At 40.0% G+C, this 144,179-nt stretch overlaps 1 protein-coding gene across 4 annotated transcripts; it reads left to right on the top strand.

The window, feature by feature from the left end:
- The first annotated feature begins 44,334 nt into the window (after nucleotides 1-44,334).
- TNRC6A (trinucleotide repeat containing adaptor 6A) lies at nucleotides 44,335-140,417 on the top strand. 4 transcript variants are annotated; one of them, XM_082857513.1, is made up of 25 exons: nucleotides 44,336-44,588; nucleotides 44,959-45,006; nucleotides 66,708-66,795; nucleotides 74,000-74,021; nucleotides 90,857-91,240; nucleotides 101,021-103,594; nucleotides 104,933-105,109; nucleotides 105,988-106,163; nucleotides 107,291-107,323; nucleotides 108,910-108,990; nucleotides 109,365-109,416; nucleotides 114,275-114,417; nucleotides 114,812-114,958; nucleotides 115,122-115,259; nucleotides 115,729-115,857; nucleotides 116,309-116,386; nucleotides 116,650-116,860; nucleotides 120,329-120,460; nucleotides 131,391-131,549; nucleotides 132,193-132,333; nucleotides 133,757-133,864; nucleotides 135,092-135,313; nucleotides 137,445-137,515; nucleotides 138,303-138,442; nucleotides 138,958-140,417. In XM_082857513.1, the coding sequence occupies exons 1-25, from the start codon at nucleotides 44,584-44,586 to the stop codon at nucleotides 139,331-139,333; spliced, it is 5,835 nt and encodes a 1,944-aa protein (XP_082713639.1). In that variant the 5' UTR covers nucleotides 44,336-44,583; the 3' UTR covers nucleotides 139,334-140,417. The 4 variants fall into 4 exon arrangements, with proteins under 4 accessions (XP_082713638.1, XP_082713639.1, XP_082713636.1 ...); XM_082857510.1 differs by lacking the exon at nucleotides 114,812-114,958 and having other exon boundaries at nucleotides 44,337-44,588; XM_082857512.1 differs by lacking the exons at nucleotides 90,857-91,240; nucleotides 114,812-114,958 and having other exon boundaries at nucleotides 44,335-44,588.
- The last annotated feature ends 3,762 nt before the right edge of the window (nucleotides 140,418-144,179 follow it).

Raw genomic sequence — 144,179 nt, 5'->3', positions numbered from 1 at the left:
TGGGCTGGACCTAGTGAATCATTTCTAATGAATAGAATGTGGCAAAAGTGATAGGACGTCACTTCTAAGGTTCAGTGACAAAGAAACTCTGGCTTTCATTTTTCATGCCTTCTCTTGCTGTCTCTGAGGGAAGACTGCTACTATGTTGTGAACTAGCCTCTGGAAAGACCCATGTGGCAAGGAACTGAGGAAGAACTTCTAGCCAACAGACAGCAAGGAGGCCTGACAACAACCATGTGAGTGAGCTTGGAAGTGGATTCTCTCTCACCTGAGCCATCAGATGAGACCACAGTCCTTGTCAACACATTGAGTGCAGGCTTGTGAAAGACCCTGATTCACAGAATCTGTGAGATAGTAAATATTTGTTGTTTTAAGATACTAAATTGTGGGGTAATTTATTGTGTAAAAATAACCTAAGGGGCTTCCCTGGTGGTGCAGTGGTTGAGAGTCCGCCTGCCGATGCAGGGAACACGAGTTAGTGCCCCGGTCTGGGAAGATCCCACATGCCGCAGAGCGGCTGCGCCCGTGAGCCATGGCCGCTGAGCCTGCACGTCCAGAGCCTGTGCTCCGCAATGGGAGAGGCCACAACAGTGAGAGGCCCGCGTACTGCAAAAAATAAAAAATAAAAAAAAATAACCTAAGGCTTAATTTTAAATTACAAGCGCTAAACCTTCTAAGGGCCTAAATTAACTTGGTGTACCCATACTGTGAATACAATGGAGTGGTTAAGAGAAGCGAAGCCAATCTTTTGGTACTAATGTAAGGCGTTTACAACACTGGATTTTAGAAAGCAAGGTGAAGAACAATACTTATTGTAGGATATCATTCATGTAAAAGAAAAAAACCTCAATACACAATATATTTTCTGTAGCTACAAGTAAATGTATGTATGGAAATAAATCTGGAGGTAAACATAACTCACAGCCGTGGTTACCATGGAGTAGTCAAGGAGAGCTTAAACTTTGTCTATATTTTTTGAAACTTTAACACAAAGAATGTATTTATGTATAATTTTTAAAATTAAAAAGGTAAAAAAATTAAAAAGGTAAATACTACTTTAAATGGAAAAACGCAGGCTTAGAGATTTTATTGTTCAAAGTGAAAATATCTTTTTTAATTGGCAAAGCTTATTCCAATAAAACTCAAATAATATAGACTGTATAAAATACAAAATGAAAGTCCATAATTACCTCATTGCCCCAATTAATAATCATCACGTTTGTTTTATATTCATCCATAGTTTCTTCTAAATTTAACAAATAAAAATGGAATCCTATTTTACTTACTGTTCTGTAGCCACATCTTTTTTCTGTTAATGATCTATCACGGACATCTTTATACACTCATACATTTGGAACTACTAATTTTTTTTGTCTTTTTGCATGTCATTCATTATATACATGTGCTGTAATTAATTCAACTGCTAAAATGTAAGCTCCACAAAAATAAGACTTCATCAAACTTGTTTACTGCTAGATCCTTAGGGGCTAGAACAGTGCTTGAAGCTCCGTAGGTACTCAAAAAACTCCACTGGGTGAATTAATTTATCTAGTCAACTACTGATAGACAATTTGTTTGACTATAATAGAACATCTTTTCACACTTGTACGATTATTTTCTTGAGATAAATTCCTGAGGATGAAATTACTGGGTCAAAGGGATTTCTTTTTTTTTTTGTTGTTTTTTCCGGTACGCAGGCCTCCCACCGCTGTGGCCTCTCCCGTTGCAGAGCACAGGCTCCGGACGTGCAGGCCCAGCGGCTATAGCTCACGGGCCCCACCGCTCCGTGGCATGCGGGATCCTCCCGGACCGGGGCACGAACCCGTGTCCCCCACATCTGCAGGCGGACTCCCAACCACTGTGCCACCAGGGAAGCCCCAAAGGGATTTCTTAACATTTTGAAACATGTTGCCAAATTCCCGTGTGTTTAGTCTTTACTGTATTGCATTCCTACCCATCAGTATATAAAAATACCTACAGCCCCTACACCCTCACCAGTATGGGATATAATTCATCTCTGACATAACGTTGTGATGGGATTCACAACTACAAATATTGTGTTGGGGAATTGAAGAGCAGATCCTTTGTGAGACCAGGCAGAATATACTGAGCCTACCATGCTTGGGAAATTAATTTAAATGAAGAGTGTGCCAGTCGGGGTCCCAGCAGGAAAGGGCACACTCAGATTAGGTACTTTAAAGGGCGTTTAATAAAGAAACTCTTTCCAAAGGAGGGCAGGGTGTCAGAAAACCATAAATATCCCCAGGGACTAATTACATTGGGCTCTGTTATCACCCCTAGACCTGAAGGGGCCAAGGGGAAGAGTGACTACTGTAACCTGGAGACTGAGAAGCCCGTGTGAAAAGGGCCACCAGGCAGGAGCTGTGACCCTAAGGAGGTCACACCCACCCAGCAGGGAGGAAGCTGGAGGTTAAATCCTTCCAGCTTTCTCCTCCCCCGCTCACCTTCTCTAGCTCCCTATTGGTCAAAACCAATGGGAAGCCACAGGGCAAGGGAGCCCTGTGAATCGTCCATGTTTTTGGCAACCCAAAGGCACAGGGCGTACAGTATACAGTAACTGCCCAATAAGTGTGTCCCTGAATTCAACCCTCACAACAATCCTTCAAGGTAGGCATTTACATTCCAATGGGAAAACCGAGGCTCAGAGAGGTTAATTAATTGCCCAAGGTTGCACAGCTAGTTTTGGAGGGCTCCCAAGCCCTGTGCTCTGAAGTGCTGTGGAACTTGGATCTGAGGGCAAGTAGGCGGTTGTCACCACAAACACTCTGTCAAGTAATGAAGTCCCCCAACATGGGGCGGGATCCAAGGAGTTGTGGTGGTCTCGAAAGACTCTCCTGCAGCTTCTGGGACAGGTGAGGTGGTAGCTCAGGTGAGGTGCGGCGAGGAATCGCGCTCTCAGCTGTACGTCCAGCGCGGCGTCTCCGGGGACACCGGCCTCATCACTGACGCCACCTGGGAGAGGTGGCAGGGCGCAAACTGCCCGCGTTCAAATCCTGAGCCTGTCACCCACCAGCTGTGTAATCTTGGGCAGGTCCCAAGGACATCTGTCCTGTTTCTTCGTGTGTTAAGTGAGGATCATCTTTGTACCTACCGTGGTGAGGACCTCAGAAGTCAACACGCGTGGTACACAGCACCTTGTTACGCGCGTCACCGGTAACTCGCAGGGAACTGCCGCTTCCCGGCGTCGCTGCCCTTCAAAGGTCCAGATGCACGATTTCTCCCTAATTACACTCTGCTCTGCAAAGCCAGAGGCGTCTTGTCCAGGGCTTGGCCACTTCCTTCCATCAGGGGTCAAACATTCAGTATTATCGGCTCTGTAGGTGGTGCATCTCTGTCTCAAGTACTCAACCCGCTGGCACGGTGCCAAAGTGGCCAGAACCCACTGGCCTACGTGGGTGTGGCTGTGTTCCAATAAAACTTTACTTATGGACACGGAAATCTGAATTTCATATAATTTTCACATGTCACAAAATATTTTTTCAAATTCTTTTTCAATGACTTAAAAACATAAACGCCATTTTTAGTTGGCAGGCGCATACAGAAACACGCAGCTGGCCAGACTTAGCTCTCAGTCTGGCATTGGCTAGCGAACCCCTAGCGTAGGCCCCTTCAGGTAGGACTGACCCCTGACAGTGACCGTGAAACCTGACTTTCTTCCGTAATCTCACAGCATCAGGACTGGGAAGGAACCCCACCTCTTCCCATTAGAGAGAAATCTACCGTGGGTACTATGTGATCCAGCTTCCGGCACTCTCCGTGCTGCTCGGAACTGCCCCTCTGGCTTCCAGTTCTTCCAAGGGGCCAACTCCTTCCTGCCTCGGGGCTCCCAGGGGGGCACTTCCCTCTGTCCTGAATGTACCTCTGTCCATCTATAAGCTGCTTGATCTTGGGACTGTATTTGTCTTCCATCCTGCTGTACTTTCAAGGCCCAACATAGTGCCCAGCGTGCAGCAAGTGCTCAATAAACGTGCATTGCATTTAACCCTAAAACAATCCTTCAAGGCAGGTGCTCTATACCACTGGGGAAACTGAGGCTCAGAGACACTAATTAACTTGCTCAAGGTCACACAGCTAGTTTTGGAGGCTCCAGAGTCCTGTCTTTCTTTGTTTGGCCACGCTGCGAGGCTTGTGGGATTTTAGTTCCCCGACCAGGGATTGAACCCTGGGCCCTTGGCAGTGAAAGCAACGGAGTCCTAACCACTGGACCACCAGGGAATTCCCAAAGTCCTGTCTTAAGTGCTGTACTCTGTTGACCAAGAAGTGTCCAAGCACCTCAAATTCTGATGCCACCATCAACAATCTGGTGACCTTGGGTGAGTCACAAGGACTCTGTGCTTCAGCTTCCTCATCAGTAAAATGGGTATGACAATAACACAATGCCTTCCTCACTGAGTTGTCGCGAGGACAGGGGGAGATAATAGATCTTGCCTGGCGCCCAGCAAGCACCATATAAATGTCAGTCCTTGTCAGCAGGGAGCCTCCAGCCGTGAAGGAGACTGAGGTCTTAGGTCCAGGCAGAAAAATGGCTTCCTCCTTCAGCCCTGGGGTGACACTGCCCTTGGGGACCCAGAGCAGGCTGGAGTTGTCATTCAGCCCTCGGTGCTAAGGGCCCTTGGAGGAGAGGCCACTGGACATTTCTAAAGAAAACCAGCACCTCTCAGACTAGGAGGTGAGGCTACCCTGGCTTCGTGGGGGTTAAGTCCAACCAGAATGTGTTTATTTTCCCCTGTGTCTGGAAGGGCCTCTCTGGTCTCCATGGCAACGTGATTTCCTGTCCTGGTTTTCCCTTGGATGAGATACCTGCTGAATGCAGAGGCGCCTGGGCTAAAGCTTGGGGTGGAGGCCAGCACTGAGGCAGGCTGCTTTCCCTGCCTCTCCCACACGGCCGAGTGACCAGCCAGGGCCCCTGTCACAAGAGCCTTTGTTTACCAGTCCAGACATCCAACTTCAGGGTGACGTCATGGAATCCAGCCCGGAATCCTTGTTACGCCCCATTTTCTTTCTTTTCACCATTTTTTTTTTTCCTCCTGAGGCCAAGGAAACAGGCCAGTTTGCAGAGAATATTTCAAAACCCTCTCGATCACAGGCCATACCCTGGGTATGGGAACTTCACTAACAATCATTCATTCATTCAGCAAACATTTGCGTACTGGGTCAAATGCCAAAACTGTGCTAGAGCTGAAGAAACAGAGGGAAATAGATCAGGTCTTCAGTCTTGAGGAGCCTCTACTGGAGAATGGAGAAAGGCGTGGAAATAGACATATACAGTATGGTGTCTCCACAAAGCCCTCTTCAGGGGTGGTGGGGAGTTGTGACGGGGAAGAAACTCAGTCTCTGCCACCTGCCTGCTTTCAGGTTCAGCTCCTAAACTCCATGGCCTTAGGCAAATCCTAGCCTGAACCTCAGTCTTCTCATCTATAAAATGGGGATAATGCTGGTACCCACTTGAGGGCATTACTTAGCGTGGTGTTTAGGAGTCTGCCTCCTGGAGTGGGACTGACGGGCGGGTTCAGGTCTCAGCTCTACCACTTACTAGCTCTGTGTCTCGGGGCAAGTCACTTACACTCACTGTTAAATGGGGACGGTCCTGGTGCCCATCACATAGAGCTGTGTGAGGTCTACGTAAGTGAGTGCATGTACATAGGACAGGGCTCTTAGACCTGTTGTGTTACTCCCACTACCTCAGGGGACCCTGGGAGCCCAGAGGAGGGAGAGACGGGTCCCCCTGGAGAACTGGGTGCTGAGCAGTGAGAGGGACCTTCCCAGAGGAGGCAGCAGGTAGATAATTAGCTACCCAATTAGCTATCCAGTTGGCCCTCCATATCTGGTTTGCACGTATGTGGATTCAACCAACTTCAGATCGAAAGTATTTGAAAAAAAAAAAAATCCAGAAACTTCCAGAAAGCAACACTTGAATTTGCCACCTGCTGAGCACTGTACTGAATCCACATGAATGCGGTGATGGGCAGGCGCGCCCTTCTGTGGCCTCGGGCCCGCACAGGTCCTCGGTGTCTCTCCAGCGCTCCTCACTTGAGCATCGTTTGCCTCCCCTCTCGTTCCCCTGCTCCTCGTGTTGTGTGCAACCCTTTGTTTCTGTGGGAAAAAAAAATAGCTTCTAAAGAGCAATTAAGTGGTCAAAGCATCGTCAAATGGTAAGAGGGAGCCTGAAGGGCCACCCCAACAAGAAAACAAAAATCTTAACCTTGTGAAAAGCAGCACGTGGCTTGCGGAAGTGGGAATAAGGTCGCTAAGAACGAATCAGGCATTTACACAGGGAAGCAGAAAGAAGCTGAAATTCGTGGAAGGGTCAGTGCTGGCCCTACAGTAGCAAAAATGGTCTCTCTGGTTCGTGATAGAGTACCTGCAAAGCCTGAGAAAGCATTAAGTGCGTGGCCAGAAGACATGTCACAGAAGGATGTCCCTGATGGTGGCAAAATTATGTGTGAAAAAGCACCCAGTCTCTGTGAGCGCTACCGTGAGGGGCTTGAGAGAGGAAGGAGATGCAGGCTGGTAGGGGTTGGCTGGCTGGCTTTGTAAAGCTGCAGCCTCAAGAACTTAAACATCAGGGGGGAATCAGCATTGGCCGATGCTGAGGCAGCATCAGTGTTCCCAGGAGAGTTCAAGGAACTCATAGATGAGATGCCCAATGGTACCGACATGCATAAGCGCGCCAAGCATCTAGAGATGATTTGAAGTATACAGGAGGATATGCATAGGCTATATGCAAATACAATGGCATTTTATATAAGGGACTTGAGCATCCATGAGTTTTGGTATCTGCGGGGGGTCCTGGAACCAAACCTCTGCAGATACCTGGGGATCGAATGTATCTCCCAATACTTCCTTGAGGTCAGGGAGTATATCTGCATTATTTCATCGTCTTATCCCTACCTCCTTGCACAGTTCATGGAGTAGGGAATCAAAGAATGTATGGGGGGCTTCCCTGGTGGCACAGTGGTTGAGAGTCCGCCTGCCGATGCAGGGGACATGGGTTCGTGCCCCGGTCCGGGAAGATCCCACATGCCGCGGAGCGGCTGGGCCCGTGAGCCATGGTCGCTGAGCCTGCGCGTCCGGAGCCTGTGCTCCGCAACGGGAGAGGCCGCGACAGTGAGAGGCCCACGTACCGCAAAAAAAAAAAAAAAAAGAAAAAAAAAATGTGTGAATGGTAGAATGACTAAAGAATAAATCTAACCTGTTTATCATGGCATTCAAGACCTTCTACAATTTGACTAAGACCCACTGTGATGGTTAATTTTATGTGTCAACTTGACTGGGCTGAAGGGTGGCCAGATATTTGATTAAACATATTTATGGGTGAGGTGTGTCTGTGAGGGTGTTTCTGGTTGGAAAGATTCACATTTGAATCAGTAGATTGAGTAAAGCACAGCCCCCCCCAGTGTGGGTGGGCCTCATCTAATCTGTTGAAGGCCTGACTGGCATAAAAGGCTGAGTAAGAAAGAATTCTTTCTCTCTGACTGTTTTTGAGCTGGGACATCAGTCTTCTGCCTTCAGACTCAGACTTAGGCCAGAACTTACACCATTAGCTCTCCTGGTTTTCAGGCTTTGGACTCAGATTGAAACAATACCATTGGCTCTCCTAGGTCTGGACTTCTCAGTCTCCATAATCCTGTGAACCAATTCCTTATAATAAATCTCTTTCTATATACAACCTATTAGTTCTGTTTTTCTGGAGAACTCTGAAACACTCACTTGATCTAATTCCTGGAAATTCTCCCCAGCCCTATCGTCCTAGGCTCTCGTTGTAACAAACCTTAAGAAGTCTTGGCTTTATGGGCTGTTCCAACGTTCTTGAACATCTTTCATCTCTAGCAGATGAAACCCTACTCATTCATTGATTCATTTACTCGCATTTATTCAAAATAATAATTGTGATAATTGAAGGAATAGTATACGGGGTGCTGTGAGATATATTGTGAAGCAAATTGTGTTATTCCTTCAACACCCTTCCCATCTCCTCTCCACCATTCAGAAGCCACTAGAGGTATTGACCCTCAGCACCATGGAAGCAGAAAAAGGGAGGAGCCTGACTGATAAAAACCAATTATGATATTACATCCTCCAAGTCAGTGATTGATTCAGAAATCCAGACCTAGGTCAACCAGAGCATGGCTTTCTCCTAGAGGCAGGGACTGATTTAAGAAGGGGAAATGACCCAACCTAGTCCAGAGGGAAGTGAGGCAAGGGCTCATGACATTTGAGAGAGAGCCTTAAGATGCATTGGTCTCTCCATGGAAACAACCTAAATGTCTATCAACAGATGAATGGATAAAGAAGTTGTGGCATATATATATATATATACACACACAATGAAACATTACTCAGCCATATAAAAGAATGAAATAACACCATTTGTAGCAATATGGATGGACCTAGAGATTATCATACTAAGCGAAGTAAGTCAGACAGAGACAGACAAATACCATGTGCTGTCACTTATATGTGGAATCCAAAATACAACACAAGTGAACATACCTACAAAACAGAAACAGACTCACACATATAGAGAACAGACTTGTGGTTGCCAAAGGGGAGAAAGAGTAGGGGAGGGAAGGATTGGAAGTTTGGGATTAGCAGATGCAAAGTGTTATACATAGAATGGATGGACAAGTTCCTACTGTATAGCCCAGGAAATACATTCAATATCCTGCAATAAACCATAATGGAAAAGAAGATGTATAACTGAATCACTTTGCTGTATAGCAGAAATTAACACAACATTGTAAATCGACTATACTTCAATAAAAATGTTTTAGAAAGGTATATTGATCTCTCCTCTTCTGGACGTTGCTGAGTTAGGAAGCGAGGCCAAGCACTGAAGCTGTTTTCTCTCTACGAGCCCATGAATGAAACCTCCGTAGGACTGAGCCAAGGCCAATGGAGCAGGACCCATGGGGTCAAATCAGACTCTTTATTGGATTCAATTCATGTCCACATTGTTTCAGTTGAAGGTATGTTTTCTGGTTTAAAAAAAAATCCAGGAGCTTCCTAACTGGTATAAACATGTAACATGGGGATCTAGACATCAAGAGGCAACATAGATTCTTCCAGAGAAGAGCTACATGACCAGATCCAGTGCTTTAAAAAGAGCCCTCTGGTGGCAGTGAGGAAAGTGAGCTGGATTTGAGACTGAAGCAGGACCATGTTGTTAGATGCCTGGTGTGGACATGGGTCAAGGACAAACTGAAGGAGACTCCTCAGACTGGAGGCTAAAATATACACCTTGACAAGAATCCTTCCTCAGACTCCAAACGTTCTGAGATGGTGGCACTGTATGCAGACCTGGAGAAAATTTAGGAATATTCATTCATGCATCCAACACAATTTTTGGAGCTTTTATGTGCCAGCACTAGGCTAGCTGCCAGAGACTCAGCAGAGAACAAGACGGACATAAATCATTGCCCCTATAGAGCTGACATCTCAGTGGAGGGACAGCCAATAAACAAAAAGAATAAATACACGGATAAAGTTGGTTAGGTGGTGATACGTGCTATGAAGAAAAATAATTTTTAAGGGAAGAGAAATAGGGAGTGCCAGAAAGGGAAATCATTCCGCCAGAAGTTCTCATTCTATGGTCTTCAAAAGTGAGGTTTTTCTCAACAAAAACCCTCAAGGAATGGTAACTTTCTGTATTATTTTGTGGCTGATAAGGTACAGAAACATCTTTCCTAGATAAAGTAACCCTAACGTTGATTGGGTGCCTACTATATGAAAACCAAAAGCTTTGTTCCAATCGGTTCACAAATACTACTTTACTTAAGCTCCATTTTATAGATAAGGGAACAAAAAGTGAGTGATGTAAAGTATGCCACCCAAGATGGCACGGTGGCAAGAGCTCTGAACCTGTGTTCGTTCAACACTGAGTCCCTTGTTTTGCTTTTTGACTGCATGATGGTAACTTAGGGAGTAACTCCGCTTAATCCCAAATTCATGTTTCTCAGCAGCTACAATTAGTAGTAGTAGATAAGACAACCAAAGAGAAAATAAATTTGTTATGAAAGCTATGTTTGATTAGATAAATGCGGTCTTTCAAATGTGTTCCGTGAGAGGAAATATAAAAGTCTCTGGAGAGTAAAGATAGGTCAGCCTGACCTCCAGACCTGGCTAGTCTTTTCACCAATATTCTGATTCCCGCTTGCTCCACTGCCTACATATCTCCTCCTTTTTGCTTCCAAATTTATAATCTCCAGGGGCTGCCTGGGGTTTTTGGAGGTCTGGAACAGACCCAGAAATGTGAAGATCTTTGATATTTGGAGCAATGAGTCAACCAGATTTCAGATAATGGGTTCCTTGTCCCTTTCTCAAACAAACAAATAAAACTCCATGTAGTTATGGAGACCCCATGTTAGAGACCCAAGGGCCAAAAAGCAAAGCCAAGGGTGCTCTGTGCATACCCTTCCTCGGGGCTGCTTGGCTCCCCTCCGGCCCACGTGTTTTTCAATCATAAGTTAACTTGTTAGAAAATGATTTTAATTGTACACAAAATATATGAATATCTTCTTAAAACAATTAAAATGTAACAGGTAAGGATAAGTCCCCTCCAGTTGCCATTGCCAATCCTGGGCTCCCCTCCCCTGCCTCGGTTCAGTGTGCTTGGAGTCTATCCCTCTGGACGTTTTTCTAAACGTTTCTTTTTTTCTATAGAATTCACATACTGTTGCTGTCTATGCGCTTTTTAAAAAAACTGAAGTGTCATACTGTACATGTAATTCTGTAATTTTCACTCTTTATTTAAAAGATAGTCAGCCCTAAAGATATGCGGACCCCAATGTTCATAGCAGCACTGTTTACAATAGCCAAGACATGGAAACAATCTAAGTGTCCATTGACAGATGAATGGATAAAGAAGATGTGGTACATATATACAATGGAGTATTACTCAGCCATATAAAAGAATGAAATAATGCCATTTGAAGCAACATGGATGGACCTAGAGATTATCATATTAAGGGAAGTAAGTCAGAAAGAGAAAGACAAACACCATGTAATATCACTTATATGTGGAATCTAAGGAAATGATACAAATGAACTTATTTACAAAACAGAAATAGACTCACAGACATAGAAAACAATGTTATGTATAGCTGACTCACTTCATTGTACAGCAGAAACTAACACAACATTGTAAAGCAATTATACACCAATAAAATTATTTTTAATTAAAAAATAAATAAAATAAACTTTAAAAATAAAAAAACAATGTTATGGTTACCAAAGAGGAGGGGGAGAGGGATAAATTAGGAGTTTGGGATTAACATATACATACTACCATATATAAAATGGATAATCAACAAGGACCTACTGTATAGCACAGGAACCTATACTCAGTATCTTGTAATAACCTATAATGGAAAAGAATCTGAAAAAGAATAGATATATATAGAATCACTTTGCTGTATACCAGAAACTAACACAACATTGTAAATGAACTACACTTCCAGTAAAAAAAAAAAAGAAATAATATATTGCCAGCCAGCACCTTAAAAAAAAAAAGAAAAAAAGATAGTGAACCCTTAATATCTAACACCTCACCCAGAACTGTTCTTCGTGAACCTTCTGGGAGGAAAACTAATATTTATCATGGTTCCAGTAGGTGCCAGACACCGCACTAAACGATTTATGACAAATCCTTGAGGTCTCAGATTTGAGCCAAAGCTGTATTTATTCTGAATATATTGGCAAATATTTTCCCAACTGAAGTATATTTAAAATAATAATAGTAGTATTATGAAAAATAATGATATACACATTCTCATACTATGGCAAGATAATTTAGCCAGCTATTAATTCATAGTGTGGTCCCAGTGGATTTTTCCCTCCCTTGCCCCAAGAAGGAGACCAGACTTTGTGTTCTCTCACCTGAAAGGGATTGGTTGATATGGAGGAAAGCAGAAGGAACCTCAAAACAGCCCCCATCTCTGGCTTTGTTCTTCGAAATATTATTTGTTGCAGGACTTACGTTGGGTCATCGCTGAGGATGAGGGGGAAAGGCAAGTATCTTAGATGGAGGGGAGACAGAGCAATGAACACCAAGTGGAGCAGAACTGTCCCCAGGATTAGACATGGACCCACCATGTCCTACCTCTTACAACACCCTGGGGAGGTGGCATTACCTCGGAGGGAAATGATTTCACGTGGCCATTTGGACTGTGGCCTGGGGCTCCCATCTTAGCCAAGGACCCTCTGTCCAAGCTCCACACAACAGAAGCCAAGACACTTATCTTTAAAAGCCCAACACATGGACTCAGACAATGGGCTAAATGCACTGATCCAAGAGCAAGGCCCGAGAGCTCTCCCACGACCATCACCCACCAGCGCGGGCCGCTGAGCAGGTCCAGTGAGCTGATGAAGCTCCCAGGGTTTTAATTTGGCTTATTTGTTTATTTATTTATTCATTCATTTAAAATTTTTATTTTATATTGGCGCATAGTTGATTAACAATGTTGTGTTAGTGTCAGGTGTACAGCAAAGTGATTCAGTTATACATACACATGTATCTATTCTTTTTCAAATTCTTTTCCCATTTAGGTTATTACAGAATATTGAGCAGCGTTCCCTGTGGTTTAGATAAAAGCCGTGAAGCACTGTGATATTCCTTGCACTTGTGTGCTGGGCCCTCTCAATGAATCCCACCATGAGGGTGTTTCTTTTTTCCACTCTTGAGGCTGAAGAAACTGAAGCTTTTGGAAGTGAGGTCAAGCAGTTAGCAAGTGACAGGAGGGGAATTCGACTCGAGTTTGTCTGCTGCTGGAGCCCATGCCTGTAACCATCCTAAGTTACAATGCCTGACGGTATTAGCCACATGCTTTCAGCTGCCAGTGACCGAAGCCCAGTGCAAACTAGCTTAATTGAAGGAAGGAATGAAAACACTAATTTGAAAAGATATATGCACCTCAATGTTCGTAGCAGCGCTATTTACTATAGACAAGCTATGGAAGCAGCCTAAGTGTCCAGCAACAGATGAATGGATAAAGAAGCTGTGATATTATATATATGTGTGTATATATATATATACACACATACATATATAATGGAATATTACTCAGCCATAAAAATGAATAAACTCTTGCCATTTGTGACAACATGGATGAATACAGAGGGTATTACGCTAAGTGAAATATCACATATTGTATAATCCCATTTGTGTGAAATATCCACAATAGGCAAATCTATTGAAACAAAAAATAGATTAGTGGTTGCCAGAGGCTGGGGGTGGGGGGGAAGTGAGGAGGGACTGCTAGTGGATATGACGTTTCTTTTGCGGGTGATGAAAATGTTCTAAAGTTGATAGTGGTGATGGTTGTACAAGTCTGTCACTATACTGAAAACCGTCGAATTATACACTTTAAAAGGATGGACTTTATAGTATGTGAATTATATCTCAATAAAGTTGTTATTTAAAAAATAAAAATAATAGAAGAAGGGAAACAATTGATAGCAAGAGTGGGCAGAATTTCAATATTTCACTGCCCTCCTTATGTGTATGACAGTTTGAGAAGCTTCCTGGGAAAGGCTTCGTGCTAAAGGTTGAAAGGCTTGTTCAGCTCCGAGATTATGCACCATCCCTGAACCACAGAGGCTGAGAAAAATTATTTTACTAATCCCATAATTTTCTGAGAGTGACAAGAAGTGGTGTGTACATGAATCTGGGCATATGCACAGACTGGCTGGTATTGCCAGTTGCTTATCTCTTATCCATTCCTCTCATTCTTTCCCATTTTGTTTTAGGCAGGACTGTGCCCAAACCTTCCCATCCTTCCTTGAAGCTAGTGGTAGCCGTGGGAAAGCATTCTTGCCAATGAGATGTAAGCAGAGCTTTGTTAGAGTTGTGGGGGATAGCTTTTGCTTTTGTATTAAAAAGGCATGCTCAGAACTGGCCTTCCTGTTGACCCATCCCCCTTCTTTCTGCCTGGGTCTTGGACTTGATGGCTGGAGCTGAAGCAGCCATTTTGTGGCCAAGAGAATCACAGACCCTGACAACATTAAAATGCTAAAACAACGGTAGCAACTACCTATGCCGGGGTACCTTTTGATTTCTTTCTTTCTAATCCTCTTTCTAATATTAACTTATAGGCCTGTTTCTCACTTATTTGTGAGAAAAACCAATCCTTATTGTTTAGGTCCTTGTTAAGTCGAATGTGGTCTGTGGACCTACAACATCAGCATCAGCTGGGAGCTTGTTAGAAATGCATCATCTTAGGCCTGCCCCAGCTTCCAAATCAGAATCTACAAGATCCTCAGTTGATTCAGAGGCACATTAAAGTGGGAGAAGCCACGGTTTCAGTAATCACAGGAGTGTGGCTGATTGCAACCTAACCGAGACAGAGGTTGCCTAGACTCCACAAGATTGGATTAGATGTCCCGCCATCTTTGTTAGCAACAACAGTGGGAGATCATCACAGGCAGCTGAAGTGGGAGAGAAGGAGCATGGAGGGACAGCCAGGGGGACTGGTGTGGGGCATTTTCCAGATGTTTATTAAATACTTTCATGGTATTTACTACATTCCAGGCACTGTTACAAGCGTTATGCCAATAGTAACTTATTTAATCTCCATGGCAACCTTATGACTCATTTCATGGGTGAGGAAACTGAGGCACAGATAGGGTCAATCATAGAGCTGGTGAGTGGCAGAGGCAGGATAGGAACCCATGCATTCTGTTTCCGGAGTCTGTGCTTTCTTCCCTGGAGTCTCCCCACAGGATTTGGGGAGAATTTTAAGGGAGCCAAAACACCTACAGAGAGGATACAAAGTGGGTAAGTATTCTTTCGTGTTCCTAGTGTGTTTCGGGAGGCGTGGGCTAAACCTGCATGATCTCACTTCATCTTCAGAACTTCATTTCATCAACATTTATCTTTTGAGTGCCCAGTGTGTGCCTTGAACTGGGGGTACAATGGTGGCAAGATCCTGCTCCTGCCTCCGCAGACCTGGCAGGGAGATGGACAGGTAAAGAGTTCTGATGTGGTGCAGTTAGTCCTGGGAAGGGGGTAAGCGAAGCAGGCAGGAGAGGGACACCTAATCAAGAAGGGCTTGCAGGAGACAGAAGAGAGCCAGATGAGATGCAAAGGGTGACCAGGAGATATTCAGGCAAATCTGGCTTGTGTAAAATGTGCTTCTGAGGGAACAACCAAAACAAAGGCCCAGAAATGAACAGGAAAGTAGCACTGGACGACCACTGACATCATCTCCTCAACAGCCAGCCCTGAAGAGAAGAGATATTAATTAATTTCCATTTTACAGATGTGGAAGCTTAGGCTACAAGAGGCTAAGCAGTGTGTCAAATTCCAGTGTTACACGGCAAATAAGTAGCAGAGACAGGCTTGAAGTCTACATCTGACACCAAAGGCTACGTTCCTTCAACCACACTTTATATGGTCCCTTCTAGAATCAGGAATCCTATGCCTCCTGGTGCCCAGAGACTTTTTTTTACATCTTTATTAGAGTATAATTGCTTTACAACGGTGTGTTAGTTTCTGCTTTATAACAAAGTGAATCAGTTATACATATACATATGTTCCTATATCTCTTCCCTCTTGCATATCCCTCCCTCCCACCCTCCCTATCCCACCCCTCCAGGCGGTCACAAAGCACCGAGCTGATCTCCCTGTGCTATGCGGCTGCTTCCCACTAGCTATCTACCTTACATTTGGTAGTGTATATATGTCCATGCCTCTCTCTCACTTTGTCACATCTTACCCTTCCCCCTCCCCATATCCTCAAGTCCATTCTCTAGTAGGTCTGCGGCTTTATTCCTATCTTACCCCTAGGTTCTTCATGACATTTTTTCCTTAAATTCCATATATATGTGTTAGCATATGGTATTTGTCTTTGTCTTTCTGACTTACTTCACTCTGTATGACAGACTCTAGGTCTATCCACCTCATTACAAATAGCTCAATTTCGTTTCTTTTTATGGCTGAGTAATATTCCATTGTATATATGTGCCACATCTTCTTTGCCCAGAGACTTAGACCAGCAGTAACTCCAGTATAATTCCAATAGCTGGGGTCAAAAGATATTTCTTAGGGTTCCCTGGCACCCTCCCCTTTCTCTTGTGATACTCCTGAACCCTAATGGGCTGAGGATCTCCAGGGTAAAGGTGCTTGATTGGCTATGCTCAGTAATTAGGTTCAAGGTGATGTGCCAGTCTGGCTGGCCTTACCCACCCCTGGGGAACGTCCCACCTATGTGTCTCCACCCTGTTCCCTGATCCCACACATTTAGACATTCGCCAACATGTTAAATATCTTTCTAGCTTCTTTGACAAACCGCTGGTCTCCTTCCACCCCACATTTTCCCGTGCCTAACAAGGGGGGCTGATGTATTATCAGACAGATTTCTGTCTGCTCTTTGGATTTGTTTGTCACTAACCCAATGCCATGAGGCTGCCGAGGGGAATCTAGTCATCTTAGGTTGAATTAATGAAAGCACAGGGCTCAGAACCAGGGAGGTCGACTTGGATCAGCGCTCACCACCAAAGAACACTCAGTTCTGGGAGGAAGGTTGCCAAAGGCAGCCAGTTCAGAGGAGACTATCCAGAGAGTAAGAGGCTCAAGGCCAAAATGTATGAGTAATATTGAAAGAATTGGGTTGTCTGGCCCGAAGCAGGAATGACTCAGGAGGCGATGGCTCCTGAACGAGGCTGCAGGAAAGAACTGCAGGGGTCTTGTCTCGGCATCACTTCAGAATCGATTCCTCTGCTGGCAGCCGGGTCTTCAGGCTCCCAAGCCCCCCTGGGTTCCTCGCTCACTCCCCTTACTAAATTCTAACTTTCCCCTCTCCTCAAACCCACGACCTTGATCTCTCTTCTCTTATTTTTACAAATGATTTTGCCTTCTTTCCAGAGAAAATTGAGGCCAGTAAGAAAAAAAATTCTCTGCACCATCAACTAATTAGTATCCGAACTCATCCTCTCCCCCTTCCTTCTGGTCTTACGGGAGAGAGACTGGACTCCTTCCCAGGTGATTGCTTCCGCCCCGACTCTGGAGGTCATCCATCAACCTTGTTCCTATTTCTTCAACACCTTCCACTCTGCTGGTTCTTTCTCCTCCTCCTATATGGGAAGTCTAAGTCTCTCCCATCCTCAACAAGCAAACAAACCTCCCCCTGCCCCCACTGGTTGCCTCCTTTCCTATCTTCTCATGCAGGTAGTCTTTTTACTCCCTCTTCTCTTCCCAGATTCACACATAAACTCTATCACATCTTCAAGCCATACCATATAAGCCAGTGCTATTTAAGATACTGGACAATTGGGTTGAACCCTATGAAATTGACATGTTTCCGGCAACAGCTCTCTTGAGATATAATTCACGTACTCTACATTCACACATTTAAAGTGTACAATTCAATGGGTTTTAGTATATTCACAGAGTTGTGCAACCATCGCCATAACCAATTTTAGAACATTTCAGTCACCCCAAGAAGAAACCTCAGTACCCTTTATCTCCCACCCCATTCCCCCAACTCCCCACCCCAGCCCTAGGCAACCACTAATCTGCTTTGTGACTCTGTGGATTTCCCTCTTTTGGACATTTCATGTAAATGGAATCATATAATATGTGATCTTTCCCACATGACTTCTTTCACTTAGGGTAATGTGTTCAGGATTCATTCCTGTCATAGCTGGTATCAGTACTTCATTCCTTTCTATGGCCAAATCATATTCCATTGAATGGATATACGACATTTCTTTATGCATTCATCAGTCGATAGACATTTATTTCTACGTTTTCACTATTATGAATAAAACTGTTAAAAACTTCTGTGTGCAAGTTTTTGGGTGGACACATGTTTTTATTTCTCTTAGGTGTATACTTAGAAGTGGAGTTGATGGGTCAATATATATGGTAACTATATGTTTGATTTTTTGAGGAACTGATAGACTGCTTTCCAAAGTGGCTGCACCATTGTACATTCTCACCAGCAGTGTATGAGGGTGCCAGTTTCTCCACATCCTTGCCAACACTTGTTATTGTCTTTTTGATTATAGCCATCCTAGTGCGTGTGAAGTGATATCTCACTGAGGATTTTTTGGTTTTGGTTTTGGTTTTTTTGCATTTCCAACATAACTAATGATGTTGAGCATATTTTCATGTGCTTATTGGCCATTTGTCTTGGAGAAATGTCATATAGATCCTTTGCACATTTCTTATTTGTGTTATGTGCCTTTTTTAAAAATTGAAGTATAGATGATTTACAATGTGTTAAAGGTGTACAGCAAAGTGAATCAGTTATATATATATATATATATATATATATAAACTATATATACATATACACACACACACGTACTTATATATTCTTTTTCAGATCCTTTTCCATTATCGGTTATTACAAGATATTAAATATAATTCCCTGTGCTATACAGTAGGTCCTTGTTGTTTCTCTATTTTATATATAGTAGTTTGTATCTGTTAATCCCATACTTCTGATTTATCCCTCCTCCCCTTCCCCTTTGGTAACCATAAGATTGTTTTCTATGTCTGTGACTCTGTTCCTGTTTTGTAAATGACTTCATTTGTATCATTATTTTTAGATTCCACATATAAGTGATATCATATGATATTTGTCTTTCTCTGACTTACTTCGCTTAGTATGATAATCTCTAGGTCCATCCCTTTGCTACAAATGGCATTATTTCATTCTTTTTTAGGCTAATATTCCATTGTGTATGTTTTTATATATATATATATATTCACATATATATATGAAACATCTTCTTTATCCATTCATCTGTCAATGGATACTTAGGTTACTTTCATGTCTTGGCTATTGTAAATAGGGCTGCTATGAGCATTGGGGTGCATGTATCTGCTCTAATTAGAGTTTCTGTCTTTTCCAGCTATATGCCCAGAAGTGGGATTGCTGGATCATCTGGTAATTCTATTTTTAGTTTTTCAGGGAACTTCCACACTGTTCTCCATCGCGGCGGCACCAATTTACATTCCCACCAACAGTGTAGGAGGGTTCCCTTTTCTCCACACCCTCTCCAGCATTTATTATTTGTAGACTTTTTGTTTATGGCCATTCTGGTATGAGGTGATACCTCATGGTAGTTTTGATTTGCATTTCTCTAGTAATTAGCGATGTTGAGCATCTTTTCATTTAACTGTTGGTCATCCTTGGAGAAATGTCTATTTAGGTCTTCTGCCCATTTTTTGACTGGGTTGTTTTATTTGTTTTGTTTTGTTTTTTGCGGCACGCGGGCCTCTCACTGTTGTGGCCTCTCCCGTTGTGGAGCACAGGCTCCGGACGCGCAGGCTCAGCGGCCATGGCTCACGGGCCCAGCCGCTCCACGGCATGTGGGATCTTCCCGGACCGGGGCACGAACCCGTGTCCCCTGCATCGGCAGGCAGACTCTCAACCACTGCGCCACCAGGGAAGCCCCTTCTAAGAGTTTTACAGTTTTAGTTCTTACATTTAGGCCTTTGATCCATCTTGAGTTAATGTTTTTATGTGCATAAGTTAGGGGTCAAACTTCATTCTTTTGCATTTGACTATCCTGTTGTCCCAGCACCATTTGTTGAAAAACGACTCTTTCTCTCATTGAATTGTTTTAATAGCCTTGTTGAAAATCAATTGATCATAAACGTGAGGGTTTATTTCCAGATTCTCAATTCTATTCCATTTATCTATATGTCTATCTTTATGTCAGTATCAAACTGTTAATTTACTATGTTTTGTAGTAAATATTGAAATCAAGAAATATGAGTCCTCAGGCTTCCCTGGTGGCGCAGTGGTTGAGAGCCCGCCTGCCAATGCAGGGGACACAGATTCGTGCCCCGGTCCGGGAAGATCCCACATGCCGCGGAGCGGCTGGGCCCGTGAGCCATGGCCGCTGAGCCTGCGTGTCCAGAGCCTGTGCTCCTCAACGGGAGAGGCCACAACGGTGAGAGGCCCGCGTCCCGGGAAAAAAAAAAAAAAAAAGAAGAAATGTGAGTCCTCCAAATTTGTTCTTTTTTTTAGATGGCTCTGGCTGTTCTGGGTCCCTTATACTTCCATATAAATTTTAGGACTGGCTTGGCAATTTCTATAAAGAATCCAGCTAGTATTCCGATGCAGATTGTGTTAAATCTCTCAATTTGAGGAGTGCTGCCATCTTAACAATATTAAGCATTCTGGATGTCCTTTAATTTGTTTAAATCTTCTCCAATGCAGTTGTTGTTTCTGTAGTTCCAAAACAGTTGAATATTGGCAATTTAGTAATTTTCAACCTACTATATAAAGAAAGTCAACTTTTTCCACAAAGCCAGCATATTGTTGATAAGCAAACCAGAATCCAGTAGCATCTCAAAACCATAATGCACCACAACCGGTTTGCTGTAACAAGGGTGGTGGTTTCCTGGAGGGAGGGGTGTTGGGGTGGAAACTGGGAGGGGGATGTGTGGAGTTACATGTGTGTGTTCACTTTTGTAGTTCATTCAGTTTTTTTTTTTCACTAATTGAAATTTTTGTTTTATCAATCATAAAAGCATCTCAGTAAACTTTTTAATAAATTTTTTACTGGAGTATAGTTGATTTACGTTGTTGTGTTAGTTTCCGGCATACAGTAAAGTGAATCAGTTATACATATACATATATCCACTCTTTTTTAGATTCTTTTCCCATATAGGTCATTACAGAGTATTGAGTATCATTCAGCTTTTTTTTTTTTAAACAACTATTTTTAAACATTGTTCTAGATGTACCAAGATTTAAAGGTAAGAAGTTTAAGAATTCCGAAGTGGAGACAATATAATGATTATTCGCAGCTAATATAATTACATATCTAGACAATCCAAGAGTACTATTGAAAAATCTCTTTAAAAAAGTTAAGAAAATCTCTTATACACAATGAATTAATTCTGAAAAGTAGTTGGTTACAAAACAAATATCCAAAATCAACAGCATTTTTATGTTTCAGAAAAAAAGCTATTAAAAAAAAGGAAGAAAAATATTGTACTTAAAAGAGCACCAACACCCACTTTTACAATGCTGGCAAAACAAAAATGAAGGAAAATGAAAGAAGAAGCAAATGAAAATACATACCCTGTTCATCTATAAGAAGATTTAATGGTGTAAAGATGCATATTCTCCCTAAATTAACCTTTGTTTTTAACTTTATATCAATAAAAATACATTATGAGTTTTTTTTGGAAGTAGACTCACTGAGTCTAAAGTTCAAATGGAAAAATAAACAAGTGAGGCTAGCCAGGAAAATTCTGAAGAAGAAAACTAATAAAGGAGGATTAACCCTAGTATGCATTGAAGCATATTATAAAGCTGCTTTTATGAAAAAAGTTTGGTACTGGTACATGAAAAGAAAGGCAGATTAACGAAACAGGTTAGAATTCAGAAATAGACCTAAGTACGTTTGAGAAGCTAGTATACGGTAAAGCTGTATTTCAAATCAGGGAGAAAAGAAAGAAAATCATACGATGGAGTAATCAGTACTGGGGTAATTGGCTAGCCATTTGAGAAAATATAACTAAAGCTCGGTGCTTATCTGATTTCTTACACCAAATAAATTCCAGACGAATAAACAATTTAAATGTAAATAAGTGACACAAAAAATAAGAAAACATGAGCATGTGTACACACACATATAATTTTGAACTGAAGAAAATCTTTCTAAGCAAGCCACAAAACTCAGAAGCTGAACAGGAATAAATGGCAACATAAAAATTAAAATAGCTGCATAGTATAAAAACAGCATAGACTAAGTTAAAAGATAACATGCTAGAAAAAAGTGTTTACAATTCAGACTACAAAAAAACAATTTCTTTAATATACAAAGAGCTCATAAATAAAAAGGTAAATATGAATAGCTTTAAAATTGGACAAAGGATATGAAGATGTAGTTCACAAAAAAGAAGTCCAAATTGCTTTTAAACACATAAAAAGTTTCTCAACCTTGCTAGTGACTAAAGAAATATAAATTAAAATGAGATAACAGATTGGCAAAGATAAAAGTGTTTAATAGTGTCCAAAAGGAGTGAGAGGAAATAAATGCTTTCATAAACTGTTGGCCAGGTTATAAATTGGCACAATCTCTTTGAAAGGCAATTTGGTGATACTTATCGCATTTAAAGATGTTCATAACCCAGTTAGTCCACTTTTATGAATCTGTTCCACAGATATCTCAAGCACATTAACAAAGTTGTAAATAGAAGAATTTTTTTTTTAACAATCACAAATTAACAGAAAAGTTGGAAGTACAGAAAAAGAACTTTTTTCTCCCTGAACCATTTGAGAGTAAATTGCTGACACAACCTGAAAATAGACCCAAATCCATGCCACATCACCCTGGAATAAATTAGTGTATATTTCCTAGGAGCTAAGAAACTCTCTTGCATAACCTTAATACAATGATTGAAATCCAGAAATTAACATTAATATCATCCAATCCTCAAACCCTTTTCAGGTCCATAATTATCTGAATGATGTCTTTGTAGGGAAAGGATCCAGTTCAGAATCAAGCATTGTTTTTGTTTGCCATATCTCTTTAAACTCCTTCAGCCAGTCTTCCCCTGATTTTCATAACCTTAACACTTAAAAAAATGACAAGCCATTTATTTTGAAGAATGCCCCACAATTTAGTTGGTCTGAGGTTTCCTCATGATCAGGTTCGAGTAATGCATCTTTGACAGGAACAGCACAAAATGATGCTGTGTTCTTCTCATTGCATCCTACCAGGTGGTGCTAGATTTAGAAGTATCCGTCTCTTGATGATGTTCACTTTGATCATTCGACTAAGCGGGTGTCTGTCAGGCTTCTCCAATGTAAAGTTACTCGTTTTCCTTTTACATTTTTGAGTATTTTGTGGGAGGTGTTTTGAAATTATGTAAATATCATGTTCCTTGCCAAACTTTTTTTTTGGGGGGGGGACAGCTTTATTGATTCACATATTTAAAGTGTATAATTTGATAAGTTTTGACATATGTATACAGCTGTGAAACCATCACCACGATCAAAATAGTAAACATATCCATCACCCCCCAAAGTTTTCTCTTGACTTTTTGTAATCTTTCCCTCTCGTCTTTCCCTGAATCTTCCCCATCCCCTGGCAAGCACTGATCTACCTTCTATTACTATAAAATAAGTTGTACTTTCTAGAATTTTATATAAACTGAACCATACAATTTGTACTAATTTTGGTCTGAGTTCATCCATGTTGTATATATCAATAGCTCATTCCTTGTAAGTGCGGAAGAATATTCCACCATATAGATTTATACCAGTTTGTTTATCCATTCTTCTGTTGATGGACAATTGGGTTGTTTCTAGTTTTGAAGTGTTACAAATGAAGCTTCTATGAACATTCATGCACAAGTCTTTGTATGGACAAATGCACTCGTATCACTTGGGTAAGAATCTGGGAATGTAATCACAAGGTTAAAAGGTAGGTGTGTGCTTATCTTTTTCAAAAAAACTATCAAAATGGTTTTCCAAAATAATCGAGTAATTTTACATTCCCACCAGCAGTGTATGAGAACTACAGTTGCTTCACATCCTTACCAACAATAGTATAATGAGTCTTTTTAATTTTGGACATTTTTTATAGGTGAGTAGTGGTATCTTATTGTGGTTTTAATTTGCATTTCTCTAATTGCTGAAGCTTTCGAGCATGTATATATCTTATTTACTGAAGGTCTGTTCAAATCTTTGGCCCATTTAAAAAAAATAGGTTGCTTTCTTATTATTGAGTTTTGTGACGCCTTTTTGTATTCCGGATATAAATTCTTTATGTGATTTGCAAATATTTTCTCCCAGTCTGTGGCTTTTCATTCTCTGAACAGCATCTTTTAAAGAGTGGAAATGTTTAATTCTGATATCTTATGGGCTGTGTTTTTGGTGACTATGAAATCATTGCCTAACCCAAGATCACAAAATTTCTCCTATATTTACTTCCAAAAGTAGTTGAGTTTTTTTTTTTCAAAGTTTTTTAGTTTTTGTTTTCATGTTTAGGTATATTATCTATTTTGAGTTAATTTTTGTATATGATATGAGGTAAGGGTTGAGGTACTATTTTTTGCATATAAATATCCAGCAAAATTTATTGAAAAGATTATCTTCACTCCACTGAATTGTCTTTGCACCCTTTGCTGAAAATAGATTGACCATATGTGTATAGGTTTATTTCTGGACTCTCTGTTCTGTTACATTGATCCATTTGTCTATCTTGATAACTGCTGCTTTCTAGTAAGTCTTGAAGCTGGGTTGTCTACATCCACCAGTTGTTTGGTCTTTTTCAAGGTTATTTTTGCTATTATATGTCCTCTACAATTCTAGATGAGATTTAGAATCAACTTGTCAATTTTTACCAAACCGCCCCCCCAAAAAAAAACCTGATGGGATTTTGATTATCATTACATTAAATCTATACATCAAATTGGAAGAACTGACATCCTAATAATACTGAGTCTTCCGATTCATAAACACCATATATCTCTGTTTATTTAGGTACACTTTACTTTCTCTCAGTGATATTTTGTAGGTATCAAGGTATAGGTTTTGCACATGTTCTGTCAGATTTATCCCTAAGCATTTCATATTTTTGATGCTATTGAAAATGGTTGTGATCTTTAATTCCAAATTCCTATTGATCATTGCTATTGTATAGAAATATAAGTGATTTTTGTATGTTGATTTTGTATCCTACAGCCTTACTAAACCTACTTATTAATTCTAGTAGCATTTTTGTAGATTCCATTGAACCCTCAGCATAGAAAGTGAATAAAGACAGTTGTACTTCTTCATTTGCACTTTTTTGCATTGACTGGAACTTCCAGAACAATGTTGAATACAAGACGTTCGAGCAGGCATCTTTGTCTTATTCCTGATATTAGAGGAAAAATATTCAGTATTCCATCATTAAGTACAATGTTAGTTGTAGAATTTTTATAGATACCCTTTATCATGTTGAGGAAATTCCCTTCTATTCCTAGTTTGCTATGAGGTTTTTTTTGTTTAAATAAGGAATAAATATTGTATTTTGTCCAAAGCTTTCTCTGCATCTATTGAGATGACTATGTGGTTTTTCTTTTATAGTTTTATAATATGATGAATTACATCGATTTCATTTCTGGGATAAACACCACTTGGTTGTGGAATATTTATATGTCTTTCTATATATGGTTGGGTTTGTTTTGCAAAAAAATTTTAAATTCATGCATTTGTGTTCATTAGAGATGTTGGTCTGTAGTTTTCTTTTCTTGTAATATCTTAGCCTTTGTTACTGGAGTAATTTTGACTTCCTAGAAGGAATTGGGAAATAGTTCCTCCTCTTTGATTTTATGGAAGAGTTTGGTAGATTTTTACATTATTTATTTCTTAAATATTTGCTAGAATAAATGAAGAAACCTTAACCTGGAGTTTTCTTCATGGGACAGTTTTTAAATATAAAGTTAAAATTTTAAATAGATAAAGGACCATGCAAGTCATTTCTTTCTTCTTGAGTGAGATTTTTAGTTTGTCTTTCAAGGAATTTGACCATTTTACGTAAGTTGCTGAATTTTTGGCATAAGCTGGTTCACAATATTCCCTTATTATCATTTTAATGTCTATTGAATTTGTAGTGTTATCACCTCACTCATTTCTGGTATTACTGCTTTGTGTTTTCTGTCTTTTTTCATGGCTAAACATTTATGAATTTTATTGATAAAACTAGTTTATCAAAGAACTAGTTTTTTGCTTCATTGATATTTCTCTCTCTCTCTCTCTCTCTTTTTTTTCTCCTTCACTTATTACCATCCTGATCTTTATTATTTCCTTTCTTATTATTTTGGGTTTCATTTGCTTTTCTTTTTCTAATGTCTTAAGGTAGAAACTGAGGTCATTGATTTGAGACCTTATTTTCTAATATAGATATTTAGTGTGCTATAAATGTCCCTCTAAGTACTGCATTAGGTACATTCTACAAATTTTGGTATATTTTCATTTTTCATACTTTATAACTTCCTTTTTGATCTCTCCTTTGACCCTTGGGTTATTTAGAAGTGTGTTATTTTGTTTCAAAATATTTGGGGATTTCTCAGATCTTTTTCTGTTATCAATTTCTAATTTTATTCTGTTGAGTATGATAATATGCCGTGTATGATTGGAATTCTCTTTAATTTATTGAGACTTTTTATGGCTAAGGATATTGTTTATCTTCATAAGCATTCTGCATGCAATTGAAAAGGATGTGTATTCTGCTGTTATTGTGTGGAGTAATCTGTATATGTGAATTAAGTCAAGTGGTTGATAATATTGTTCATGTGTTCTATGTTCTTACTGATTTTCTGTCTACTTGTTCTATCAATTATTGAGCGAGAGGTGTTGAAATCTTTGGCTACAATTGTGGATTTGTCTTTTTCTCCTTTCAGTTATGTCAATTTTTGCTGTTTTGAAGCCCTCCTAGCAGCTGCATAAACTTAGGATTGTCGTGCCCTCCTGATGAAGTGACCCATTATCATTACAAAAGAATCATCTTTTTCCCTGGTAATAGTCATTGCTTTAAAATCTACTTTGTCTGGTATTAATATAACCACTTCAGCTTTCTTTGGATTGGTGTTAGCCTAGTTTATTTTTTCCCTCCTTTTGCATTTAACTTGTTTGTGTCTTAGTATTTAAAGGGGTTTCTTGTATGCAGCATGCAGTTGGATCCTTCATTTTTATCCGTTCTATTTCTGCCTTTAATTGAGATGCTTAGACAACTTATATCTGATGTGACCTGGTAGATTGAAATTTTAGATTTTGGCTATTTGTTTTCTGTTTGTTCTTTCTTTCCATTTTCCTTTTTATTTTTCCTGTATACTTTTAGTTCTGTAATTTTTATGACTTCATTTTACTACTTTGTAGGATGCCAAGAACTTTTAATGGTTGGAGGACAGTGTTTTAACAAATGGCGATGGGAAAACTGGATATCCACCTGCAAAAGAATAAAGTTGAACCCTTACTTTACACCTTTTTACTCCTCTGTTGGCTTATTAGCCATAACTATTTATTGTATTATTTTAGCAGTTGCTGCAGGGTTTACATTTACAGTCTTATCATAGTCTACCTTTAAGCAATAGTATACACCTTAGTAAACAGACATTACAACAATACATCCACTTCTCCCCTCCCAGATTTTGTGTTACTTTGTCTTACATTTTATTTCAGCATATGTTGTCAACCCCACAATATGTTTTTCTCATTTTTGTTTTAAACAATTATCTTTTAATGATATTTAAATAATAAGAAAAATATTTTTCATAGTTATCTATGATTTACCTATGTAGGTACCATTTGCAGTGCGCTTTATTCATTTATATAATCTGGATTTCTATCTCGCTCATTTTCCCTCTGTCTGAGGACTTCATTTTACCACTTTTTTTTTTTTTTTTTGTAGTACAGATCTGCTGGTGACAATTATTTCAGATTTTCTAAGCTTGAAAAGTCTGTCTTTATTTCATCTTTAATTTTAAAAGTATTTTTGAAGGTAATAGGATTCTAGATTGACTAATATTTTTTTCTTTTAATGCTTGAAATATGTTGTTCCATGTCTTCTTGCTTGCATTGTTTCTAACAAGAAGCCTGTTGTTATCTGACTCTATTCCTCTAATCCTTCCAATATTTCCCAATCTTGAATTATTTCATGACATGAAGGCACTATTCAGTTCTCAGCTAAAGACCCAAACATGACCCTCTGCAGATCTCCAGAGCTCTCCATGTGTGTGGTTCTCTGCTTTCTGGGCCTCTGACCTGTCAATCTAGCCACCTTGAATGCTCCAGACTCTCAGCTACATTGTCTCAATTCAGGGAGTCCTCTCTGCTTGGGTTCCCCCTCCCTGTACCACTGTACCATAGCCTGGAAACTATCCTCAAACAGTAATCTAGGGCAATCATAGGGCTCGCCTCATTTGTTTCCCCTCTCTCAGGGATCACTCTCTTTCACTCCTTGATGTTCAATATCTTAAAAACTGTTGTTTCATAAATTTTGTTTGTATTTTTAGCTTTTTCAGAAGGGAGGGTAAATAGAGTTTTGGTTGCTCCACCTTGGTTGGAAGTGGATGAGGAAGCCCCTATTCCTCACCTAATGTTGAATGAATGAATGAATGATATACATTTGTGTCTATGCAGATGTATAGTTTCCTATTTTATTCAGAGGGTTATAATCCCTTACTATATTTATTTTAGTGTTAAAATTACCCTAAATTTGGTCAGTGGGTATAAAAAAATTTAAATATAAAAATGCTCAATGCAGCATTTCTTCATCAAAGTTAACGGACTGAGAGTAAAGGAGATTTGCCCTCAAGGCAAAGCAGGTGCCATTATCACTTGTTCAATTCAGAGAAAAAGGGAAACAATAACTGATTACTTTAGCAGTAAATGTTGAGGAACCTAGTAAGAGGTAGATATACCTACTTTATCCTCAACAAAACAATGAAGGTGCCTGGTGGATCTGGTGGGAAAACAAAAGCATTATGAAAGAATGTTGCTTGCATCTGTAAGATAAAGCAAAACCCAGCAGATCTAAAAAAGTAAGCAGATGTCTAAGAGAATCTATTTCTTGCTGGTAGTCAAGATGGTCACAAGCAGGTACCTGGGAGAACAATGATGCTCCTTGACACACCTGGTGGGACTGCTTGGAAGAAAGACAACATTCATTCTTCATCATTCAACAAATATTAATTCAATGTTTGATACTCCTGGGCACCACTCTAGGTACTGGAAATACAACTCTGAACATCACAGACAAGTCCCCACTCTTATGGACCTTACATGGCAGCAGTGACTGGATAAAATGAATTATCTCATGAGAACATGTAAGATTCCAGCCCTAAATGCTCAAGGGGTCCTTTCTAGGGGGGCTGTTTCCACCTGAATAGGAGGGGAAAACAATCAGTGAAGTCTAGGTTAGTTTTGATACATGAATCCCATCTATATTAGTATGAGGTCCAGAGAACCTCAGCGAAGGTTTATTAAAGTAGGAAGCATTTGAGCTGGGCTTTGAAGTAGAAGTTTATGTTAAGTAGACATAATAGGAGAGATGTTCCACCCAGAAGAAATAACATGTTTAAGTCGGAGAGGCTTTGGAAAACATGAGAAAGTAGCAATAACTCAGTGTCACTGGAACACAAAATAGGAATTCTAAGAAATAGGGTAGGTTATGTAGTAAGAGTTCTTGAAGAAGGGTTCTTTTATGCTAAGCAAGGGGTTTCAGTTAATATTCTATAGAGTACAGAGATCTCTTTAAGAATTTTTAGGTCCTTCAGCTCCAGTACACTACCCTTCTGCTCTGTTGGAACCTGTGCTCAAGATCCTTAATTACAGCCACTGGGTTCTGGGAGAAATTGTGGAAAACTAGACAAGTAAAGTCAAAGTGAGTTTCAGATACATTAGAAGGGTGGTTCAGCCGTGTAGCTGACAGGGTCTTGGTGAATCAGCCAGGTGTCAGGCCTGAGCCTCTGAAGTGGGAGAGCCAAGTTCAGGACATTGGTCCACCAGAGACCTCCCAGTCCCACATAATATCAAACAGCGAAAGCTCTCCCAGAGATCTCCATCTCAACGCTAAGACCCAGCTCCACTCAATGAACAGGAAGCTACAGTGCTGGACACCCTATGCCAAACAATGAGCAAGACAGGAACACAACCCCATGCATTAGCAGAGAGGCTGCCTAAAATCATAATAAGTTCACAGACACCCCAAAACACACCACCGGATGTGGTCCTGCCCACCAGAAAGACAGGATCCAGCCTCATCCACCAGAACACAGGCACCAGTCCCCTCCACCAGGAAGCCTACACAATCCACTGAACCAAACTTACCCACTGGGAGCAGACACCATAAACAACAGGAACTACAAACCTGCAGCCTGCAAAAAGCAGACCCCAAACACAGTAAGTTAAGCAAAATGAGAAGACAAAGAAATACACAGCAGATGAAGGAGCAAGGTAAAAACCCACCAGACCAAACAAATGAAGAGGAAATAGGCAGTCTACCTGAAAAAGAATACAGAGTAATGATAGTAAAGTTGACCCAAAATCTTGGAAATAGAGAAAATACAAGAAACATTTAATGAGGACCTAGAAGAGCTAAAGAGCAAACAGGACTTCCCTAGTGGCACAGTGGTTAAGAATCTGCCTGCCAATGCAGGGGACACGAGTTCGAGCCCTGGTCCAGGAAGATCCCACATGCCACGGAGCAACTAAGCCCATGCGCCACAGCTACTGAGCCTGTGCTCTAGAGCCCACGAGCCACAACTCCTGAGCCCATGTGCTGCAACTATTGAAGCCCATGCTCCTAGAGCCTGTGCTCCACAACAAGGGAAGCCACCGCAATAAGAAGCCCATGCACCACAAGAAAGAGTAGTCCCCACTCGCCGCAACTAGAGAAAGCCCACATGCAGCAACGAAGGCCCAACACAGCCAAAATAAATGAATAAATAAAATTAATAAAGAGAAAAAAAATTAAGAGCAAACAAACAATGATGAACAACACAATAAATGAAATTAAAAATTCTCTAGAAGGAATCAATAGCAGAATAACTGAGGCAGAAGAATGGATAAGGGACCTGGAAGATAAAATAGTGGAAATAACTACTGCAGAGCAGAATAAAGAAAAAAAGAATGAAAAGAATTGAGGACAGTCTCAGAGAACTCTGGGACAACATTAAACGCACCAACATTCGAATTATAGGGATCCCAGAAGAAGAAGAGGAAAAGGGACTGAGAAAATATTTGAAGCGATTATAGTTGAAAACTTCCCTAATATGGGAAAGGAAATAGTCAAGTCCAGAAAGCGCAGAGAGTCCCATACAGGATAAACCCAAGGAGAAACACACCAAGAAACATATTAATCAAACTATCAAAAATTAAATACAAAGAAAAAATATTAAAAGCAGCAAGGGAAAAACAACAAATAACATACAAGGGAATCCCCATAAGGTTAACAGCTGCTCTTTCAGCAGAAACTCTGCAAGCCAGAAGGGAGTGACAGGACATATTTAAAGTGATGAAAGGGAAAAACCTACAACCAAGATTACTCTACCCAGCAAGGATCTCATTCAGATTTGATGGAGAAATTAAAACCCTTACAGACAAGCAAAAGCTAAGAGAATTCAGCACCACCAAACCAGCTTACAACAAATGCTAAAGGAATTTCTCTTGGCAGGAAACACAAGAGAAGGAAAAGACCTACAATAACAAACCAAAAACAATTAAGAAAATGGTAATAGGAACATACATATAGATAATTACCTTAAATGTAACTGGATTAAATGCTCCAACCAAAAGACAGAGACTGGCTGAATGGATACAAAAACAAGACCCATATATATGCTGTCTACAAGAGACCCACTTCAGACCTAGGGACACATACAGACTGAAAGTGAGAGGATGGAAAAAGATGTTCCATGCAAATGGAAATCAAAAGAAAGCTGGAGTAGCAAGTCTCATATCAGACAAAATCGACTTTAAAATAAAGACTATTACAAGAGACGAAGAAGGACACTACATAATGATCAAGGGATCAATCCAAGAAGAAGATATAACAATTGTAAATATTTATGCACCCAACATAGGAGCACCTCAATATATAAGGCAAATGCTAACAGCCATAAAAGGGGAAATCGACAGTAACACAATCATAGTAGGGGACTCTCAACACCCCACTTTCACCAATGGACAGATCATCCAAAATGAAAATAAAGAAGGAAACACAAGCTTTAAATGATACATTAAACAAGATGGACTAATTGATACTTACAGGACATTCCATCCAAAAACAACAGAATACACTTTCTTCTCAAGTGCTCATGGAACATTCTCTAGGATAGATCATATCTTGGGTCACAAATCGAGCCTTGGTAAATTTAAGAAAATTGAAATCATATCAAGCATCTTTTCGGACCACAACGCTATGAGACTAGTTATCAATTACAGGAAAAAAAAATATGTAAAAAATACAAACGCATGGAGGATAAACAATACACTACTAAATAACCAAGAGATCACTGAAGAACTAAAAGAGGAAATCAAAAAGTACCTAGAAACAAATGATAATGAAAACATGATGACCCAAAACCTACGGGATGCAGCAAAAGCAGTTCTAAGAGGGAAGTTTATAGCAATACAATCCTACCTCAAGAAACAAGAAACATCTCAAATAAACAACCTAACCTTACACCTACTGCAATTAGAGAAAGAAGAACAGAAGACCCCCAAAGTTAGCAGAAGGAAAGAAATCATAAAGATTATATCAGAAATAAATGAAAAAGAATGGAAGGAAATGATAGTAAAGATCAGTAAAACTAAAAGCTGGTTCTTTGAGAAGATAAAATTGGTAAACCATTAGCCAGACTCATCAAATCAATCGAATTAGAAATGAAAAAGGAGAAGTAACAACTGACACTGCAGAAATACCAAGGATCATGAGAGATTACTACAAGCAACTCCATGACAATAAAATGGACAACCTGGAAGAAATGGACAAATTCTTAGAAAAGCACAACCTTCTGAGACTGAACTGGGAAGAAATAGAAAATATAAACAGACCAATCACAAGCACTGAAGTTGAAACTGTGATTAAAAATCTTCCAACAAACAAAAGTCCAGGACCAGATGGCTTCACAGGTGAATTCTATCAAACATTTAGAGAACAGCTAACGCCTTTCCTTCTCAAACTCTTCCAAAACATAGCAGAGGGAGGAACACTCCCAAACTCATTCTACAAGGCCACCATCAACCTGATACCAAAACCAAAGATGTCACAAAAAAAGAAAACTACAGACCAATATCACTGATGAACATAGTTACAAAAATCCTCAACAAAATAGTAGCAAACAGAATCCAACAGCACATTAAAAGGATCATACACCATGATCAAGTGGGGTTTATTCCGGGAATGCAACAATTCTTCAATATAAGCAAATCAATCAATGTGATACACCACATTAACAAATTGAAGAATAAAAACCATATGATCATCTCAATAGATGCAGAAAAAACTTTTGACAAAATTCAACACCCATTTATGATAAAATCCCTCCAGAAAGTAGGCATAGAGGGAACTTACCTCAACATAATAAAGGCCATGTATGACAAACCCACAGCCAACATCATTCTCAATGGTGAAAAGCTGAAAGCATTTCCACTAAGATCAGGAACAAGACAAGGTTGCCCATTCTCACCACTATTATTCAACATAGTTTTGGAAGTTTTAGCCACAGCAATCAGAAAAACAAAAGAAATACAAGGAATCCAAATCGGAAAAGAAGAAGTAAAACTGTCACTGTTTGCAGATGACATGATACTATATATAGAGAATCCTAAAGATGCTACCAGAAAACTACTAGAGCTAATCAATGAATTTGGTAAAGTAGCGGGATAAAAAATTAATGCACAGAAATCTCTTGCATTCCTATACACTAACAATGAAAAATCTGAAAGAGAAGTTAAGGAAACACTCGCATTTACCATTGCAACAAAAAGATTAAAATACTTAGGAATAAACCTACATAAGGAGACAAAAGACCTGTATGCAGAAAACTATAAGACACTGATGAAAGAAATTAAAGATGATACAAGCAGATGGAGAGATATACCATGTTCTTGGAAGGATCAACATTGTGAAAATGACTGTACTACTGAAAGCCATGTACAGATTCAGTGCAATCCCTATCAAACTACCAATGGCATTTTTCACAGAACTAGAACAAAAAATTTCACAATTTGTATGGAAACACAAAAGACCCCGAATAGCCAAAGCAATCTTGAGAAAGAAAAATGGAGCTGGAGGAATCAGGATCCTGGACTTCAGACTATACTACAAAGCTACAGTCATCAAGACAGTATGGTACTGGCACAGAAACAGAAATATAGATCAATGGGACAGGATAGAAAGCCCAAAGGTAAACCCATGCACATATGGTCACCTTATCTTTGATAAAGGAGGCAAGAATATACAGTGGAGAAAAGGCAGCCTCTTCAATAAGTGGTGCTGGGAAAACTGGACAGCTACATGTAAAAGAATGAAATTAGAACACTCCCTAACACCATACACAAAAATAAACTCAAACTGGATTAAAGACCTAAATGTAAGGCCAGACACCATCAAACTCTTAGAGGAAAACATAGGCAGAACACTCTATGACATAAATCACAGCAAGATCCTTTTTGACCCACCTCCTACAGAAATGGAAATAAAAACAAAAATAAACAAATGAGACCTAATGAAACTTAAAAGCTTTTGCACAGCAAAGAAAACCATAGACAAGACGAAAAGACAACCCTCGGAATGGGAGAAAATACTCGCAAACGAAGCAACTGACAAAGGATTCATTTCCAAAATATATAAACAGCTCATGCAGCTCAATATCAAAAACAACAAACAACCCAATCGAAAAATGGGCAGAAGACCTAAATAGACACTTCTCCAAAGAAGATATACAGATTGCCAAAAGAAACATGAAAGGATGCTCGATGTAGCTAATCATTAGAAAATTGCAAATCAAAACTACAATTAGGTATTACCTCACACCAGTCAGAATGGCCATCATGAAAAAATCTACAAACAATAAATGCTGGAGAGGGTGTGGAGAAAAGGGAACCCTCTTGCACTGTTGGTGGGAATGTAAATTGATACAGCCACTGTGGAGAACAGTATGGAGGTTCCTTAATAAAACTAAAAATAGAACTACCATACGACCCAGCAATCCCACTACTGGGCATATACCCTGAGAAAACCATAATTCAAAAAGAGTCATGTACCACAATGTTCACTGCAGCTCTATTTACAATAGCCAGGACATGGAAGCAACCTAAGTGTCCATCGACAGATGAATGGATAAAGAAGATGTGGCACATATATACAATGGAATATTACTCAGCCATAAAAAGAAACGAACTTGGGTTATTTGTAATGAGGTGGATGGACCTAGAGACTGTCATACAGATTGAAGTAAGTCAGAAAGAGAAACAAATACAGTATGCTAACACATATATATGGAATCTAAAAAAAAAAAAAAGGTTATGCAGAACCTAGAGGCAGGACAGGAATAAAGATGCAGACGTAGAGAATGGATTTGAGGACATGGGGAGGGGGAAGGGTAAGCTGGGACGAAGTGAGAGAGTGACACGGACATATATACACTACCAAATGTAAACTAAATAGCTAGTGGGACGCAGCTGCATCGCACGGGGAGATCAGCTCAGTGCTTTGTGTCCACCTAGAGGGGTGGGAGGGAGGCACAAGAGGGAGGGGATATGGGGATATATATATACACATAGCTGATTCACTTTGTTTTAAAGGAGCAACTAACACACCATTGTAAAGCAATTATACTCCAATAAAGGTGTTAAAAAAAAGAAATTTTAGCAGCAGCAGCAGCACCTGATGAGACTTACTTGTTAGGAAACCAGTTTGGCAGCAGTGTGGATATTTGGATAGAGGGAGGTTAGCAAGCATGGAAGAATCATTCCTTCATCCAATAAATTTTATTAAGGGCCTAATATGTACTAGGCAACATGCTAGATGCGAAAGATATAGTGAGAACAAGGCAGTTATTGTCCTTGCTCTCTTGGAGCTTACAAAGAATCTGGAGAATCAAAAATTAAACAAATAGTGATAGAAGTACTACATTACAGATGTGATCATGCCCGAATGCAGGAGTAGAGGATGCCTTTAGAATATGTAATTGGGAGACCTAATAAAGTCAAGGCAGGTGGTGGTCAAAAAGTCTATCCTGAGGAAGTGACATGTGGTTGAGAGCTGAAGGATGGTAAGGCTGGGTGAAGAACCGGACACGTTTTAGAAAACGAAAGAAAAGCCCTTTGGAGAGTTCTCTGGTGGTCCAGGGGTTAGGACTTTGCACTTTCATGGCTGCGTACCCGGTTCAGCCCCTGGCTGGGGAACTAAGATCCTGCAAGCCATGTAACATGGCCAAGAAAAAAAACAAAAGCCCTTGGATTGAATTGTCTGGAGGAAGGAGAGAGGGGTGGTGGCTGGAGATAACACTGGGCGACCTTGCTGACCATGTTAAAGTTACTGGGCTTTGAATCAAGAGCCCTGGAAAGCCTTTGAATTATTTTAAGTTCAGGAGTACGATGATCAAGTTTTCAATTTAAGAAAAATCACTGAGGCTGCTGAACGGTGAATGATTTCATGTGAACATGTATAAAGCTGGTGAGGAAGTGGTGCATCAGAGCCCCTCCTGCGATTGGAAATGTAACCTGGTGTAACCACTTCAGAAACACTGTACAGCTTCTCATGTAGTTAAGGATGAACTTATTCTGTGATTCAGTATTTCTATTCCTAGCTATTTATCCAAGAGAGATAGAAACATATGTCTACTGTCTACAGAAAAAGAAAAAAGAAAGGGAAAAAAAAGACTTGTACAAGAATACAGCTTTATTCATAGCAGCTTTATTCATAATAACCTCAAACTGGAAACAAGTGTCAGTTAACAAGAGGATGGTAAACAAACCGTGGTACATTCATTTAATGGGATAATTCTCAGTAACAAAAAGGAATGAACTTCTGACACATGCAACAATGCGAATGACTAGGATATGTTCAGCAAGAGAAGTTAGGCACAAAAGTATATATATATGCGTACTATATGACTCCATCTATATGAAGTTCCAGAACAGACAGTACTAACCCATGGTGATATAAATCAGAAAAGTGGTTTCTTGGTGTCAGGTGTGTGTGGGGGGCCAGGGGTGGGGGGGATCAGGTGAGTGATGAAAAGGGGCACAAGGGAATTTTCAGGGCTGACCAAGTGTTCTATATAGTGATTTTGGTTACACTCATTTTGGTATTTATTTTGACAAATAACTACACGGGTGTATTTATGTGTCAAAACTTGTCAATTTTTTTTGACTTCAAAAGTGTGCATTTTATTGTATGTAAACTATACCACAACAAAAAAGAAAGGGAAATAAAAGTGAATCGGTGGCATTTTCAGGGTATACCATGGGGGCTGGCAGTGGAGAAACAGAGGAAGGGAAAAATAAGAGAAGTTTGGAAACAAAGTAACAGTGATGAGAGGGAGGGAAGAGTCAAAATTGACTCAGGTTTCTGGCTGGGGCAGCTTAGTGCCGGGTATTACTGCTACCTGGGGGAAACTGTCTCTTTGGGGACAGGTTTGTGTGTGGTGGGGGGAATGGGACAGAGAAGGAATAAGGCTAAATTCTTTTATTTATTTACTTATTTATGTATTTATTTTTGGCTGCATTGGGTTTTCGTTGCTGCGAGCGGGGCTACTTACTCTTCGTTGTGGTGCGCAGGCTTCTCATTGCGGTGGCTTCTCGTGTTGCGGAGCACGGGCTCTAAGCACGCGGGTTTCAGTAGTTGCAGCACGCAGGCTCGGTAGTTGTGGCTCACGGGCTGTAGAGCGCAGGCTCAGTAGTTGTGGCACACAGGGTTAGTTACTCTGCGGTATGTGGGATCTTCCCGGACCAGGGCTCAAAACCCCTGCCCCCTGCATTGGCAGGTGGATTCTTAACCACTGCGCCAGCAGGGAAGTCTGGAATAAGGCTAAATTCTGACACATCAATCTGAGAAGCATCGATTGTCCCCATTATACTACCCTTAATCCTGTTAATCGTGCCTTGCTAGGTTGTCACTGGAGTAGCATTCCTCTGCTCTTTCCTCAGTCCACAGCAATGGTTCTCCATAGGGTAATATTTCACCTCCACTCCTCAGAGGGGTGGGGGAAACTGCTGAAGGGGTTTGGGCTGTCACAAAGAGGTGGGATTCAGTGGAGAGGGGCTGGACAGGGACAGTCCCACAAAAATGTAGGACCCCCCCCCCGACATTCTCATGAGTGAAAGCATGTTTGTAATTATCCAAGGACCTAACTCTTTACTTTATTCAGCATTACTATACACTTAAATTTTCAGTAATTCAATGTTCCCCTAAATTGAAAGAGAATTGTTCTCTAGTTGTTCAGAACTTGACTGAGAGTTGTCCTCTCTTCCAGATAAATTACATCTCCAGCATCACTACAGTTCTTGGTGTATGAGTAGTTATTTCAACACTGCTGCATTTGTAGAAGTGATTCAACACATAGGTGCCAGGATCTGCCGACTTTACTGAGTCTTCCAGTGTAGACCATTACCAAGTATTTACATAGTGAAAGACATTTTATTTTATTTACTTTCCTTTGACTTCTTTATTTCAGACATGCCATTTTATGTGATTTTAAAATTATATGTTAGGTAGCTTATACTATCTATGATGATCATTTAGGGATAGAAAGGGTGGTGTTAAAAAATATTTCTTATCAAAGGGAGCTGCGGGGTCTAATTGAGTTGAGAAAAAAAGATCTACAACGTAGTGGTTAGTGATCTAGGCTCAGAAGCCAAATTGCTTGATTTTTACCACATTTTAGGTGACTCTGGGCAAGTCAATTATCCTCATCTGTAAAATGGGGATAACATCATTGGGCTGTGTGAGGACAATGATAATGATCAGTTAATATATATATATATATATATTTTTTTTTTTTTTTTTTTTTTTTTTTTTTTTTTTGCGGTACGCGGGCCTCTCACTGCTGTGGCCTCTCCCGTTGCGGAGCACAGGCTCCGGACGCGCAGGCTCAGCGGCCATGGCTCACGGGCCCAGCCGCTCCGCGGCATGTGGGATCTTCCCAGACCGGGGCACGAACCCGTGTCCCCTGCATCGGCAGGCGGACTCTCAACCACTGCGCCACCAGGGAAGCCCCCAGTTAATATTTTTAAAGCACTTAGAACAATGCATAATTGGCATGTATTAAGTACCAAATAGATTTCAGTTAAATAAAATAATTATACTCTTTCCAGGAAATCTCATTTGTGTTCATGTTTTCAATATCCATTTATACATTATTGTGAAAATTTTTCTAAATTTAAAAATATTTTGAGTGAGCTTTGTCTATATAGATTTCATGATGGTATTTGGTAGAGACTTGGGAGAAAAAATAATCCTTTCAAGTACATAATTTTTCAAGTATTAGGCTAGTCATTTACCCTTCTTAGATAAGGAAGAGAGGGTTGAAGAATTCTTAAGCTCTGGTAACCTCAGAAACCAAAGGAACAAAAAACCCAAGGAAGAAAGACAAATGGAGAAAAGATCTTATTTACGTTTAATTTTGTACAGCCTCTGTTTCTTACTATGCTCACTAAGAAGAAGCAAGAAGCTTCCTGAGATAGTTACAGATTCTTCCAGAGCTATTCCATAAAAAGCTATGGTAGGAAAGTCAGTTAATGTTATATACAAATTCTCAAACTGGAAACTTCAACCATAAGGCATGCAACATATTATAACTTTCACTTAATCTAGAGAATATGCTTGTTGTAGGAAATGGCATTTGCTTACTTAAACCAGCTATGTTAGTGAAACCCATTACTCTGTACAGAACCTTGTTTCTGGTTTTGTTCCTAATTGTTTATACAAGTAAGTAAAAATGGGGGCACCAGTGGATTTAAAGCTAAATACAATACGAAGCCTGTTTTCATCCACAATAAGGACCCACAGTTTAAGCCTCCAGCCTGAGACCCTTCCTCTGCTGTTCCCTAGGTGCTGGGTTGGCTGCCCCTTATCTTTCAGCTCTCAGATGAAGCTTTACATTTTCAAAGAAACCTTCTTTGACCACACAATCTATGTAATGTTCCTTTGTTTCATGCTTAGCACAACATTTCTTTCCTTCTGTGCACTTGTCATAGTTTATAATTATACACTTCATAGTTTGCTTTAAAAAGAAAAAATCTGTCTGCCTCTTAAGACTTAATGGACAGGAGTAGTTGCTCCTGTATTGCTGAGAACTGGGCCCTAGCACAGTACCTAGCACATATATTTGTTGCCCAGACAGACTGGCATTTTAGCATTCTGGGGTACACAGGTGAGATATGGGCTAAAAATATGAATTTGAGAGTCATCTACATTTAAATAGTATTTAAATACAAGAGAAAGGATGGAATTACCCATCCGAAGGAGAAAGTTGAGAGACAGAGAAGGGGAAGAGTCTGGAACAAAGCCTTGGGGTTCTCCAACATTTATTTGGTACAAAGCAAGAGATGATGGCAAAGGATACAAAAACAATAAATGGCTAGAGAGGTAAAAAGAAACCCAGGAGAGTGTGCTGCCAAGACATTCTGGAAAAGAAGCTCTCTTAAAAAGGCAGGACTGGTCAGCTGTGACAAATACAGCTAAAAAGTAAATCAGGGGCTTCCCTGGTGGCGCAGTAGTTAAGAATCCACCTGCCAATGCAGGGGACACGGGTTCCAGCCCTGGTCCAGGAAGATCCCACATGCCGCGGAGCAACTAAGCCCATGTGCTGCAACTACTGAGCCTGCATGCTGCAACTACTGAAGCCCACGTGCCTAGATCCCATGCTCCGCAACAAGAGAAGCCACCGCAATGAGAAGCCTGCACACTGCAACGAAGAGTAGCACCCGCTCGCCATAACTAGAGAAAGCCTGTGCAGCAATGAAGACCCAACGCAGCCAAAAAAAAAAAAAAAATGAAGTAAATCAAGAGCAGGATAGAAATGTTACTATTGAGCTTGAGAGCTTCAAGGTCATTTCTGACTTTGATAAGAGCTGTTTGTGGGGAGGAGTGGGGATGTCAGGTTAGAGTGGGCTGGGAAAGGAGGTGAGCAACTGGAAGCAGCTGGTACAGAACACCTTTCCAAGAAGTTTTTCTGGGAAAGAGAGAAAAAAAGAAAAGAAATGAAGCTGGAGAGGAATGAGGCATCCATGGAGTTGTTTTTTGTTTTGTTTGCATTTTTTTCTTATTGTGGAAGTTACTAGAATATGTATGATGATGGGAAATATTCAATAGACAGACTAATTATTAATAAAGAGAAAGAATAATAAGAGAAGACCCCTTAGTAGGCTATTTTTTTTTTTTTTGCGGTATGCGGGCCTCTCACTGTTGTGGCCTCTCCCATTGCGGAGCATAGGCGGACGCGCAGGCTCAGCGGCCATGGCTCACGGGCCCAGCCGCTCCGCGGCATGTGGGATCTTCCCGGACTGGGGCACGAACCCGTGTCTCCTGCATCGGCAGGCAGACTCTCAACCACTGCGCCACCAGGGAAGCCCTTCTTTTTTCTTTTTTTTTTTTTTGGCCACACCATGCAGCATGTGGAACTTCCCCAACCAGGGACTGAACCCATGCCCTCTGTATTGGAAGCATGGAGTCTTAACCAATGGACCACCAGGGAAGTCCAGTAGGTTTCTGATAAGGAATCAGTGCTGGTTTTCTGTTGTCATTCTTCTTTGACCTACCCCTATGCACCAAGTTTAAGAGGTAATCAAAAAGTGATTAGCATACCTTCATAATGCAGCCCTCTAGGAGTCATATGTGATTGTGTCAAACCACTCTGGAAAGATCTTCAAGAAATTACATCTTCTCAGCTTCCCTGGAGCTGGGAATTAGTTCCAGGGTTTCTCAACCTTGGGTGCTATTGGTATTTTGGTTCAGATACTCTCACGCTGGGGGGATTGGGGCTGTGCTGTGCACTGTAGGATGTTTAGCAGAATCCCTGGCCTCTACCTACTAGGTACCAGTAGCATCCAGTTGTGACCATCAGAAACCAGAAATTGCTAAATCTTTGTGTGAGGGTTAGGGAGCCAAATTGCCCCAAATGAGAATCAATGATTTATTCAAACCTAAGAAAGTCTAATTTTTAAAAAAAAAAAATCAGTTAATCTTAACAGCTGTGTAAATGTTGATAAATATTACATTGCTTTATGCTTTTGTGGAAAACTATTCATAAACCTGGTATGAAAGCATACTGTTCTATATACACATGTTCATTTTTTTAACTCCTAAAGAAATGCTGTAATATAATTTTTAATGCTTTAAGTAGAAAGAACAATAAAAGAAAACAAACCCAAATATATGCATGGATGAATCGAACTTAGGGATATGGCAAGAAAAGGAAAGTCACTAGCATTTATTTGGTGCCCCCTACATTTTACACTTTGTAAACCAGATTAAAAAAAATTTTTTTTACATGCTTATTGTATAAAAATGGAAAAAAAAGCCAGATACATTAAAAGAAGGAAATTAAAAACTATATCATCAGTTAACATTTTGGTACATATGCTTTAGGACTTTCTGTGCATCCATTCATTCCCTTATACATTAACTTATTACACATCTCCCTGACAGAGGACAGGAACTGGGCAGTCAAGGGAGGTTTTGTTTCTTTTTAATGGGAGAGATTTGGGCATGTTTTAAAGGCAACGAAAGGATCAAAGCAGTAGAAAGAGGAAAATGGGATGATCCATAAAGTGAGGTTTCTGAGAAGGAATGGATTGCAAGCACAGAGCTGGAATCATCTTTAGATTGGGGGGAGAAAGCGTTGTGAGGGACTTCCCTGGTGGCACAGTGGTTAAGAATCCACCTGCCAATGCAGGGGACACGGGTTTGAGCACTGGTCTGGGAAGATCCCACATGCCGCGGAGCAACTAAGCCCGTGTGCCACAACTACTGAGCCTGCGTGCCACAACTACTGAAGCTCATGTGACTAGAGCCCGTGCTCTGCAACAAGAGAAGCCACCACAATGAGAAGCCTGTGCACGGTAACGAAGAGTAGCCCCTGCTCTCAGAACTAGAGAAAGCCCATGCAGCTACGAAGATCCAGTGCAGCCAAAAATAAAAAGAAAAAAAAGAGAAAGCGTTTTGAGAGGATGGAAAGAATACACACATATGCACACGAATATATGTATCTTATTGTATATACAGGTATGTATATTGCTGTATCTACCCGTAGGTATCTTGTATCTACATGTAGGTATATATTTTTACTTTATGTACACATATGTAGCTTACTGCCTTCATATATAAGTATCTTACTGTATCTACATGCTTTCACAGTGTGAGCTACTTAGGAACTTGCTTTTTAAGTTATGCTATTGTAACCATTTTCCGCTGTGCCATTACTCTTCCTCTCCAGCATTTTTATAGTATCCTAACGCGTGCAGTAGTACAGTTTTTTTTTTTTAATAGATCTTTACTGGAGTGTAATTGCTTCACAATATTGTGTTAGTTTCTGTTGCCCAACAAAGCAAATGAGTCATATGCACACACATGTCCCCATATCCTCTCCCGCTTGAGCCTCCCTCCCATCCTCTTTATGCCACCCCTCTAGGTCATGGGAAGGCGAAGAGCCGATCTCCCTGTGCTATGCTGCTGCTTCCCAGCAGCCAACTATTTTACATTCGGTAGTGTACATATGTCGATGCTACTCTCACTTCACCCCAGCTTCGCCCTCCCACCCCATGTCCTCAAGTCCATTTTCTATGTCTACCTCTTTAATCCTGAACTAGGTTCATCAGTATCATTCTTTTTTAAGATTCCATATATATGCATTAGCGTACGGTATTTGTTTTTCTCTTTCTGACTTTGTATGACAGACTCTAGGTCGAACCACCTCACTACAAATAACTCAATTTTGTTTCTTTTTAAGGCTGAGTAATATTCCATTGTATATATGTGCCACATCTTCTTTATCCATTCATCTGTTGATGAACATTTAGGTTGGTTCCATGTCCTGGCTATTGTAAACAGAACAACCACTATGGAGAACACTATGGAGGGTCTTTAAAAAACTAAAAATAGAACTATCATATGACCCAGCAATCCCACTACCGGGCATATACCCTGAGAAAACCATAATTCAAAAAGAGACATTTACCACAAAGTTCATTGCAGCACTATTTACAGGAGTTCAGTTTTTAAAGCCATGTCGTAATGTTCGACATTTTGGCCGTTCACAATTTTTCACCACCACCAACGCAGGACTTAATATCACGATGGTGACGTTATCTGTAGCTATCTAGGATTATTATTTGAACAGAAGTTCATGCAAGTGGAATTGCTGAGTCAAATGGTCTGCAAAATTCGAAGGATAAAAATCGCTTCTAAACCTGTCATCCTCAGGTATGCATTATTATCTGAGGAGGAAACAGAGAAGCAGAAAGGTTAAATAATTGGCCCAAGGTCAAAAATAATTAGAAGTGGCGGATTTCAAAAGCAGCGAGGAATCATCATGCTGCGGCTGGGGTAGAATTTGCAGTTTATGCGATTTTTTTTTTTTTCCTGCTGTGTTTTGGTGGGGGAGGGGCCGGGCAGCAGGGAAGGAAACTTGTGTCGCAGCAAAGAAGGAGGAGACGGACTCAAGTCAGAATCCGAGGCGGCCGTGCCAAAAAAGGCTGGGCTCGGAGTTCGGCGGGGCCCCCTGCCGCTGTGCGAGGCGCCTCGGAGGCTGTGATCCCCCCCCCCGCCCCCAGGGAGGTCCAGCCGGGGACCGCGCCACGCCGGGGTGGTTGCCAAGGGCCTACCCAGCCTGCGGCTCTAGTTGCTAGGACCTCCATCTTGAGGCCGGTGGCCGCGGCACCCCCGGAAGGGGTTGCCGAGTGGGGCATTCACTTCCGGTTTGGGGCCTGCAGCGGCGGCGGCGGCGGCGGTGGCGGCGGCGGTGGCGGCCTCGGGTCGGTGTAGAAAATGGCGCTGGTGCAGCGGCTCGGGCTTCTCCCCGCGGCGCTACGGAGAGCTTGAGGCTCGCGAGCCTCACTCGCCGCGCCCCACTTGCTCGTGCACTTTACACACATGAGGTGAGTGGGGCGGGGGCCTCCCTCAGGGCGGGAGGAGCCTCGGGCGCTGCCGCAGGGCCCCCGATTGCGGGCTGCAGCGGCGGCGCCGGGCGTCCCCGAGATCTCGGGCCTCGGCGCGAGGGAAACCGGCTGCGCTGCTGCGGAGGCCGGACGGGAGGCCCGGAGGGGCGGCGCTGCACGGCTGGGGCCAGGCCGGGGGCTGCGGCTCGCTCGCGCCGCCTGACCGCAGTCGGGGTTGCAGCCCCGCAGCTTTGTGAGCCCCCCCGGGCTCCCCTCCCCCTCCCCATCCGGCCCCGGCGCGAGCCTCTGCCGCAGCAGCTCCGTTTTCATGCGCATCTCTCTCTCTCCCCCTTTTTCTTTTCTGTTCCAGAGAATTGGAAGCTAAAGCTACCAAAGACGCAGAAAGAAATCTTAGCAGGTAAGATGGGCGAGCTTACCGCCTCTCGACCTATTAATCTTGTATTTCCACTCTGGCTCGCCCTTGCTGGGTTTAGAAGTTACCCGGTGTCATTTTCTTTCGCACGCAGGGAGCAGACACGGAGAAGAGGCCGGAGGGAATACTGCATGGAGGGATTGCGGGGAGATGCGTAATTACGCGTGTGTTCCTTTCTTTGGGGGTGGGGGGAACACAGCGAAAAGCAATTCTTGTAAACTTAGTTAAAGCATTCTCACCCTTTTAGAATTTAATTAGGGGACTTGTGCATTAATTACTATTGTAAATGGTTGCAGGCATTGTGTGACTCATGATTGAGGCGGCCCTTATGGCGGGCTGTCAAACTGTTTTGGCTTCCCCGTTATTACTTTGAAACTCAAATTGTTGCCTTTATAAAAAGATACTATGTGTTCGCATTTTTTTTTCCAACACATTGTAGTCAGGCGGATTCTGTTGCACTGGAAAGAAACAGTGTTGCCCTTGAACTTTACCAAGCATAAACTGCGTTTTGTTTTCTTTTGAAAATACATTTATATCTACGTTCTGTATGTGCTCTTTTTATCAGCTGGTAAAATAATTAAAAATCTGTTCCAGTAAGTGGCTCTCATTCCTCTTGGACCTGAGTGCTTTTGCACTGGTAATTTAAATCTTCACCACAAAGGGGTTTTTTGGTTTTTTTAAACGATGCCTTTATGGAAATGTTGAGCTTTATTGAGCTGTAATTGCTTAAGCATCAGGGCATTGCACCATATTTAACTCTTTTTCACATTCATTTTCTGTCTTACAGTCTTTTCCTTTCTTATTCGCCGTTTTCTTTTGCATCGTATTGGGACACTCAGAAACTTCTAGATTAACCTAATCAGTGAGCAGCTTTCTTTCACTTGAACAGAATAAAATAAAATTTCTCTATCTCAGGTCTTAATGTAGTTTGTGCTTGGTGATTATAAGTTTTATGTTTGTGTTGAGGTTCTTAATTAACATTCACAGTTCAAATCATCTGAATATTTTTCAGCATATGGAATCATTTCAAACTGCTAGTCTTTTGAGTTTTATAGATATTAATTTGTTAAAGTGATCATTAAAGAATCTGTTAAGTCGGTGAAGGATGGACGTCATCGTCTTACCAAATAAGAGATTTTCTGTTATTCAAAATAATTACAGGATCATTTAAAGGAAATTCAAACCCGATGTCACTGACTAACTGTTGGATATTTAAATAAGTTTTGTCAAAAGCTATTAAAGAAATGTTAAGATATGAAACCGTTAAATAAAAGAGGTTGAATTTTTAAGGTGTAATGTCAGAAAGGAGCTTGGAGGTATCAGTCTGTTTCTCTTTCTTTTTTTGCTTTGTCAGGTAACTATATCAGTGTAATTCCTATGGAGGTTTTCTGGGACTATAAACTAAAAATTGTCTCTACCACAGGTATAATTTTTATATGCTATTACAGTTGGATAGAACTTGGAGTCTCTGTATCATCTATGTATGAGAGTCTGAATCCCAGCTTTGGCACTTACAGTATGACCTTGACTCTTGGCAAATCACTTAGCCTCTCTGTTCCTAATCTATAAAACAAGAGGTTTGGGCCAGCTAGTTGCTAAGGTCTGTTAGGTCCCTAGGGTTTTATAAAAAGGAGTCAAGTGTTGTCCCTGGCCACAGAGAGCATGTGCAGTCTAGGAGGAGGACTGTCATGGGTACATAAATAACTAATACAAGGTAGATGATGTAAGAGTCAAAAGAAGATACCATTCCATTCATATACTTAAGGCTCTTCAGTTGGTCAGAAGGAATGAAAAGGAAAAACAACAGGGCACTGTGTACTAAGGACCTTGTGAGAGGGGAACATTTCCTAAAGGTTAAAAGTTTCCTGAGGCGGGAGAGAGATGATTAGGTGGGTAAATGCTTCCTTTCAACTCCATCCTTAGCTCTGTGCTTCCTTTTTCACAAATAAGGAGAGTATGTCTTTACCCATTTGTGCTCTCCCCAGGAAGGCATTATCCTATATTCATTCAGTAACCATTTCTTGAGCATCTTATATGTTCCAAATGGAAGACTAGGCACTAGGGAGGGGAAGAATGGAAGTAGCTGAATTTATTGAGTGTTTTTTCTGTCTGCCTGGCACACTTTTCTGAAGGTCTTATATTGACTCATCTGATCCTGGAACACTGTGAGGTAGGTACTTTTACTGTTCCTGTTTTATAGGTGAAGACTTTGATGCACAAAGAGGTTAAGTAGCTTTCAGGAGGCCACACCACTGGTATGCTTTGGACTGTATTGTGTTGCTTCACAAGAGGCATGGTTCTTCACCTTGAAAAATTTGAAAAAATCTTTGGGGAGGCACAACCCACACATACAAGCAACACTTCTAGATCAGAATTTCTCAACCTGGGCACTGTTGACATTTTGACCAGATTATTGATTAGTGTGAATTCTGCCCTGTGCATTGTGGGATGTTCAGCAGCATCTACCAGAAATACTCAGATGTGACAATCAAAAATGTCTTCAGATACTGCCAGAGGTCCCCTGGAGGGCAAAGTCACCCACACTGTTGTAGATCTTCATGTTTCACGAAGATAACCAAACATTTGGATTTTTAACGTTAAATCTTTAAATGTTAAATATCTTTTAATACCATGGAACTCCAAATTCCCATTGTATAGACCCCCTGTTTGGAAACTCTAGTCTCTGAATGAATGACAAAGTTACATTGCCATTCTCCCTTCCCTCTGCTAAACTGCAAACCCTCAAGACAGCCTGCCAGGTAGCCCGTGCCAGTTAAACAAAATTGGCACAATAGATAAGTTTAGTTGCCCACACAAGGTAAACTATCTAATTTACTGTTGGCCATTAAAATTGTCACTTTTTGTCGGTATCCTGGGCATTCAAAAGAGAACTGTAATGTCTAGATGTGTGAGATTGCCATTGGAAATAAATTTTAAAGAATGGAATCAGTTTTGAAAGGCAGAGAAAAAGGCACTGTAGGAACAACAGCAGAAATGAAGGCACAAAATCCAGAAAGTATAGGGAATTCTGAAATAGCAGTAAGTAGTTCAGTTGGATTGGCATATAAGGGTGGGGGCAGGTGTCGAGTTTCTTGAATATCAGGTTGAGGACTTTTTGCATAAATCTTACATTGTGGGAAGCTACTACGTGCTTTTAGGTAGGATGGTGATAGGATAGGAAAATGATAACTAGTGATCTGGGCAAGAGGTGTGATGAAGACATGAATTAAAATGGTAGTAGAAAGAGGGGAGAGTGTGAGATACTGAAGATGTGGAGTATGGGGTTTGGCAGCTACTTAGTCTGTGATCAGTTGTGAGAGGAGTGAATACACGGGGTCTCTGTCCAAGCTGAATGGGAGATTGACCCAGCCTCTGAACAGAATAGATGTGAGAACAGAAATAGGAGTTTGGAGAGACAAGATGGTAAGTTACAGTTTATAGTTGTAAAAAATCTCTTGTAACTCAACTTATCTAACTTAAAAAATATATATATACCAAAGTGATAGAATCATTGAATATTTAGGTCTGGACCATGATCCCAGCCAATATTCTGATCCCTTCATTTTACAGATGAGAGAGCTATGGTCAAGGTTATAGTCTCTAACAAGTGACAGAGCTGGGATTCAAACAGGCCTTTTGACTCTCACTATAGGGTTCTTACAGGCTAGGCAGCATTTTATTTTATATTACACAATAGAAAAGAGATAACTTTGATTTCTCCTTTCTTTCTGAAAATGTGAGAACAATTCCCTCAATATATTTTGTGACCATTTTACTAATTTACTGTAATATAGGGTGTGTTGTCTAAAGTAGAACTACATGCTTCATGTTATGCTGATTTTTTTTTTCTCCCTAAACCAACCATTAAATGTCATCAAGAGAAGTCGTTAAAGATGCTGTGTACCATATAATGTAGCATCTAAACTGGAACGTTTTTATCTGAGACACCTTTACTTGGGACATGCTAAATAAGAAAAGACTAGGGACAGCAGGAGTAAACCAGAGCATTAGGTCTTCCTAGATAAGGTGGACCCTGCTCTTGGAATTCACCAAACTTTATCTGGAAAAAAAACAACAAAACATCTTCTGATTTTGTTAAGCTTTTCTGTTGCTTTCCTGTGATGTAGTGTAGGCCAGCACTTTCCTATTAGTAGGTTTCTTTCTGGCTTTATTTGGCAGCTATGTGGTATATCAATTGGTAGAATAAATGAATCACAAACTGTAAGCTTAATTTTAAAATGTGTAACAACCCTCTGGAAGTTTTAAATATAAACATCATTAAAAAAATCTGAGTACCATTCTGTAACTCTTGTGAGTTTTGGCATCTGAAGTAAGTGTGCAAGTATAAAATACAGTCCTTTACAGTTCTGTTTTATGACAACCTCAGAAGTATTGCCCATAATTGGAAAGACTAAAATAGATATGGCTGTATATATTCTTGTTAGACTGACTTATGACGTCTCTCACTCAAAATCGAGAAAATGTCCTCTCATTTAAAAAATTTAAAAAATCATTCTGATCTTCAGCAAAGTAGCAAGAATAGTGCACCGAACACCTGTATCTCCACCTAGGTTTACCAGTTACTAATATTTTACCAAATTTGTTTTATCATGCCCTCTCACCCCTAAATAAGACAATATGTATCTCCCAAGAACAAGGGCATTCTACATAACAGCAATCAGATTATCACAGTCGGGGAAGTTTAACTTTGTTACAGTACTATTTGGTCCATATTCAAAATTTTCCAGTTGTCCTAATAATGTCTTTTATTTATTTATTTATTTTTGGCCTTTTTTGGGGGGGGTCAGGTAGCTATTTAATTTTTTAAAATTTATTTTAGTTTTGGCTGCGTTGGGTCTTGGTTGTTGCGCGCAGGCTTTCTTTAGTTGCGGCGAGCCGGGGCTACTCTTCGTTGCGGTGCGCGGGCTTCTCATCACGGTGGCTTCTCTTGTTGCAGAGCACGGGCTGTAGGCGCGCAGGCTTCAGTAGTTGTGGCACACGGGCTCAGTAGTTGTGGCGCACGGGCTTAGTTGCTCTGCAGCATGTGGGATCTTCCCGGACCAGGGCTCGAACCCGTGTCCCCTGCATTGGCAGGCGGATTCTTAACCACTGCGCCACCAGGAAAACCCTAATAGTATCTTTTAAAATGTAGTTTGTTCTTTTCTCTCAGTTCTTAATCCAGGGTTGCATTTAGTCATCTGTAATTTCCTTCCATCAGGAGCAGTTCCTTATGCACTTCTTCCCCTTTCATGACATGGACATTTTGGAATAGACCAGACTAGTTGTTTTTGCAGGCTTCAGTTTGGATTTGTCTGGTTTCTGTATGATTAGATTCAGGTTAAACCTTGTCGGCAGGAATATCACATAGGTGATGTGTTTGTTCTTAGTGCATCACATCAGGCCCTCTTCCTGTCCCCTTTGAAGGAAGTTAGCTAAAAGTTTACCCAGTACTTTTACCTTTACACTAGCTCAGTGCTTCTTTCATTTTAGGATATGACAATTAGTTGAAACTGAGGTATAATTTTAAATAGTTGAAGTTACAATAATTACAAGTCTTTTTTAAATTGGCCAACTATAACGATTGCAGCTTTTCTGAAGGTAGCTCTTCCATTGTTAGACATAAAAGTTGCGTGTTTTTGGCTTTCACCAGTAGTAAACCGAACCCTGGTAAGAAAATGAAACATAGGACTGGGCTTGTGATAGGCATTCTTCAAAAGAATACCCCAATGAAGTTAGAGTGGCATTGTGCCACCAGAACAGGGTTTCTCATCCTGGATTCCACAGAGGGACCACAGGTGGTATGAGGTAGTTTGAAAAACTGAATGTGTGCTTTAAAAAAAAAAAAGAAAAAGATGATCCTCAGCATTTATCAGATTTCAAAGGCTCATGGCTCTGCAAATATTAAGAAACATTGTGTTATGGGGGGGAGGTTAGAGGAGCTGAATAATGTCAGTAAAAGGGAGATTTTAAGATTTAAAAGAGAGAAAGTAACATTCAACTAAGGCATAGTTTCTCTCAAAAAAAAAAAACAAACCCAAAAGACCAACATGAAAATACAGTTGTCCCTCAGTATCTGAGGGGGATTGGTTCCAGAACCCCCACCCCAGCCCATAGGAAAATCCAAGGATGCTCGAATCCCTTATATAAAGTGGTATAGTATTTGCATATAACCTGTACACATTTGTCTGTGTACTTTAAATCATCTTTAGTTTACTTATAATACCTGATACAATGTAAATACTATGTAAATAGTTGTAAATACAATGTAAATGTTATGTGAACAGTTACCCATGTATGGCAAATTCAGGTTATGCTTTTTGGAACTTTCTGGAATTTTTTTTGATCCTTGGTTGATTGAATCTGTGGATTTGGAACCTGGCATAGAGGGCCAACTGTATAGTTTAAATGTCATGTTAAGGTGGTCTTACTTTTAAAATGAATTGCATACTCTGTGTGAGCTGGTTATGAAGCAGAAATCCTAGCATTTCTACTCTTGTAACTAGGGAAAAGCATTTTGAATTTTAGGCAGTAGTATGTTGTGTGACCATGACTCAGCTGACTTCCCGTTTCAGATGGAATGTTCAAAACAGATTGAAACTTGGTTAAGGAATTTTATACTTTGAACCTTACAAGATATTTTCTGCAAACAGCAATTGATTGGATTTTGTATAATAACAAACAAGATTAAACCAAGTCACTTGTTTTGCTATTCTTACTAGTGGTTTTGAGTCAGCCAGCATTTATTGAACAGCTTGCTGCAGTGATATTGAATATTTTTATAGTTTTGACATCTGTGTTTTGTTGACTTGGGTCCCTTCTTTCTCTTATTCTTTTGGAGGATCCCCCTAAAACACAAGGAAATAGTGCTGTGTGGTGTGAAATATGCACTAATTTAAAATGTATTTTTAAGCATTACTTTGGTAATTGACCATACAAAGGCTGTCAGAGAAATATGTTTTACTTAATATTCTTCTTGTGAATCCCTAGGTGATGTGAGGCATATAAGTGAGAATCTTACCATGTAAAAATAGAAAGGGACATAAAATGTGCATTCTCTACACTGCTGCAGGTTAATCATGCTCAAGCCACAGTTCTGAGCCTGTCACTCACTATTTCTTAGAAACCTCTGCCGTCTCCCTAGTGACTCTGGAATTGAAGCCCAAACTCTTGTCTGTGCTAAGCTTATCTGTTTAGCTTTATCCCTTCTACCTTTTGCCCTGTCCTCAGTTCCTCCTTCTCTGAATGTCTCCTTCAAATTCTACCTCAATTTTTTTTTCTAACAGCTTTATTGAGATTAAATTCACATACCATAAAGTTCAGTCTTTTTTTTTTTTTTTTTTTTTTTTGCGGTACGTGGGCCTCTCACTGTTGTGGCCTCTCCCGTTGCGGAGCATGGGCTCCGGACGCGCAGGCTCAGCGGCCATGGCTCACGGGCCCAGCCGCTCCGCAGCATGTGGGATCCTCCCGGACCCGGGCACGAACCCGTGTCCCCTGCATCGGCAGGCGGACTCTCAACCACTGCGCCACCAGGGAAGCCCTAGAGTTCACTCTTTTAAAGTACATGATTCAGTGGTTTAGTATATTTACAGAATTGTGCAATCATCACAACTACCTAATTACAGAACATTTTTTTATCCCCCCCCCCCCCAAAAAAAAACCCCATACCCGTTAGCAATCACTCCCCATTCACTCCATCCCCTGGCAACCACTAATCTATATTCTGTATGGATTTGCCTATTCCGGACATTCCATATAAATAGAATCGTATAATATGTGGCCTTTTGTCTTGCTTGTTTCACTTAGCATGTTTTCACAGTTTATACATGTTGTAGCACGTACTTAATTCTTTTTTTTTTTTTTAATTCTTTTTATGGGCAAAAAATATTCCATTGTATAGCTGTACCACATTTTGTTTATCCATTCATCAGTTGATGGGCATTAAGGTTGCTTTCACTTTTGGGCTATTATGAATAGTGATACTGTGAACATTCATGTGCAAGTGTTTGTGTGGACGTACATTTTCAGTTCTCCTGGGTATGTACTTTGGGGTGGAATTGCTGGGCATATGGTAATTCTATGTTTAACTTTTTGAGAAACTGCCAAACTATTTCCAAAGCAGCTGTACCATTTTACACTTCCACCAGCGGTGTATGAGTATTCCATTTTCTCCACATCCTCACCCACACTTGTTATTGTTCTTTTTGATTATAGTCATTTTAGTGGATGTGGAGTGATATCTTATTGTGCTTTTGATTTGCATTTCCCTAATGACTGATAATACTGAGCATCCTGTCACGTGCTTACTGGCCATTTGTGTGTTTGATTTGGAGAAATGTCTATTCACATCCTCTGCCCATTTTACAGTTGGTTGTATTTTTATTGTTGAGTTGTAAGAGTTCTTTATATGTTCTAGATACAAGTCCTTTATTAGATACATGATTTACAAATATTTTCTCCTATTCTGTGGGTTGCCTTTTCACTTTCTTCATGTCCTTTGAAGCACAAAAATTTAAAATTTTGGTATGGCCAATTTGCTGTCTTTACCATTTTTGAGTGTACATTTCAGTGAAATTAAGCACATTCACAATGTTGTGCAACTGTCACTACCAGTGACTCTTTTCATCTTGCAAAACTGAGACTCTGTACCTATTAAACAATAACTCCCCATTCTCTCCTCCCCTCTGCCCTTGGGAAGCACCATTCTACTTTCTGTCTCTATGAATTTGACTGTTATAGGAACCTCTTGAGTGGTTCCTAGAACCACTCGTAATATTTGTCCTTTTGTGACTGGCTTATTTCACTTAGCATAATATTCTCAAGGTTCATACATGTTTTAGAACATTAGCCAATTGATTTTTGTATGTTGATCCTGTATCCTGCAGCTGTGCTGAACCCGTTTTGTGTGTGTGTGTGTGTGTGTGTGTGTGTGTGTGTGTGTGTGTATTCCTTAGGACTTCTATACATAGGACCATATTAATTGTGAATAAAGATAAGTTTTATAATTTCCTTTCCAATCTTGGTGCCTTTTGTTTCTTTTTCTTGCCTAATTTTCCTGACCAGAACCTATAGTAAAATGTTGAATAGGAATGGCAAGAGTGAACATCCTTGTCTTGTTTCTAATCTTAGAGGAAGAGCATTCAGTCTTAACCATTAAGTATAATGTGAACTGTGGGCTTTCTGTAGATGGCCTTTATCAAATTAAGGAAGTTTCCTTCTATTCCTAGTTTGAATGTTTTTATCTTGTCATGAAAGGGTGTTGGATTTTGTCAAATGCTTTTTCTGTGTCTGTTGAGGTCACGTTGGTTTATGCTTTGTTCTGTTAATGTTGTATTACATTGATTTTCATATGTTAAACCAACTTTGCATTCCTGGGATAAATCCCTCTTGGGCAAGGCATATAGTCCTTACTATATGTTGCTAGATTCGATTTATTAGTCTTCTGTTAAGGATTTTTGAGTCTGTGGTCACAGGGGTTATTGATCTGTAGTTTTCCTTTCTTGTGATATCTTTGTCTTTTGGTACCAGGTATGGTCTGGTTTGGAATCTAGAATCCGGGGTCTTGAGCTGTTTGGTTTGGCATCTACCTCATTCTGCATTGTGCATTAATAATTGTTTTTATATATCCAGTTCCACTTTTTCTTTTTATTTTTTTCCCACTTTATTAAGGTATGATTAACAAAATTAATTCCATTTTCTTTTCCCCCAGCAGTTAGTGCATTGCCCGTGTATGTGTGTGTGTTTTATTGAGATATAATTGACATCTAACTTTGTACAAGTTTAAGGTGTACAGCTTGCTGATTTGAGATATTTATATGCATGTTTACCCTTGAACAACATGGATTTGAACTGTGTGGATTTTTATATGTAGATTTTTTTTTTCCCCCACTAAATACATATTACAGTACTACATGATCTGTGGTTGGTTGAATCAGTAGATGTGGAACTGTGGGTTTGGAGGGTCAACTGTAAAGTTATATGCAGATTTTTGACTGCATGTGGTCAGTGCCTCTAACCCCTGCCTTGTTCAAGGGTCTACAGTATTACAATATGATTACCACTGAAGCATTAGCTAACACCGCTATCATGTCACATAATTATCATTTCTTTTTCGTGGTGAGAACATTTAAAATCCAGTCTCTGAGCAACTTTGAAGCATATAACATAGTATTGTTGACTGTAATCACCATTCTGTACATTAGATTTCCAGAACTTATTCTCCTTAGTTTCAGGAGTTGCAGGTTTGTACTATTTAACAACATCTCCTCAATTCTCCTATCCCCCAGCCCCTGCAAGTTCAGGTTTTTTAGAGTCCACATATAAGTGATAATCATATAGTATTTGTCCTTCTCTGTCTGACTTATTTTACTCAGCATAATGCCCTTAAGGTTCGTCCGTGTTGTTGCAAATGGCAGAATTTTCTTCTTTCTCGAGGCTGAATATTATTCCTTTGTATGTGTATACAACACCTTCTTCATTCATTGATGGACACTTAGGTTGTTTCTATATCTTGTGAATAATGCTGCAATAAACATGGGAGTGCAGATATCTTTTTGATATCCTGTTTTCATTTCTCTTGGATATATACCCAGAAGTGGGATTGCTGGGCCATTAGTAGTTGTATTTTTAGTTTTTTAAGGAACCTCCATACTGTTTTCCATAGTGGCTGCACCAATTTACATTTCCACCAGCAGTGCACAAAGGTTCCCTTTTCTCCATGTCCTCACCGACACTTGCTACACTTGTTACCTCTTGTCTTCTTGATGACAGCCATTCTAAGAGGTGAGTCAATTCCATTTTCTACTGTATGCTCTCCTTTCTTTGGTCGCAATCTTCTTTGTGTCCTAACATTAGTTTAGTGCCGTATTTTGTACCTAGTTTCTTGTAGCTAATGTTTAGTGTACACTTATGTGCATCTCTTAAGCACTTCCTCTGCATTACCTAATTTAATCTTCACAGCAACCCTCTGAGGGAGGTACAGTTTAAGACCTCTTATAAACAAGGAGACGGAGGCTTTAGAGAAATTAAACAAGTTGCTTACACAAGTCGGTAGTGGAGTTGAGATTTAAGCCCACGTCTCTTTGGGATCAGAGCCAGAGCTCTTAACCTCATGCTGTGCTGCCCAGGAAATGCTTGTTTGAATAGATTGGATTTAAACTGGTCCTTAAAGAAGTAGAATGTGGGTAGAAGAGAGTGAAAAGAGTGCATGTTTGGTGGTGGATGGGGTTAGAGTGTTAGTAACAGCAGGGAAGAAGGAATTGGTATTAAATTGGAGTACTAATATAAGTAGAACTGCTTTTTGTCCCCAGAACAGTAATTAGTTCTATTTGGAAGAGTGAGATTAACATCTTAAATAATTAGAAAATGAGCATTGTTTAATTAGAGGTCAAGGGTGAGTTTTATATGAGTTGGAAAGAATTATGAAGGAACTAGTAATTGTTAAGCCTCAAAAGAGGAGTAGATTTAGGAGCGTAGTTTAGCAAACCGGATTTGGGGTCAGCCTTTACCATTGTCTTACACTGTACAGGTCATTTAGAGCTTCCAGTCCTTGGTTTCTTTTAGTGTCAAATGACAATAACATAAATTCTGTGTTTTGGCATTGTGGTTCAAAATGGATGATCTCTTCAGAGCACCTTGTAAACGGTACAGTGCTCCTGTTGCTACGGTGGGGGGTTTCAGTTCTTTTAAAATTCTAATATCACTATCCCCGACCTGTGCTTTTTATTTGAAAATAATTTCAGTCTGAGAGAAATTTTACTAGACAAAAAATTCCTGAATAGCCTCCATCTGTGTTCCTCAAATGGTGATATTTAACCACCTTGGCTTTCTCATTCTCTTTTTACATGCCTAATGTTTTTTTTCCTGAACCATTTGAGAGTAACTTAGAGACGTGATGTCCCTTTACCCCTAAAACCTTAAATATTTATTTCCTAACATACTCAGCCATAAAAAAAGAATGAAATAATGCCATTTGCAGCAACATGGGTGGACCTGTGTTGCTGCAAACAGATTATCATACTAAGTGAAGTTAAGTCAGAGAAAGACAAACATTATATGATATCGCTTATATATGTAATCTAAAAAAATAATACACATCAAGTCATTTACAAAACAAACAGACTCAGACATAGAAAACAAACCTGTGGTTACTGAAGGGGAGGGGAGGGAGGGATAAATTAGGGATTTGGGATTAGCAGATACACACTACTATATATAAAATAACAAGGACCTGCTGTATAGCACAGGGAACTATATTCAATATCTTATAGTAACCTATAATGGAAAAGAATCTGAAAAAGAATGTGTGTTTGTGTATAAACTGAATCACTGCTGGACACCTGAAACATTGTAAATCAACTATATTTCAATTTAAAAATAAATATTTCCTAAATTCAAAGACATTTTCTTAGTAACTACAGTGCCATTATCAAAATTGGAAAAGTATTATTCAGTACAATCTTAATAGCAAATCTGCAGATCTTACTCAAATTTTGCCAATTGTCTCAGTAATAACTTTGAGAGCAAATTAAAAAAAAAACAACTTCCTTCTGGTCAGAGATTCAAGCTAGGCTACAGGCTGCAGTTAGTTTTCAAGTTTGTTTAGTCACCAGTATTCTGGAACAGTTTCTCAGTCTGTCTTTGTTTTTGAAGACCTTGATATTTTTTAGAGTACAGGTTAGTTATTTGGTAGAATGTCCCTCAATCTATATTTGTCTGATGTTTCCTCTTGATTAGATTTACATTATGTGTTTTTGGCAGGAACAGCACAGGACTGATGTTGTTTTGCTTATTGCCTCATATAAGGAGGTGCATCATGTCCATTTATCTCATTATTGGCGATGGTAACTTAAACTACTTGGGTAAGTTGAATACCAACTACCTGGTATATGTCAGGTTTCACCACTGTAAAGTTAGTACTTTCTCTTTGTAATTAATAATTATATTGTTGGGAGTACTTTGAAACTATGTAAATATATTATTTCTCATCAAGATTCTTGCCTGAGTCAATAGATTGCTAAATGGTGATTTTCTAAGTCCATTATTTTTGCTACATTAGTTGACATTCTACTGTATGATCTGTCCCTTTACCCTGTTAATTCATCCATTTATTCATTTATTCATATTAGTAAGGACTCATGGATTCTTCATTTATTCAGTGGGTTGTAATCCTTTACTAGCATTATTTTATTGCTTAGTTTATGAGGCCAGTAGAAGCCCCCTTCAAGCTCAACCTCCTACTTTTGGAAGAGATCCAGACTATGTATCATCTGTATCTTCACTGATACCTCATCATATCCTATTTTCTTATCTTCTCTTCATTCTTAAGAGGAAGATATGCTGACTTCACTCCCGCCTATGCTTCACTACCTGCCTGTGCTTCACTCCCTGCCTATGCTTTATGGTTCAAAATCAAATGCTATCTAGAAATACACAGTGTTGCCGCCATCCTGTCTTTTGTCCTCTTTTCTCCACATATTTCTATCACAAATAGGTATTTTTATTAGTTTCTGTATGTGTGTGCTTCTAGAATTCCTTTACGCAAATACAAGCACATGGGGGATATATATTCCTATCTCTTCCCCACTTTTAACACAAAAGATAGTATACTGAACCTTAGTTTTTTCCCCAGTTAACTATATACCTTTCAGATCGTGGGCCTCTCACTGTCGTGGCCTCTCCCGCTGCGGAGCACAGGCTCTGGACGCGCAGGCCCAGTGGCGATGGCTCACGGGCCCAACCGCTCCGTGGCACGTGGGATCCTCCCGGTCCGGGGCACGAACCCGTGTCCCCTGCATCGGCAGGCGGACTCTCAACCACTGCGCCACCAGGGAAGCCCCCTTATCTGTTTTACAGCAGTATAGTTATTCCATTTTATGGATGTATCAGTTTTATTTAACTACTTTAGCATTTGTAGGTATAAACTACCTGTGACTGTAAACAAGCTTCTCTTGTGTTACCCCATCTATTATCACCCTCTCTGGTACCTTTATTCCTTAACCCCTTTTCTACTTCCAAATAAGTACTAGTCTTCCTTATTTAAAAAAAAAAACTTCAGTTTTATCCTGGTTTTTTTTTTTTTTCATATCATGGCTAAATTTTTGAAAATCTGATCATGCTTAACCTCTTTTGCAGCAGTTTGGTTTCCATCTTTACTATCTGGTGAAATTATAGCTTTGAAGGCTACCAGTGACTTCCTGTTGTGGTGCTAGACTGGCTTTGGTGATTAATTTAGGCATAGGAGGACAAGAAGGAGGAAAAAAGAAGAGGCTGACAAGCAGATAGGAAAAGGAGAAGCAGGAAGGCTGGGAGAAAACAATAAATTGTAAGAGAAAAAGTAGGTGAACAACATTTTTTGGCAGAAGATGTGAAATTATTTTCAAAACTAGCTTGTAACATATAGTTGGTTTCTGTGTGAAGGTGAGCTGGCTTATGGTAGGTTGAGACTGATAGGCTAGTTGGGCCTTATGGAAAGTAGCCCCCTATTTTCTATAATCATTTCTAACAGCAGAGCCTCCATTTAAAAATTTTTGCTTTCTACAATCTGGAGTTGTCATTATCTTGTCTCTATTTTGTCATTCTTATTTATATATATATATTTTTTTTTTTTTTTTTCTTGTGTGTGTGGTACGTGGGCCTCTCACTGCTGTGGCCTCTCCCGTTGCGGAGCACAGGCTCCGGACGCGCAGGCCCAGCGGCCATGGCCCACGGGCCCAGCTGCTCCGCGGCACGTGGGATCCTCCCGGACCAGGGCACGAACCCGCGCCCCCTGCATTGGCAGGCGGACTCTCAACCACTGCGTCACAAGGGAAGCCCCATTCTTATTAATACTGTCAACTATTCCAATTTCTTGTGATTATCTTGGATTTATTCTTTGCTATTCATTTCCACTTGCCACCATCATGGTTCAGGACATAACACTTTTACTTGGATTACTGCAACAGTCTTCTCACCCTATTGAGCAAATTTATTTCCTACTTTTACCCAGTGCTTTTCCTCCCTTTTCTACCCCAGTCAACACTGGACCCTGAAATTGCCATGCTAACAGTTCTCCATGCTTTGCTGGTGTCCATGCCCTTTTGTGCTCCCTTGCTTGAAAAAGCCCACCTCTCTTTAGAAATCCTGCCTCTTTAAGACCCAGATCAACTTCTTACTGGTCCATGAAGCTTTGCTTAGCTGTAACAGCTCATATGCATGTCTTATTTTCCTGAACTGGCTTATGGCCTGTACCAAATGATTTCTTGTTTCCATATTGCGGGTGTGTTCAGTTGTTGTTCCTACAAAATTGTAGTTTAAAACCATGCATTCTACTTGGGTTCTCCCAGTACACAGCAGACTGCTTGACTTTAGGAATCCCCAGGCACATTCTTATTGATTTATTGATTAAACATTTTGTAGGTTATTATTAAATGATTTTGGATACAGAGAGTCAGATCATCCAGGTACCTTGAGGGTCCGCTTCCTTGCTATCCTGTGGATGTGTACTTTTTTTAATGGGATTTTGTTTTTGTTTTTTTAACAAATGATATAATGATCTGGACCGTGACATTTTTTCAGCTCAGCAGTGTGTCTCAGAGATCTTTTCTGTAAGGCCACATTTGTTGAGGGGGTTCCCCAAGACCACCCTCGGGTTTGATGATTCACTAGGAAGGCTCACAGGATTCAGCATATAGTCATACTCATGGCTGTGAATCATTACAGTGAAAGTATACAAAGCAAAATCCGTAAAGGGAAAAGGCACATTGGACAAAATCCAGAGGAAACTAGGTAGGTATAAGCTCCCAAGATTTCTGTCCCTGTGATGTCACACAGGATGTGCTTAATTTCTCTAGCATCAAATTATGATAACATATGTAAACCTGTCTACCAGGAAAGCTGGTTAGAAATTCAGTGCCTAGGGGTTTTTTTAGGGGCTGGTTATGTAGGTACCCTCTGCCTAACGTGTACCAAAATTCCCAACTGCCATAAGAAAAGTAGGCTTTCAGCAAAACTATACTGTTTGTACTAAGCTTACCCATATCAGTTAGGGATTGGTGGGAACCTCCCTGAAATCCAAGTTCCTTGACACCAGCCAGTGGCCAACCTTGCAGTCCTTTCTTAGGATCACAGTCTCAAACCTGCTGTGTTAATAACTCCTTTCTGCACGCCATGGAAATCTATAACTCCCCTCCTTTTTTTTTTTTTAAACTAATGCGTAGTATTTCATGGTATGAGTACATTATGATTTGTTTAATTTTTCCCTACTGATTGGCCTTTAGGCTATTATTTTGCAGTATCTATTTTTGTACATTTCCTTTTGTAGAGGCTTAGATTGAAATTGATGGGTCATAAACATAGTGACATTTAAAAGTTTAATATTGATATTTCTAAGTTGCTCACCAGAGGTCCTTGCTAGTCCATATCCAACAGCAGTTTACAGGAGTATCCTTTGGAAGTGACTGTTTTTAATGATACTCATGTTGGGAATGTAGGGAAAACTGACCAAGCATCAGGAAGAGCAGTTCCAGGATGGGCTTTCTAGATCCCAGATCTGTCTTGTTGCCATTATGGACACTTGTCTTACCCATTCTCTTCCTGTTCCTAAGACACTTGGTTCACACAGTTATCTGCTTCATCTATCTCTGATCTCCCACCTTGTTGCCTTTAATCATTTGGTTGGAGGCTTGTGATCATTTTGTCTTTTATTATGGAAAATTTCAAACATACACAAAAATAAAACAGAATAAAGAACTTTCACGTACCTATTACCCAGTTTCAGCAATTGTCAACATTTTGTCAATCTTGTTTCATTTTTCTGTTTTCCTTTTTTGGGAAGATGGGGTGGGGACTGGAGTAGTAAAAGCAAATCCTAGACATGATGTTTTTAAAAAACATTTTCTTGGTACTAATTTACAAAAATAATGCATGTTCACCATAACATTTTCCATGGGGATATGCTTTTTAAAAGACATAACAATTTCCCCAAACAGTTGGTTCAGTTGTGAGGTTACTCTAGTGTCCTAGTTCAGGAGGGTATTTCCTCATGTCTTTCCTTAAATTTGTATAAAGTTATACAAATATACAAACAGACAACTTTAAAAAAATATGGGCTAACACTGTTCACAGTTCTGCAAATTGCTTTTTTTTCATTTAACAATGTTAGGGACATTCCTTCAAATCAATAAACAGATCAACTTTTTTTCAATCCAATATGCTATGCTATTATAAAGCCATTTCTTTATTGATAGACATTCAACTTTTCTGCTTTTCAACCCTTGTGAACCTTGCAGTGAACCTTCATATGCATATGGCCTTGTGTACTAGTGCTTTATTTCTGTAAGACACATTCTGAAGCATGGGGTGGCTGGATAGATTATGACTTCCTTCCTTCCTTCATTCCTGCCTCCCCCCCGCCCCCCCACGCAGTATCTTAGTTCTCCAGCCAGGGATTGAACCAGTGGCCCCTGTCGTGGAAGTGCGGATTCTTACCCACTGGTCCGCCAGGGAATTCTCAGATTATGTGTAACTTTAATTTTTAAAACTGTTACCACAATACTTTCCAAAAGGTTATAGTAGTTTTCTACCAGTAATATAAGCAAGAACCTCTTAACTTTCATTTTTGCCAGCACTGGATATTATTATTCTTGAACATTTTTGCCAGTGAAATTAGTATAAAAAAATAGTGTAGCATTATAGTTTTTTGCCTTTATTAGAAAGAAAACTCAGCAATTTATTTAAAAAAATAATATATTGAATTGGCTTTATACTAGGAAATGCAAAGCTTGGTTGAATACTAGAAAATCCATCGATAGAGTTAATCATATCAGTGATCAAAAGACAGAAATTCTGTAACCATTTCAATAGATAGAAAAAAGAAATCTAAGAGAATATAGCATGCATTCATGACTGGATCTCCGAGCAAACCAGAAACAGAACAGCCTTTTACTTTTTAAACAGTAAAATTTAATATTAATACTGGAAAATTTTTAATATTTAAGTTTTTGAATACTTACATAGCTCAGAAACTAAAATACTGTATGAAAAGGTTTATACAGTGAGATCTCCCTTCCTCTCGGGCCCCAAATGCTTAGTTCCTTCTGCTTCCTCCCTCACAATTACTATTAGTTTCTTAGGTGTTCTTTTAGAGTCATTTTAGACACATACAGATGAATATGAATACATAGGCTCTCTCACATTATACACAAATGGTAGAATACTGTGTACTCTGTCATGCACCTTGCATTTTTCATGAGTGTTTTTTTTAAAAAGACAGGCATTTTTGCTCACTTCTGATAGCTTTTTAGCTACTCTCCTACTTCTCTTTCTTCTTAAAACAAACAAAAAACCCCCACAAAACGATTGAACTCCTCAAGTATGGACTTTACAACTATTCACTGGTTGTGGTCTAGTTGTTTCTCCCACATTGTCCTCCCACAAACATTCACAAAATAAAAAATACTGAAATTGCTGTCTTAAATATCACCAATGCCTGGTCCCCTCTTGTTAAAACCAGTGGTGGTTTAGTCTTTGTCTTTGAGTCTTTTGCAGTTCTTGCTCCTGATTATACACCCCATGGTTTTTGGAACTCCAATACTTTGCATTTCCTGTAGTACATTGTTCTTAAGTGTTCTTATAAAAGGTGGAAGGAAATAAGAAAAGGATTGTGGAGGCACACAGTCTGGAGAAAAGATAAAAGTGAGAAGATCTATCACTTAACCTATCTAAAGGAAAAGGATTATTCTCTATGGCTTCTGAAAAGAGAGCTAGTACTTTGGGAGGTATTATGGTGTAGGGGAAAGGAAGGACCATGACTTTGAGAACCAAGATTTGAATCCTTACTCCACTGTATACTAGCCGTATGACCTTGGACAAGTCGCTTAACCTTTCTGAGCTTCAGTTTCTTCATCTATAGAAGGGAAACCTGTCCCTATCGTTTTAAAAAAGTGACAAATGGGAAAATATATTTAAACTGCCCAGCATAGTCACTGTAACATTTTAATCACTCAGAGGTTTGTTCTCATTCCTAGATCCAGAACTTGCATATTTGAGATATTTTGCTACTAACTTTCAAGGGATGAATGATTGCTGACTGGAATGTCGTCTTTGTGGAGCATGTGCAACTTAACATGTACAACATGGACAACTTAGACCTATCAGATCCATCGACCCTTATTCCTTTTGATAGATATGGTGAAAGATAGAATCAAATATCTTATATGACTCTCTACTACCATTTAAATTCTGAAAGTCGAAGTGTTTAGGTATATTTATATATATTTTTTCCAGTTGGCTTTCTGAAGGAGATGTGGGAAAAGTGTGGTTAGTTGGTGGTGATGACAGTATTGAAGAAGAGAACTTTTTTCTCTTATGCTTCTGGTATCAACTGATACTATAATATTTCCTTGAGGAAATATGGTTCATCTTATAAGTACTAAAGAGACCATTTTTGGTCAGGAAAACATTTGCTAATGTCATCAAAATGAAGTTTGAGAAGGGAGAAAAAAATTCCGGTTAAATAGTAAAGGAACATCCCATAGAGTAAAATTATAGTGATGTAGAACAAGGTTAGAAAAGGACTTGTCTGTAATTCACAGGCAAACACAAAGAACAAATGCTAAAGATTCCTGAGTTTCTGCATAATAAGTGACCCTAAATATCTTGAGAAAAGTAGAGTGAATACAGTCTTAGAGATGCCACTGAGAATCGGTGAGAGGGGTTCCTGACTAGGCATTTGAGTTGCTTACTCAAATGTGTTAAGTAAGCATTCTTCATTTAAACCTGACAGAAATGCTAGGAAGTAGGTGCATACGGTAATTTATCCCCAGTTTTAATGAAGAAACTGAGGCTGAAGGAGTTTAAGTATTTGGAGCTAGTAAACAGCTTTGGTTGAGTAACATGACAATGATGTAACTTATTGCTTTTGTTTACGAATTTATTCTTTCTCTCACATGCTATGGCTATCTCAGCCTTGGCTTCCAGGATTACAGTGAGTGAGCTTGCTCAGTCTCATTACCTCCCTCACACAGAATGCTAGAGAATGAGTCATGATTACAGTTGGCTTGAATCTGTTTTGCTACTCTATTAGCCATATGACAGTGCTGCTTTGAACAAAACGGAATGAAATACAGCAACAGTTATCATCCTCTTCTTCCAACTTCTGATTTTAGCAGTTGTATAGTTAACTTTACTAAATTATCATCAATTTACATAATGTCACTCATTTTGTTTTTCATGGTCTCCCTGCGTCTTCTCTCAGTTTCTTCCATCAGCAAAGCCAACTTAAGTTTTGTGTAATCTCAATGGAGTGCACCTATAGCACCCCTTCTAGTTTTGTATGTATTTGTCTGTGTTTCTCATTTTATCTTCTACTGCATCCCCACTGCCATATGCATTCCAGCCTTAATGAATTATTTACAATTTCCCAAGTGTCTAGTTCTTGTCCCTTGAACCTTCTCTGCCTGGTATTCATAATGTCCCCCCTGGAAAGCTTCCTCAGGGCAGAGTTAGGTACTTTTTCTTTATGTATTGATTTTCTTTAAGTATCTCGTGATTTTTGGTTGTCTGTTGATATTATGAATGAAGGTTTAGGTTCTAGACTCTAGGGTAATTAATGTAGGTAACTTGAGTGTTTCCTCCATCTTTGTGTAGATTTCATTACCCAGTAGTCCCCTACCTTGAAAGGGTTGGGGGGATGCTGATGGGGAGCCCTGTGTATGTGAAGGGTGTTGATTGTTTTTTTGGATTTAAATGCATTTGCTACCTGTGGCCATGTAGCCATATAGGAATGGAAAGTGGATGGAAAGAGCTGAGTAGTTGTGGCCTTTCTATTCCTTATGCAGTCTTTGCTCTGTGCCTATTTTGCTCAACCAGCTCTAATCTTGGAGCCTCTCTGGAGCTCTACCACAGGATGGTACATACAGCCATTTAAGACTTCTCTTGTGTTTATTCTTAGGTTGCAGCTTCCTTTGCTCTTGTATATTCATCAGCTCTGAATAGATTTAGTACCCTTTTCCCTATCATTTCAGTGAGGGAGAGTAGAAAGGAGGAGACGAATACATTTGCCCATTCATTTTGAAATCCCGAGCCAGAGGTTCTGTTGACAAATTTGAACATTTCTGATTTTAAGAATTGAAACAAACTTACTTACATTAGTACATTATGGATTGTTTCCCAAGTATTGATAGAATAGTTTAGAATGTTTATAGGATATGAAATTAGTATAATGCTAAAATACAAATCATCTATTTATGAATAAGTTGTGTTCTAAAAATAGGTATAAAGCTTTTTAGAGCAAGGAGAGCTGAAGATACCCCAGATACCTGGTCAGGAGAGGATTGTGGGGAAGGTTCCAGGCATTGCCATTAGCTACTAATTGATAATTGGGGCCAGAAGCAAGGTAACTCTGCTCATGAGATGTTGTTTACATGCTAGAATTGGAGGAAGTTGCTTGTTTCCCAGTGTAAAATTTGCTAACTTTAGGTTGTCTTCCTTGATATAACATTAAGATAAAAGCTCTACTACTTGTGGCTTACTAAAGAAAAGTACTGTGCAGTGGCTGTATAGTTAGACTGAGGTTGCAAGTTGTGTTTTATTTCAATGAATGATAAAAGAATAATTTGCCATGTCTTCTAATAAGAGTGAAAATGAATCTATATGCAACATTACTGTTATTAATTCATTTTGGGAAAGTTAATTGCAACTGTGTGGTTCAGGGATTTAGTGCAAGAAGAAGAACAGTTGATGGAAGAAAAGAAAAAGAAAAAAGACGACAAGAAAAAGAAGGAAGCTGCTCAAAAGAAGGTAGTATATGTATAAACTAATTATTTATATTAAGCAGTTTAAACATAGATTAAAAAAGAAAATTACTCTTATCGGATTATGTAAAGCATTTGATTTAATGTTTTAACTTCAGTGGAGATTCATTTTAATATTTAATGTCTTTGAATATGCATTAATAGTAACTTGTTAAGTGTGTACAATTTAATGCATAGTTATTTGATTTTGCAATAATTTTTCTTGAAGGTAAGTGCTTTGCATAGGTCTTTATTTTTCGATTAGGTGCTCCTAGGTTTTCATAATACATCATTTTATAGTGAGAAGAGCGTGGAATTTGTAGCTGCATAGAGAGGCTTTGAAAGCAGGCTCTCCCACATAGCGTACAGAACAGTGTGGCCGTCAACTTTATTTAGCCTCTCTGGGCCTTAGTTTCCTTATGTTTTGTAAAATGAGAGTTGAATAAAATAAGATAATGTAACACATACACATAATAGAAAATAAAGTAATAAAGGAAATAGTAATAAACATAATAGGAAACAAAGTGTCAATTTCCTTTTCTCTTTTTATTTAGTACCTGGGCTGATTTTTTTAATTTGAAGATTATGTTAAGATATTTAAAAATAAGCCTAAGACATAATTGCTGCAAAAGATCTTTAACCAATACATTAATCAAAAACTGTAATCAAAGCAACACAAATTGCAGAAAAATAAAAGATGCCTGTAAAGATTTTTCCAAATTAATACTAGAGGCTGATGACAGTTAACTGAGCTAGGCACTCATCTCCTGCTACACCAACGTTTCAGGGACCTTAAAAATGTTCTAAAAGACCCAGTGACGTTACTGTTCCATTTCTGTATTCTAATGAAAAGTTATGATTTTAATTTTTAATATATACCTTTCTTGTGCTAGGAACTGGATATAGACTAGAGCAACATCGTTATCTCCACACTATTTAGTAGGGAAAAACAGGATACAAAACTATGGCAGGTAGGGATCTGTTGAAGCACAGAGAGAAGTGTTTAACTCAGCCTGAAATGGGGTAGAGGGACAGGGAAGTTTTCTTAGAATAGAAATTAGCCAAGTGAATAAGGAGCAGAATGGAAAATGATTCCAGCAGTATAAACTGAGAATTAAGTGTCTGTAGCCTGTATGTGTTAAAGTATGGGTTTTGATTGCAGGGGGTGGTGGTGGGAAGGAGCCAAGTGTAGAAGTGTCGGGGTGAGACTGGAGGGGTTGGTCATAGCTGTTGGCACTTCTCCCATTTTGGCCATTGGGTGTTGGGGAAAACACCAAAGACATTTTAGTAGAGTGACATAAAAGTTTGTATTTTAAAATTGTATTTAGAACCTTGGCCAGTTGTAGAATTGGATTGGAAGGGGTAGAAACTAGAGACTGAGATATTGGTGAAGGGACTATTAAAAGAATCCATAGAATTTGTTGAAAGGACATGAAAGGAGAGTAACCTGGATTGACTTCTAGGTTCCAGAGTGAGTGGCTGAGTACATTTTGGGAGCAGTTAACCAGGTTAGGGGATACACAGAAAGGGGAAAAGAAATATAATTCAGTTCTGAACTTGCAGGGTTTAGGGTGTGATGAAGTGAGTAAACTGGGGAAGAGCAGAGTACAGAGCACTGTGGAGGATTAAGAGTGATGAGGATGAGTTGATTTAATAGGTGACCCTTGTTGTCGGCCGTTTGTTAACTCAAGAGTGATGGGAAGAGATGCATTGGGAATTGTCATAGGGTTTGGAATAGACTCCTAGTATAGAGTTTTGGCATTGATAATGCCTTAGGCCTCTGTTTCATTTGTACAACATAATGATTCAATATTTGTGTATGAATTGTGAAATGATCACCCCAGTAAATCTGGTTAATCATATCCATACCTAATTGGAGAATTTTTTTTCTTGTAATGAGAACTTTTAAAATTTTAAATATTGTATTTTTAAATATGTAATGTGAGTATAATTTTTAAGTTGTAACATATACAAATAAATGACTCTAATTGTTAAAGTTTACCTTTATATTCTTTATAACCAAATCGAAATCACCAAGGCAGTGTCTTTAACACACGAATGATGATTTTCGTGGCGTTTGGCCCCTCACAAAATATGAAGTGAGTTCTTCATACTGTTTACCACTCCATCCCTGCCTCACTCACTGTAGGGTTCCAGGCTCTCACCCCAACTGTGTCCCACTGGAACCATCATCAGAGATACGGTTCCATAGCCATTAGAGAGATGGGGAGGGTTTTTTTTTCCCCCTTTCTTTTGTCAGATCTTCAGCATTAATAGGGATTCCTATGTATCCTATAGAAAAAGTAATATCTAGTGATTGAACACAATATAAAGGAATATTTAATATCTCTAATAAATGTTAAGCTTAGTAGACTAATGCCACTGTAAATAAGACTGTTCTCTGAATTCTAGATAACCAGCTTACAACTGAATTTGAATACAACCCATTGGTGAAATGAGGACAGCTGGTATTTCTGTAGGCTGTTACCAAATAGCTCTTTAAAAACAAAATAAAAGGAAAAATATCCCAAGTTGGCACACTTATAGCCCATATGATATATTGTGAGTCACAGAAGTTTTAAGATAAGTTTCCTGGAGCTTGTCTTTTGTCTGTCGTAGGAGCCAGCAGGTGTATCCAGGTAGGTGACAGAGATCTCCATAAGCTAGGGAGACAGGCCCATTTATATAAATGTTGAAACATGAATTCACTATGGTGAAAACAATCTGTCTGTTTTATGTAATCTATGCACACTTTGAAAAAAACTATATGTTTTTGTTTCTGAAAAGACTTCAGATGCTGTTTTAATCCATTCATTTTATATATAAGGAACACAAGCATTAAAATGAGTTAAGTGTCACCATCAGGGTGACAGAACAGGAATAGAATTGAAATCTTCTTATTCCCCTAGGTTTTCCAAAACTCGGTGCTATGGCTTTATCCTTTTGGTACAGAACATTATCTTATACTTTTACTTTATTTTTCACCAACTAAAGGTGAACTTTAAAGCTGGAGATAATATGGTGGTTTTTATAAGGCATTTAATAAGTCTTTATGCCATGAATACAGAGAACAGATTTAACAGTCCCTAACTGTGGTCTTTTAAAGAAATTTAAATTCAGATCAGAGTTAATTTCTATTTTAAATAAAAAACTAGATATACAACTCCTTATATAAACAATTAGACACCAAACAAAGCTCACTGCACTATTTGTACTATGATAGTTTTTCTAATTTTGTCTGTTAAATATCAATTTAAATATTTAAATTCCTTAAAAAATTTTTGACACAAAATTACATGGTTTTTATTTTCAGTTCCATACATCTCTAGTTAATAATAGAAATCAATGGATGATTTTTTATTTTTTGAAAAGCCTTCTGTTTCACATCTAAGAATTATGGCTATTTGCTTACCTTCTGATTCTAGGCTCAGAAAATAATTTGATATAGCACAGGAATGTAGTTTCTGTACTTAAGAAAAGGGTAACAGTAGTAGTAGTAGGTTGTTATCATGGATTTATCTCTAGGTTCTGTTTTTAGAAGAAATTTCTAGATGGAATCTTGAGGGAAATGTAGTGAGGAGGAAAAAGGAGGATGAGAAATAGGTTAATTATAGAGGGATCATTTAGTATAAACTTTACTTTAAACATGTAATTGTAGTTCCTAGAAAGCATATAATGGTTGAGGGTTGGAAGGAGGCACCAACACAAATTGGGATCTTTCGGTTGAGAATGTTTAAAAGTCAGTGTTCATGGATATTTTTGTTATTGTGTTAAAAGCTTGAAGGGATTTTTATAAAAGGCTTTGTGGATTTAAATGTACTCATTTCGAGCTTAAATTAGACTTATGTTGTAGAAAACTTCCAATTTCATTCCTCCTTTTTGGAAATTTTAGTATTTACTAGTTATGTCTCCCAAAGGCTGTTTTGTTCTGAGACTAGAGACCATATTCATCAGTCTAAGTAGCAAATTTTCTCAGTAACCTAAGTGGTAATATAACCAGGCCTGGAGCATTGTACTCATCAACGGCAGTTAGGTATTGTCTTTACAGTCCTGGCCCTTATTTAAGCTTACTCTTCTCTTTTCTTTTTTAAAAATATAATTCAGCAGACCTGGGTTCTAGACAGTGTGCTGGTTGCTGAGAAATCACAGAAAAGATCTCTAACCAGTAATTATCTCATTTAAAATAAGTGAATCAAACTATTAATTCTTTAGTCCTTGTTTTAGTTTCTAATACCTGGCACTGTTAAGACATTTTAGATGATTAGAAAAAGAGGAAAAAAGTAGGACCTGGGAGCTGGGAGTGAGTTTGAGTCAAGTTTATGCGAGGAAGGAGCCAAAGCATGGGTGAGTAGGGCACTAGGGAATATCTGTTGAATGCTTTCTGTATGCTAGGCACTGTCCTAAGCGTGCTCTCTTTTTTTTTTTCCCCTAAGCTCTTTATATGAGTTCAGTCCTTTTAGCCTCACAACAACTCTGAGGTACGTGTTTTTGTTCCTGTCTTATAGATAAGGAAACCAAGCTTTAGAGAAGTTAACTAATTCTGACCAAGGTCACACTGTAAATGGTGGGGCCAGGAGTCAAAGCCGGGCAGTCTGGCTTCAGACTCTGAGCTCTTAACCACTGAGGTGTACTTAGGGGTCGAGGAGCTGGGACAAGTGGTGCAGAGCCTGACAGAAACAAAGCACCTGGCGTGGACCTGGCATGGGTGTGTCTGCCACTTGTCTGATGCCTTCACTAATAAACTGAGGCAATGGTGATAATTGCTTGTGGAATCACAGCTCAGGTGTTTTGTTTTTAAGAAAAAAATATTCAAAATAGAAATACTTTTGCTTCTCAGTTTGCCAGAATCCTTTAATTCTGTTGTACAAGATCCACAGTGATACCTCACGTTTGAATAGTATTATTTATCCAGAAAAGATCTTTTTATATTTTACTTGAGCCCTACAATAGCCCTGAAAAGGTAAGCAGAACAGTTTTTTTTTCTCCTTCTCCATTTGAGGGATTAGGAAACTGAGACCCAGAGGGTTTAAATGACAAGGTCATTTAAAAGTAAGACAAACAAAAAAAAACAGTTGAAGTTAATTTTAATATATTTTATATAACCCAGTATATCCAAAATATTACTATTTCAACATGTAGTCAGTATAAAATATTATCAATGAAATTATTTACCTTTTTAAAAAACACTGAATAATAGAAATCTGGTATGTATTTTGTGCATATCACTTCACACTAGCTCTGTTTCAGTGGTCAGTAAACACATGGGATAGTGGCCACCATTTTGAACAGTGCAGACAAATATTCTTAAAATCACTGACCCCACTTGGAAAATTCTCTTTTTGATAGTTTGAGTAATATACAAGTTCCCTGGACCAACCAACAAAAACCTATTTGAACGAAATGGAACTCTTTCAGTTCCATTTCCTCCTAATCGGGAGCTCTTGGGTTCTATTACTTATATTCTTTCACTATATTAGTTGGTGTTCTGATGGGTGTCCTTCAGACACTCCTTTGAGTGTCCCCTGGTGCTGTTCTCTGTAGATGACACAATACTGAATGAGGTGGATCATTGTTCTCAAGCAACATGAAGGTTTCTTTCCCAAAGGAGTTGGCATAGTAGATATCCTTTATGCTGTAAGGCCTAGAAGAGCAACACTGTATATCTTGGGGTTTAGTAATGTGGTCATGGTTTCTATGTACTGTAGCCTAGTTTCCTTTGGAAGTAAACTGTGGAAGAGACCAGGTGAGTTAAACAAAAAAAACCAAAACAGCGCACAAAACAACACACAATCTGTTTTCAACATGCAGAATAATTTCCGTGTTTATTTTTTTGGGTTTCAGAAAATTATGTTATCTTATAGTTTGACATGATGCTTGTAATACTTGGAAGTATTCAGATACTGAGTTCTCTCTAATAAGACTATTTTTCTATTACCAGATTTTAAAAACAATTTCTTCCAGAAATAAATGAAGTGTTCAAGCTAGTTGACTGGTCTTTTGCCATTGTCCTTCCATCAATTTTTTTTTTTTTAATTTTCGATCCATATAAAGTAGAAGATGGGCCTCCATTATTTTATGTGTCACTAGTGCTCTAAAACTTGGTAAAGTACTTCAGTGCCTAGATCGACTCTGGCTCTCCGGGGAAAGATTAATGTTTGGTGTGGCTTCAATATTATGGTAATTGCCATATAGTTCTTTACCATATAGTTCTATAATGATATAATTTTAAAAATGGTGTTTTTCGTAACAATTTAATATGACTAAGCAAAATGAATTATCCTGCCCTATGACAGTTAAGAAAAGCTTTATCTTCATTTAGAAGCAATTCCTGGTTATTCAGTTACTAATTATTCAGTCTTCCCTCACCTCCCTGCCTATCCTTGTATCTTTTTCTTTTAGGATTCCCACACAGTTGGGCATAATCAAAAAGTTGATTTTCACTTGTGGCCTTTGTCTGTAATCAGTTCTTCTTGAGGCCCTTGAAGTTTGAGCCAGCCACCTTGAGGCAGTCCTACTGTCCTCAAGCCCCTCTCCCTGTTGTGTCAGAGACAGTGGAAGTAGGGGCAGGCATGGGAAGCAGGGCCCATGTCAGCTTAACTTCAGAACACAGTCATTTTAATTGAATTGTCAGATGTGTCAGAAATGACAAATGTTTCAAAATTTTTCCCACCCAAAAATACTTAAAAATTCACCATGCTTAACTGTAGCAGCCTAACTTCCAGGAGTTAAATGTATTAACTAATTTGGCCAAAGAAGCTTTATGCAGCTTTTCTTCCAGAAAACTTAATTCATGTTTTATCATGTGATACAAGAAAATTTGAAGCCCTTTAAACATTTGAAAAACTCATTAGATCCATTAAAGGTAAAGGTGACAGTTATATAATTTTAAAACTAAATGAAGAGAAGTTCCATTTATCATTATTATTATTATACTGTCATACAATGGTGTCTTTTCTGCTTTGTGACTAAAGCATTTCCAGAATTTTTTTTTACTAATAAACATTGTGTCAGGGACAATGGGGCACATCTGTGGGAAAAGCATGCTTTTTTTGCATATCTTTTCCTATGCAGTTCATCTAAGTGACAAATTCCTTATTTAATAAAAATGTGTATGTCTTATGTAATAGTAATATATGAGCATTTTATCATAACAGTCCATTTCTTTCAGTTTCATATTTACATTGTTTTTTGTTTGTTTGTTTTTATTTTAGGCCACTGAACAAAAAATCAAAGGTACGTTGTTTAAAGCTATTTTTTATTCTTTTTTTCATTAAAGGAAGGTTGTTGATATGCATTTTTATTCACCTCCAGGATGGGAGAGAGAAGAGCATGAAAGGAACAGGGGGTGGGGACAGACTTCTTCAGTGACATCACCGTGGAGTCATCTTTTGGGGTTTATGATTTATTGTAGTATATATTAATTACCACCTTAAAAATATAGTTTCGAGACCTACCTTACATTTATCTCCTAGAATAAACACCACTTCCTAACATACTTCCTTGATTGGAGTCTTTGAGCACATGTGCCTTTCCTTCAGTCTTCCATCTAAAAGTCTTCTTGTCTGGAGCTACCTCTAGGACTTTATTCCTGGTTCTCTGTATAATATTGTCCCCCACTCCTTCCTGTAGGCAGACTGACATCCATCCTATATTATCACTGAGAATAGTAGATTGCTAACATTATGGTTAGGTTGGACAGCCCCCAGTACATGCCAAGCAAAAGACTTCAGGGTGGTAAAGAAACAGGAACCTAATTCCTCTCACATCCTGAATCAGGAGTTCTTCACCTTCCCAGGAGTTGACTACCTGTAATGAAAGGTGTAGGGCTCTCTGATGCTGAACTTGTTAGGCCTAAAGATTCTGAATTTTTACATAAGCTATACCAAAAGTATAATCTCTGCATTTGGCTGATACTGCACTCAAAACTGCTTGTTTTTATTAGAGGTTAAGGTAAGGCATTGCTTTTTTTTTTTTAAATAAATTTATTATGTTTTTATTTTTGGCTGCATTGGGTTTTCGTTGCTGCGTGCAAGCTTTCTCTAGTTGCGGCAAGCAGGGGCTACTCTTCATTGTGGTGCATGGGCTACTCTTCGTTGCGGCGGCTTCTCTTGTTGCGGAGCACGGGCTCTAGGTGCGTGGGCTTTGGTAGTTGTGATGTGCGGGCTCAGTAGTTGTGGCTCGTGGGCTCTAGAACGCAGGCTCAGCAGTTGTGGCGCATGGGCTTAATTGCTCAGCAGCATGTGGGATCTTCCCGGACCAGGGCTTGAACCTGTGTCCCCTGCATTGGCAGGTGGATTCTTAACCACTGTGCCACCAGGGAAGTCCAAGGCATTGCTTAAGGTAACATTTTTAGGTGCAGTTGTATGAGAGTGAACAAGAACAGATAAGGAAGACCTTTTTGAGGTTGTGAGTCTTAAAGATGAGACAGCCGGTCAAAGAAAGAATGAAATGGCAGAGGGATCAGCATGATTGAAGGCACAGAGACAAGACATAATGTGATGTTATGTGCATTGGTGGTATTCCAAGAGCATTAAATACCTAGTGATAAGTGGTCAGGGTTGAAGGGTTTTTTGAAGGAGGTAGGCAGGGGCCAGGTCAGAGAGGGCCTTATATGCTAAATGTACTCAAGGAGCCACTGAAGAGCTTAAGAAGAGGTTTTGTTTTTTGTTTTTTCATTCTTTTAAATCTAGCAATTACTTACATGGAAAGTTTTGGTTGAAAGATGGGCAGGGATTTGAAAGATGGAGCTAACAGAAAAAAGACACTGGGCAGAAGAGGCAGGTGGACAAGAAGAGGGAGTATTCAGAGAATGAGTATTGGGGTGTTAAAGGGAAGGGGCCGAATATAGGCATAGAGGTAGGGGGAACCAGAGGACGGACTTCATGCTGCTTAAAGAGTGGAGAGCTAGCAAAGGTTCTTGCATTTAGAGGTCATGGTCATAAGCTATGCTTTAAGAACATTTCTTTGTCAGTTGTGTCTAGTGTCACCAAAAAGGAGCAGTACCAGAGAGAGAAGAGAAGGAATAGGGTAATGAGGATTTGAACTGAGGTCTTGACAGTAGAGGTAGGAGATGGATGACAGATGTTTGAGATGTAATTGACAGGATTGGCAACTGGTGAGATCAGAAGGTGATATTGTGGCTTTGAATTTGGATGTCTAAGAAAGTTACAGGGATGTGGAATGATGTAGGGAGTAGCACTGCCAAATTAATTCAGTAGGAACGTGGGGAATTCCCTGGCAGTCCAGTGGTTAGGACTCTGAGCTTCCAGTGCAGGGGCCACAGGTTCCATTACTGGTTGGGGAACTAAGGTCCTGCAAGCCTTGTGGCGTGGCCCCCCCAAAAAAAAATTTTAGTAGGAACATGACCAAATTAATTTTCTTAAAATTCCACTTTTCTCACACCACTTGCCTGGATAGGAATGTTAAGTTGTTCCTTTGCTTCAAAACCAAACTCCTGGTTGACTTTCAAGTCCCGCTTTAATCTGACCTCCCATGATCTAAGCAACTTGTTTCCCATCACTCCTTTATACTTTTCAGATCATTCTTATCTTTTTCATGTTCATTCCTGTTTGTTTCTTTTTGATCCCATTTCTTAGCCAAGGATGCCTTTCAGCTTTTCTAACGCTCTCAGAACTCATCTTCTAGTGGATCTCTCTAACTGCCCTTGATCCTTCCCTTTCCATTTTCTTAGGATGTTGTGATGTGTATTAAGCTTGGGGCACTCACTATTCTATCTTAGATTTTTGACTGGTCCATGGATATTTGTTTCTTCAGACATGACCTTTGAGTACCTACTGCTTACATCCTTTCCAAATGTAAGTCATTCTTTTACATCCATACATAAAACATGAACATGTTTGAATCTTTTTTTTAGATTTTCCACAATTCTGAGAATGTTAGGCTGAGTATATGAAAGTCACTTCAAAATGCTTCATGTTGTTTTGCCAACTATTTTACTCACTTCATCCTTCTTTTGATGGCAGCTCCCTTCATACTTGGTCACGCTTATTCTGATTCATGAAAATGTATTTATTTTCGTGGTGTGTACAATATATGGTGTTTATGGCAGTGATTAGATTATAAATTTAGGAGGCTTGTGGTATGGGTTTGGCTCACACCGTTGTTTTTTTTACTAAACTTTATTTTGGAATAATTTATGACTTACTGAAAAGTTGAAAAGATAGTACAGAGAGTTTCCATATAGACCTCACCCAGTTCCCCATTATTAACATCTTACGTTTCTGTGGTACATTTGTCAAAACTAAGAAACTGACATACGTTGGTATTACTGAACTGCAGACTGTATTTAGATTTCACCAATTCTTCCATTAACTTTTCTGTTCTAGGATCCAATGCAAGGTAATTTGTTTAGTTGTCATTTCTCCCTCATCTCCTATGGTCTCCACACAGTGTTTTTATTGTTATCCTTTAAATTTTTAATTGATTGCCAACATTTAAAAATTAGGAGAATTCACCTAATTCAGGATTATAGTTTATACTGTCAGCATCATTTTTGTCTTTCTATATTATAGAGTCTATATAAAGCCCAGGTTTAGTCACATGTGGCTATTAAGTACTTGAAATGTGGCTAATGTGACTGAGGAACTGAATTTAAAATTTTATTGGACCACGTAGTTCTAGAGCCTTCTTGGTTGTTAAGAGTCAAGATTTTAGTGCTCAGACTGCATAACTGGTTAGGCCCGGCACTCCCTGTAGAATTCTGCCTTAATGAGCTATTTCTTTTTCTAAGGCTACTGCCATTCCCGATTAAATAATACCTGCTGATGTTGCTCTCATTCAGTGGTGAAACTGTATAAAAGCTGGATTTTTGTAAGGTATCATAAATTAAATTCTTGACCAGCTTTCTTATATGAAAACAATATGATGTTTATTTCTTGGTGCAGTGGACTCATGCGTCATCTCATAAAAATGTGGACCATTATAATGAGTGACATAATGAAATTTCTGAAAATTTTATTCTTACCTGTGACTTGAACTTGGAAAAACTGTAAGGAGCATAGCTATTTGAATGTTTGAAATTCCTTTCTAAAATATGTATATGATGAGTATCTCTTTGAAACAGCAGGGGAATGAAGCGCTAAAAAAATTATGGTGAGGTATAGGAACGGATGGGTATCCTGTGGACCTATACATTGTAAAGACAGGGAAGGACTGGGAACTCTATCAAGAATAAACGTCATTCTTTTAAAACAGCTTTCCAGCTCTGACACTGGCTTGTTTTGGAAGCATACTGATTGTACATTCCTTGCAAAAGAATAAGCACTGTTAATTTTTGACAGCTAATATTTATTTTTCTGTCTGTCTATATCATGCCAGTGCTTTCTTCAAGTGGTTTCATAAGCAAGCTAATTACAGAGAATAGCAAACCCTAGAGCTCCTAAAGGAGATGAGGGGAGCCTGGGATGGAAGCAGGAATAGAGAAAATTTGATACAGATTTTTTGTTTTCTGGTGATCACATAGGGAAGCATAGTTAATTGTGGCTATTCTCTTTCCGGATTAATTAAAAACTCATGAGAATTGAATCAACATTTAAAACACATTTTTGTTCCTGCCATAGTTGGAAACCATTATTTTGTATTCAATTCTAGCCTTTCTGTTTTTCTATCAAACACAATTTCATTACTTAAATCCATTGATCTAGGGAGTGATCAAAATATTCAAGAGCTGTTAAATCAGCTGCATGTCACATCATATTGGAGGCGTCAAGATAGCTAACTCTGAGCACCTACTCTGTAGCATGGACTGTGCTTTATATTTATATTGTGCTTGATTATATTTCATTAGTCAAGGTGAGATTCTAAATATTTAATTACTAATAGTTAATGGGCACCAGTGATTCATAACACTGTACTGGAGCAGACCTAAGATCTTAATGTGCTAAGAGTAACTCTTAGCTATTGAATTTTGGGAAATGTGTGGGACCCAGCGAAGGCACCAGGGCAGCAGCCTGGGAACTGTGAGACTTAACGCAGTGGATGTTTAAAAACTAATACAGGAATTATTCCATTCTCATCTTTGTTTTAAATGTTTAGGAATAGGGCTTCATCAGTGGGTACTAGCACAATATAAGCCTGCATTTAATCGTTTCAACAGCCCTATGAGAGTGGATAGTATTATCACCATTTACAGGTAAAATCAAGATTAAGAAAGGTTAAGTAACTTTCCTTCCTATTGGTTATGCAGCTGATTGGTGTCTGAGTAAGGGTTGGACTGCTAACCCTACTGGGCTCTACTGCTTCTTTTTCTTTGAAAATATCCCTGTAGTTAGTTACATGGAAGACAGAACAGGAGAGCTACACCATTGCCCATGGTTTAATAACATGCAATGAATGAACTAAAACAACGCATCTTTTAAAAATATTACAGAAAGATCTTCTAACAGATTTTATAGTATTTCCCTGTTGACTGAGCACAAAGAAATAAATAAAAAATTGTATTACCAGCAACATTTTTTGAATCAGAGAGGTTTCGACAATTTTGTGATGTGTGAAGTGGTTGACTTTTCAGGAACCATTTAACATTCATGAAATATTTATTGTGTGCCCACCCTGTTTCATGCACTGTTGTGGTCACTACTGTGCATGAACAAAAGTCCAAGTCCTTGTCCCCAACGTGTTTCCATTCTCATCTTTGTTTTAAATGTTTTAACCTGTGATCTCTGCTTAGCACTCTGTTTTCTCCATGAGATCATAAGTTTCTCAATCACAAAGCCTCCTACAGTAATGAAATTCAGGAACTTTGGTGGCCTGACAAAGGATCACTGTACTGCATACAGGAGAAAATTGAGGCGCAAATAGATTGTGACTTGAAGCACATTGCCTGACCTTATTCACATAATGGCACATGTAGAAAATGACATTTGTGGGGCTATTGTAAACAGAAGAGGCTGCTCTCAGCTGAGGATGACGATCTAGAGTCTGGTCACCTGGACTCTGAAGTGCTGCTCCCCTCAGCATCCCTCTAACTGATTCCTGGCACACAGGTTGGAAAGGTCTGCTCTTAGAACCGGGGTTCAGTTCAGTGTTTTTCTCCACAGTATGCATGGTAGAAACATGACTTTTGTACCACAGGCAGGTATTAGGTAATATTTGGAAGACCAGGTTCTGATTCCAAATGTGCCATGATAGTACTTTGGCTTTATGAGAGATTTTGAAGGCAAATGGGTACTGACCTCTTTGAAGGAATGGAGGTTGTTACTGATTAAGAATTTACTAATGGTGAATGTGTTTCTATGAAGATGTCTTTGAGCCGTGTAACAAAAATATTTCTAACTATGCACTAACGGGAAGGGGGGAAATGGGCTTCTACTTCCATGGGAGTCAATAAAAAGTACTGTTTTTAGGTATATCAGAGTCACCATTTTTCCTTTTCTCCTACTGAGAAAGAAAAATGATTTATATAGATTTATACATGTAAATCTAGATTTATGTACTCAGGAGGTTATGAAGAATGCTAAGGACCTCTTTTTGTTTTAGGTAAGAACCATTTTATTTCTACCAAATGTAGATGTGTTTTGCTTATAAATACTAATAAATTATTAAAATAAGTAGAAATTAAAGATTTTGGTGAATTCAGATGTCTGATGAGACTGGAGCAGGACAAAGGAGACAGGAAATAGATATGAGAAAAGCAGAGATTACTGCAGTTAACAAAGTAAACTATTGTCAAAAACTAGATTCAGAGACAAATGAGCCTATAGTTGTTGGAGGCATCGTATGGTTGTGTCCTGAGCCCTGAGATACTCTGCTTGGGCAACAATTAGGTCTTCAATTTCAAAGAAACCAAATCAGGAGTCTTCTGGTTTAAATTTTGGAGTAGAAGTCGGGATGGATTCGCAAGAATAGCTTTATCAGTTATAACCAGGTAAAAGAAAGCTCCAGACTAGGAAAAAACACATGATATATCATCTTTTTCACTTTTATATACTTGTAGTTCTAATTAGAATAGTAGCTGTGCTTCAGAATGCTTACTAAGAGCTCTCTCTCTCAGTGCCAGTAGCCTTAGTGAAAGTACGCCTGATAAAATGTTACTTAAAGGCAGCATTTTGCCAGAAGCGAAAAGCATTGATTCATCTAATAAGATAATCCTGGAATTTTTGTGTAAACCAGGCATAGTGGTTAAAAGTCCAGTCTTCTGAGTCAGATAAACTTGGATTTGAATACTGCCTTTGTAGTTCTTATCTCTGTGACCTTGAGCAAGTACTGTAACCTCTAAACTTACGGTTTGACTCTGTTAAAAGGAGATAATCCAGGTTACTTAATGTGGGAATGAAATGATATATAATATAGAACATGAGTCACTGGAGGGTAGTTAATGCTGAGTATGTGATAGATAACTTATAAACGCTGGTTAGAAAATTTTGATTTGTAGCTTTCAAAGTCATTAAGCCAGAATTAGTCATTCCTTTATTTTTGGAGAGTTTGATTTTGCTCTTATAAGTAAGATGAAAATGTATACTAGGAGGAACATTAGTTTGGGGGTCAGATTTGGTTTTAAATTTTAGCTTCGCCATTTACTAGATGTTTAGTCATGGGCAGCCTTCTTCTGCCCTTAGTTGCCTTATTGGTAAAATGGAAGTAATAATTCAAATGCATAGAATCATGGTGAGGATAAAGAGATATTAGATAAATTGTGTGGCATCCAACTGATACTTGGTAAATTGTAACTCCCACAACTGTGGTTTTGCAGTATCCTAGCAACCTTTTAGTCCATTGAAACGTCATATTAGCAGTTTCCCCAGTCATTTCAGAGTTCCTCCTCACCCAGACGATGACTGGCTTTTTCCTCTCATTAAAGTAGAACCCAACCCAGCACGGGTGAATCACAGTGCAGTGTCTCTGCCACAGTGCAAGGAATATGTCTTGCAACATAAGAATGGGATATATTATCTTTATAAATCTGTCAGGACAAAATTGGTATTTTATTGCTTTAAATATAAATCAATTTGTTTATTGATAAAATGGAGTATCATATGTTTAATTGTACTTTTTTGCTCTTATGAATTGCCCATTATTCTCTACCCATTTTCCTCTTGGGCCTAGAGTTTTTGTTATCTATTTACATGAGCTCTCTGTATAAGAAGCTCATTAACATTCCATTTAATGTGTTTGATGCAAAAATTTCTAAGATTATGGACTGTATTATATGTTTGAGGTTGTTCTGAGGATGAGATACCAGGTAGAAATATCTAAATATCAGACCCCATAGGGGGTACATATGCAGAAGATGCAAATATATGTTTAGAAGAAGGAAAGCAAAATTAAATAACATTTATATTCTTAGTTTAAGACTCCGGTCCTAAACTCTAGTGACTCTGTTGAATGCTTTCCTATGTTAGGTTTAGCAGCCTTAAACCAAAACAGTACCTTTTCCCCTTTGATTAGGGAAAATTGGGGTGGGCAGTGGGAGGGTGGTAGGGAATGGATCCCTTTAACTTGTTCCAAAGGACAAATATTTTCCAGTTTGCCTTTTAATTTGGAATAAATACATACACACAGACACCTTTGAAAAAATAAAATACACTGCATAATTTTATTTGCTCAAACTTAACAATTTTTACTCTTTGATTTCTTGACTCATTTTTATGCTGAGAAAACCTACCGTTTATTCAGATTTTAGAAAAAGTTTTGCCTGTGCTTTCTGAAAGCTTTAAAAAGTTTTAGCATTGTGTAGTCTAACTGTTTAATTTATCTGAACTTCATTTTTATATATATTTGGGACCATTGTTTCTAATTAAAAAATCAAATTAATCAAAAATTAAATTTAAAAATTCCTTTATTAAAAAAAAAATTCCTTTATTATATAACTTTTGCAAACTTTTTTTTTCCCCCAGTGTGTTTGGGACTTTTTTTGTTGTTCCTGTCACTAACTTCTAGTTGAAATTGTTAGGTATTATCTTTTGTTTTGGACTCACAAATGGAAGTCAGAAGCTCTGTAGATGCTGCTACAGTATCTAGTTTTCAGAATTTACTCAGAAATGAGAACCACGTGATATGTGCTTTTAAAAATACAGATTCTGATTTAGTAAATCTGTGAGGCTTGAAGAACCTGTTTTTGTTTTAAACATATGCCCCATAGCACTTTTAATTAAATAAATTTGGGGATCACTTCTAGAATTGTTAGTTATGAAAGAGAGACTTGAGGGCAATCTGACTTTTTTTTCCTTTTTTAATTTGATTTTTATTTTATATTGGAGTATAGTTGATTTACAGTGTTGTGTTAGTTTCAGGTGTACAGCAAAGTGATTCAGTTATACATATATCCATTCTTTTTCAGATTCTTTTCCCATATAGGTTATTACAGAATATTGAATAGAGTTCCCTGTGCTATACAGTAGATGACTTTTTTTTTTTTTTAAAACACGTGCCTCTGCCTGAAAAATAAATCTTTCATCATCCCACTTTTCTGCATCTCACATATTTGGACAAAATTTGATGGACAGATTAACCAAGATCTTGGGAATACCATATTGTGAATATTGTATGGGTATCCTCTAGCTCTTAAAGAAGATCTGTACGTTAGAACAGATGTACCTTGCCTAAGGTGTTTTGCTGAAGAGCAGAATTGGTTAATAGGGTGGTTTCATCCAGAAATTCATTAATGAAGCTCGGTGGAAGAATTTACTCAGTCACCTAAACCTAGAGGATTGTAGAAGGACAAATCAGCTATGTTCCTCTTTGTGTTGGTAATTTAAGATGGGAAATTTTGGGTAGGAAGGTAAGAGTTCCTTGAAGAAGCAGAGCTAAGACCCAGGAAAAGGTATATTTCTGATTTCTCTAGGATTTTTGAACATGCCATTTGCTGTTCTTGGTGCTGGGACCACCATGTGGAAAAAGGAAGAAGAAGTAAGAAACCTGCACTTACAGAGCACATGTAGTGTAAGGCAGGGGTCCCCAACCCCCGGGCCTGTTAGGAACCGGGCCGCACAGCAGGAGGTGAGTGGCAGGCCAGGGAGGGGAGCTTCATGTGCGGCGAGCGATGGCTCCCCATCGCTCGCGTTACTGCCTGAACCACACCGCCCCACCCCCGTCTGTGGAAAATTGTCTTCCACGAAACTGGTCCCTGGTGCCAAAAAGGTTGGGGACTTCTGGTGTAAGGAATGCCTAAGAGTTTTATGGGAGTGGGGAGGGGATGTTGTCATAAAATACTTCTAAGATTAGCTGAATAGAGGGGTAGTGGGGGATGATTAGTTGTTTCCTAGGAAAGGTGGTGGACAGAAAGATTTTCAAGAAAGGAATGTCATGAAAGAGCATGATGCCTTTCAGAGAATTGGAGGTATTTGATGCAGAAGAGGAGATGTGTGTGGATGTAGCAGGATATGAATCTGGAAAAGTGGTAGATAGGGGCTGTGCTAAGGACTTTGCATTAACTCTGAGAGCACTTTAATAATATAGATAATGTGGGACAGAGAGATGATAGATTTGGGGAGAGTGAAAAGGGCGTGGGATGAGATCAGCACTTAAGCCAAGGAGACCAATTAGGTTTTTGCAAGATGAAATTGATAAGGGCCTAAATCACAGCAGTGACATTGGAGATACAAGGATGCATTTGGTTGTATCAAGGAGATAATTAATCTGTTGGACCTTTAGACTGACTGGACCTAAAGGGATAGGGAGAATTTGAGAAAGATGTCCCTGCTTTAGTAATTAGATAGATAGTGAGGCCGTTTACTAAAATAAACAACAGCGCTCCTACTTCTCTGGCAGTTGTAACTTATTCTTGCCATAACTTCTCTTCTTCTGTCTTCTATTTAAACCTATTCTTTAGGTCTTGCCATTTCTTATTTTACAACTTCATAACTTCTTTTTCTACCTGTATGCTGAATCCTAAATCCATATTTTTAGTTCAAACTTTTACTAAATTCTAGAACCATATATTCAGTAGCATTCTTATAGCAGTGGTTTTCATAGTTTACCCAAGGGCAGCTGAGAGGCTTCCTGAAGCTTTCATGAGATCCACAAGGTTAAAACTATTTTCATAATAATAGTAGAAAGGCTTTGTCTAGCCACTTATTCTCTCATGAGTATATAGTGGGGTTTTCTAGAGGGTACATAATGTGCAAGTCACAACAAATTGGATGCAGAAGTAGATGTGAGAATCCACCTGCCTTCTGTTAAGCCAGATGTTAAAGGGATTTGCAAAAATGTAAAACAATGCATACTTTTCTTTTTTTGTTTTGGAAATTTTTTTTCAAAAAACATTTATTTTTAATATATAAAGGACTTTCTTAATGAGTCAATAAATATTTTAAAATTTTCTTTGTTTAAATTCCTAGTATGGTAAATATCTATAGATGTAACCCACATAAACAAAAAATTTTTGGTGTTCTCAGTAATTTTTTTAAGTGTAAAGGGATCTTGAGACCAAAAAGTTTGAGAGTGGCTGTCCTATAGTAATAACAAACCTAACAGTTAAACAAACACAAAAAAACTAAACTCATTCTCACATACTTCCCAAATTTAATTTTTGTCTTCTATTTCATATCTTAGTAAATGGTACTACTGTCTACTCGGATTCCAGGCCAGAAACCTGGGGTTCATCCTAATTCCTCCTCCCTTTTTTTACCCAGATGGTAATAGTAATCACTAACATTCATTGAGTACTAACCATGTGCCAGGTACTGTTTTTAATTCTTTACATCTATTATCTTGTTAAAACCTCACAAAAACCCGATGGGTTTAGGTATTAATACTTGACTCTGTTTTACAGATGAGGAAACAGGTACAGAGGGGATAAGTACTTTGCCCATGGTCATGTAGCTAGTAAGTTGCAGAGCCAAAATTTGAATCCAGCCAGTCTTTTGAACCTTTACTTCTTTGTTCTGGAACAGTTTATGTAAGATTGATATTATATATGCTTCTTGAGGATTTTATTTACATACTCCCTGTAAAGTCATCTGAGCCAGGTGCTTTTTAGGGAGGTAAATCTTGCAGGATCTTTCAGTGTCCTCTGCTGTTATTATTCCATAGGATCTTCTACTCCTCTGTGAGCTCATTTTGGTAAATTATATTTTACAGAGCAGAGGCTGGAAAACTACAGCCTGCAGGCCAGATCTGGCCCACTGCCTGTTTTTTTTATGTGAAGTTTTGTTGGAACACAATCATATCCATTCATTTACGTGCTGTCTGTGGCTGTTTTTTTGTGCTACAGCAGCAAGTTGAGTAGTTGCAACAGAGACTGTATGGCCTGCAAAACCTAAAATGTTTACTATCTGGCCCTTTACAGGAAAGATTTGCCAAGCCATGTTGTAGAACACTCAGTTTAGCTGGGTTTTCTGTTTTATTGGTATAGATTATAGTATTTTCTTGTCTTTACAGAATCTCTATATTTGAAGTTATGTCCTTTCTTCCCCAGTACTATTTATATTGCTTCTTTTATTTCCCCCATTGTTTGGGATTACGAAAATTTTGTTTGATTTATTTGTAACAGTGTTAATGTTGGTATTCCATCTTATGCTGTGCCCTACAACAATTTAAATAGCATTTAATTTAGAGATAAATATCTCTTACAAGTATGCTAGTTAAAAAAAAAATGAAGAAGTATGCATGGTAGTATTGATCAAACTATGTGATCCTGATTGATGATTTCATAAATTTCTCCACTTCTTCTATGCTAATTAATCTATTTTTTTCTGCCTCTTCTGGGATCAGTGTTAAATAATTCCCTTCTCCAGTTTTTCCAATTATTTAATGAGTTAAGCCTTAAGAAATACCTTAATTTTAGAAAATCATCTCTTATTTTTTTTCCATTTTCTTTTTTAAAAATTAGGTTAATTGGTAGTTTACTTTTTTCTTAGAACGATGCCTTGGATTTATTGGTTCACTTATTTGCATTCCAAAAAACTTTTATTGAATCAACAATGTAAAATATTCCGGAGATTAAAATGTAAAATCATAGCATATTTTGTTTATACTCCTTTTTTATATCTGTGTCATATATTTATTCAAATCTTTATTTGCTATTGGTTCACTTCTAAAGTCATTGATTTTTACTTTTATTTTTACTGATTCCTTCTTACTGCTTCCTTTAGTTTGATTTTTAACTTGAGTTGGTTGCTTCACGTTCATTCTCATTTGTTGAAAATAATTAAGTCTATGATACCTTAAAATTTATTATGTGTATTGTTTTCACTATTTTTTTAATATAATTCTACAGTTTTGGTATTTATTTCCTCTTCGACTCAAAATTTATTTAAATAAGGCAGTTGTATTTGCCTGTGTTTCTAGTGTGATGCCATTGTAATCCAGAAATACCATCTGTATTATTCCTACTTTTTGTAATTTATTGATGTTTTCTTTAGTGCTGGATGGTTTGTGTGTGCACTTCATGTTTCTCGGGTACTTGTCAAAAAAGGTGTTACCTCATTTCAAGATATATGGTTTTGCTTTTTCTCAGTTTTTCTTTTCTGTCCCCACTTGGTTTACACGTTTTGATACTAAGATTTGGTATATAAAGGTTCTTAGTTGTTTATTTCTTTTTAGTTTGTTTCTTTTATCAGTATGCAAAATCTTTATAATGCTTTCTCTTTGAATTTTAAAAGTCTGATATTAATGTTGCTTTCATCTAAGTTTTGTTAGCATTTCTTGTTAGTATATCTGTCTCTGTACTTTTTTCCACCAATTTTCCTGTATTGTTTTGTTTCAGGAGTGATTTTTGATAAGTATATTTCTTAAGTTTGTTTTTTCTTTACTTAACCCTGTTTAAGATCTTTTATTAACTAGTTAATTTAACCCACTCACATTTTTATTGATTACAGATACTTTGAGTTTTATGCTTGACATTTCATTTTGTATTTCATGTTAACCACAATTTAAAAGTAATTCTCTTTATTGCATTTTCTGTCTGTTGAATGGATCGTTTTGTCATTTTTCCCCCTTCCAATGGTTTAGATATTTACTGACATAATTAACCTAAATTTTAACTACACATATACAGCAGCGAAAATTATTCAGTATTTATATCTGTTACCCAGCAACTCCACCCTTACCCTGGCACACCTACGTGCACTGTTAGCTTCTCCTTTACTCTTTACTACTACATCCCATGTTTACATCTGAGATTTTACCTTACTTAGTTTAGTATTATAGTCAGTAGTTACGTGTCTTAATGTTTTTACTGGTGTCAGTGAAGTTTTCTGGCCCAAGAAACTAGTATCTCTTTCAGCCTTATTTTCCCCATGGCGCTTTATTGATAAGAAATACAGGAGTTCTTTGAATTTTTGAGGTAGGTGTGGGGTTGCTGGGTGACCGATGTAAATACTGCTTCTGAGTTCCTAGTCACTTCTGAAGTAGTGTTAGGGTTCTTATACACGTCTTCATGTAGGTTATTCACAGTGTTTGCATGTACGGTATCTTCTAATTTCTTGAATGTATTAAACAACACTTTCCTGTTGCTGTCTCACATAAATAACATCTTGTTTGGGTATTGAATTGTCACAGTCTTTTCCCTTTAGTAATAAAGTGGCGGACAAACTTGTATTTTAGCATTGGGTAACTGCACCACTTTAAGGTTACATTCAATTGCCAGATACCATACTGAGCCCAATACTAGGCATGTAAAAGCTGAGTTAGAGTTTTTATGTGCCTTATAATTTCAGTTACGTATACTTGATCTTCTTTTGGTTTCAGAGGTACTTTAGAATATTCTAGTTCCTTATTTTCCTCATGACAGAGGAATATACATTATTGTTACATTCTGGGAGCATAAAATTGTCTAGGAGACAGAATTTTCTACATAAAGTAATTAAACCTAGAATGCACTTGGCCCAAATGCTAATAAGAGGCTTTTCGGTTTGCCTTCAAGAATGGAAGGAATTCCAAGCAATAGATGGAATGTTTGTGATTTTTCAATGTAATTCCTCCTGAAATACAATTTTTTTGTATTACTTTAGAAAAATCAAAATCAGATTTTAAAAAATAAGAGGTCAAGATCATATATTAAGAATAAAAAGTATCAGTATTAGTGATATAGACTAAATCCACCATTTCAGAGAAAGGAGACAATAGTGAGGCTAAACTGTTAAATGAAAGGTGGCTCTAGATCTGAGGGTTTGTAAGAGGAAGTTGGTGGCTATTGGAAACAACCCATATGACCAGCACTTTATCACAGAATCATATACATTTTAGGCATTTGATAAATATTTCTTTTATTTGGGCCACAGTAATACCTTTTGTTCACTGAGTGTTTACATTATTCTGGGTACTAGATCAAGACTGTCTATACCATATAGACAAGGAAAAAGACACAGAAATAGCGTAGCTAGTGAGTGGTGGGGTTGGAGCTCTTAACTCTTGAACAGTTTTCTCTGAGTGTCCTCACTGATCACATGGAGACAAATCACTTTATTTATCTGACAGTGGCATCTGTGAAGATGCATCAAAATCTCAGAGAAACATTAAACTGCTACAAAAGTATAAAGTGGTATTATGCCAGTCATTAAAAAATAGGCACTCTACAGGCATACCTCAGAGATATTGTGGGTTCAGTTCCAGGCCACCGGAGTAAAGTGAATATATATTTTTATTTTAAAAACTAATAACTTAAAACTGCCACACACAAAATGATAAAGTGAATGTCACAATAAAGCGAGTCACAAATTTTTTTGTTTCCCAGTTCATGTAAAAGTTATGTTTGCACTATCCTGTAGTCTATTGTTTAATAGTATTATGTCTTAAAAAATGTACATACCTTAATTTAAAAATACTTTATTGCTAAAAAATGCTAACCATTATCTGAGCCTTCTGTGGGTCATAATCTTTTTGCAGGGATAACATCAAAGGTCACCGATCATAGATCACCATAACTAATAATAATGAAAAAGTTTGAAACACGGCGAGAATTACCAAAATGTGAAACAGAGACACACAGTGAGCAGGTGGTGTTGGAAAAAATGGCGCCGATAGACTTGCTCGATGCAGGGTTGCCACAGACCTTCCATTTGTAAAAAAAAAAAAAAAAAAAACAACAGCAACCCACCACCATATCTTCTAAGTGCAATAAAGCGAAGCACAATAAACCAGAGTATGCGTGTATAGCCTTGTGTTTGGTGCTCTGTAAACATTAATATATTTAACCTTAGGAGAGCTCTGCAAGCAATAGGTGTTATCCCTCTTTTACAGAGGAGACCACAGGCTTGGGTTTTTACAGCTTGTCCAAAGACACAAAGCTTACTAAAGGCAGAGCTGGGATTGAAACCTGGGTCCATCTGGCACCAAAAGTTCATATACCACGCTGCCTCCCTGTAGTTTTAGAGATGGGGTATATTTTCACTGGTTTAGAGCATTTCCCTCAGTTTATTTACTTATTTAATCTCCTTTAGGAGTCCAGAAATTCACTATAGTCTCTGATTGTTCATACAGTAGACAGATAGCTGTTTTGCAGACTTGCTTAAGACAGGGTATCCAAGTTATTTCTCCAATTTTGGTTAGTCTCATAGATTTCAGTCTGTGATCTTTGTATATACATCCCAATTCTGAATTTGTCTTATTTGATTCAGGCTTTACATTTTAATAACAAAAAACAGTGTTAACTTTGCTGTTTTGTAAGGGAACTAGCAGGATTATTTTCTACCCTTACTCTGTGTTGTCTTTCAAAGATGAAAAATAGGGACCAAACACATTAAACATGGGGCAGATTAAGAACAGTTACTGGGGAATTGAGGATTCTTTCGGGATTACCAAAACTTGATTTGTCACCTTTGTTATTTTAGTTATTGTGAGTTCCAGAGTTGTATAAACAGTGCTTGTTCTCTAATTGGAGATAATATGGGAAGGAGATGGTGAGCATGAACTGTCATCCAGGACAGGGAATGCTGACTGGTGTCCATTCCCTTATCAGATAGGTAGTTAGCAGAAGTAAAATTTGATGCTTGGCAGTGATCCTTCTCAAGAAAACTGGAGCCCGTGAATGAGGAAGGATATCCCTGCACACGTAAAGCTTCTGTTCCTTTAGGATTGTTTTTCTTAGTGCCTTTTTACTTAGATGGCTTGCAATGGAGGTGCACTTTACTGGCTAATCTTTTCCACCCCTTTTCTTTTGTTGGGATTAGTGCCAGAACAGATAAAGCCCAGTGTAAGCCAGCCTCAGCCTGCCAACTCTAATAACGGCACTTCCACAGCAACCAGCACTAATAATAATGCCAAGCGAGCCACAGCCAACAATCAGCAGCCGCCGCCGCAGCCGCCGCCACAGCCACAGCAGCCGCCGCAGCCGCAGCCACCACAGGCCTTGCCTCGGTATCCGCGCGAAGTTCCACCTCGATTTCGCCACCAGGAACATAAGCAGCTTCTAAAGAGGGGTCAGCATTTTCCTGTCATAGCAGCAAACCTGGGATCTGCTGTTAAAGTGTTAAGCAGCCAGTCAGAGAGCAGTGCTTTAACAAATCAACAGCCACAAAATAACGGAGAGGTGCAGATCAGCAAAACCCAGTCAGGTGAGAGAAGGCATTTCTTACGAGACTCCAACTGTCGTCGTTAGCAGTGTAGCAAGTTTATAAACTCATGCCTGTTTGGTGACGCATTTGTATTCATCAGTATCTGTGTTGTAAAAATAAGAATTCTATACAGAAGTTATGAATGGGGAATCTGAAAATGTTTCCTGTAGGTTAACTAGAGCTCTCCCTCCAGATCTTACCCATTTTAATATACAGCTTATAGCCAAAATTGATTATAAGACTATAGCTAAAATTGAGCACCCCCCCCACCAAGTCACGTGCTGAGCAACTGTGCACGTTATTGCATTTAATCCTCAACAACCCTGAGAGGTGTAAGCTGTTCTTATCTCCACTTTTCAGTGGAGGAAACTGAGGCACCAAGACAAAAATGGCTTGAGATCAGTTACCACGTGCCGTAAAGAGGCTACCACCCATGAAAATTCTGTTCAGAGCACATGCATTTCAGTTATTGCCTCAGAATGGCTTTTCTCAGCTCAGTAATGATTGTGAGGCAGAAGATAAATCCAGTATGTGATTACAGTTTTCTCAAAGCCCAGTTTGTTTTGATATGTTCTGACGACTGGTTTGTCCATTCACTTATTGAACTATTTTGACACTTTTACCACAAGTCATATAGAGAATTGAGGATAATCAAGGTTTCCACACATGAAAACAGTAGCAGACTGGTAATGAACAGAGTCTCTAGAGCCAGATGGACCTGGTTTTGAAGTCCTAGTTCCACCATATACCAGCATGTGTGACCTTGGCAGGTTACTTAATTGTTACGTGTGTTCGAGTCTCGTTTGAGCAGCCTTTCCTAACTATCTCAGGTAGAATATTCACTTTCTACCCCTATGCTCTCTTATATATACCAGGAACTACTCTACGTTGTAGTATGGTATTTCACAGCTAATAAGTAGCAGAGCCTGCACTCACATCAAGATCTGTCTGACTCCAAAGCTATGTTCATAACAACCGTGCTTTGCTTTGGCAGCATATTGGTAGTGATAGGTAAGGAGGAAGAGGGCACAGATGTGATTTTTCGAGCATAGGTAATTAGAGAAGTGCATTATTGGAAAGGATGCAAACTTAAATTATCAGCCCAAGTTAATACTTACTTCTACTCCCCTACACACTTCCTTGCATAAGCTTGGCCAAGTCACTTAACTTATCTGACTGTCGTTGCTAATCTGTAAAGTGTAGTACCCAATCTGTAAGGTTGCTTTGAGGATGATATTATGTGACATGTTAAAGCAGCTAGTTTAGTGCCTAATATTTAGGCACTGCATGAATTATCTTCCCTGAAACTTTTACCGAAGGACCTGCACTTTTCAGGAGGAAGAGTCTGGTTTAGATATGTTAGATCTAATGCCAAGCAATTAATAATTTGGTTTGAAGTTCCTCTGGGAAGTCAGGTTGGAAGCAAAGCAGATGTACTGAGTCATCAGCATCATTGTGGTTAAAACCTAGGAGAGGTTATTTATACAACAATGCTTGAGTACCTACTGCAAATTCAGCAATAGTGGTATGATAATTAACAAACAGGAAAGTGGGATAGTAAATTTAGAAGATATATGTTGAATATGCTTTTTCAATTTGGGAAATGAAAGAGCAAAGCCGTTTTTGAAATGGCAACAATGGGAGTATAAGAATCTTATTTCTCAAAAATTGGTATGGGTCAAGAAACCCAAGTGTTACGGGTATACATTCAGATGAAAAGAAAGCCTACGATGTGGGCATAGGAAGAAGTCTTCAAACAAAGGCTGAGAAGGGAAAATATCCCACCTGTTTCTAAAACAACTTTACAAAGGTGGACTGCGTTAATGTGGAGGTTACGATGGAAATAAGGAGGGTGCAGCAATCTGCCTGAGGTTTAAAATTAAATCCCCACACAGCTAGAGAATGCAGAGGATGAAGGCAAAGCATTCTGCAGAAGAGCCAGACTTGTGCTTTTGTCTTGTTTTAAACATTTATGACTCCCCCTTTAACAGCATAGTCACGTATTTACCTTAAAATATTTTTGTAGGTGCTACTAGAAATGATAATAGAAACACTAGTCACATAATAGGGCATTGGGTGTCTGTGAATGAGGGAGGACTTCTCAGGTCTCTCCTGGCTCCTGAAGGGCTAATAATAATATAACAACAATAATAATAATAATATAGTGACTAACCCTTATGGGGTGCTTATGACCCACACACTGTATTAACATGTTTAATTTTCATTTTGCAGATTAGAGAATAGCTTAGCAATCAATCAAGAGCAGCGTACTGGACGGTACAAACAGCATGAACAATAGCCCAGAAACCCCAAAATTGCATGTTGTGAATTACATGTAGTTCAGAAATGTGGGAACATAATCTTAACTGTTTTGTCTCTTTGTACTTGTGTTTGGTTTTTTTGTTTCCTGAACAGAGATAGGTAATGGAATAGATTTGACATTTAAATTAATACATGCAATACATACATAGAAATTTACTTACAAGTTCGCATGGTAAAGATGAGGAGTTCTGGATACACTTCCCTTGTCCTCACAGAATGCATTTCTCGTTCGTTCACTGCAGTCAAGGAAGAGGGATAGTACCTAGATGACATTAGGTATTTTCTAAATTAGAGGTCACACAAACTAAATGCCTTCATAGGCTAGCAGGTAAGTGGAGTAAAGGATGAAAAGAAGTAATGGGAACTGCGGTAAATGTATTAATTTTGTACCCTGCCTGACTACCTTTACATTCTCATTTTAAGTTTTTAGAACCTGTGCTGGTCAAACCACACAACGCTGCAGGCTGAGCTGCCAGTTTGTGGCTGTGCCTCAAACACTTAGTGATGGTTTCAGTCATCACTGAAGGACCTCTCTTTTGCAGTTGATTTCTTAGAGCCTTAAGGTATCAGGCCTTGCTCCTCCCCCAAAAAAACCCTTGAATTGGGGGGCCTGAAGGCTGTGTGATAAAGGATTTGGGGGGACTTATGCTTAACAGGGCTGGCAGCAGTATTGTTCTTATGGGGCAGAGTGTTCCAACCCACATTTTTATCATCCAACTGACATGACACATGCAGAAAAGTTAAACAAATAGATTCAGATCCATCCATTATTAGTACATTATATATACATACATATGCAAACGTGTGCACAAATGTTCATTGCACTTCACCTTTAATACTTCCACAGGTAATTTCTTAAAGAATAAGGATAGTCTTCTATACAACCATGATACCACAGTCACCGTTAAGCAGAAGAGGGATGTTTTCAGCAATATCCTGTGATACGTAGTTCATGTTCACGTTTTTGCAGATGGTACCAAAAAGTCTTTGTTTATAGTATGATATCATTTATATAAAATATAAAGCTTGCAAAACAACATATTTTGCTTATGAGTAAACTCAAATATAGCATTTTGTGTGGTTACCACTCAGTTACCTACTGTAGAAGAAAGGAGATGTAAGCAAGAGAGGGGTACACAGGAGTTTTCTATTATATTAGTAGTATATACCTTAAGGTGAGGGGTGTGTGAGTGTTTTTTATATTACACTATAGATTTTCCTATGTTTCAATTTTTTTTAAGAAACTTAAAGTTTCCAGAGATGTTTAAAGATTAAAATACTGTCCATCCAGCTGTGCTCGTCACTGTCTTTTCGGTGTAGTACACATCCTCGCTGTCCTGTAACTTCCACTTCTTGCTCTCAACTTGTCCCTTGGTCTGTAAACATATTCAAGTCTTTATAATCTTTAAAATAAATTCCTTTAAACTCCCATTCTCTTGGGGCTATTGTAGAATTTCTCTCTACTTTTAGAGTTCTTACAGAAATACTCTAGACTTGGAATCTCTGATACATCACTTCATTCCTCTGGAGTCTGGCTCCTGCTCACTTGACTAAAGTAGCTCTTACTAAGGGCACTGATCTTCTGTGTGCCAAATCCAGACTTTTTTTATTTTTAATTGTGGTTACAAAATAGACTTTTCTATTCTTATCTTAACCTATATCTACATTTTTTATCATTGACCCCTTCCTTCTTTTTAAAGCTCTTTCATTCTTTCATTTTTCTTTGACCAGTTTTCAGATGTTACTCCCTCCCAAGGCTTTGTTTCATCTCTCTCCCCAGTTTTAGGTTCCATGTCTTCTGGATTTCTTCAGCTGATGTTGGGCCCTTCAAACTCAACATGTCCAGAATCGAACTCATTATCTTGCCACATGCCAGTTTCTCCTTCTGGATCCCACTGCTCAAAAGGTCGGCAACCCCATTCATCCAGTCACCCATCTAGAACTCTTAAAATCATGCTTAACTCTCCTTCTTCTTCATGTCTACAGGCCACTGGTTTATCATGCCCTGCTGATCTTAACTCTAGAACATCTCTCAGCTTTCCTCTCTCCTCTGCACTGCTGCCACCATTGACCTGGTTCAGACACTCACCACCTGGTCTAGAGCAACAACCCTATGAATGTCTTCTATAGTCGCCTCCCCACAGTCCCTACCCCAGAAACCAGTCATGATCATGCATTTGGTTGTGGTATTGCATTTGTCGTCTTTAACCTGCCATGCCCGTTCCTTTACATGTTATCTATGGCTGCTTTCCAGCTACTATGGTAAGTAGTTGCCACAGAGGCCATCTGGCTGGCAAAACCTAAAATCTTTGCTAATTGGACCTTTACAGAAAACGTTTGCCAGCCCTTGGACTAGAGGCTAGAATAACTAAGGATACTTTTTTTTAAGTTTTTTTGGCTGCGTTGGGTCTTCGTTGCTGCACACAGGCTTTCTCTACTTGCGGTGAGCGGGGGCTACTCTTCACTGTGGTGTGCGGGCTTTCTCATTGTGGTGGCTTCTCTTGTTGTGGAGTGCGGACTCTAGGCACGTGGGCTTCAGTAGTTGTGGCTCGTGGGCTCTAGAGCACAGGCTCAGTAGTTGTGGCGCACAGGTTTAGTTGCTCTGCGGCATGTGGGATCTTCCCGGACCAGGGCTCAAACCCATGTACCCTGCATTGGCAGGCAGATTCTTAACCACTGCGCCACCAGGGAAGTCCCTAAGGAAACATTTTTAACTTTCTCACTCAAGTACTGTTTGAAATTGTGCATCTAAGGTTCTCTCATATTCCCAATGATAACAGTTCATACTTCCTGGAAATACTATAAAACCTAAATACTGTTAACTTCTGAAGGTCTTTATTTTTGGTGAGATTGGAAGTCTTTAAGGCAGAAAGCACATATTTAGCCATTTTGTGACATGATACATATTTATTTAGGAAATTGTATGAATTTTCCTGGATCTAAATTCTTCCTGAATGAATTATGCAATTCCCTTGAATTATCACCAGTCTTTGCTCTACCCCACATGTCTTCTTTCTGAATAGGTGCTACATAATGCACTGCTATGTCCTTTTTTTTTCTTTCCTTTGGCCATGCCTCATGGCTTGCGGGATCTTAGTTTCCCAACCAGGAATTGAACCAGGGCCCTCAGCAGTGAAAGCGCAGAGTCCTAACCACTGGACCGCCAGGGAATTCCTTTTTTTTTTTTTTTTTTTTTTAATATTCTTTTTGAGGTATGGTACTAGAGCTGCCCTCAGTCTTCCTAAGGCAATTTTGTATGAGAGCAGGGTGCTGATGACATTTTGGACTTCAGATGTTTCTCAGTTAAGTTCAGTCTTCCAAATCTTAGTTTAAAATTTGTATTTTGCATTACACTCAGTAATACTGAACTGTCCCCTTTCCTGGAAAAGTGTAATTATCATCTTCTACTTAATGATGTTTCTATATGTTTGTCTTCCAGATCATTTGTAATGATGGCTTTTGGCTTCCTTATGTGTAAGGGAAATATATTACTTGACTTCTTCCAATTCTGAAGTAGTCTCTGACTCTGAAATGTTTTAGTCATGATTGCTGAGGAGTCCTGCACTTTTTATAATTTTAGTCAGGCTAGTAATCTCCCCATCCCCATCCTGACTCCCTATCCCACTCCCCTGCTCTTAGATTTTTATTTTTCTATCTAAGCTGCAGTGTTTTTCGTAACAAAAATGGCTTTGTGATCCAGCCTTGGTAAATGCAGCTTTTGAGATAGCCTTTTAATTTAGGTTTTTGGGAAAGTGTCAAGTAGGTTCCAGATTAAAAATGGAATTTTAGCTAATAATTACTGGTGGTATCTCTTATTTTCCTAAAATGCATGGGAGTACACGGCAAAAGGCAAATTTAGAACATTACCACCTCCAAACTAGGTCATGACCAGATTGTGAGAGAAAGTTTCACTAACATTAAAGGTGATAGAATTGGTTTGCCAAGTGTATTCTGCGGTTCTCTGGGGCCTTTTGCTTTTGATGTATTTGGGCATTAAAAAAAGAAAAAGAAAAACTTTAAGTAGTCCAATCTCTGTTTTTTTAATGGTTTCTTTCTTTGCTTTTATGTATAAAAAATTCTCATTCACAAGTAACTTCTTGGTTTCGTCTTAACACTGAATCATTTGGTATTGTTTTTGATAGGTTGTCCATTTAAAAAAGTCTTTATAAAGTATTGAATATTCCTTTTGCTGATTTAAAATGCTAACCATTGACATATAACCTTAGATAATATACTTGGGGCTGTTTCTGGATTACTTTTTCTGTTCAATTGAAGTTCTTATGTACTCTGGTAGTACAGTGCTATTTAACTGTTACATGATAACAAGAGTTTGTTTAATCCTCTTATTTGTTTTACATGAACTTTTAAATCACTTTAATCAAATTACAGACTCTTGTTAGTATTTTTTTATAATTGAATTAAACTTAAAAGGAACATTGTTATATATTCCTATTGAGGAACAAGTTTCTATACTTAATCAAGTTGTCTGCTATGGTCTGCAATAAAGTTTAATCATATATGACTTTTTAAAATATTTATGTTAGCTTTATTCCAACTTCCTTTATAGTTTTTTATTTTTTGGCTGTGTTGGATCTTCATTACTGCATGCGGGCTTCCTCTAGTTGCGGCGAGCGGGGCTACTCTTTGTTGTGGTGTGCGGATTTCTCATTGTGGTGGCTTCTCTTGTTGAGGATCACAGGCTCTAGGCGCACGGGCTTCAGTAGTTGCAGCATGCAGGCTCAGTAGTTGTGGCACGCGAGCCCTAGAGCACGCGGGCTTCAGTAGTTGCTGCATGTGAGCTCTAGTTGTGGCGCACGGGCTTAGTTGCTCCGTGGCATGTGGGATCTTCCGGGACCAGGGCTAGAACCTGTGTCCCCTGCATTGGCAGGCGGATTTTTAACCACTGCGCCACCAGGGAAGCCCCCCAACTTCCTTTATAGTTTTTCTGGCCATTACAATTAGGATCTTTTTTTATCTCATTTTGCTATAGTCCATGAGATGATGATGATGATGGCTTGATTGTTTTAGATTTGGAGAAAAGTGGATGGATTTGGGACTTCGTGATGTTTTGGTTTTGCTGTGCACAGGAGGGAATCAAGGATAAATGTTAGGTTTTAGGAAACTTACTGAGATGAGGAAAACTAGTAAAGAAGCAGGATTGTTTTTTCCTTTGGGAGGAGGCACCTGTAGGGGTATAATCTAGGAGCTGGCGTCCTTTTTGAGATATCTAAATGGAGATTTAAAGTAAGCAGTTTCGTATATGATTTCTAATTTTGTTCTTCTTGAGGGAGGCATGGTGGAATGACATGTGCTTTAGAGATAGGACTGAAAAATAATGAAAATCACTGATACACATTAATTAATGAAAATAATGGTCCTCATTTATTAAGTACCTAATCTGGATCAGATGATTCAAAGCACTTTTAATTATTAATCGTTTAATCCTCACAACTGTATGAGATAGGTACTGTTACTATTCCCACTTTACAGATGAAGAAACTAAGGCACAGAAAGATTGAGGATCTTACCTGTGGTCACATAGCTGGTAAATGGCAGAGCGGCTTTTAAACCCAAGCAGGCTGGCTTCAGAGTTTTGCTCTTAATTACTACACCAAACTGCCCTTCATGGAGCACTTATTTGAAACCGGCACTGAGCTACATACTTGGCATATGACAGTAGGTTAACTAAACAACCAGGTAAAGAAGTACGTACGTACTGTTTGTATCCCCATTTTGCAGGTTTGGTCATACAGCTACTACATAGAGTCCAGACTTGAACCTGGGTATCTCTAGAGTTCCAGCCATGTTCTGAGCCACCTTGCTTTTTTACCTAATGATGAATCTTGCCTTTCTTACCTTGTTTTCTACAACCTTTGAGCCTCGGTTTCCTCATCCGTAAAGTGAAGGTAATGCCTGTGCTCTAGGGTTGTTTCAAGGATTCAGTGACAACATTGCACATAAAGCACGTGCTCCAGAGTGCCAAATGGCGTTGCTGATAGTGCAGGTGCTGGTCTGTAGATTTGCTTTTACCCAGTGAGACTGAGCGACATGTTAGTGTCCTTTATTTCATGAGAAAAATCCTCCTCATGGGCACTGAAAGATGAAAAGCTTTACCTGGCAGCTTAAAACTGCCAAATGATTCTTAATCAGAGAGCAGAAGTCACAGTCACAGAACTTTATATCTATCTATCTATCTATATCTGTATATCTGTATTTGGTGAATTATGTATACATTTCTGGTCTCTGTCTAGTCTTTTTTTTTGCTACTCTTTCTAGCTCATCACCTTTTGCTGCTTAACAATTGTGCTTTGAGAGAAAATGATGCAAGATGAACCTGATTTTCCATATTAGCAATACCCTTATAGTGAGTGACACTTAACTTTCTGGGCTTACAATGCCTGGTGGTTGGTTCATTGCATCTGGGACGTGACTTGAGCATATGTATTACTGAGAAACACTACATATGATTCTGATTACTACTGTAGTAGAGAACTACAATATGAGCAACCCGCTAGGGACAGTCTAAATGCAAACATCTTATGCAGGTTAATATTTCTGAGGATTTCCATCTACCAGATCCTTAAACTGAATGAGAGTAATGAATTTGGGAAAGCATTAGAAGCACTAAGACTGCCTGCCCTACATGCAGTACAATAACTAGATGATAACATCAGTATGTAGCAGTAAGTCTAAGACAGGATTATGTGACCAGTCATTAATGTCTTCAAATGTCAGCAGTTGATTTTTTAATCATAACTTTGATCTTCAGCATATCAACCATTTTTCTGTTGTCTTCTAATAAACATGGCTATTACGACATTTTTATGAAGGAGAGTAGAACTAAAATTATTTTTACTTGCATGTAGTATTTTTCAGATTGAATATGAACACTAATGAAATGGAAATATAATGGAAAAGGCTTTATAGTTCTTATAAACTTGTTGTAATACCCAAAACAGTTGTGAAAAAGCTATTCTAAAAAAGTGTGGATAGAAAAGGATTGCTAATATATTTCTAATACATTTTATCAAGTTTGGCCTGTTCACTTGTCTTTAACCGTTTATATCCCAGCCCCTTCTTTCCCATGTTGGGCCTCCAAGCCTGGGTTGCTCCATTATCCTAATACATCATTACTACCTTGTCCTTCCTGACTCCAAATTCTTTACTTGCTGATATGTTAACAATTCACTCATTCAGATATTTATTGAGGAACTCTTATGTTCCAGGTACTGCTCTAGGCTCTTGGAATAACATCAATGAAGAAAGCAGCAAAATTCCCTGCCTATGTGGAATTAGTTATTGGATATGGAAAATTGGTGGCTGAGATAGAACGAATGCCTTTGTAATTATACTGCCAAGTATTATAGCTTGTTGATGTTGAGGAGCCATGTACATTTATAATATATTCATCAGTTTTCCAAACATTTCATACATTTTTGTGCTTCTTCTTTATTCTAGATATAAACCACAATACTTCAGGATCCCATTATGAAAATTCGCAGCGGGGACCTGTGTCTTCTACAAGTGACTCTAGCACAAACTGTAAGAATGCTGTTGTAAACGACTCGCCTGAAAAAGAAGCATGGCCCTCAGTCCCTGGCAGTGATCTAGAGTTGGCTTCAGAATGTGTGGATGCTGATTCTGCCTCCAGTACTGAATCAGAGAGAAACATCACTATCATGGCTTCAGGGAGCACAGGTGGTGAAAATGATGGCCTTCGGAATAGCACTGGACTTGGATCCCAAAACAAGTTTGTGGTTGGTAGCGGCAGCAATAATGTGGGCCATGGAAGCAGTACTGGGCCATGGGGTTTTTCCCATGGAGCCATAATAAGCACATGTCAGGTCTCTGTGGATGCTCCTGAAAGCAAATCAGAAAGTAGCAACAATAGAATGAATGCTTGGGGCACTGTAAGTTCTTCATCAAATGGAGGGTTAAATCCAAGCACTTTGAATTCAGCTAGCAACCATGGTGCCTGGCCAGTGTTAGAGAACAACGGACTTGCCCTAAAAGGGCCTGTAGGGAGTGGTAGTTCTGGCATCAATATTCAGTGCAGTACCTTAGGCCAGATGCCTAACAATCAGAGTATTAACTCTAAAGTGGGTGGTTCTTCTACCCATGGTACCTGGGGAAGCCTTCAGGAAACTTGTGAATCTGAAGTAAGTGGTACACAGAAGGTTTCATTCAGTGGTCAACCTCAAAATATTACCACTGAAATGACTGGACCAAATAACACTACTAACTTTGTGACCTCTAGTTTACCAAACTCCGGTTCAGTACAGAATAATGAGCTGCCTAGTAATACGGGGGCCTGGCATGTGAGCACAATGAATCATCCTCAGATACAGGCTCCGTCGGTTGTAAATGGCACTTCCCTTTCTCACCTTAGCAATGGAGAGTCAAAAAGTGGAGGCTCTTATGGTACTACATGGGGTGCCTATGGTTCTAATTACTCTGGAGACAAATGTTCAAGCCCTAATGGCCAAGCTAATGGTGACACTGTGAATGCAACTCTAATGCAGCCTGGCATAAATGGGCCTATGGGCACTAACTTTCAAGTTAACACAAATAAAGGAGGAGGTGTGTGGGAGTCTGGGGCAGTGAATTCCCAGAGTGCATCATGGGGAAATGGTGCAAATTCTGGAGGAAGTCGAAGAGGATGGGGAACTCCTGCACAAAACACTGGCACTAATATACCCAGCGTGGAATGGAGCAAACTGCCTAGCAATCAGCATTCCAGTGACAGTGCAAATGGCAATGGTAAGAAGTTTACAAACGGATGGAAATCTACTGAGGAAGAGGATCAGGGTTCTGCCACATCTCAGACAAATGAGCAAAACAGTGTGTGGGCCAAAACGGGAGGTACAGTGGAGAGTGAAGGTAGTACAGAAAGCACTGGACGCCTTGAGGAAAAAGTAACTGGGGAAAATCAGAGTAGAGATAGAAGAAAAATTGATCAGCACACATTACTCCAAAGCATTGTAAACAGAACTGACTTAGATCCACGTGTCCTATCCAACTCTGGTTGGGGACAGACTCCTATTAAGCAGAATACTGCCTGGGATACCGAAACATCACCTAGAGGGGAAAGAAAGACTGACAATGGGACAGAGGCCTGGGGAAGCTCTGCAACACAGACTTTTAACTCAGGGGCATGTACAGATAAGACTAGCCCTAGTAGTAATGATACCTCATCTGTATCGGGGTGGGGAGATCCCAAACCTACTCTGAGGTGGGGAGATTCCAAAGGCTCAAACTGCCAGGGGGGATGGGAAGATGATTCTGCTGCTACAGGAATGGCCAAGAGCAATCAGTGGGGGAATTGCAAAGAAGAGAAGTCTGCATGGAATGATTCGCAAAAGAACAAACAGGGATGGGGTGATGGACAAAAATCAAACCAAGGTTGGTCCGTTTCTGCCAGTGATAACTGGGGAGAAACTTCAAGGAGTAACCATTGGGGTGAGGCTAATAAGAAATCTAGCTCAGGAGGTAGTGACAGTGATAGGTCCGTTTCTGGTTGGAACGAACTTGGTAAAACTAGTTCTTTTACTTGGGGAAATAACATAAATCCAAATAATTCATCAGGATGGGATGAATCTTCTAAACCGAATCCTTCCCAGGGATGGGGAGATCCTCCAAAGTCTAATCAGTCTCTAGGTTGGGGAGATTCGTCAAAGCCAGTCAGTTCTCCAGACTGGAACAAGCAACAAGATGTCGGATCTTGGGGAATCCCATCAGCTACAGGCAAACCTCCTGGTACAGGCTGGCTGGGAGGACCTATACCAGCCCCAACAAAAGAAGAAGAGCCCACAGGCTGGGAGGAACCATCCCCAGAATCCATACGTCGCAAAATGGAGATCGATGATGGAACTTCAGCTTGGGGAGATCCAAGCAAATACAACTACAAAAATGTGAACATGTGGAACAAAAATGTCCCAAACGGCAGCAGCCGTTCAGACCAGCAAGCACAGGTACATCAGCTGCTGCCGTCTGCAAGTGCCATCTCAAACAAGGAGGCGAGCAGTGGCTCTGGTGAGTTTTTATTTTATGGGGTCTGTGTTACAAAGTACTTCACAGTATTGTGAACCTTGTTTCAAGTTACTGTTATTATAAAACTTGTTTAACGAAGTATTTGGATGTGCACACAAAGCTTTTTTTAACTCTAATCCAGGAGAAGTTTATAGGGAAGAAAATTATGGGGAAGGTGTTTACCATCAGGGAACAGAGCTCTGCCTTTGGCAGTGTTGGCTGTGAATCCCACATACTCCATTCTCCATTAGGAACGCTGTAGAAGGCAGAATTGGAAAAGTGATGTCAAGCTGGAATGCTGTACACTTTTTTCAGTTCTTCTGAGTCAAGCCATCACGTTTTGGTTTTATTATTGGACTAAAATATCCCCAGAAATAAAACAAGTATCTAATAAGCACAGTGCTCTCTAAGAAACTAGGTACTATATTTGGCCTTAGAAGGAATTTACTTAAGTAGGCATGAAATCTAAGTCTATTGGATATAGCATGTATGTATGTTTGCTTAAAACATTTAATAATATCTTTCTAGTACATTCCACTTTCGTCTCATAGCAAGGAACTAATTCCTATCCTCTGCAAATTATCTTTACAATGACATTTTTCATTAGTTGTCATTGAGATGTGTTGCCTTTGTGAATGGAGGTTTTATTGAATAATCCATTGGATGTAGAGACAGAAGTGTTTTCATGAACTAACCCTTCAGCACCTAACTTTTTTTCTGAGTATTATTAATTTAGATATAATTCTTAGAGAAAACAGGTATGTATCTAAGGGGAAGGCTGTTTTGGTTCTTTTAAACAACGTGTTTATGGCTTGGCTTTGCCTTGCTTCGGACAACCTAATAAATTTTTTAAGAAGCATTGTTCAGCATGTATAAAAGTAGGATGCCTACCTATTATTAGTCTTACAGTAAATTGCTTTTTCCAGAACAGTGATGTTGAAAGGTTGTACGTATAGTAAAAATTTTATACACATACTGTACCCAGCTTGATCACCTGCTTTAATTCACTAGGTTTGACTCAGAATGACTTGACTTTTCCAGGAGTTAAATTCATCTTCAAAGGAGGATGACTTGCCATAATTAAGGTTATTCAAAAGAATCTGCTGTACACCCAGAGGGCAATTCTGAAAGAAGAGGTGAAAAAAAAATTCATACCATATAGTTAAATTATAATAATGGGAAATTATTTGTCTTCTTTACATAAAACAGATGCCATCCTTTCTGCCTATCACAACATTATTATTTAATACATAAATGTGAAGGTCGTCTTCTTTTGTTCCCTAAGTATTCCTTATTGCCTCTACCGTGTGCTGATGACTTCTTTTCCCACACTTTCTAAAGGCTGGGGTGAGTCCTGGGGTGAGACTTCTACTCCAGCCACAACTGTGGATAATGGTACTTCAGCATGGGGTAAACCCATAGACAGTGGTCCCAGCTGGGGCGAACCCATTGCTGCGGCATCCAGCACATCCACGTGGGGCTCCAGCTCTGTTGGTCCACAAGCATTAAGCAAATCTGGTAAGTTATTGATAATTCCTGGCTGTGGTGATCTCATTGACTATAATTAAGTAATTGGATAATGCTTATGTCATTGATAATGTATCCATGTATTATCATACTGGATGATTTCACTATTTGTTTGGCTCTTTGAACTTGTTAATGTGGTTTGCTTTTTTACCTTTCTGAATTTTCCTATCTTTTCTTTTTCTTAGAAGTGTATAACTATTAATGATTTGCATGCACTTCACCAAATTTAAATTATATTTTATCAAATTGGATTATTTAGAAATAGTCAAGCAACTTTCATGCTATCCAGCACGAGAGACTGAGTATAATAGTCATGGGGACACATGTCCAAACTGTCTGGCTCAGGTTCCAGATAATTCCCTGAATATTACACAGAAAATGAACAGAGTTCAGGAAGGACCCTCAATATTCAGATGAACATTGTCACTATTCCCATAGGAATTCCAAAGGCCGAGTATAGAGATGAAATACTTTCTGCTTTTGACTTGCTATGCTTTTGGGCCATTCTCCTAAAAAATATGTATTAAAATTTTTAAAAATTCTGTTCGTCCTCTTGGCCCTGTGCGTCACCATGCAGCTTGCTAAGCAAGTACGAACAAGAATGCCACCGATGTCCCGTGTTTAGGAACCCTCTGATTTGTAAAAGCATGGCAGGTGTTTTATTGAAAATTTTAATAAAAATAAATTCTTGTTTAATGTAGCTTTTGGCTCAGCATATAGCATACATTTTTGCCATGCAGATCTGGTAAGGGAGATAAAAGAGGGTTTTTTAGGTTCTCCCCCTGCTCTGCCTGCTTAATGAATGCTCAGCCTCCAGAAAGAATTGTTTGATTAAAGCATGTTTCTCTTTATCACAAATCCACAATCAGGGCCAAAATCTATGCAAGATGGCTGGTGTGGTGATGATATGCCATTGCCTGGAAATCGCCCCACTGGCTGGGAAGAGGAAGAGGATGTAGAGATTGGAATGTGGAATAGTAATTCATCTCAAGAGCTTAATTCATCTTTAAATTGGCCACCATATACAAAGAAAATGTCGTCGAAGGTAAACATTTCAAGGGCAAAGCCCTTGAAACTTTAAATTCCAAAGGTAGTTTACCCATAGAAAATTAATGTTCTGCCTACCCGTTTAATGCAATCAGTATAGTCCATGCAGTCCCCAACTTAGGTAGAACCTCTTGTATGGGCAGCCACCTAGAAAAACATAAGACTACAGGAACTTCCTTTCTCCCCACTGCTACAGCTTGGGATTTCTCTCCTCCTCCCCCTCCACCAGTGCTGCCTGGGACAACCCCTCACCCCAGGGTGGTACCTGCAGTGCTGAGGATGAAGAGAAGGGCAAATCTCCATGTCGACTCTTTCCATCCCACTGCCAGTTCGTCTCCCATTCCACCTCCTCACCTGGAGTCCCCGACCTCCGCATTACCCAGAGTTACCATCCTCCTTACTCATCCCCCATCTTTGTCCCTTCTCCACCCTGAAAGGTCCTGTGACAAAAATCCCTAGGAATGAGTAGAGTTTTGTTTTGCTTTTAAATGTGGACACATCTTATCCCAAACCTGGCTGTTCATCAGAATTGTATGACATTTGTTTAAAAAGTATAATATCCTATACCCTAGGCTACTGTTGTTTTGGAAATTGGACCAAGTTTCTTGTCCTAAACAAGCTCTCTGAATGTTTCTGAAGCAGAGCCAGGTTTGAGAACACTGGTGTCAGATTTTCTTGGGGACCATTTTGAAAATATGTGCCTAATCTCCCAGGTGATTCTAATATATCCCCTCCACCCTATTTGAGAACACTTTGTTTTTGAGGGACCTTAGAAGTCAAATACCTAGTAGCTCACTGCCAGGGTCCCTCCCTTTTGATCCTGGGATTCTAAGTCTAGGACCTGCCATTTTCATTTAAAAAATTTTCATTTGGCTGAATTTGCCTATTGCCTCACCATATAGCTTATGAAGTGCTTTCCCATATTTTACATAAATCATTTGATCCTCATAACCTTCTGAGATAGAATACTAATGAGGAATTTGAGACTGGAAAAAGTGGTGACTTGCCCAAAGTTACATAACTAGTAAGTGACAGAGCAAGGACTTAAGTTTAGGTCTTCCAATTCCAAACCCTGTGTTCTTCCCACTGGACCATGCTGTTTTGTGACTTTGTCTTTCCTTACAGGGTCTGAGTGGCAAAAAAAGGAGAAGGGAAAGGGTGTGTAGCCTTTTTACTCTTTCTCCTTTGTTTCTACTAGTAAAAATCTTTTAGAAAGCAACTGCAAATATTTATTTAGCCTCTGCTGTGTGCCAGGTACTGTGCTTGGTGCTGGGGGTTCAGAAACACTAGGGTAAGAGCATACCTTCAAGGAGCTCAGGGTCTAGTATGGGGCATTAAGAGTTGCTCTAAGGAGTGTTAGCTTGAATTTGGAAGATGCCTCGGGGTGGGGTGTGTTAGGGAAAGTGTTAGGCTGATGTTACTAAAATAACAGAATTTTAGAGAAGAGGTGTGACAATCTAATCTGTAGTTAGATTAGGGGCAGATACCAAAGTGTTTTCAGTAACATGCCAGAGAATTTGAGCTTCATTTTGTATAAAATATGGAGCCAGTCAAATTGAATGGAAGGCAACATCAGTTTGGTTTTTAAAATTAATTTCTTTAAAGAAAGCTAACCAGTGATAGTATGAAAGATAAATTGGAACAGAGGAGAGACCAGAGTTAGTGATCTTAGTTCGGAAGCTTCTGCATTCATTCTGGTTAGAAAGGACAGCCTGAATTGGGAAGCAAGAATAAATGTTTAGTAGAAGGGATTGTTGTGAGAGACATTTGGAATAAAAGAGACAGGTATTGGCAACCAGTTAGGCATGGGGTGGGGGTGAAAAAGGAAAAGGAATCAAAGCCCACTTCAGAAACCTTGGAAAGGGTTAGATGCTTGCTTCAGAGACCTGCAGTTAGGGGGAAATTACGAAGCTGTGTTCTGTTCCACAGTCAGAAGGAATAGGTAGTAGCAATGGGAAAGGGAAATGAAGGCAACAAACTGAGAATTGTTCTGTGATCCTCACGTTAATGGGAGGCCTTGGTCTCTATGGCTTCCAGCCTCCCTGTCTACCAAACTGCTAATCACGGATCATTTTTTCTCTGAAGTCATGTCTCCAAGTAGTTTCCGTACCTGCCATACCCTAAGCAGCCACAGAAAGCCAACACCAAGTAGGAGGAATCCCAGCTTTAGTTGCTGCTGGGGATATTGTGTTCTTGGCAGCATAAATTGGAATTTTAAAATACCCTTTCATATGGAAACATATGGTGTTTTTTCAGTACAGTGCACATAGCATAATTAAATTATGGGTTTAATTGGTTTCTTTGGACTAACCTGAAACCTGGTGACTCTTCTTACTTTGGTTTTGTGTGAGAATTCTACAAATCCAAATTATAATTAATCTTTTAGGACACAGTTCATTTATAAATTGGAAACTGTCTGATGAACAGTTCTCCATTATCCAGAGGACTTTTTAACTTTTTGTGGGTCATCAAGGCCCTTTGCTTCTGTCTTTTCCTTCTGACTGCTTGCCTTTAGAGATTTCTCTGTGCATTACAGCTATACCAGAGGACTGGAGCAAAGGAAGTTGAAAATCAAATAAGTTGATTTTTAATTATGAACAACTCTGTGAGAAGAGTTGGTTGGAGGAGAAATTTATTGGCTAAAAATGAGAGTTGGGAATTGTCTTGAAGTTTTATTAATCCATCACTATACCCAGATAAATAGAGATGGCCATGGCATCTTTCTACTCTTTTATTTTACAAAGGGAATGATGAAAGGTGGAAACAAACAAGAAGAAGCATGGATAAATCCATTTGTTAAACAGTTTTCAAATATCAGTTTTTCGGTAAGTATGTTTTCTTGGCAACCTCCTTCCCTTTTAATGGTGATCCATAAACTTACCCTAATACCCTGATTTCATTTTTTTTGTTTTCTTAACAAATAATTATTTTGAGTCCTTATGAATATGCTGAGGTTAGAATAAAATTTTCCATGATGTCTTCTTTATTTTTACAGTTTTAGCTAAAAACATTGATCACGTATCTTTTTTTTTTACGTCATATTTTTAAAAATATTTTTTATCATATTAGGCAGTGAAAAATGAAGTTTTATGATCCACTTAAATTTCACAAATAAGGAAATAAAGTAAAATTCTTCACTTTTAATTTATTTTCATTGATAAATTAAGGTCTACTAACATGCTACTTTTTCCTTCTTCAGAGAGACTCACCAGAAGAAAATGTACAGAGCAATAAGATGGACCTTTCTGGAGGTAAGAAAAAATTAAATCAGTTTGAGTTTTATATTCATCATTGATGGAGAAACTTATGTGACATGATCCTACTGAAAGAGCACTGACCTTGACCAGGAGACGGAGACCTGGGTTTCTGTTTCAGTGTTCCTATTCTCTCTAGCATACATTAGAATGTGGGGGTTTTATGAGTTAGTATGCCTTTTAAAGTGTAAATCACTGTGCAGATCTAAGGTAGTGACACTGTTAGCCTTTGATTACCTCAAATTTAGTCCTGTCAAGAATAAGTTATCCAGGTTGAGTGATATAGTCTTCTTAATCTAGGGAGCAATGTGTACAAAGACCCAGATACATGATAGAGATATCTTAAACCATACTGGGGAAATGGCAAGTAGTTCCATGTAATGGAAGAAGAAATATAAATTGGTTGTGGTGGTGGGAGTGTGGTGACGGTGAAAGCTTTACTTAGGTGGGGTTGCCAGAAAACTAGGTAGGTGCTAAATCATGAGGAGCTTGGGTGTCTGAGCTTTATTCTGAAAGTATGGGATTAAAGAACTTTAAGCCAGGAGAATGAAATGATTTGGTCTTATGTTTCACAAAAATAATCATGGCTGTAGATTGAAAATAACTTGGGACAGAAAACATTGGCAGCAGAGGAAGACTAAAAGATACTAAACATAGCAAAACCAGTTAGAGATTTGTTGCTGTAGCCAGTGAGAATTTTCAAAGCTCTAAACTAAGACAGTTGGTGGGAAGAATCTTAATTCAGTGTAGATATAGGAATTAGAATCAGTAAAATTTGATAACTGGCTTGAATCGATTTGCTGTGGAGGATGAGGGTGAGGGTGTGGTAAAAGTTAATTCCCAGCTTTCTTGCCTGGGCAGTTTAGTATGTGGCACTGTTGTTGTATTAGTCTGAGTCCAGGCAGAAGAGAGAAACTACATAGTAGTTTGAACAGGAAAAGTTTAATACAAATGTAAAGAATCACTATTAGACTAATGAGGGATTGGCTAGGAAGAGATAATAACGAGACTCCTCAAGAAGATATGAATATACGAATAGCAGATATAAGGAGTAACCTAAAGACTAAACTATAAACTCAACAGCGTAAACAGCTGTTCAGCGGCTTAAAAAGTGAAAAAAGGGAAGAGAAAAGAAGATGCCCTATACAGATAAGCAACAGATAACATGCAAAACTCCTGCCATCCTTATTTCTGTAATTGGTCACAAGCTCTTGTTGGGATCTTTGGCTTCCTTCTTTTACTGCCCATTCCATACTTCCCCACTGTCAGCCAGCACCTCAGCTGCTCTGGGTTCTTTTGCTGGTGGAGTGACCCAAACCTTCATTCCTGCAGGATCTGAGCCCTCAGTCATCTTTGCTTTTTTGGTTGTTATAGTTTTTTCATTAACCTTTACTACTGGGCATGGAATTACTAAGAAGCACCCCCAGACGCACACACCCACCCCCTGCCCACCTGCCCGTATTCCAGAGTCTTTGCTGCCTTCGTTTTGTAGCAGGAAACCAGGTCCCCCTTGGTAATCAGAGTCACTCACTCCAGCCAGCAGGTGAGCCCCCCGCCCCCTTGCCAGCTGGTTCAGTGACATCGGTTCTTAACTGTATCCTGTAGGACAGAAGCCCATCCTTTTAGAATGTTGTCTTTCAGCTTGCTTTGTAACTGGGTCTTCAGGAACCACTTGTACCTATCAGTTTGGCTAGCTACTTTTGGGTGATGATATATGTGGTAAGACCAGTTAGTTAAGCCCGTTACTCTACTTCCTTTACTATGAAGTGAGTTCCTTGATCAGACACAGTGCTGTGAGGAGTGATGGATAAGGCCTTTTGTGAGACCATGAATGGCAGGGGGGGAAAGTCCGTATCCAGAATATGCATCTATTCCTGTGATGACAAGGCTCTGCCTCCTCCATGGCTCACTGAATGGCAGAGAAGTTGCTGTGCTGCTGTGCTGTTGGAACTTTCTGGAAATCTACCCTTCTAGGGTGCTGGGAAAAGCTGTTCATGGAGAGATGTCTCACCTTAGACACTCTGCTACAAAGCTGCCTGGAGGTATGTGGGAATGCTGGGAGAAGCTGGCCTCCGAGTGAGGCTGATCACCCTGTACTGCAAGTGTAGGGCACAGGAGAAGCTGGAAGCACTGCCAAAGCCGCCAAGGGCACGTAGGCAAAACTTCCGCCTGCAGTGTCTCTCCAGCGCCCTCTATTGACAAAGCCTCAGTGCCAGCTGGTGAAAGAAAAAAATGTAGAGCCCAGATACTTTCACAGAGCAGTCAGAAAGTGTGAATTTGGAGCTGAGAGACAATAAATCAATAACTGGGCATTATTTGAGATAGGAAATATAGTAGGGGAAACAGGTTTGATAGACAAGGTTACTGAGTTTAAAGTTGCTATGAAAACCAGGTGGTGACGTCCAGTAAGCAGTAGAAAATCTGGATGTGGAGCTTAGAAGAGATAGGGCTGGAGATAAGAAGTGTAACTAGACACTGATGGTAGTACAGCCTCAAAAAATAGGTTGACTGGGGAATTCCCTAGTCGTCCAGCGGTTAGGACTCCAAGCTTTCACGGCCAAGGGCCTGGGTTCAATCCCTGGTCAGGGAACTAAGATCCTACAAGCTGCTCCAGCACGGCCAGGAAGAAAAAAAAGGTTAAAAAGTTTAACAAAAAAAGAAGGTCGGCTAGAGGCTTATAGAGTAATGGACCAAAGACAAACTCCAGGGGGAATAATGACATTTAAGGGAGATCTGAGGAGAAATGGAACAAGTTAGAGTAGAATAGAGTAATTTTTCAGTAGTCAGATGAGAATAGAGATTTGAGAAGAGGAAAGTGATTGTCATGGAATGGATTTGATCCTGGGGGTTAGGACGAGTCATTGGTAACTTTAGCCAAGGGTCTTCTTAAAAGATTGGTCAAGGGGCGGCTGCCACATTTGGCACTCAGATGGTTTTTAAAGTGATGTGGGGACTTCCCTGGTGGCCCAGTGGTTAAGAATCTGCCTGCCAGTTCACGGGACACGAGTTCAAGCCCTGGTCTGGGAAGATCCCACATGCCACGGAGTGACTAAGCTTGTGCGCCACAACTACTGAGCCTGCGCTCTAGAGCCCACGGGCCACAGCTTCTGAGCCTGTGTGCCACAACTACTGAAGCCCATGTGCCTAGAGCCCGTGCTCCGCAACAAGGGAAGCCACTGCAATGAGAAGCCCACGCACTGCAACAAAGAGTAGCCCCTGCTCGCCGCAACTAGAGAAAAGCCTGCGCGCAGCAACAAAGACCCAACGCAGCCAAAAATGAATGAATGAATGAATGAAGTGACGCAGAATGGTTTGGAGAAAGGATGTATCATGCCACTTTTTGAAAAGATTTTATTTAGGTAGGCAAAAATAATGTGGATTGTTAGGAAAGAACAGCTTGGAGAGAGACTTGGAAGAAGAGTTGGTTGGGTTTGGTTACAAGATTAGATGTGGAGAGTGAGGAAAAGAGTTCAAGATGGCTAGCTTGGGTGCGTCAGTGAATGTTGACACCATTAACGGGGGAAAGAGAACAGAGAGGTTGTTGCAAAAGTTTGTTGCCAAAGAAAAAAAGTTCGTTGCCATTTAAGGGAGAGCTCTTAATTACAAGTGCTGAAGTGTGGGTTATTCACATATCTGGACCAGTACTTCTGGAAAGCAGCAGCATTTGAAAATTGTACCTATTTTAAGAATTCTTTTGTTAAAATTTGTCTTTTCCACTTGCCTAGGATGGGGGTAGTAGGGGTGAGTGTTGTGGTGGCTGCAGCAGCAGGCATCTCAAAGAAGGACAGCAGCTGCAAGGAAATTATGGGTGAGATCTGAGGACTGAGAAAATGTGGAGCCTGAGGAACAGGGAAATGGGAGGAAAAGGTATTCTCGCAAGGTAAAAACCAGGGTTTCAAGGCTGTGTGACCAGGAGAATGAAGATGCCACTTTTGAGTCCCATGAAGATCTAGAGGCGATATCATGTGCTTGGTTTCACCTGTTAAAAGTGACCAAGGGGCACTCAAGTGGCTATGCTCAGCAGGCAGTTAAAGATGTGCGACTGAGCACAGGAGTGAATTCAGAGTAGGCATTTGTATTTGAGGGTCACCTTGGTAGTGAATAAGCCTGGGGGAGGCCAGTTTGAGAGAGAGAGTTGAAAGAGTGAGACCTTAAACATACTGAGTACATCCCAGCATTGAAGAAACACAAAGAAGTGGGCTCAGCTATGGAAAGAGGAGGAGAAAGAGAACCCAGAACGGGTATCATATGATAAGGACGTGGAGTTAGAGATTTGTTTAAGTAGGATTGTAGCCTGGGAGCTGGCTATTTTGAGTGAAGATTTTTTGCCAGACGGGCTTTCCATGAGAGGAGGTCATATTTATTGCAGCTTAGTCAGAATGAGGAGAGCGGAGCAAGCCCTGAGAAAAGAGGAAGACCTTTCCCTGTCTGCTAAATGGGGGTGATGATAGTAGAATTATTAGCATTAAATGAGAATGCATGTTCAGAACGGTGCCTGGCACTTTGTAAGCATATGCTAGATGGTGGTTTGTCTTAGTGCTATTTCTGTTGTTTGTTACTGGAAACTATGTTGTTATTTTAAAATTAAGCAGATTATAGATGACCAATAGATGTCTTAACCGTCTGTTTCCTAGTCTATTTTCAAGTTAATTTGGTTCAATAAAATAACAGTATTCGCTAAACCCAACTTGTGAGGAATGCAAGATTTATTAAGTGCATTCTTCACATGGTCCTGGTCAAGGCAGAATTCATTTTGGTTTGGAAGTGAGTATTTTTCTTTCTACTGTACATTTATCTGAAACCATCTAGGTTAGTTATCTTCCTACTTGATAACGTAGTCTCCTGCATTTATTAGGAATGTTACAAGACAAACGAATGGAGATAGATAAACATAGCCTAAATATTGGTGATTACAATCGAACGGTCGGGAAAGGCCCTGGTTCTCGGCCTCAGATTTCCAAAGAGTCTTCCATGGAGCGCAGTCCTTATTTTGATAAGGTAAGTTGTTCGTTTGTTTTTTGTTTGTTTTACCCTGTGGCTAAGAAAGCAATACACTTCATAGCATAATTTTCTCATTAACAGTTTAGAACATTTAATATAATATAAAGTGTTTATAACCCAGTGCCAAATATTACTGGACTTGTAGTTCATTGTCCTTTTATGTCTCGATTTATCATAGGGGTTGCATTTATATTTTCCTCTTAATCCCATAAAGTATGTTTGGTTCTTTCTATGTACTCTAGAATTAACACTAATCCGATCTCTTCTGTTTTCTACCTGTTTCCTGTTGATGCTGGAATGGCATATGACTTCTCTTCTGTTCCTGCAATGATTTCTCCCTTCCACTTGTTTGCTTGGCTGGTGTTGCACATCTTTCTGTCTGTCCAATCAGGATGGCATTGTAGCAGATGAATCCCAAAACATGCAGTTTATGTCCAGTCAAAGCATGAAGCTTCCCCCTTCAAATAGTGCACTACCTAACCAGGCCCTTGGCTCCATAGCAGGGCTGGGTATGCAAAACTTGAATTCTGTTAGACAGGTAAGTCCACATGTGTATTTTAGGCTCTCTGTTGATTTGTATAAGTAATAAGATCTCTCTTACATGTAGTTGCTGTGTTTAAATCAGTATTTCAGTGTGGTAATGAGGTGTTTGTCCCTAAAGAATCCCAGTGTTATTTGGTGGTGGTTGTTTGTTTTTGTAGAATGGCAATCCCAGTATGTTTGGTGTTGGAAACACAGCAGCACAACCCCGGGGCCTGCAGCAGCCTCCAGCACAACCTCTCAGTTCATCTCAGCCTAATCTCCGTGCTCAAGTGCCTCCTCCATTACTCTCCCCTCAGGTGAATAAATTTCCACTATATTCTCTACTCTTTACCTGGAAAAGAACCTTGAATAAATTTATATTTGAATGAGATGACTAGTTGATCATCATAGTATTTATTGGCAACTTTGAGATGAAAGTAATTCTGAATTAGTTATTATTACAGAGGGACGTGGTAGGGTGAAGAAAATGAGTCAAAGATAATTTAAATCTAAAATTTATCATTCTCTTTCATAAAATACCTTGAGGGGAGGAGGACAATAGCAAAGTAAATTTGACTGGCTTAAGATTCATCTCTGTCACTTTATACTTAACACGTGAAAACATATGTGAACAATAAATTAGTGAAGTCAAGAAAGACAGTTAGAACACAATCCCCCCCAGTAATAGTCCACAAATTTTAATTGCTCTCCTGATAATTTAAAATACACAGTACATTTTGTTAGCTTGAGTTACCTTTGTTATTAACCTACCATTGTGACCCTAAGGTTCCAGTTTCATTGCTGAAGTATGCACCAAACAACGGTGGCCTGAATCCGCTCTTTGGCCCTCAGCAGGTAGCCATGCTGAACCAGCTATCCCAACTAAACCAGCTTTCTCAGATCTCCCAGTTACAGGTAAGTAGAATAATAGCCTTATTCAGTATACATTTATTGAGTGTCTACTGTGTGCTAAACACTAGAGTGTGCACAGGAAGTGTTGCAGTAAACAAAACGGGCATAGCCATGGCCTTCAGGGAGCTAACAGTCCATGTGTGAAGACAGATGGTGAACTCGAAGGGCAGGGTGCTCTGTGAGCAAGGCCAGCCAGGTCTGGGCTGGTGGTCAGGGTATTATGAGGAGGAAAAATTTCCCTGATGGAGTGGAAGTTTAGATTGAGCAAAAGACTGAATTCAGTAGAATGGCTGGAGGCCAGAGAGTCCAAACAAGAGATACTAGATGAGGCAGGGCATGTGGGCATTGACTAGATGAAACCATGCCTTTGTAGGTCCCTCTGCCACCGTCACTCTAGGGCACGCTAGTCTGTGATGACGTGATACTGATGACCTTTTTGCAATCTTCCCTCCAGCGATTGTTAGCGCAGCAGCAAAGGGCACAGAGTCAGAGAAGCGTGCCTTCTGGGAACCGGCAGCAGCAAGACCAGCAGGTAGATCTGATCCTTCCCCTTGCTTTGCTTGTACTCAGCTTATATCAACTCCATTGTAAGAAGACAGTCGAAATGCCTTTATTAAACTATAATGGAAAAGGTTGTTCATTAAGTCTTCTGTCTGCCCAGAAGTCTTATTAACTGGTATATAGTGATTCTTCACCTTCCTACTGAGAAGGAAGTGAATTCAAAAGTGAAGGGGAATGAAGGTGTCTGTCAAGACTTTTCTCCACAGTTTTTCACAGTCGTCTTGTCGTTTTAAGGGTCGACCTCTTAGTGTGCAGCAGCAGATGATGCAGCCGTCTCGTCAACTTGATCCAAACCTGCTGGTGAAGCAACAGACTCCGCCATCTCAGCAGCAGTCACTCCATCAGCCAGCCATGAAATCTTTCCTTGAAAATGTCATGCCCCACACTACACCTGAGCTGCAAAAAGGGCCATCACCAATAAATGCTTTCAGCAACTTCCCCATAGGTGGGTTTCTCCTTGGCCAAAGCATTCGGCTGGTGCTTCATGATCACAAGTTAACATCCTGCTGTCTTACCTGTCCATATGTTCTCTTGTGAGTGCCACGCTGATCTTTAGCCGTTCCCTCTCAGAGGGTGGCCACGCCTCTTCTAGCGCTAGCCTCTTCACGCTTCAGGAACGCCTCTCTCCATTCAAGAAAATCACACTATTTAAAAAATCCCATGCTCTTTTGAAATGAGTTAGTGTAAAGATATTATTTCTTTTTAACACTCAGATATCTTAATTGTAGGATATGAATTGGAGGGGAGGACTGAAATTATTAGAGCACGCCAGAGAAATTTTGAGCAGTGCTGCTTTGAGGAAACAACTGGGAACAGTCACATCTGAAATTTTAATTACTATTTAAATATTTATAAATGATTACTGGCATAAATGTAGAAAATAGGGGTGAGAGAAGGGATTGCCTTTATTCCTTTTGCCGTAGCACCCCCCCCCCCTTCTCTTTTTTTATGACGTCTCCAGGCTTTTTATTCCCTCTGGGAATTTCAGGCTTATATGTCTTCTCCTTCCTTAGGCCCCTTTTCTTCTTGTGCCTTTGAATATATTTTGACCTTTGATTGTTCACACTCTATTCATTTAACTTTTTCTTTCTCTCTTGTAAACCAGCTTTGTTGGTTAACAGGCCCAGTTTTGTTGAAGACAAGTCAGTTAACTAGCACGTTCTGGGCTGTGGGCAGGAGTTGGGCCTGCTGTTGCCCCTGGTGCCATTTCACTTTGGCTGAACCTGATACAGGATTTGGCTCTCCCTGGTATTGCCATGGACTCTCAGCTAGGCCATAGGTGGAACTTTGAGTTTTAGGAGTTGTTAGCAATCTCTTTACATTCCCTTGTCAGTTACCACTGTAGGTGAATACCAGAGAAGCCGGGTCATCCCAGAGACAACAGTATAGTGGTAAACGAATACCCAAGTGTACACTGAGAGGTTTTGGTCTCACTAGTGAAAGGAAGTGACTCTCACTGATTACATACTGGACATATAAATTGGGCCAATGAGGAGATAAGTTTCTAAATAAGGGATTTCCTAACCTCGCTACCCTTACAGCTTAGCGGCTTCCCTGGTGGTGCAGTGGTTAAGAATCCACCTGCCAATGCAGGGGACATGGGTTCGAGCCCTGGTCCGGGAAGATCCCACATGCCACGGAGCAACTAAGCCTCTGCACCACAACTACTGAGCCTGCACTCTAGAGCCCGCGAGCCACAACTACTGAGCCCATGTGCCACAACTACTGAAGCCTGCGCACCTAGAGCCCGTGCTGCACAACAAGAGAAGCCACTGCAATGAGAAGCCTGCGCACCGCAACAAAGAGTAGCCCCCGCTTGCCTCAACTAGAGAAAGCCCGCGCAAGCAACGAAGACCCAGCACAGCCATAAATAAATAAATACATACATATATACATACATTTATTTAAAAAAAAAAAAAAAAAAGGAAGTCTGCTTAACCCAGGCAAGCACCAATATGGTTGTCTGAATCAGGCATTGGCAAACTACAGCCCATTGGTCAAATTTGGCCAGCTGCCTGATTTTATAAATAAAATTTTATTGGAACACAGCCATGCTCTTTTGTTAATGTATTTCCTATGGCTGCTTTTGTGCTGTAACAACAGAGTTGCATAGAGACACTGAGACCATGTGACCCATAGAGCCTAAGATATTTACTATCTAAACCTTCACAGAAAAAACTTGCCAAGTATTGGGTCTAATTAATGAGTCCAGAGAGCAGCAAATTTAATTTCTCCAAATAGGGGTGGCATTAGAGAGTTTATATTTAATTAAAGTTTTAAACTTGACCTGGTATCACAGGGACTCATCAGACCCAAGTATCTAAAAACCATTTGTTTTGAAACTTTAGATTAAGAACCACCTCGATGTGTGTTAAATAAAGATTCTGGCTCCCACTGAAAACTTTTTTTCTTTTTTTTTGGTCGTGCCACATGGCATGCAGGATCTTAGTGTGAGTTTCAGCACTGGGAAAATTGAAGCAAGAAAGTAATAGAACCTGACTTACTTTTTAAGAACTCACCCTGACTTACTTTTCGTTGTGTGCCCATTTATATACTTTAATTATTATTATTTTTTAAATTTATTTAGTTTTGGCTACGTTGGGTCTTCATTGCTGCTCCCGGGCTCTCTCTAGTTGTGGTGTGCAGGCTCTCTCTAGTTGTGGTGCACGGGCTCTCTCTAGTTGTGGTGCACAGGCTTCTCGTTGCGGTGGCTTCTCGTTATGGAGCACGGGCTCTAGGCGCGCATGCTTCAGTAGTTGTGGCACAAGGGCTCAGTAATTGTGGCTCATGGGCTCTAGAGCGCAGGCTCAGTAGTTGTGGCACGTGGGATCTTCCTGGACCAGGGATTGAACCTGTGTCCCCTGCATTGGCAGGTGGATTCTTAACCATTGCGCCACCAAGGAAGTCCCTATATTTGTAATTTCTTACCCTGTGCATACTTAAGCTTAAGAAAACATCTATCATCACTTCTTTTTGAGGGGTGGGGGGGGGGCGGGACACAATGCACGGCCTTTGGGATCTTAGTTCCCCGACCAGGTATCGAATCCGTGCCCAGTGGAAGCAGGGAATTCCGAAAAGTTTCCATTTTTAATAAGCATCTCAGATTATTCTGTTGATGATGGTCCCCAGGATCACACTTTAAGAAACACTGGCTTAATGGTCAGTTTTCTGACTATAGTATCTCAGATAGAAATTTCCATCTTTGTTCCAAGAGAATATCTAAGTCTGATGGGTGTCATCAGCAGAGTTCAAGTAAGTTGCACCTTGGGATATGGGAGTCTCGCCCTAAGGTACAATTGTTAGAGCAGGACATTTTTACTTTTAAATGATACTGTCCTTTGGCGGGTCAGGCAGTTGAAAATTGTTTATAAGCGAAAGTTAGCAACTGAAAGTGATCATATGTAATTCTTCTCTTGGGAAGTACCTAAAGAGGTATATTTTAATAGAGAGATAAACTTTAATATTTGGCTGTCGTAGAATTTTCTGTTATTTTGCCAAGGAATTTAAAAATAATCAGTATTATATGGAGTAGTTTCCCACAGTTAATGCAATTATAGTACTAACAGTTTTATGGTACTAACAGTTTTGAAAATGTTATATTAATGAGTGTTAGACAAGCTATTTAGGATTTCTGTGTTGCTTTCTTTGATAATCTAGCCATGGTTCGCTCTTCTGACGTTGTTTCTGCGTGGCATCGGCCAGGAGTCCAGAGTGTCTGTCCTGCCTGCCTTGCCTTTGTCTGTAATCTTTTGGCTGTGCCACATTTGCAGGATGGTATTTATTAAGGAACATTAGGATTGAAAACATTAGATTAGCTACATATGTTTTTCTAGAAAATGAAAGTTGTGGTACCAGAAGGAAAATACGCTATATTTTATAAAGTGGTTTTTTAAAATTATTATCTTATTTTTAGGCTTGAACTCAAACTTGAATGTAAATATGGATATGAACAGTATTAAAGAGCCACAGTCAAGACTAAGGAAGTGGACTACAGTGGACAGCATTTCTGTGAACACATCTTTGGATCAGAACTCCAGCAAACATGGTATAAAATACATTCTTATATTTTGACTTCTAAAAAAATAACTGTAGAATATTAAATTTAGGCTTTATTTTATTTTATATATGTATTTTTTCATAGCTAAATTCTCTTAAGAACCTTTTCTCATTATTAAAAAGTGCTTTATTAGTTATTAAGTCTTAGTTAAAACCAAAAAAAATGACCTTTATTGTGCTATTGTGAAAAACAGGTCAGATTACACATTTATTTTTTAATTATTCCCTCTTTAGATGATCATTTAGTTTTTTGCTATTATTGTTTTAGTTTTCTACTTAACATTTACTCAATTTAATCTGGTATAAGGGATTAAAAACTTCCAACATAATTTGATTTCTAACAGTTCCTTTCCATTCATCTAGTAATTGTTAATGGAGTATTTTCTGCTTTCCAAGAACTCTGCTAGGCCACCTGGAATACATAGATACATATGTACATACATGTGCACAATTGACTATGTAAACAAGTAAAAATACTTGCCCTGAAGAAGCTCATTGTTTGGTAGCAAAAATAAACATGTAAACAGCTTTACTACACTGTGATAGCTGCTATAAAAGTTAATACATACAATAGGATAAATAGTATAAGAATGTGAAATCTAATGGAGAAGTGAGTCAGGAATAACAAACCATGGGTCTGAACTGAGTCTTCAGGTTTACCAAAGGAGTGGAGAAAGAACACCATGGAGAGGATAGCATGTGAAACGTTCAAAGACAGGACCTCCTGGTGAGCTCTGCTAGGTGGGCATGTCTGGGGCTGAAGGTACAAGTGAGAGAAAGGAGGAAGGTGTAGCTGCAACAGTAGGTATTGAGCAATCATGGAAAACTTTTGTGCCAAAAAAATCACTTTAAACATGAAAATGATGGATATATAAAGGCACCTAAGGCTTAAAGGAGTCTAAGTGAGACAGAGGGCAACGGACATGAGAAGACAGAATGCATTGAAGAGAGTGTTAGAATTAAGGACAGAAGGGCTTGGTAACTAACTTAATTCATTCTGCAAATATATGATTATCTGTGATGTGCCTCCTGTGCTTCTTGCCTTCCTCAGTCCAACCCTATACCTTACCCTGGGCTCAAGAGTCATTTCCAAGAAGCCTCTTCCAGGCTTTGTGTTCGAATAGCACCTCTTATGTGTATCTGTCTTGTGTTAGTATCCATTTAGGCCTTTTTCCGTAACAGGACATAAATTCCTGGAGGAGAGAGTCCATGCTTTGCTTACCTGTAGCCCCACTGAGCACATTGCAGCACTTGAGGGACATTTGCTAGGTGAAAGGATGAGTGGCCGGTAATGCAGTTAATGGTAGAGTAAATGTAGGAATTGAAGCAGGCCTGCTGGGACAGATAATGGATGGATTTTAGACTTGTTGAGTGTGGTATTTTAGGGATAGCTCAACGTGGAAAAGCCCAGTAAGAAATTAGAATTAGAGGCCTGGTACTCAGAAGAAAAATCTGGGCGAGAGTAAGATTTTGTGTTCATCAGAATGTTGATGTCGTCGACATGGATGAGGTTGCCCAGAGAGACGGCGCATAGAAGGGAATAAGGACACACAATCCTAGAGCCAGTGGTAGTAAAGAAACCTGGAGAAGAATGGGTAGAGAGGTAGGACGTGGAGACCCAGAAAAATGTCTCTGCCGTATGGTTTTCTGTCTACTCTGATTAAAATGAATTTTTCCATGTCTGTTTTGCATGTCTGACCCTCAGTTTCTTTGTAAAAATGTTTCCTTCCTCACACTGCTGTTTTAGGTGTAACGTATATCGTATAGTCTCAAGTGCTCAGCATACTTACTGAGGGCATACTGGTATGTATATGGTATGCGTTATATAAATGGCATGTCATCATGCAGCATAGGGATTTTTTTGGTTTTTTATTTGTGGTACACGGGCCTCTCACTGTTGTGGCCTCTCCCGTTGCGGAGCACAGGCTCCGGATGCGCAGGCCCAGCGCGCCACGGGCCCAGCCGCTCTGCGGCATGTGGGATCCTCCCGGACCGGGGCACAAACCCGTGTCCCCCGCATCGGCAGGCAGACTCTCAACCGCTGCGCCGCCAGGGAAGCCCGCAGCATAGGTTTTGAAGGCAGATAGACCTGGGATTTGATCCCAGTTCTTAACCTCTAAGCCACAGTGTTTGCATCTGTAAAGTGGAAATGATGCATCATAGAACTGTTGAGGATTGAATGAGATAATAACTATTAAGCTCCTACCTCATTGCCTGGCACGTGACATGCAGGTAGTGGGTGGTGATGTCTTCTTATAAGCAGCCTATTATCATAAGTTTGTTTTTCAGTCAATTCAATTAGTAATTTTATATTTTAATTTTGTATTTTATCTTCTCTGTTTTTTTAAACTTAGTATCTGTTTTTTATTTTTCATCATGCATTTTATTGTTTGATTTTGCATAAACCTGGAATGTGAGCAGTTAGTTTTTGTTTTTTAGTAATTAGCTTAAACAAATAGTTTTATTCTTGTATACATAGCAATCTAATGAACATATTCTAGTAACGTTCTCTTTTTCAGAATAAGGAGGTTGATGCTCTTTCTCCTTTACTTCAGTGTAGGTTCCTGTTATTCTTTTTTTTAATTAAAATATAGTTGATGTACAATATTATATAAGTTACAGGTGTACAATATAGTGATTCACAATTTTTAAAGGTTATACTCCATTTGTAGTTATTGCAAAATATTGGCTAAGTTCCTTGTGTTGTACAGTATATCCTTGTAGCTTATTTTATACCTAATAGTTTGTGCCTCTTAATCCCCTGTCCTTATCTTGCCCCTCTCCCCACTGGTAACTACTAGTTCTCTATATCTGAATCTGTTTCTTTTTTGTTATGTTCACTAGTTTGTTGTATTTTTTTAGAATCCACGTATAGGTGATATACAGTATTTTTCCTTCTCTGTCTGACTTATTTTACTCAACATAATACCCGTAAGGTTCGTCCGTGTTGTTGTAAATGGCAGAATTTTCTTCTTTCTCCAGGCTGAATATTATTCCTTTGTATGTGTATACAACACCTTCTTCACTCATTGATGGACACTCAGGTTGTTTCCATATCTTGGTTATTGTGAATAATGATGCAATAAACGTGCAGATGTCTTTTTGATATCCTGTTTTCATTTCTCTTGGATATATACCCAGAAGTGGGATTGCTGGGTCATTAGTAGTTGTATTTTTAATTTTTTGAGAAACCTCCATACTGTTTTCCACAGCGGCTGTGCCAATTTACATTCCCACCAACAGTGCACAGTGTTCCCGTTTCTCCACATCCTCATCAATATTTTTTGTTTGTGGTCTTTTTGATGATAGCCATTCTGACAGTGAGAGCTGATATCTCATTGTGGTTTTGATTTGCATTTCCCTGATGATTAGTGATGTTGAGCATCTTTTCATGTGCCTTTTGGCCATCTGCATGTCCTCTTTGCAAAACTGTTTAGGTCTTCTGCTCATTTTTAAATTGGGTGTTGTTTTTTTTTATATGTTGAGTTGTATGAGCTGTTATATATTCTGGATATTAACCCCTTATCAGTCATATCATTTGCAAGTATTTTTTCCCATTCATTAGGTTGTCTTTTCATTGTCAATGGTTTCCTTTGCTGGGCAAAAGCTTTTAAGTTTAATTCGGTCCCATTTGTTTATTTTTGTTTATTTTTTTAAAATAAATTTATTTTATTTATTTATTTTTGGCTGCATCTGGCCTTTGTTGCTGCGCACTGGCTTTTCTGTAGTTGCAGCAAGCAGGGTCTACTCTTCGTTGCGGTGCGCAGGCTTCTCATTGCAGTGGCTTCTCTTGTTGCGGAGCACAGGCTCTAGGTGCATGGGCTTCTGTAGTTGTGGCACACGGGCTCAGTAGTTGTGGCTCGCGGGCTCTAGAGCGCAGGCTCAGTTGTGGCGCACAGGCTTTGTTGCTCTGCGGCATGTGGGATCTTCCTGGACCAGGGCTCGAACCCGTCTCCCCTGCATTGGCAGGCGGATTCTTAACCACTGCGCCACCAGGGAAGCCCCATTTTTTTATTTTTGCTTTTATTTCCTTTGCTTTAGGAGACGGATCCAAAAAAATACTGTTAGGATTTATCTCAAAGAGTGTTTGACTATGTTTTCCTCTAGGAGTTTTATTGTTTCTGGTCTTACATTTAGGTCTTTAGTCAATTTTTAATTTATTTTTGTATGTGGTGTTAGAGAATGTTCTAGTTTCATTTTTTTACATGCAACTGTCCAGTCTTCCCAGCACCACTTATTGAAGAGACTTTCTTTTTCTCCATTGTATGTTCTTGCCTCCTTTGTCGTAGATTAATTGACCATAAGTGTGAGTTTATTCTACTATTCTTTATTTACTTAACTTGACATCTTGAAACTGTCAGTTTTTCTTTTTTTAAATTATTTTTGTATTGTTAATACAAATTACAAAAATTTTATATGCTTCCCCACCCCCAAAATGTTCTCATTTTCTTTACTTTAGCAGGCCCTGTAACTCATCTGAAGCAGCCCAAGACTAGTAGTCTTCCCTTCGTGGATATTATTTTGAGATCTCCAGGCTTTTACTTTATCCCCTTAAAAATCAAGACTGTTTGATAAAATTTCTTCTCTGTGGTTGCTTTTATTCTTTCTTCATTGTTGTATTTTTTCCTTCCTTGTAAAAATGACTTCAGAAATATACCTTGACCTGGTGTGGTTTTGGTCTTCATCTCTAGAAAGAAAGACCAGGTTGGTTTTATATCTGTATATAAGAACCCTCTAAATTTCAAGTCTTAAAAGGTTGGGGTTTTGTTTTTTGGGTTTTTTTTTTTTAAGCTTTTCAGTCTGTTTAAAGAAAGTGCTTTTTCTTACTATAATAATTCTCTAATTGTTTATACTATCATTTTCTCCCAGAAGCGCTCCTCTTGGCTCTGTGGTTCTCTTCCTTCTCTTACTATCTCTCTTTCTCCTGGTAGAGACTTAGAATCTTCTTCTCAGGCACACTCTTTTTATTTGTTTTCAGTTTTCCTTATATTAAAAAAATAGAGAAATGTTCATCATCTTATTTCCATTATTATTTTGGTGCAGTTTGTTCTTTTGTCCTTATAAAAATAAAATTGGCATCTAACTTTGTATTCTAGAAGAGATCCCAAAACTGGTCTGAGTGTTATGCTTTGTTACACACTATTTTGAAAATATTTTTTTTGAACCAGCATCTGTTTAAACATTCAGGAAATTTCACGTACAGATTCAGATTTCTGGCATCTCTGTAGAAATGTGAAGGTCTGCCAGCACCAAGCTCCAGAGCAGTCACCACCCAGAGTTGAGTGGCTGCTGCCCATGGCTCATTCTTCCCATTCCCCTCACACCTGTGCCTTCCCTCCCATTGGTGGAGAAGTATTTTTCTGTACTCCCTAACCAGGGAAATATTTCCCTGTAGTCATGTTTCTGTCTGAGGAGGGACCATGGGATTTTTTTTCTGTAGGCAGGTCGCTTCACTTGTATATAAAACCTGATTGGCCTTATTGGCATTTGTATTTCCATGTTGTAGAAAACGGGGGTTGTTTTTCCATAGTACCAGAGTAGTGTAGAGATCATTTTTTAAGAGGGAATGATCCGATAGCAGTAGTCAGGCTGGGCTGAGATGGGCTGAGCCTGGAAACAGGAGAGGCCTGTGGGGACGCTTGGCTGGCTCTGATCTTCTGCATCACAGTCTTACGTGGGTTCTGTTTTTATCCCCATCTAAAAGCTTAGAGGGCTAGTAAGGTAGTTGTGGAGCAGAGAAGAAAGGGCAAATTCAGGAGAATCTTCCGTGTCAGAGATCCCCAAGTACACTGGTTTCCTAGAAGAACTCACAGAACTCAGAAAAACGGAAACACTCATGGTTATGGTTTATTAGAGCAGAAGAATCCAGATTAAAATCAACAACGGAAAAAGGCGCATAGAAAAGAGTCCAGGAGAAACCAGGAGCAGCCTTTTGCTGTCCTCTCGCAGTGCAGTTTCTCGGACTTAATTCTCCCAGCAACAATGTGTGACAACATGTACAAAGTATTGCCAGCCAGAGAAGCTCAGCTAAGCCTTAGTGTCCTCATTTTTTTGTCAGGGGTCAGTTGTGTAGACATGGAGCACACCTGCTTGTCAATCTCCAACCCCCTGCAGACCCTTCAGAGTTCAGACCAAAACAGCGTGACCCAGGCCCATGCAAACAAAAGCAGATGTTCACCATAAATCACACTGTTATCATAAACTCTCTGGCATGGCCATGGCCCAATGTATGCAGAGGAACTCTTAATCTGGCGTGCTATTCTGTGAGTTACAGGAACCCAGGAGCCATCAAGGACTAGTCTGAAGCTCTTTGCCATGTGCAGTCTAGCCCTGTGCTAACCCTTTACTCTACACCTTCCAGAGTCAAAAAACGAGATTCATTAAGGGAAGTAGAGTAGAGTGGAGGCAAGGCCGCTTAACAGGGGAATTGTGGGTCAAGTGAGGTTTGGACTGGGGTATTTGTGATACTTTATGGTCCTAAGATTCTGTGACTTACCAGAGTTTAGAAAATCCCTTTCCCCTCCTCATTGCCAGAGAAAAGTACAATGTTCAGGAGCTGGAATACATTTATTTTAGTCTTAGAGTTAGTTGAGGGCAATTGGGAATGGTTTCCAGGAGGCCTGTGATCCCTTAAGCTGAGATATGAAGGATAAACAGGCATTAGCCAGGCAGAGGTCAAAGGAGGGAAAACCATAAAGCGTTAGTAGAGGCTAGAGTTTTAAGAGCCTTACAAACTACTGAAGAGTTTGAATTTTACTCCTCTGTAATGGAGAACTGTTGAAGAGTTTTAAGCTGGAAAGTGACATGATCAGATTGGCATTTTTGAAGAGGCAGTGTGAAGAACTGGGGAGTAGAAGTGGACAGAGAGATTAGTTAGGAAACTTCTGCCTAATCCAGAGCGTGGTCAAACGAGATGACAGTAGTCTGATCTCATGTGTCATTATTCAAAAGCTATATGATCATTTCACAATATATACAAATAGCAAATCATTATGTTGTACACTTGAAACTAATATGTTGTATGTCAATTATATCTCAATCAAAATATTTCAAAAAGAAATGAAGATTAAATGTGTAAGTTATAAAGATACCCACTAAACAAAAACTATAAGCCTTCCACAGTTTCAGAAAAGATAAATCAACATTTTCAAAGAGTTTTTAAAGAATCTATAAAGAAATTAAAAGAAATTCATATTGGATCATAAAGCAAAATCTGACTCTATGCTATATACAGGGGGACCCAGAACAAAGTAATTCAGAAATCTTTGCAATCACAGGAGGAGAAAAAAGAGCTAGGTAGGCAGCAGGATTGACAGGACTTAGTGATTTTAAAATAATAGGGAAGAGCCAGGGGAGACTCTTGTTTTCTGACTTAAGTAACACCAAATCGTTGTTCCTCTGATTAGTATTAAAAGGATATTTTGTTACATTCATTCCTTCCCTTTTCATTGGATTTTATCTTGAAACTTTGACTAAACTTGGCTTAAAGGTCAGTTTGCTGGTTTGTACACATTGGACTGAATGATTATCAGAAATTAAAGGTGAAATTGTCATGTAATTGAAGGAACATTGAAACATGAAATCAAGCAGCCCTGAATTCTAAGCTAATTTGCCACACAGTGGTATATCATGTTTGGAATTTTCCTTAAGAGAGGGAGTGGGAGCTGAGACAATGGCAAAATGTCAAAATAAATATGGACCCTAGAATTGACACCTACCTCCGCTCCTAATTAGCTCTGCTGTTTATTAGCTGCTGGCAAGTAGCTTAACCTTTCTGAACTTTGGTCCCTCATCTGCTAAATGGGAGTAATAATAGTAATGCTTATGATGTCTTGAGGATTGATAAGGCAACAACTCTGAAGCGCCTAAGCACTAGAACAGGGTTAGACACATAAGTGGCCGGTGGGTCTCAGCTTTCATCATTATTGTTATTGCCGTCATTGTCATCTCATGAGTGCCCTACCTCTAAGACGGCACCATTTCTCCAGTGTAAATCCAGCTCTATTTGCTTAAACTAAACCTACCACATAAATTTTACATTTCATTTTTCTGATGCTCTCCCATGCAGTGTCTGATAGAATGTAATTGGATCATGGCTGCCGCTTAAGTTATGTCTATTGTCCTTTTAAATAAAATGAAGTTTGAATAAGTAGATATTGTTTCTTTTTAAAAAGGGGGGCGGATGCTTTCATCATTGCTGGTTCTTGTGTAAGAATTAATCACTTCAGATTTGGCAGTTATGCTTACTTACTGTATTACTTGCAACTACTACTTTATATATCCCACTTTATTCCCAAGTGGTTTTAATTAGGCTGAGATACATAGTTCACTATGATAAAAGTAATGACTAGATGAGGAAGCCAGAGAAGAGAGGGAAATGGAATTGGTGGAATAACTGAATCAAGTCAGGGATAGGTTAGTGCCCACCAGTGAGTGGCATGAGGTCTTGTATTTTACCAGAAGCTCACAGCTGGAGCAGCCTTGAGTCCATGAACCAGGGCTTTCCTTTCCTTTCAAACTCCACATGAATGGACAAGACACTTGGTTTTCCTTCTGTTGTCAAATCCAAGTTCATCTGATGCGCAGTGGGGCCAAACAAACTGAAATGTCAGAGTTTGGAATAGAGAAAGGAGCATTGCAAGGCCAAACAGAGAATGGACAGCTTGTGCCCAAAGGCGCAAACTCCCCAGTGCTTTTCAGGGGGGAGGAATTCCTATAGGCGAAATTGGGGTGGGGGGCGCTACAGGGGGTGTAACCTTCCTCTGGTTGATTGGTGGGGAAATAACACGGTGGTGTTCCAGGAGTCTCAGTCGTTAGCTCTCTGGTCCCATCCAGTCTGTGGCCCAGTGTTTGTGATCAGCCTGAAGTTACCATCCTCCACCTGGGTTGGGGGCCTCAGTTCCCGTAGAGGAACTCAGATTTCTATCAGGTTGTGAAGTATATCTTTTGAGGAGGAACCAGGATCCGGCAGGTGGCTACACTATTGTTTCTTGACTGCCTTTCCTTTGTTTCTGCATTCCCTCACTCCCCAGATTAGTAACTGTTTGAATCTGCCCTTTGGGGCTCAGGGAAGGTCTAGGAGGCTGAAACCTTTTTTCTACAAACAAGAAATGGGGGACATGGAATGGCTTTTGTACACGGAAGGGCCACACAGGGACCTGCTCAGTTTTACTTTCTTCACCCTTGCTCCTCCCCATTCCAGAAATTGTACCTCCTTCAATCAAGTTATTCAAGCTAGAAGTTTAAGAGGCATTCTCTTTTTCAAAAAGTTTGAGATAATTTACATATAATACAATTTCTCCTTTTAAAGTATAAAATTCTGTGGCTTTCAGTAACATTCTCAGTTGGGTATCCATCGAACAATCAACTTTTTTTTTCAACTTTTTTTTTGCTTGTTTTTGGCTGCGTTGGGTCTTTGTTGCTGCACGTGGGCTTTCTCTAGTTGCGGTGAGCAGGGGCTACTCTTCATTGCGGTGCGTGGGCTTCTCATTGCAGTGGCTTCTCTTGTCGCGGAGCACAGGCTCTAGGCGCACGGGCTTCAGTAGTTGCGGCACGCAGGCTCAGTAGTTGTGGCTTGCAGGCTCTAGAGCGCAGGCTCAGTAGTTGTGGTGCACGGGCTTCGTTGCTCCACGGCATGTTGGATCTTCCCAGACCAGGGCTCGAATCTGTCCCCTGCATTGGCAGGCGGATTCTTAACCACTGCGCCACCAGGGAAGCCCCACACAATCAACTTTTGAACATTTTCCTTACCCTAGAAGAACCCCTTAGGTGTCATTTCTCCCACCTCCATTTTCCCATCTCTCTAGCCATAAGTAAAAACTAATATTTTTGTTTTCTATAGATGTGTCTGTATTGGACATTTCATATAAGTGGAAGCATATAATATCTGGTCTTTTATGACTGGTATTTTTGGCTTGGCGTAATGTTTTCGAGGTTCATCGTGTTGTAGCATGCACATGTATTTCACTCCTTTTTATAGTTGAATTGGACAATATATACCACATTATGTCTGTGCATTCATCTGTTGATGGGTATTTGGGCCTAAGAGATATTCTTGATTTCTTCCTTTCTCCAGTCTGCACATTGAGTCCATCTGTGAATAGTACCCATTCTGCTTCCAAAATACATAGTTTATGCATCTGTTGTGTCTCCTAATGGTCTCCCTGCTTCTATGCTAGCCTTCCTTCCATTTTCCACACTGCAGCAAATGTGACCTCAAAACAAATGGGATTGTATTACTTCCCTTCCTAAAACCCCTCAGCATAAAGAACTCCTTGCCAAGTTCTATAAAGCCCTGTCTGAGGGTGTTGTAAATTCTGATGCTTTCGGGGAACAGGCAGGGCATAGGCCAGTCTGGAGTGGTAGGGCCTGGGACAGCTAGCGTGTGCACACCCCACCTCAGGATCTTCGAATTCCAAGCATTTAAAACAAAATGTACTTGGTCATCCCTGCCCTTCAAGATCAGGGCCCTACTCCTTCATGTGGTTCTCTTTCCCGTTTACTGCTTTTCAGGCAAAATGATCTTTCAGTTCCTCAAATGTGCCGAACAGTTTTTCTCCTCAAGTCTTTGTGCAGGCCGCACCCACTGGCTAGAATCTTTTCCCCCAGACTCTCCATGCTGTCCCTGCCCCCTCCTTGACACACATTCTCTCCTTCTGCCCTCTGTCCATTTACTTGGCTTTTTGTGAAAATATACTGTCGTTGTGGGCAAGGACCTCATTCATATGAGAGGCTAGAAGTGATTGAAATCTGGAAGAAAGCACAGGGCTTTCTTTTCTCCTCACATCTTCACATAATCTACAGAACAGTTTGGAACCCACAGATCTAATAAAAAGTTTTCTAACTATATTTGACACACTACAAGAAATAAATGTGATGTTATATTTTGCTCACATTGCCCTTCCATTTTCTCTCTTTAGGTGCTATTTCAAGTGGTTTCAGGCTGGAAGAGTCTCCATTTGTTCCCTATGACTTTATGAACAGCAGTACTTCACCAGCCAGTCCTCCGGGTTCAGTAGGAGATGGCTGGCCACGTGCCAAATCGCCTAACGGCTCTAGCAGTGTTAATTGGCCACCAGGTAAAATGCCGACATCTTCTTTTATGAGAGTTTGTGTCCATTAAGGTTTCGATACCTCTAGATATACTAATGATTTGGCCCTGAATCTGTGATTGGACTGAACTACGCGAAGGATGAGGAAGAACACAGAAATGGGAAAGGGAAGTTGAGCCCAGGTCTTGGGCTGATGAGTGACCTGGCCCATTGCCAGCGCCTTTATGCTCCAATCTGTGAAGGTGGAGTTAGTCCCACAAAGGGATTAGGCCAGCGCGAAGAATGATATAAACCTTCATTCATTGTTCTTCTCTAGCTGTGTCTGGGGACAGAGGTGACAGCATTTGCATTTACTGAGGAATCACCAGAGATGCACCTATGACCTGTTTCGTCCTCTCCAACTTGCTGTGGCTTTGTGATTTGTAATAAAGCACTTTAAAGTGTTACTTTTAAGGATATATAAACCCAGAAAAAAGTTGCAAGTTATTCATAAAAAACAGTATATTAATTGTGATATTGAGTCAGCCTGTTAGGGTATTGGAAAATAATTTGAGAGTATTGGGAGATATTTGATAATTGCATAGACTTTAGGAATAAAACTATTGGGTAGTTACTGATGAATTTTCAGCTGATGATTAAGCCTGAACTAATTTTAAATTTTTATTTCCAGAATTTCGCCCTGGTGAACCATGGAAAGGTTATCCAAACATTGACCCTGAAACTGACCCTTATGTCACTCCTGGCAGTGTCATAAACAATCTTTCAATTAATACTGTGCGGGAAGTCGACCACCTCAGGGACAGGAACAGTGGTATGTAGGCGGATACGACTCAGGATTTCTGAATGATGCAGGACAGTGGCTCAAAGTAGATGTGAAAGTTTGAGCAGCGAGAGTCACTCCAGCACAGCACAGCGCCTGACCTCCAAGGGGCTCGTGACAGGGATAACAGAATTCTCGGTTTCCCGTAGTGACTCTTCAGCCACTTTTAAAATGATGAGGATTTATTACCACTTGATGTGGTAAACGCAAAGGACCAGCAGACACTTGCTTTCCAGTAACGGTATTAACAACTGAAGGTTGTTACCCATTTTATAACGAGTTTCCGTATTGTGGTTATTAAGAAGTGGGTGTTTCTTATGGAAGATGTTATATTATTATTTGCTTATACACTCTGGATGTTAAAGAACTTTCATCTGGAGAAGGAATTGGCTTTCTTTGTCTCCCAGAGAGTGAAAATAAGAAAAATTTAAGGGTCGCTGCAGTCCAGATGCACTTTTAGTGGGTTATCCAATGAAATCCTCCTCCCACCTACCCCGTGGTTGTCTTTCACCCCAGGCATATGTAAGTACTCCATGCATGCAGTAGAAGAAAGGTGAATGAAATGAGTGACGATCTCTTCTCTTTCTGTAACGTACAGCCTCACAGCTGTCCCCTTAAACAGTTTGTAATAAAGAAAATGTAGAACAGTCAGCACTTCTGTTAAATACAGAATTTGTTAACAGGTGTTTGCCAGGTCACAGTGGTAAGATGAGAATCCTCATCATTCTAAAACGACTGAGTTTAGCAGCCAACTATGTATAGAAATAGTGAAAGCCACTCACTGCCTTCACAGGAGAATGTGGGGACAGAGCCAGCAGTAAAACCTCACAGCCTGGTGGTTAATGAAAGAGTCTGGCAGCAGGAGCTGTTGCAGTGATCCACATTGATGGTCGGGTCTGGAGCTAAACTAGGGCAGTGGTCAAGGGGATTTTTTAAAAAAATAGGAAGAAAGGCTAGGTTTTCGAGACTGAATGTAGGGCACGATGGGAGAGGACAGAGGCCTGCCTCACTGGTAGTGCCAGTGCCAGGGCACCTTGGTGAGCTGCCCAATAAGAAGTCATTAGGGTTCAGAGACAGACTGGGAGCCCTGGTGGAGCCCACTGCTGAGAAGCAGGGCTGCTGTTGTCTCTTGCTGGATCCCATTGTTGGGGTGCGTTCTCACAGACAGTTATTAGAAGACCGGAATGGGAGGGATACCTCTTGAGCCACGGTGGAAACAGTGAGCAAGCTCTCCACGTGCTGTTTTGAGGCAGGAAGGAAGCTGCAGTCATGGGCGCCGTTCCCAGGCCCTGAACGTGGCTGTTTCCTTTCTGTGGCATACTGCTAAGGTGCAGGTCCACTGGGTGCTTTGCTTCTTCTCTAATGCCATGTCCCCTGCTCTGGGGATGACTGATTGTGCTCTTTTCCTGTGTAGGGTCATCCTCATCCTTGAACACCACGCTGCCTTCAACTAGTGCCTGGTCATCCATTCGTGCCTCCAACTACAACGTTCCCCTCAGCAGTACAGCACAAAGCACTTCAGGTGGGCCTTGTCCTGGGTTTGCCAAGGCTCTGGCAGAGCAAGGGGCAGAACCTGGGGCCAGGGCCGTTGTGTTTACCTCTTCTTTTGATTCAGAGTCTTCTTTTCAGGGAGCTGGGAGAGTATATTTCCCAGCCTGGGAAGATATTTTTAACACCATTTGCCCCCTTTTAAAATTTACTGTATCCAGTAGCCATTTACTAAAATAATCAGGTTTCACTGAATAGCCACTCTCATCTGAGAGCTGTCTCAGATTAAATGTAATTTAGTTCGAAGCAGTAGTCCTCAACAATCTGTAGTGAAGGACCTTTTACTTTTTTAATGCCCAGTCCTTTGCAGACTGGTAACTTTTGTAAAATACAGTAAACCTGGACTTCGAGTTGCTGGAGTACACACTTGGGAGCTACAGCAGCATCAGATTGCTGTTAAGAGTTTACAAACGCTCACTCTGAATTTCTGTATTTGTACTGTCACAGACCAGTAATAAACTGTGTTGTGACCAGTCTTCCCATCACACTTTGAGACGTGCTGACTTAAAGACATGCTCCTTATGAGCAGGTAGAAAAAATAATTGATGGTGACAGAAGTTATAAAATTTTCTATCCCCTTCTGCTCTCTCATTTTTTTTGGTATTATTTCGATTTAGTTTTCTGTGTTCCTGGCTGTGCACTGGACCCATAGGCAAGTTGCTTAACCTCTCTGAACCTCAGTAAAATGTGTGTGAGGATTAGAGGTAGCGTACACCAAGCGCCCAGCAGCCCAGCGCTCAGCATAGAGTAGCCCCCAGCGAATGTCTGCTGTGAAGATTCCCTGAGTTAGGGCTGCTTTTGTAGTCCTTTTTTCATGAATGAATAACACAATGCTAAAATCGAATGGCCTAAGTGTTGGTCCTGAGCAGCTCATTATGGTTGTTAAGGTATGGAGTTCCCACTTGCTACTTTAGAGCAGCTCAGAGCAGTGTTCAATGTAGTTGTATACGCTGGACTAAGGGTTTCACAGGTCTTAAAACTATTAATGAGACAGACAGTCTGTTTTGAGGCAAGGGAGCAGTTTCCTTTTGGCTTTTTGTTTCTTCTGCAGTTTAGTTTGATTTGGGGTTTTTTTTAAAGGTTTTTTGTTTGTTTGATTTGCTTTTAGTGGGGGAATGAGTGTTGTCATTATTTAAATTTTCTCTTTTCTGAAAGCATTTATCTCCCCTCTTTCCCACTTCTGTTTTTTTCCTTTGAGTAGCCAGAAATAGTGATTCCAAATTGACATGGTCTCCTGGTTCAGTTACAAACACCTCTCTGGCTCACGAGCTGTGGAAGGTCCCTTTGCCACCTAAAAACATCACTGCTCCGTCCCGCCCACCTCCGGGACTGACTGGTCAGAAGCCACCCTTGTCTACGTGGGATAATTCTCCCCTTCGTGTAGGTGGAGGATGGGGAAATTCTGACGCCAGGTATACCCCAGGTAAGACGACATGCATAAGGTTTCATGTGGTTTATTTGCTGAACACTAATCAGTACCAACAGCCTAGTTTAACAGAGACCTAAATAGCAGACTGTTGCATTATCCTCTATGAAGTAAGATTAGAACTTAACGTAAGATTCCTAGTTCATTGCTATCTTCTGCAATTGCCATGCTTTTGAGAGTCTTAAATTTTATTTTAAATTTTGCCCAGTTTACTTACATTTCCCCAAAGACACACCTGTCAGTGATAAAGTTAATGGAATGGGGATCTCCTTTCTTTCAGAAGTTCCTCAAGGGCTCATCTTATTAGGTATAGTAACTTCCTGCTCATGGCAGGCTTGTCATAATACCACGTCACATGGAGCAGAAGTGTCATCTGACAAGCCCGGGGAGGTGGGAGCAGCCCACCTGGACCTTGAAGAATGGGGTCTGTTTGGGTGAAAGCTTGGCCTGTACTTAGGATGATCATAAAATTTATTGATTAAACAGGGACGTTTGAGAGTGAAAAGGGGTGCTGTTAATTAACTGTACAGGCCTAAACCAGACTGTCCCAGGAAAACTGGGACAGATGGTTCCCTTACCTCTCTACTCCTTCCGTAAATGGCTAGCACTGGATTTGTACTGGCATCATGTCCTCACCCGCCTCCCCACAACATACACAACACACACAGCCACAAATACAACTCAGAGCTCGTCTACCAGTTCATCCGTTCTACCCCACCCCTCAAATGCACCGAACTTTCTCATCTCCAGGCTGAAAATTGCAGTAAAACCTCATTAATAATTTCTTCTTTGGACACGTGATTGGCTGAAATAAAACTTGCAGTGTTTCCTTTGGGGGAAAGTTTTAATTATGTGAAAAAAAGCACATGAGTCTGTTCTAAGCCACTGAATGCAAGTTAGTGTAATTGGTGTCGTGTGTAAGTGGTTCTTTCAGGCCACAGATGTGTTTTGGATGCCGGCTAAGTGCCTGGTGGCACCCTCACCCTCAGGAGGGTTGGTGGAGTTGAATGGGCTCAGGAAGCCTGTAAGAGTCACAGCCAGGCCAGCAGAGGGCGCAGCATGTGCCAGGCACAGAGACCTGGGAAAGCACAAGCGTTTCCTGCTGGAGTTGCTGGAGCTTGGCAAGGGGTGGTGTTCAGGGCGAGCTGAGTGGGCACGAGCTGTGTCACGCAGCCATCTTCCTAAGCCACCCGGAGTGTTTCTGAGGCACTGTTTTTTTGTGTTTTTTTTTTTAACACACACACACTGTATTTTATTTTTACAAGAGATAAATAAACTGACAGCAAGCATTGTAAATGGATGACCACAACAAAAGCTACAATGACTGCAGTTACCACACACGCACACTATGTCATAATATTGACATTCAGTCCAGGAATCCTCCACTGTAACAGCTCCTTTACTTTGCAGTGAAAATTGATTTGTATATTTTTTGCCTCTGAGTCCTTGTGGGATTTTTTTTTTTTTATATTCAAACAGAAAGTCACATAAATTATAATCATCCTCATCAGGTCTGAGGCACTTTTAAGTAGTTGTAGACAGAATTGACTTGATCATGTCTTAAAGCTCTGCTGCCGCGAGGGAGAGACGATGCTGTAGGGCCAGGCAGGAGAGCCAGGTGTGGAGCCCCTGTGGTAGCCCAGACTGAAACGAGGAATGTCTGGACGACTGCAAGCTCTTAAATCCCCTCGAACTTCACACCCTGTGGGACGTACATGCAGTCATCGGTTGATAACCTGAGATCATCGTGAGCTGAGGCGATTCCCCAAAGGCTACCATTTGCGATAGTTCTAGCTTTATAAATGGGAAGACCCCAAAGGCATCTGGCCTTTGGTTCACTAGCCCACCGTGTGATGAGCTGGCAGCCCTCTGAGCCCCCTCCACCCAGAGGCAGAGCCACGTGCCCCAGAAATTAACACCTGGTCAGAGCTGGAGTGAGCCGGCATCTTGGGCCCACAGAGAAAATACCCCATGTAGACGCACAGGTAAGTAAGAAGGAAGAGGAGGACGCCACGAGCCCAGATGGTCCTCCTGAATGTCTGCAGTTTGACTGGAGTATGTTTGTCCTGAACAGTCATTCAGGCCACAGTCTTGGAAAACTGACTTGTCCTTTTTCTTCCTTGTTTAGGTTCCAGCTGGGGTGAGAGCAGCTCAGGGAGAATAACAAATTGGCTTGTTCTGAAAAACCTTACACCTCAGGTAAGAACATCAGGTATCCTGGCTTATGTGGATACGCCAGGTAGCATGGAAGCAAAGGTTTGCCTTCTGGTTTAAGTCTGAGATGGGGACTACCCAGGCCTTCCAAAGTGGTGCTGAGTAGATGTCAAGGCCGGGCAGAGAAAACAGCAGAGAATGGTCTTCAGATGCCTCAGGCAGGCTGGTGGTCTGACCCAGTGGTTTTTACACTGTAAAATGCACGGGAGCTGACGGAAAATAGAGAGTCCTAGGCCTCACCCCACAGACTCTCATTTAGTATATCTGGGCTAGGGTCAGGGATCTGCATTTCCATAAGGGCATTCAGATGGATTTGATGCAGGTGGTCCTTGTACTGCACTTTGAGAAAACTTGTCTGCCCTTTTAGATGAGAACATTTTCTTAGTCCCTGGACTGCCCCCTCCTCTGGAGGCTGGGTGTTAAGAGCCCACCCCCCTCCTCCCCAGGGAGCAGTGCCTTGATGCATCCTGTCCTCAGGGCAGGGAAGAGAGAAGACATGAAGCCACAGCAGGGGCAGTGACTAACTAAGGAATTGGGGATCTGGGGAATGTCCAGGAGTCTAGAGGCCACAGAGGTATGGCTCTGGGACCAGTGGAGGTGGGGAGGGGGGCACTGTACCCTGTCACAGCAGTGAGTCCCAGTGAAGAGTGGCACCAGGAGTGAAGAACCTTGGGCAAGAGAGAAAGGACCAGAGTCCCAGCCTGGGACAACCTACCTGGACAGTCTTCATGGCGGTGCATCTAATTGGCAGTTCCCACGCTCTGTTTCCTAGATTGACGGCTCAACTCTGCGCACTCTGTGCATGCAGCATGGCCCACTGATCACATTCCACCTGAACCTCCCGCATGGAAATGCTTTGGTCCGTTACAGTTCAAAAGAAGAGGTAGTGAAGGCACAAAAGTCTCTGCACATGTAAGTTGGCCATTCTGCGCATGGCACCTGGAAAATGCCCTTGGGATCGCAAGTTTGGAATTCTCTCGTTAGGGCTCCCTTGTGTGTATGAAAGTGCAGCTGGTGACTCTGTGTGCCATCTCTGGGCCAGCACTTGGGGCCCCGCAGTGAGCGCTTCATAAAAGCTGCAGCCTCACTGTGTCTTGGGCTCCAGGGGCAGCACTCGGAGAGGGATGCATCACACCAGATCCAAATGGCCCTAGAAAGTCCCTTAAATTGCTTGTTAGGGACAAGAAGACATGATCTTGATGCCACAGCAGCACCGGGTGGCACGGCTGGGCCCGGAGAGCCCTGGGCGCTGCGCCCCCGCTGTGTGCAGCCTCCGGGGCACACGCTGGCTGGGAGGGAGGGCACGCTGGGTCCTTGTGTGCCCCGCCCTCTCCCTCTCGCCCTCCACTGCTTTTGTAGCAGAGACAGTGTCACCCTGACTTTGACCCAGACCCCTCAGCTAGCCCGCTTGTGTCTCTCTCCTCCAGGTGTGTACTGGGGAACACTACTATTCTTGCTGAGCTTGCCAGTGAAGAGGAGATCAGTCGTTTCTTTGCACAAAGTCAGTCTCTGACCCCTTCTCCCAGCTGGCAGTCCCTCGGGTCCAGCCAGAGCCGGCTGGGCTCCCTCGACTGTTCCCACTCCTTCTCCAGCCGGGCCGATCTCAATCACTGGAATGGTGCTGGGCTGTCGGGAGCCAACTGTGGAGAGCTTCACGGCACTTCCCTCTGGGGGACCCCACATTATTCCACAAGCTTGTGGGGTCCCCCAAGCAGCAGCGACCCCCGGGGAATTAGCAGCCCGTCCCCCATTAACGCTTTTCTTTCTGTTGACCACCTGGGTGGGGGTGGAGAGTCCATGTAACAGTGTAGACTCGACTCAGAACTGCGACCTCAAGACGCGAAAGAAAGGAGCACTAAGTTGGGCTCGCCGCCTGCAGCCAGGGCCACCTGTGGGAACAGCTATTCTCTGCACATTTTCCACTTTGTTTTCCCTGAAACATATCAGTTTGAATACTTGAATCATGCAGGCCAATATTATAATGTGAAAAGGTATCTATCTATTTACACTCCCAAATAGCGCCATACATGCTACACCGTATAGAATGAGCTCACTTGTGTATATTCATCATGTTTAGCCTTTGGGTTCTTTTTTTTAATTTTCCCCTTTCTCCCCCTCCCCCCCCATTCATTCTTTTTCTCTTCTTTCTTTCTTTTTGCAAAACCATTTTTTTGGGCTGATAATGTATGAGCTTTTAACTTTGCACTGAATGATGTTCTCTCCGTCTAATCGGCAATATGGGGGGGCAGCTGTTCCAGTGTAAATGTTTACTCAAGGATGTTCTTAAAAGGTGTGCGCTCTCTACTATGCCTTGATGTTTGCCTACCTTATTGTGGTATCGTGGAGTTTAAAAGATCAAGTTATGATACTGACTTAGGACTATAAATGAAAGTATTGCACCAGTTTTTTCATGTTATAAAACTAAAGAATTCGCTCTGCAGTTTGAAAAACTGTGGCCACAGCTGTGACTTGCAGCCCACCTGCCACCCAGGACGGGCCCTGCACTTTGAATAGGCTTTCCATTTTGTTTTGAAGGTTCCCACGTTGAACCTTCTTGTTTACAGATTTTTTTGTTTGTTTTTTGAGAAAAAAATGTTTACTCTTCCATCATTTAAAAAAAAAATTAAAAGACAAAAAAAAAATGGAGGATGATTTAAAAGATGCTTTCTATCTCTGGGAAAAAGGAGCAGCATTTGGCCATGTTCTTTTGTTTTTCTATTCCTGTCCTAAATCAAAGAGCATGGTTCTCAGGAAAACCAGTTCCCCAGTTTAAAAAAAAAACAAAAAACAAAAAAAAAACCTCCTTGTAGTTTCTTATAGGAAAAAAAGAAAAACCCCAACTTTTAGCACTGATACTACGTATTGCTCTGTTAAAGAATCTTCTCTGCCAAAAAGAAAAAAAAACAAAAAAACGCTTAAAGCTGGAGTTTGAGATTCTGCTTTCAGATGCTGTCTTTTTATTAGTGAGTGATGATGGTTTGCTAATAATCAGTAGGTAATAATTTTTTTGTAATCCCATCAAGTGGCTCTATATGTTTCTGCTCTCTTGTGACTGTGTTAATGTTTAACTGTTGTACCTTAAAGCCGAAATCAGTAACTATGCATACTGTAACCAAGGTATTGGGCTTACAGAATTGTTCGTTGTATAAAGAAAATTTTAAATGTTGTTGCAAACTAACGAGTTACACCATTTTTAAAATTTCTTTCTCTCCTTTCCCCTCTTTTGCCCACAAATGGTATTATAATGCTTGCTTAGTCAAAGAAGAGAGACTAAACAAGGGTAAAAATTTTAACAGTACAGAATTTGCCATCATTTCATTGCCTTGATTCTAACTGTTTGTGTCCTAAGATGCAAAAGAAGTCAGTGGCTTTTAACTGTTTACAAATAGAATGTGATTGTAAAATGTACAGTTTGGTTGTGTTTGAATTATGAAATTTCTTCGGATATAATAAACCATGACTTTTTGGCTGCTCAACATTAATTGTCTCTTTTTTGTGAATTTATTTGTACGCTCTTTTTTATAATGAAACTTTCAAAGTTGCTATGTATGAGGGTTCTCATAGAGCAACTGGTAAAAATCTAAGCAAATATTTGAATATTTTATCCGAACTTGTACACAATTTCACCCTGAAACAATGTGAGAACAGTGGGAAACTGTCGCTTGCTCCTTCCGGCCCTCTGAGCATCTTTGGGATCTTGTCGCTCAAAACTCTTCTGTGACTCATCTTTCCCACCATTTGTGCCCATCTCAAGCCTCAGCAAGAGACCATTTGGAACATGAAGCTTAATGACTTGACAGTGTTCTAGTGTTAAACTCTCATACCTCTGTTACACAACGAGAAATGCCACAGCCTGGACTGGCCTTTTTCTTCCCCCTTCACGGCCCTCCTCCCTCCTCACTGCAGGAGCTCCGGGGCAGAACCTGTGTACGTATTTCAGTGTATGACTTCAGATCATGCTCCAACTTGCCAGGTGTAAGCTAATGTTGGTGGACACCTTAATATAAGCAAATGTTGTTCAATGCATTCAATGTATATTGACTTCCATACTGGTTTTTCCAAAAACCAAAGGTAGCTTTGAAAAACCACGTCTGGAAATGTTTGGAACGTTAAGCTGATTGACCTTTTGGGGCTTTGAGTAGTATATAATTGACTTCATAACTGCGTTAATTGTATTGTTAAAGTGTTTGGGAGTTTTTTGCGCTTGTTATGTGAAAATAAAGTGTTTGATTTAAAAAATTAAAAAGTGGTTTGGTGTCTGCCTAGTCCTTAAATACAACAGCTCTGGTCCCTAAGCGACTGTGTTACTCCTAAATCTTTCTTAATCTCTCCCAACTGCCCGTCCCTTAGTCCTTAGTCCAGGCCATTAGTTTGACCGTGACATTCCCCTGGCTCTGTGACCTCAAGTCACTAACAGCCTGTAAGAGTTGATCTAAACATTGTAACACGTCCAGTCATGCATCTCCAAATATACTTCGCAAGGGCCACACAGCTTCCGTGCCCCTGGACGTGTCTTAGCTCTAGACATCCTGAGCTGCTGTGCCTTGCTGCTGTGGCTCCACTCTCCTTCCCCAGTAGGCCTGCCCAACCCTGCCTTCCCCTCAAAGACAGTAATCACTGGGTTCAGCTTACCCGGGTCAAACTTAGGTGCGTCCTCCCGTTGGTGCTTGCTTCAAAACCATGGTCCCCTTTCTGATCATTGCTGTTGATGAATGAGCTGCAGCCAATGCATAATCTCTTGCTAGTCCTTGTAATCCACGTGGTCACACACACAGTGGTTGCTGAGTAGATATTGAAGGAATAACAGCTGTTGCCCATTGACATTTGAGGACCAAAAATTGTGGTAGTGCCGTGCTGTCAAACTGTGAGGATGGATGAACCAGGGAAGGTGGAGGTGAAGTTCTCGACAGGTAGGGTCTAAGTAGTGTTAAGGGTAACGACTGAGCCAAAGGAGGAGATGGCTGAATCAAGACGGGAGCGACAAGGAGGTTGCACGGAGCAAGCTGGCTTAGTATTTGGCTGAGAGAGAATTTGCATGCATTGGGACTGGACTGATTTTCCCTCTTCAAAACTTAGATCTTTTCCAGTCGATCCTTTGATTTCAGATGTGAGCGGCGGGGTCCCCAGATGAGAGCCAGAAACCACCCAGATGAAACTTGAGAGCCCCTTACAGAGACCAGGGCTTTGGCCCTGCCTCTGAGTAGGTGTTTGCAGGGTCCTGGGGGGAGGGGGTAACAGTAACAGTATGTTAAAGGCTTCTCTACACACCTAGTGTTTGTACGTGTTTTCTCATTTTCAGAGCACCCCAGCCTGGCCCTAGAACAGGAAACACAAAGTCCTAGTACAGTGTGGCTCAAATTGTCCACCAACACACTCCCCAAGTTAAGGAGAGGATAGAAGATGTGGATCTCTCTGGGATCTGAGGCAGAGTTTTGAACTCTTCACTTCAGGTTAAAGCTGCATATGAATGTTGCATTTGGCTCCGTGATACCCATTTTCACCTAGAAATAATGTTTCCAATAGTCAGTTAAATTGCTGTTCTTCAAAAAGTCTCTGCTGCTTCAGAAAGATGGGCCATGATAAGGCCCACGAACCCCACTTGCATTGAAGAAGCAGGGCTGGAGAGCTCCAGCTCCGGATGACTTGAGTGGCAGAGGTTGCTCTGGTAAAGGGGCATCAGAGTGACTTCCCAGTCCTGATGTTAACACAAGTTCACGTGCCCGACGCACAGTGAGGCCAAACAAATTGAAACGTCGGAGTTTAGAGCAGAGAAAGGTTTATTGCAAGGAGACAAGGTGGCTCATGCCTTAAAAAGCCTCAAGCTCCAAGGGTTTCAGCAAAGCATTCTTTTTTTTTTTTTTTTTTTTTTTTTTTTAACATCTTTATTGGGGTATAATTGCTTTACAATGGTGTGTTAGTTTCTGCTTTATAACAAAGTGAATCAGTCATACATAAACATATGTTCCCATATGTCTTCCCTGTTGCGTCTCCCTCCCTCCCACCCTCCCTATCCCACCCCTCCAGGCTGTCACAAAGCACCAAGCCAATATCCCTGTGCCATGTGGCTGCTTCCCACTAGCTATCTACCTTACTACGTTTGTTAGTGTGTATATGCCCATGACTCTCTCTCGCCCTGTCACAGCTCACCCTTCCCCCTCCCCATAACCTCAAGTCCGTTCTCTAGGAGGTCTGCGTCTTTATTCCTGCTTTACCCCTAGGTTCTTCATGACATTTTTTTTCTTAAATTCCATATATATGTGTTAGCATACGGTATTTGTCTTTTTCTTTCTGACTTACTTCACTCTGTATGACAGACTCTAGGTCTATCCACCTCATTACAAATAGCTCAATTTCGTTTCTTTTTATGGCTGAGTAATATTCCATTGTATATATGTGCCACATCTTCTTTATCCATTCATCCGATGACGGGCACTTAGGTTGTTTCCATCTCCGGGCTAAATGAGATATCATCTCACACCAGTCAGAATGGCCATCATCAAAAAATCTAGAAACAATAAATGCTGGAGAGGGTGTGGAGAAAAGGGAACACTCTTGCACTGCTGGTGGGAATGTGAATTGGTTCAGCCACTGTGGAGAACAGTATGGAGGTTCCTTAAAAAACTACAAATAGAACTACCATATGACCCAG

The sequence above is a fragment of the Leucopleurus acutus genome (genome assembly GCF_964270905.1).
Source record: "Leucopleurus acutus genome assembly, chromosome: 16".
In the NCBI taxonomy this organism is placed as follows: domain Eukaryota; kingdom Metazoa; phylum Chordata; class Mammalia; order Artiodactyla; family Delphinidae; genus Leucopleurus; species Leucopleurus acutus.
This window is presented reverse-complemented; position numbering and strand designations above follow the sequence as displayed.

What these genes read in the sequence shown, in the direction of transcription:
- TNRC6A (XM_082857513.1), top strand. An exon ending in GCAGTCCTTATTTTGATAAG is followed by an intron (nt 114,418 to 114,811) that starts GTAAGTTGTTCG and finishes CTGTCCAATCAG; the next exon opens with GATGGCATTGTAGCAGATGA. An exon ending in CTCCATTACTCTCCCCTCAG is followed by an intron (nt 115,260 to 115,728) that starts GTGAATAAATTT and finishes TGTGACCCTAAG; the next exon opens with GTTCCAGTTTCATTGCTGAA.